General features: G+C 37.1%; 1 protein-coding gene across 1 annotated transcript; it reads right to left on the bottom strand.

The window, feature by feature from the left end:
* Positions 1 to 7,567: 7,567 nt before the first annotated feature.
* Positions 7,568 to 100,171, bottom strand: LOC147581036 (uncharacterized). The gene is given in 5 exon segments (XM_086708397.1): positions 7,568 to 7,700; positions 18,544 to 20,683; positions 20,686 to 21,997; positions 22,655 to 22,850; positions 99,969 to 100,171. Coding segments are annotated over 5 exon segments (3,984 nt in total).
* Between the last annotated feature and the right edge of the window lie 44,008 nt (positions 100,172 to 144,179).

The raw sequence follows: 144,179 nt of genomic DNA on the forward strand, positions 1-144,179 counted from the left end.
ATGTCAACCCACAGTAAAACAAATGGGTAATGTTTATATCATGCTGATGGGAGGTGAGTAACAGGAAGATGCAAAAACATAGATGCCTTTGGTTATAATCATTTTGGAAGCTACGAGGTAAAATTCCACAAACACTTAGGGGCTGAAATCTCATTAAAGTGTCTTGGATCCAGTGGTTTGTGTCAGGTAGTGGTCTCTGTCTAAAGTGATTAACAGGGGGTGCCAGGGTGGCTCAGTTGGTGAAGCATCCGACTTCAGCTCAGGTCATGATCTCATAGTTTGTGGGTTCGAGCCCCACATTGGGCTCTGTGCTGACAGCTCAGAGCCTGCAGCTCAGAGCCTGGAGTCTATTTCAGATTCTGTGACTCCCTCTCTCTCTCTGCCCTTCACCCTCTGTCTCTGTCTCTCAAAAAATAAATAAACATTAAAAAAATTTCAAAGTGGTAAACAAGATGCTACATTTTAAGGCACTATTACTAATAAGAAAGGAAGTTTTGTTGGCATCTTTGGATTTTGGAAGCCATAGAGATACACAGCGTTTATTAGTGTATGTTACCTTCTTACCTAGTAATCCCTAAGGCTTTGCGTGACTGCAGAGCAAGACAGGTTTCTTCAGCTGGTTCTAGCTTATATAAAAGAAGCTCTGCCACTTGGCTCCTATGCCATAGTATATTCAATGTTGCTTTAAGTGTCCACGATAGAACAGGGTACAGAAGGGAGCCAGTGAAAATCCCTGATAAGGGAACCAAAGTCCCTTGGACTTTCCTACAAAACCGTGCAGTTTTCTACAAACCATTCATTCTTCTTTTGACAGAAAAATTTGTTTGCAGATGTACCTGATTGAGATTAAATGTCAACCCTAAGACCAAACATGACCAGATGACCTGAGATGCCCATCACTGATTGGATATTATCTGACCCACCAAGCTATAAAATAGGGTGTCTAAGTGGCCCACCATCATCACATGGAGATAGTTCACCCAAGATTGGGCTGGAGTACATGGACATTATATAAGAAGGTGGCCCACCCTCCAGTGCACCTTCCTTTGCTGCACTTTAACCCATACATACTTCAACACACTCTCTAGCCATCTAGGGAGTCTCCTATCATCAGTTGAGCAAGTAAAAGAAATTAAAGTCTGTTTATGGGTGGTTGTACATGATATGCTGGCCCCTGCCATAAGTCCATTGTTGAGAATTATAACCCATTAAATGGTTGGTACAAAAGGCATATAAATCATCGAAGAGATAGAATTGGTTAGCTATTTTGCCTGGGACTTGAGATAATCTGAGTTTTGGATTTATGCTGCCTGGCTAATGGTATGGTCAAATGGGCAGGGGCATGGAAGGAATAGAATTGGAGGATTGATGATGACAAGATATGGGCAAAAAGGAAGAGCTATGTGGATAGATGTCTCAGAGTCAGAGGATATTTGTTTCCTCTAAAAATGCTTTATCAATGCCATCCTCTGCAGCGAGGGCTCCAAATAATCAGATAGACAAATAACTCATTTTGTGAGTGTCAGTCTTTTTCTTTACAATCTCATGCTTTCTCAATGGGCTTGTGAACAAAGTGGCTTAAGATGGCAGGGATGCCAGCCACATATGTATTTTATAACGTGGACTTCCAGGCAAAACTTACCTGGCTACTGTCACTGCTGATGACCCACTTGCAAATAGCAGAGGACAATGCTGAGCTACTGATATAGAATAGGGGGTGGGTGGGTAGTAGGCTACCTGGTAGCCGGATGATTATATCTGGATCCCTTCTTTCATGGAGGGGGAAATAATTTGCCTTCCTATAATGAATACTTACATTGAATATAGATTTGCTTTCTCTACCTGTCATGCTTCTACCAGAAACATCATCCTGTGACTTACATTTATGACTTACTCAATGTCATGTATCCAATTCATTATTGCTTCTCATCAAGGAATTTATTTTGCAGTAACATAAGTGAGATAGCAAGTTGACCATTAAGAGAATTACTAATTTCACATGTATACGAAAGAAGCTGACCATATAACATGGAGAAATGGATTATTGAACAGTTATGGCATTAGCATGGGGGTAATACATTACCAGATTAGAGTGCTGCATACAGTATTTAATATATTCTTTGAACTTGTAGCAAATATATGGTACCCATGGAATATATGAAAAAGTTAGTGCTTTTTTTTTTTTCTATTTTATACCTGATAACCCATTTGAAAAATTTTTTCTTCCCATTCTCTTGACCTTGAGTTTTGCTGGTTTAAGGCTGAATAACAATTGCCTAACTGCACTAAAAGTTGGGACATCACAGTGTCAGTTTAGACTCCTGACACTACAGGACCCAAAAACCAAAAAGCCTACAATAGCTAGAGTGATTGATTTCTTACTACCAATCACTGTAATTGCTGCTCTGCAGTGAGGCAGAAAAATATGTCTAGATGTGAAGGAATTCTTTCTGTGTCTCCTAATACCACCATATCCAGGGGTAAAGTTAGCAGACGTCTATGGAAACTTAATATAGGCAGGGAAACCAAGGTTCAGATCCTTCAGCCATGTGGGCCACTCTCTTTGTACTCTTCCTTCCTGTTTGGCAGCTCTTTTCAGGTTCTTTACTGCATTCTTTTATTGTTCCTGAGGTGCACATATTTAAACAACACAGGGTTCTGTCCTTAGACCTCATGTCTATCAGTAATAAATTGATCTCCAAATTTGTTCTGTGGTTTTAGATACAATCTATACACTGATGACTCAAAAATTTGTATCTGCAGCCAGGACCATCTCCTGGATTACAGACACATGTATCCATTTGCCTAGGATTCATAAAATTAATCAGCCCAAAACAAAACACTTGATTATCTCTAGTTCAATTTTTATAGCTTATTTTATTTGCAGTAAAACATCAGATAATAGCAGTATCTTTTTTTCCCCTTCATTTAATTAGGAAATCTAGTGCTTCTCCATTAAGGATAAAGAATTTGGGCTAACATAGATATATATTTTCATGTTAAAAACAAATAATCTGTACTTTCCTTACTGAGTTCTAAAACAACAATTATGATATTGAATGAAATTATACTTGTTTAAAATATCAGTCTCAGGAAGTTGAAAGTTTTTTTCATTATGAAATGGGGTATACCTTCTTATCGGCTAAGTATTTTATGTCCTTCCTTAAAATTCTGTGGTTTCCTTCATATAGAAGTTTCACTAAGAGTCCAATTATCTGTCTTGCTGTCCAATGTTTATATTTAAGTCCAAGTTTACTTGAACTCTCACCAGATTTTGACAGTGTTCAAAATTCCCTCTTTAAAACATTTTTTTCTCTTTGATCTAATAATACCTCACTATTGGCTCTCCTCCAATATCTCTGACTTCTCATTTACATAAGGTTTATTCCTAGCTTCTTTGTATTGTTTTCACTATTATAATTAGGATCTTTTCCCTATTATACTTTTCCAACTGGTTCTTGTAGATAGGAACTAAAAAAACTGAGATCCTACTGAAAGATTTTTTTCTATTAGCTTTGGATTTTTTTTTCAGTTTTTCATTTGCAGTCTCTACAATGCACAGAACAATGTCAAATAATGGTTGAGTAAATGAGCACATTTTTCTTGTTCCTTACTTTAAAGGAACAAATAGTTCTTTACAAGTAAGTATAATGATGGCTATTGGTCTCATGGTTATTCTTCTATTTGTGTTTTGCTTAAAAGTATAATTTAGTTAATAATGCATCTATTTCTAGATTTTCTAATATTGAAGATAATCATATCTTTTCCAGTGGTGACATCAGCACATATTTTTTTCTTATCAGTCATGTTAATTAGATACGGTCTCTTAATAAATGCATTCCAGGATATTTGGCTAAATTATGGTGAATTATTTTTTTAATGTATGGCTGAATTTTATTTACAAATATATGATTTAGGATTTTAGAATCCATAATACTTTTTGAGTTTTTACTTAAATTCCAATTAGTTAACATACACTATAATATTAGTTTCAGTTGTACAAGATAGTGATTCAACATTTCCATACAACAGCTGGTGCTCATCACAAGTGCCCTCCTTAATCCCCATCACCTATTTCACCTATCTCCCCTCCCTACCTCCTCTCTGGTAACCATCAGTTTGATCTCTAGAGTTAAGAATCTGTTTCTTGGTTTGCCTCTCTCTTTTTTATTTTTCCCTTTGCTAATTTGTTTCTTAAGTTCTACATATGAGTGAAATCATGTGGTATTTATCTTTCTCCTGCTGACTTTAAAATCTATAATATTTTAAGTTTGTTTATGGTTTGCATTTTTGTGCTAAATAATTAATTAGTTGTATTTGATTGTTATTCCATAAATACTTATTAAGCACTCACCTTGCTGTGGTCATTGTGCTGGGTGCATGCCAATGCAATATCTGAACTTTTGGATCTCACAATATAAGTTACAATTGGAATCGTGATATATTTTACAAAGAGTTGACAATGCTGTGAGGGACAAAGTAGGAAAATCTGAAATAGTTTGGACTTTCTGAATGCTCAGGAAGACTTTTCTGAGGAAGTGACAATTGCATGAGATCTAAAAATGGAGTAGTAGTTAATGTGTGAAAAGGAGTGGAGACTCAGGAAGAACCCTGTCAGACTCCGGAGGCAGGAGACACTAGAACACACAGAATAGGGGGAGGTAATGCATATGTGCTGCCAGGGGCAAGTCTTTGCCACTCCTTCATTATTTTGGTATTTATCTCTGTATCTGTAAACTATGTGCTTCATGATATATTGTTATCTGTTGATTTTGCGCTCTTGAAAATAAGTAGTATCATTCTCTCTACTATTCTATCACTTACATGTATAAATACTGTCTCCCAGTGCTCCCAAAGTGCTCAGGTCAAAACAATGGCCAGATTGTTTTCTTTCTTTTTTTTTTTTTTCTCATTTTTTACATATTTGACTATGTAAAATGAATTCACAAAAGAACCACTACATTCCTATACAACAACTTTCCCCTCGCTAAGTTAATAATCATCCTCATTTGTTTGTATGCAGTATGTTCCTCAAATCTCTTCCATTGCATAAATCACCTCTCAATGTTTTTAATATATGTATTTTATTTTATTTTTATTTTTTTTTATTTTTTTTTTTATTTTTTTTTTTTTCCCAACGTTTTTATTTATTTTTGGGACAGAGAGAGACAGAGCATGAACGGGGGAGGGGCCGAGAGAGAGGGAGACACAGAATCGGAAACAGGCTCCAGGCTCCGAGCCATCAGCCCAGAGCCCGACGCGGGGCTCGAACTCACGGACCGCGAGATCGTGACCTGGCTGAAGTCGGACGCTTAACCGACTGCGCCACCCAGGCGCCCCTAATATATGTATTTTAAAGTTCATGTATTTATTTTTGAGAGAGAGAGAGAGAGAGAGCAAGCAGGGAGGGACAGGAGAGAGAGGGAGAGAGAGAATCCCAAGCAGGCTCCACACTTTCAGCACAGAGCCTGATGAGGGGCTCAAACTCATGAATCGTGAGATCATGACCTGAGCCAAAATCAAGAGTTGACGCTTACCTGCTGAGCCACCCAGGGTGCCCCACCTCTTAATGCTTTTACATGTAGCAGTATTTTATTAATTCCATCTTCTTCCAGATGTTTTCCCTACATCCTGACATACTTCAGCTAGGATTGGCTGCTGCAAGGCTATGGTCTTGGAATCTTCCTTTACCATTATCCTTTCCCTTTGCCTCTTTCTTGTGTCTTTGTTCTTCTATTTTCTAAATCCCATGACTTCCTCTTTCTTGATTTCTTCTCAGTTTCTTCCTGAGAAAGGTGGCATGGAAGATAAGATTTGGGAGGTATTTTATATCTGAAAGTATTTTCTATTCTGCTCTGTCATGTTCATGTTAGTATGGCTGGGGATAGAATTCTAGGTTGAAAATAATTATCATTCTGGAATCTTAATGGCAATACCACCTTGTGCTTAAACTTCTAGTGTTGTTGTTGACATTCTGATTTGTTAGCCTTTGTAATGGTTCTTGTTGGATTATTCTTCTATGTTCCCTAAATTTTCAGGCTGCATGAAACTGCACCTTTACTATGAGTTCATTTTTTTCCATTGTATTGACTATTCAGTGGGTCATCTCAAAATGGAGACTATGATCCTACTTCTGGAAAAACCTTTCATCATTCTTTTTCCTGATTTTCTCTTTTTAGAACTCTATTTGCCTTATGGAACTTCTGGGCTGAACTTACTTAAAAAAAATCTTTATTTAATGCCTTTCTTCATTTTTCTATTTTTGTTCCATTTCTCAGGATATCGTATTAATTTTATATTCCAATTATTATGTTAAGTTTTTTCATTTCTGCTAACACATTTATGATTTCCAAAGTCCTTTTTTTTCCTCAAATATTCATTTATCAAAGCACTTTGTTCTCATTTCATAGATGCAATATTTTGGAAATTTCGTATAGTCTGCTTTTATATGTTTTATTTTCTCCTCTTTGTTTGCATATTTGACTGTTTGTTTCGGCCTCTACTTCTTGTGTTACAATATTTCCTCAGATATTCTCCTCACCTATATTCATACAGTAGAGTAGAACCCAAAGAAGCTAATTAACATTTTCTATGCATGGGTGGGTTTTGGAAACTGGGGATTTCATTGTAGGCCTGGACTTTCTCAATAGGGCTCTGAGAGAGAAACTGGTTCTGCAGAACATTATATAATGTTGGCAAATTTTCATTTGCCCTAAGGGAGTTATTTAGCTAGAATCATTCTAGATTCAGAGAAGACAATTTAATTCTTTGTGTATGATGGAAGCCCTAGAGCATTAGGGTTTAATCTGACTACAGGACTTAATTTGAGAAGAGTTGCTTTGCCCCAGGGTATCTTTAGAACTTTTTCTCTTGGGTTAGTCACATCCCCTGGAAAGGGATCTTTCAATCAACTGTCTGTAGGGTATAAAATGCCAACTTTCCTGGACCTCAGTGGAGAAATCATATGAGATGTGTCAGTATTTCACTGGGTAAAGGCCCCTGTTTACCCACAACCCTAATCACTAAGGCCCCTGTTTACCACAACCCTAATGTTTGACCCATGGTCTGAAGAATGGGTGGAATTTCATCCATTAGGGATGAAAGTGGGGCAAACAGGATTGGTTAAAAGTACAATTAAAGGGGGCCCCTGGGTGGCTCAGTCGGTTAAGCGTCCGACTTCGACTCAGGTCACGATCTCGCGGTTGTGAGTTTGAGCCCGCCCCTCCTCCGGGGAGCCTGGAGCTTGCTTCGATTCTGTGTCTCCCTCTCTCTCTGCCCCTCCCCTGTTCATGCTCTGTCTCTCTCTGTCTCAAAAATAAATAAACGTTAAAAAAAAAAGTACAGTTAAAAAGAAATGAGGCTTCTATATCCCCTCCCTGATTCCAGGCAGAGAAGCCCTTCTTATTTACCTTTTTTACAAGACTGAGGGTTTTTTTTTTCTAGTGAAGATAACAGAATTCTGGCCTGAGAGCCACTGGCACACTTGGGGGTGAGAGAACAGCACTTACTGTAAACAGGAGCTTTAGTGAGCCTTCATTCAGGACGTTCTGCGGTACAACTGGACTCACTACACTGCCTGCTTAGGATTCACTTGTTTGTATTCTGCTAAGTCATTTACCACGCATCTTCTGCTTTTAAGCTTCTTGAATTTTGTTTCTGTCATCTCTTCCTCCAGTATCTTTATTCCTGCAATTTTGTGACTAAAGAAAACAAACAAACAAAAAACACATCATTTTACAGTTATTTCCGGGCATTGAGAAAAGAGCAAAAGAAAATGCATATGTTTAATCCACTACCTACAACTAAAAGCCTAATTATTTTGCCTTTGAATTACATTTTAATATGCTATTGAGATAAGATTGTCTCATTCTTCACTGTTTCAGGGGAAAACAAATATGTTTACTCCTGTTTAATCCATCCAGATGAACTTCAAAGTAATTAAAAAAAAATCTAGGGAGATTTTAGTTGCATGTACATTAAGTACTTATAAGTATTTATGGGAAGAAGTTTTACAATATCATGGATATTCAGGAATATAAACCTCTGTTCTCCCCTTTATATGTCTTCTTTTAAGAACTCTTAGGAAGTATTTTAGAGCTATTTATGTTTCTTGTATTTCTTGTTAAGATGGTTAGAGGTTATTTTATTTTTATTTTTATTTATTTTTAAAAAATTTTAATGTCTATTTTTGAGAGAGAGAGAGAGAGAGAGAGAGAGAGAGAGAGACAGAGCATGAGTGGGGGAGGGGCAGTGAGAGAAAGACACAGAATCTGAAGCAGACTCCAGGCTCTGGACTGTCAGCACAGAGCCTGATGTGGGGCTTGAACTCACAAACTTTGAGATCATGACCCAGGCTGAAGTCGGGCGCTCAACCAACTGAGCCACCCAGGCGCCCCAAGTTACAGGTTATTTTAAATAACTTGGTTGACTTTTTAAAAAACAATATTATATTCCCATTAGATTTTCTGAGATTTTTGTTGCATGTAAATAAATTTTAATTTGTGAATATTTATTCTGTATGTAGATAGCTTATCATATTTTTTAAAACTTTGATTGACATTTTTTCTGAAGCCAAGAGTATACTGTGTGTGTTAACTAACTTGAATTAAAAAACAACTTTACATCGATTTTTGCAGATGTGTCTTGTGTGCCCTACGCAGACAAGTATTACCTGTAAATAATAATAATTTTCTCACTTTACAATGACCATTCTTATTGTGAAGCTCTAAATCAATCTCATCAATTTGTTTCCTTTCTCTCCTTCTTTCTGCTTTTTTCTAGATGAATTTAGCTGTTATTTTTCTGCTGTCTTACAATATTAATTTATTTTAATAGTTTTTTGTTTAATAATGTATCCAATAATTTTATGTGGAATCTGGACTTTTGACTGATAGCAAACATTTCTATAAATAATGCTATCATTTTCATAATTTTATAAATTATTTTAAATTAATTAATTATTTAATTTTATTTTATATTTTAAATTTATATCCAAGTTAGTTAACATATAGTGCAACAATGATTTCAGGAGTAGATTCCTTAATGCCCCTTATCCATTTAGCCCATCTCCCTCCCACAATCCCTCCAGTAACCCTCTGTCCTCCATATTTAAGAGTCTCTTATGTTTTGTCCCCCTCTGTTTTTATGTTATTTTTGCTTCCCTTCCCTTATGTTCACCTGTTATGTGTCTTAAAGTTCTCATATGAGTGAAGTCATGTGATATTTGTCTTTCTCTGACTAATTTCGCTTAGCATAATACCCTCTAGTTACCTTCACGTGGTTGCAAATGACAAGATTTCATTCTTTTTGATTGCTGAGTAATACTCCATTGTATGTATATGTATATATATATATATATATATATATATATATATATATATATATACCACATCCTCTATATCCATTCATCTGTTGATGGGCATTTGGGCTCTTTCTATGCTTTGGCTATTGTTGATAGTGCTGCTATAAACATTGGGGTGCATGTGCCCCTTCGAAAGATGTAATTATTTTTTATTACCTTTCACCTAGTATTTCATAGGAACATAGGGTTTTTTTTAATGTAACTTAGCTTACTTCTGTGAACTTTCCTCATTATAGCTTAAAACATTTTTTTCATTTGAATAAAGTAGACACACAGTTAACAACAGTGGCTCACCTCTCTATATGTGTGCTATGCTCACTATAGTGTAGCTAACATCATTATTATATTTTTAAATTATTCTGTATAATGGCTGCCTCAAACTGATGGTATCATGGTTTCCTTCCACCAACAGATATTTAGGAATTTTGTTGTATTTAGGAATTTTGTTATATCTGGAAGTCTTTTAAAATGCAGTGTAACTAGTTTGGTGTGGAATTAAAACTGTAGAAATTTAACACATACTGTTTAAACCTCACCAATTTCACCCACTTTATGCAAATAATTGGCCTTTTTAGCTCCTAGTTTAATACAAATAGAAATACAATTCTTTTTTTGATGATCTCATATTTGGACTCATAATTATCTCATATTTAAGGGAAAGAATAAACTTCAAAATTTTCATCGTCAGAATAATCTTCAAATTTGTTCATAAACATCATGAGAAAAGGCAAAATACTATGTACTAATCACAAAATTAGTGACCTCTATGATGTTTTAATATGTCTCAAGTTTGTCCAGTTAAGTGAGGCAAAATAATTGAGCTAAAAAATCTAGCCCCTATTTCTAATTTGCAAGCTATAGAAGTAAATATGTCAATTGACATATAACTCTATTTCAGATGTAACAAAGAGAGGGAGCAGAGGAGTCATCACATTTTTTTTTGTAAGGGGCCATATGGTGAATATTTTTGAATTTGCCAGTCATATTGTTTCTGCTGCTTCTCAACTGTGCCATCATAATGTGAGAGAAGCCGTAGGCAAAATGGAAGTGAATAGCATGGCTGTGTTCCCACAAAACTATTTCTTTGCAAAAAAAACATGTGGTAGACTGGATTTGGCCTGCGAACCATAGTTTGCCAATCTCTCTGATGGAGCAATTTATCAGGCCTCGCTTTATACAGAAAGAAGTTGAGAAAAACTCAAAAAAATGGCCAGGAACCTGGTTATGGAGTTGTATGATAGCTTGGTCCCTCAGCCGTCTGTTTCTATCCAAGTGATGGAGGATAGAGAAATCAGTCAAGGCATGGTCTCTAGTATTGTATATGGATTCAGCCTTTTTCCTTTTACTATATCTAGATCCTTCTGTCTCCTTCAAAGGCACTCTACCTACTAATTTTCTCTTCAATCATACCTATTAGCAGTATTCTCTTCACTGTCATGTCTGTCCTGAGCTTGTCCATCTATAACTACCAGTTCAAGTTCATTTGTTGACTCTCATCCCTTGTGCTATTTCCTTTTAAAGCCATCAATCATTGCCAGACACTGTATGAGGGGAGGGCTTCTATGAAGCCATCTTACTGGGGTCACTTTAGAACAAGAATGAGCACCCACTCTCTTCTAAGAAACTGTCATAACAAACCCCACCATGGTCTATGCACATTTAACTTAGGCATTGTGAGATTTCTGAGATTTCACAGTGGCCCATTATTAATGGAACTCCTACCTTTGTGCTGCTGTGATCTGTGAACTCCTTCTGTGCTACCCAAAATCTTTCAACTGTGTTCACCCAAACTGTGGCAAGGTGATCAGCATGTATCCTCAGCTTCCTTTTTGAGCACCTCTTCTACCTTCTAGTTTTTACTGAACTTAGCTGACCCATGAAGACTGCTTTCTCTAAATGAACAGAAAAATCCACTGCTACTTTAAGGCTAACACCATTATAATTCACCATTTGTAGTTCTCTTATGCCATAGTCATCTGATTTTCTCTTCATCATTCTCTTTATCCCATTCTATTTATCATTCAAGATGTCTATTATGCATGTTTCTGACTTAAGCAACTTTTAGGTCTAGCACAAACACTTATACATGGTACTTATTAGACATAACTGGTACCAAAATCTTCCTTTTAAAAAAAATGCAAAGAATAATGTTCCACCTCCCTAATTTTCTCAGATTATCTCAGTAAACTTCTCCAGTTCAGTTCATTCTTCCTAGTCCACCATATGATTGCAAAATGTTTTATACATTGTGGTTACAAAGTACTCATATTCTAAGATTACATATTCTGAATAGAGTATATATATGTGTGTGTGTGTGTGTGTGTGTATCATATATATGCATACATACATGAATGGATATAAAGTGTGTTGTGTATATGTAAATCATATATTTGTATGTAAAGTATTTGTGTTCTCTAAATCTTCCTTTGGATACTGAAACTTGTTGAGAACAGGGGCTATGGTATCTATGAAAACTTGTTCCCAGATTTCTTCTTTTCTTAGAGCTCTGACAGCTAAGAAGCAGGAATTTTGTTGAAGAGCTTCCACCCTTTGGTTATAAAGTCACAGAATTGTTTTGGAACATTTTCATGATTTCTTTCCAAGTGTTCAAGTAATAAGAAAGACAGCAGCATCTTTTATTTCAGAACAAATACAGATATGTACAATAATTTTTTTGTATAGTCAGAGGATTATTATGAAGACTAAAGAGTACTTTCAAACTGGAATAATGACTTTGAATTAAGAAAAAAACATACTTAAGCACTTGTTCTAGATAAGAGCTAGTAAGAGTTGCCTAAGCACTGACTATGTGTTTTTTCAGAGTGCTATTTTGCAAAGTCATCCCATAGCCATATTTCTAAACATAGATCTTATAAATCAGAGGGAAAAATCCAGAAGATATTTTTGTACACTGAGGTCAGATGAAAATTTCCACTCTGTACTATTTTGTCCCTCTAAACAATGTTAGCTGCCCTTTGTCTTAAACTCTGAGGAGCCGGGGTGGAGATTTAATTAAGAAATTCTAATGGAATATTTGTAGGAGTATTGAGTAATCAAAGTATCATTATTTAGCTTCACATTTCGTCTTTCCCATCTTACGTCTTTGATTATACTCTCCTCAACCGTTTTTTTTTTTTTTTTTTTTAATTTTTTTTTTTCAACTTTTATTTATTTTTGGGACAGAGAGAGACAGAGCATGAACGGGGGAGGGGCAGAGAGAGAGGGAGACACAGAATCGGAAACAGGCTCCAGGCTCTGAGCCATCAGCCCAGAGCCCGACGCGGGGCTCGAACTCACGGACCGCGAGATCGTGACCTGGCTGAAGTCGGACGCTTAACCGACTGCGCCACCCAGGCGCCCCTCTCCTCAACCCTTTTTTATATGATCAGAAATGCCTCATAATGCCCAGACCAGAAAAAGCCTAAGTTCTTCCCTGGGAAAATGACTACAGAATAGCTGAGGTCAGAGACTAGTTAACTGCGATAGTCCGCTATGGAATTTTAGGGATACGAGCAAAAGAATGGAGTGTGGCATTAAAAAATACATAAAGATACAGCTTTAAACTTATACCATGGTGTTACCCTCCTATAGTATAAGTTGCCATCATGTTAACCACTGAACGACAGTACAAGTGCTTGCTACAGCCATGCTCTCAGCTGGGCACACTACTAGAAAGATGTTAATAAATATAATTTTCATGTAACTATGGAGATTCAGGGCAATACACATGTAGTGAAAACTTTACTTAAGCATTTACTTAAGTAACTGAAGCAAAGAAAAATTGAACTAGCATTTACTGAATACAGAATTATAGGTTTGGGAGATTAGTGGAACAGTAATCACCAAGCTTTCATTCTATCAACAGGGTCTTGCAGAATGACACATAATCCCAAAGGAATGACCTCCTACATTTTATTGTACAGACATAATTAGCAAATATTCTTATTTGTACAGGACATTTACCAAGTAATTATGTTTTATAGCTGGGATCAGAATAAAGTGTTTGTATAATTTCATAGCATGATTCCTCTGTGATTCCTCTGTGATATGTAAATCTAAGGACTACTACTTAAATGAAAGTTTGCATTTGGATGAGAAACTATGAAAGAAATAATTATTTGAATTTTTAAATAAACTAAATTTCTATTCAGAAAAGGAAATACATTCATGTCCTTATGTACTAAGTATACAGAGATTTAGGTCTATTTTTGTTTATACCAGTTTAGATAATCTACGTTTTGAAGTATTATTTGTATAATTAATTCAGTGTGAGAAACATACCATACTGAACTTTCCCCTGGGAAACAGTTTAGAACCAGTATTTATGACATTTGAAAAGAGAAGTTTTCATTCCTAAAATAAAAAACAAACAAAACAAAAACAGAAGCAAAAAGCTAAACAATGAACAACAAACTTACAGATTTCCAGAAAGTTTGAGATGAAAAAGTTATCTTTGAAAACACAACCAGCATTGATTTGGAAACAAAACAACTTTGTTTTCATCCCCTATCTGCAACTTCCTTGCTATGTGACTTTGGTTAAATTAATAATTTTTTTGGTGGGGAGGGCTTAGTTTTCTATGAAATTAGAGGAGTAATACTTAAATTTGCATGGTGAATGATCTAGTGATTATTTTGTCGGTTATTTTTATTCCATGAATATCAGGTTGGAACAGGAAATGGTCAATGAGCAATGCATTAAGTGTCAGGTATTTTTATGGATGGGCTTGATTTTAGGTTTAAGTTGGTTTTATACACTTAAATAATCAGAAGCATTTACATATCACATTTGGTCAGGTCTGTTAGAACAATCTTTCTACATTCTATTGAAAAACTGATACTTCTCCGTATTAGCTAAATATACCGTTTTATAAATGAATCATAATAATTTGACAGAAAACTGATCAGCTCTCCTTTGAAAACTATGTAGAATAGCATAAATAAGTGCAACAAGTATGAAAGATGGATATGCATTCATTCATATGTCAGACCTCATTTATATTATGTTACTTTCAACATGTCAAGAATATGCATAATTTGTATATGAGAGATTAGTAATCAGTCAAATGTGGATTACTGGATTTTAAATTGCAGTATTATTATTTTTAATTGTTTTTAATGTTTATTTATTATTGAGAGACAGAGAGACAGAGCATGAGCAGGGTAGGGACAGAGGGAGAGAGGGAGACACGGAATCCGAGCAGGCTCCAGGCTCCAAGCTGTCAGCACAGAGCCTGAGGTGAGGCTTGAACTCACAAATCAGGAGATCATGACCTGAGCTGAAGTCAGAGGCTTAACTGACTGAGCCACCCAGGCACCCCTAAATTGCAGTATTATTTAACTGAGAAATAATGAAGTAGAAAAATTGCTGGAACAGCTCAAAGGAAAGGATGCAACTTTTCCTTTAGGATGTTTGCAAAAGGTCTATCAATATGACATCTTAGAAAATTCTGTTTAGTAATGTGCTAAAGTAATAATACACTCTCCTCAAAATTAGAGTCTGAAAATTAGTAATCTTAAACTGATCTTCAAGAGACTGGATGATTCACATGCTCCCCAATGGCAGTAGCAATAGGAAACTTATCTCTTACATTGTATTTACTCATCATAAACATGCACAGAAGAAAATACCATTGCTTATTCCCATCCATAAGACTGAGACAACTGAGAAACATATTTGGATTTATTTCTTTTTATATATTTGTTTCTTCGGTAAACATGTTAGAACTTCCTGAGGATATAATAAGATAAACTGTAACAATATTCCCTTCTTTACCCAAACTTCATTCTAATATTCTCATTTTGTTTTAGTAATACATATAAAAACATGTTAGTAAATTGGTTTCCCCTGGGGCGCCTGGGTGGCTCAGTCAGTTAAGCACCCGACTCTTGATTTCTGCTCGGGTCATGATCTTGTGGTTGGTGAATTGGAGCCCTGTGTGGGGCTCCGTGCTGACAGTGTGGAGCCTGCTTGGGATTCTCTCTTTTTCTGTTCCTCCCCTGCTCGCTCACTCTCTCTGTCAAAACAAAAAATTAATTTCCCCACATACTTTGAAACAAATATGTAATTTTTACCATTTTAACACACATTTTATACTTTTAGCATACATGCCAAAAAATGCAAAGAAACATATATGGCCATGTTAACGCATTATAAAATGAAAACCTGTGGTGACCGCTATCCTGGTTAGAAAATTGAGTATTGCCTGTAGTCCAGACCAGCTCTTCACATGCCTCTTTCTCAGTCATATCTCTTGCTTTCCCCTAGTGTTAACCATTATCCTGACTTTTATGAAAATCACTTCCTTGCTTTTCCTATTTATCACCTCCTCTTTGGAAGAATTTCTACACTAATCTTTAATTTTACCACTTTTGTGTAGTGTTTATAAGTGAAACAATATGTTATTAGTGTCTATTGTCATTTAGTATTACCTTTATATGATCACACCATACACATAGCTGCAGTTCACCCAATCTCCATTGTATGGATATGTAAAAATTAATTGCATAATATATTTGTGATGATTATTTGGATTGTTTCTATTTTGTGAATGTTATAAATGCTTTTGTTATGAACATAAATATATATAGTTCCTAGTACTCTGCTGCATAACTAACCTAGAAGTGGACTTACTTGGTTTTAGGGTATGCATTCCAATAATGCCAAATTGTTTTCCGAACAGATTGTTCCATTACTGATGTATGTGAGTTCCTGTAGCTTCACTACTTGGCAGTAGTTGTTAGTCTTGGTCTTTCTCATTTTAACCATTTGGTGGCCAGTGGTTGCTTCTTACGGTAGTTTTAATATACATTTTTCTACTTCTTTTGAGATGTTATCATGTTTCCTGGACTTTTAGTATCTCTTATTTGGAGTGCCTATTCAAGTCTCTCTGTCTTTTAGTACTGGGAATTCTTCTTTTAAATTTTTTTCTTATTGATTTATAATTTATAAAATCTGGATATAAGTTCTTTGTCAGTTACAGGGTTACAAATTTCTACTAATATGTGACTTGCCTTTTTACTCTCCCAGTGTTGTTTGTGTGTTTATTTTTGTTTGTTTGTTTGCTTATTTTATGTTATCAGCTTTATTGAGGTATAAGTACAAATACAAATTGTATATATTTAAGGTGCTTAATGTGATGATTTGATATACGTATTCATTGGGAAATGTTTTCAAAAGTTCTTACTTTTAATGTAGTTAAATTTATAAACCTTTTCCTCATATTGATACTGTGTTTTGTGCACTGTTTAAGAAATCTTTCTTCCAGATGCTTCCATAAAGATGCTTGCTTACATTGCCTTGTAAAAGCATTCTCATCTTACATCTCACATATAGTTCTGTGATATGCCTGGAATGTATTTTTGTGTCAGTGATGTGGGGTCCAAATTATTTATTTTCCTAGGTAGACGCACAGATGCCCAAGCATGATATTTTGAAAAGGCTGTCCTTGTTCTTTCTCCACTGTTTTTATTCTGCCTTTGCTTTAACTCTCCTTATATGTGTAGGTGTTCTTACTGGATTTTTTCTTGCACCCATCCTTGAGTACATAAGCATACTGAATTAGTCTTATAAGTCTTCGTATGTGATAGAAGGAGTATTCCATTTTATGTTCTTAAAGAGAGTCAATTTTTACATTAATGCATGTTTTCATGTAAACTTCAGAATCAGTATGCTAAGATCTAGGAAAAAAGTCAAAGATAATAAAAAGAAAAAAATGTAACATTTGTCCTCATTTCAGATGAGGTTGTTCTCACATCTTTATAACGATGAGACTTCTGGTGCATAAATATGGAATATGTTACCCTTTATTTGTGTTCTTTAATTTTTGTCAAAAAATTAATTTTCTTCTTATAAAGTTGTGATCTACTTTCTGGTATTTTATTCTTAGATACATCATTTGTATATTATTATGAAAATAGTTTTTAAACTTTTAATTTCTATCTTTATTGCTGGAATGTAGAAAAAAGTCACTTTCTTTTTTATTATAACCTTATATCTATCAAATGTGTTAATTCTTACAATTATTCTGTTCTGATAGGCCCCGACTCGAGAGACCCCCCCGAAAACAAACCACCAGAGTCCAGAGCCAAAGCCAAGCGGCAAGGGTCGTTTATTGCAAGTTCGAACCCGGTCCTCCGCGCACTCGTCGCAGGTGACGCAAGAGGCCCCGAGCAAGAATCTTACAGCTTCTTTTATAGACAGGCACAAACAAGTTAGGGATTTTTTTGAGGTTACAGAGTTGTTATAGGCTGACATTTAAATCTGAACGCTCAGCAGAACTTGATTGGTTCCCGCCTTTATGTCAGACCACGAGCGGGCACGCCCTGGCTGGTTTCGGGAACAGCGGGGGAAGGGAAAGATTTTTCTTTGCAGTTGTGAGTACACCTGGTAACTTTTAGCCTCTCATTCCCCCCTCTCTTTGGTGCCTTAAGAGCCAATCTTGGATCTTATGTGTCTGACTCAAATGTTTCGGTAATGACGGGTTGGTATTGGGTCCTAAGGGCCATCAGTTGGATCGTGTTAACTCGGTCTTTAATAAAGGCAACTAGTTTATTAATAATATAAAGCCCGAGGGTGAGGAGGAGAAGGAGGAGTATAAGGGGTCCCGCTAGAGCAGAAAGCAGGGTGGTCTACCATGTATTATTTCATAGGGTGTGAGTCCCAGTGTGTATGGGGAATTACGCACCCTGAACAGAGCATAGGGGAGAAGGACCACCCAATTAGTGCCAGTCTCCATGGTTAATTTAGTTAGGGTTTCCTTTAAGGTTCTGTTCATTCTCTCTACCTGTCCTGAGCTTTGGGGTTGGTATGCACAATGTAATTTCCACTCAGCCCCAAGTATGGAAGCCAGTCCCTTACCTTAGAGACGAATGCAGGTCCATTGTCTGACCCTATCATTACTGGAAAACCATACCTGGGCAGGATTTCTTCTAGGATCTTTTTGGCTACAATCTGTGCCGTTTCATTCTTGGTTGGAAAGGCTTCAGTCCATCCTGAAAAGGTATCTACAAAAACTAGCAAATACTTATATCCATATATTCCTGGTTTTACCTCAGTGAAATCTACTTCCCAATAGGTCCCCGGTCTGCTCCCTCTTTGTCTTACCCCTGTTGTCTGAGGATTGCTACTCGCATTGTTGAGTTGGCACACTGTACATTTAGTGACTACTTGATCGACCTTACCAGAGACATTTCTGATTTTTAGTCCAGTCTATCTCAGTTAAGTCCAACATTCGCCGGGAACCTAAGTGGGTGCTGGGATAGATAGGCTCTAGAACTTGCCATACTAGTTTATCTGGGAGTATAATGTTGCTTTTAGAGTCTCTCCACCAGCCATCTTTGATTCGGGTCATAGGAAGTTTACTCATCCATTGAATGTCACTTTCTGAATACTCAGGGCTGGGGAGCAATTCCCGGGGTCCGGGGTCTGGCAGCTGTAGGGTCAGCAATTGCGCTGGGGGCCGAGCTATGTTTTTTGCAATCTGATCGGCCAAAGTGTTGCCCCGGGAAATTGGGTCGGTTGTCTTCTGGTGTCCTGGGCAATGTACAATTGCTAGCTTTTTGGGTTCCCATAAGGCTGCTAGCAGGGCTAGAATCTCTTCTTTATTTCTGATGTCTTTCCCTTCAGCTGTGAGGAGCCCCCTTTCTCTGTATATCGCCCCATGTACATGAGCGGTGGCGAAGGCATATCGGCTATCAGTGTACACGGTTAGCTTGCGGTCTCTTCCTAACTTTAGGGCCTGGGTTAAGGCTATTAGCTCAGCCTTCTGGGCCAAGGTTCCGGGGGGTAAAGCTTCTGCCCACACCACCTCGCTCTCTGAAGTCATGGCCGCCCCCGCATACCTTTGTCCCTGGTGAACGAAGCTGCTTCCATCGGTGAACCAGATGGCATCTGCGTCCGATAATGGCTGATCCTGCAAGTCTTCCCGGACCCCATAAACTTGAGCCAGTATGTCGGTGCAGTCATGAAGTGGGGTTCCCATGTCTGGGTCTGGCAGCAGTGACGCTGGGTTCAGGGCCGTTGGGGGGGTGAAGACGACCTTGAGGGGGTTCAACAGCAGTCCCTGGTAATGAGTGAGTCAGGCATTGCTCAGCCATCAGTCAGGCGGCTGCTTGAGGATGCCCTCGATGGCATGCGGGGTGGTGACTCGTAGCTCTTGGCCCATGGTCAGCTTATCAGCGTCCTTTACCATTAGGGCAGTGGCTGCAATCATCCGGAGACAGGGTGGCCATCCGGCGGCCACTGGATCTAGCTTTTTTTTTTTTTTTTTTTTTTTTTTTTTTTTTTTTTTTTTTGGATCTAGCTTTTTAGACAGATAGGCTACTGGCCTGCACCAAGGGCCCGAGTTCTGGGTTAGCACCACCTTGGCTATGCCCCGGTTTTCATCTACATATAGGTGGAAGGGTTTGGAGACATCGGGGAGTCCTAGGGCAGGTGCTGATAGCAGAGCAGTTTTGATTTGTTGGAAGGCCTGTTCGGCTTCTTCCGTCCAACTAAAGGGCTGTTGATCTTTTGTTGCCTGGTATAAAGGTTTTGCTAATTCAGCAAACCCTGGTATCCATAGTCTGCAGAACCCAGCCGACCCTAGGAATTCCCTCACCTGCCGTGGTGTCTGCGGTCTGGGAATACGAAGGACAGTCTCCTTCCGGGCATCTGTTAGCCAGCGTTGCCCCCCTCTCAGTAAGTAACCCAGGTAAGTTACCTCTGACTTGCAGATTTGAGCCTTCTTTGCTGAGGCGCAGTAGCCTAAAGTTCCCAGAGTTCGCAGGAGACCTTCGGTTCCCTGGATGCAGGTTTCGGGTGTCTCGGCAGCTATTAAGAGATCATCAACATACTGTAGGAGAGCTATATTAGGGTGTTGTTGTCTGTACTCACTTAAATCTTCGTGTAGAGCCTCGTCGAACAGGGTCGGAGAGTTCTTGAATCCTTGTGGCAGTCTGGTCCAAGTGAGCTGGCCATTTATGCCCCTGTCTGGATCTGTCCACTCGAATGCAAATAGCTCTTGACTTTTAGGCACTAGTGGTAGGCTGAAAAAAGCATCTTTTAGATCTAGAACAGTATACCATTGTTTTTCTGGGCTGAGGGTGCTCAGGAGAGTATAGGGGTTAGGAACGGTTGGATGTATGTCCATTACCCGCTTATTGACTTCTCTCAGGTCCTGCACTGGTCTGTATTCCCCGCTATTGGGTTTGCGCACGGGCAGCAGGGGGGTATTCCATGCTGAGTGGCAGGTGCGTAGGACCCCGAAGTCAAGGAGGCGGCAGATGTGCGGTGTGATGCCATTTTTGGCTTCCGTGGGCATAGGGTATTGGCGCACACGGACGGGGTTGTCCCAGGCTTAACCTCTATAAATAGGGCTGGGCGATGTTTTGCTAACCCCATACCACCTGTTTCTGCCCACATGTCTGGGAAGCGTTGAAGCCAAGGCTCGATGCCCTGATCCCGAGGAGTGGGTTCCTGATGGAGCCCATATTCATCCTCTAGTCTCACAGTAAGTACAGATATGGGTTGGTTGTGGAAGTCAGTCACTGTGGGCCCCCCCAGTTGGAAATGAATTTGGGCCCCCATTTCGGTAAGCAAATCCCTCCCCAACAGGGGGCAGGGGCTATCGGGAATGACCAGGAAGGAGTGGGTTACCTTCCCAGTTCCTAAGTCCACAGTCCTCTGAGTTGTCCAGGGGTACTTCTTTATTCCAGTGGCCCCTTGTACCCAGGATGATTTTTCAGATACTTTTCCATGGGGCTTGACCAGAACTGAGTGCTGTGCCCCGGTATCAACTAGGAACTGGACCGGGGTCCCCTCCACTTGCAACGTTACCGTAGGTTCGGGGAGGGGATCCGAACCCCGTCCTCCCTACTCTGTATCTTGGGTAAACAGTATGGGGGCTATTTTAGGCTGCCATTGCCCTTGGCTGGGGCGGGGTTGTTTCTTCTTGGGGCATTCTAGTATCCAATGGCCTTTCTCTTTACAATAGGCTCATTGATCTTTATCTAAGTGCCGCCTGGGAGGGCGCATTGTTTGAATGCCTTCTGGGGGTGGCTGTTCTTTCTGGACTATAGCGGCCAGGACTTTAGTCATTTTCTCTGTGGCCTTGATCTGTCTCTCTTCTGGGGCGTCCCTGTTGTTGTAGACCCGTTGTGCTATACGGAGCAGATCCTGGATCTGTTTACCTTCTAAATCCCCTAGCCTTTGGAGTTTCCTTTTAATGTCAGGAGCTGCTTGATTTACAAAGGACATAATGACGGCAGCCTGGTTTTCAGGGACTTCTGGATCCATGGGGATAAACTGCCTAAAGACTTCCATTAATCTCTCTAAGTAAGCAGCTGGACTCTCTGCCTTTCCCTGTACGGCCGAATATACCTTAGCCAAATTGGTGGGCTTGCGAGCTGCAGCCCGGAGACCCGCCATTAGAGTCTGGCGATAAATGAGTAGCCTTCCCCTACCTTCTGCCGTGTTGTAGTCCCACTCGTCCTGTGGAGGCCTGGTTAGGGGGAAAGCCACATTAATGAGGTCAGGGTTAGATGTCGGCCGACCGTCGTCTCCGGGAACCAGCTTTCTTGCTTCTGATTGGATCCTCTCTCGCTCCTCTGTAGTGAACAGGATGCGGAGAAGCTGCTGACAGTCGTCCCAGGTGGGCTGGTGGGTGAACATGACACTGTCTAAAAGAGCTATTAGATCTTTAGGGTTATCAGAGAATTGAGCGTTCTGCGTTTTCCAGTTGTAAAGGTCACTGGTGGAAAAAGGCCAATACTGGAGTCGGGGGTTGCCTGTTTCACCGGAGGGTCCTATTTCCCACAGGGGTAGGGCCACAGTGGAGTCAGGGAGGCGAGAGTTCGGCTCACGCTGGGTGTGACCGCGGGTACGACCGGCTGGCCCCTCGTGGTTGGTTACATTTTCAATGGGGCTCGGCGCGGCTGCTGCCTCCCGTCCTCCTGGTTCCGGCGCAGCTACTGCTTCCCGTCCTCCCAGTTCCCCTAGGGGGGCAACTAGCGGGGTGACTGGTGGAGCGGCTGCCGTGGGCAGGGCTTGGGGTGTGAGGGGAGGGGGATGATAGGGTGGAGGGTCTAGGGATAGTTGGTCCTGACTATCGGGCAATATGGGATACAAGGGTGCGGCTGGCATCCTTGATTTTGGGGGACCTGCAGGCCGCATGGCAAGGACCTTACACGTTCCCGAGGATAGGAAGGGGGCCAACCAAGGGGGTGGATTTTCCACTAAACTCTGCCATACAAGAATGTAGGGAATCTGATCCAGGTGTCCCTTGCAACCCGGTAGAAAAATCTTTGATTTCACCTTAGCAATTATAGGGAGGCAGAAAGTTCCTTCGGTTGGCCATCCAACGCCGAAGGTTGGCCATTCGGAGCGGCAGAGGGTTATTAATTTTCCCCGCCGGATGTCTAAACTCAAATTCTGTCCTCTGGTTCTAACATCCATGAAGTTAGCAACGAGGAGAGAAAGAGGAGTGCTTTGAGATTGGCCCATCTGTATCCTGGAGGTGGAGGAAAGGATTAAAAGGAGAAACAGTAAAGTTATGAGGATTCCTGGCTGGGCCAGGCCAGGTCACCTGTGAAAGAGAAGGAGTTTAACACTTAAAGGTTACAGAATAGAGAACACAACACTTAACACAACACTTAACACTCAGATCGCTAGCGCATTTCGGGTGTCTGCCACCCGACCAGGAAAATTCCGATGGGCCCAAAAAGGTGCCCCAGACGGGTGCCAGTGGACGTCTCCTACTGGATCCGACCGACTGCCCTATAGCGCGTCCGCCAGGGCCGTGTCAGTCCCCGATACAGATCCCACGTGGGAGAGCCAGAAACGAACAAACAGAAACGGACAGAGCCGGCTCACTTACCGATCAGTCTCAGGAACGACCCATTGACTTGGGGTCTGGTGGGTTTGGGGGTATCCTGGACGAGCCCCCAAATGATATGCCCCGATTCGAGAGACCCCCCGAAAACAAACCACCAGAGTCCAGAGCCAAAGCCAAGCGGCAAGGGTCGTTTATTGCAGGTTCGAACCCGGTCCTCCGCGCACTCGTCGCCGGTGACGCAAGAGGCCCCGAGCAAGGATCTTACAGCTTCTTTTATAGACAGGCACAAACAAGTTAGGGATTTTTTTGAGGTTACAGAGTTGTTATAGGCTGACATTTAAATTTGAACGCTCAGCAGAACTTGATTGGTTCCCGCCTTTATTTCAAACCATTCAGCAGAACCTGATTGGTTCCCGCCTTTATGTCAGACTACGAGCAGGCACGCCCTGGCTGGTTTCCGGAACGGCGGGGGAAGGGAAAGATTTTTCTTTGCAGTTGTGAGTACACCTGGTAACTTTTCTCTTAGCCTCTCAGTTCAAGTCTTTAAACAAGGAATACATTGACTGCAGTGGCTCTAATGTCTTCATAGCCTTCATACACAAACCAAAATGTAAGCTACAGTCAATGCACTGGAATCTAAGAAAATCAAACTTAAGAACAACCCATCACAAACAGCCAACTAGGCTCTCCAAAATATGGCAACTTTTTAAGCTATAATCAATCAAGGGGCACCTGGATGGCTGAGTCGGTTAAATGTCTGACTCTTGATTTCAGCTCAAGTCGTGATCTCACAGTTTGTGAGATCCATCCCATCAGACTCTGCACTGATGGTGCAGGGCCTCCTTGGAATTCCCTCTCTCCCACCCTCTCTGCCCCTCCCTGGCTCGCTCTCTCTCTCTCTCTCTCAAAATACATAAATAAAAAAACTTAATAAACTATAACCAATCAAGTAACTTCTATGCTTTGCTTCAATGTCTTCTCTAAAAAAAACTTGCCCTTGGCTCCTGCAGGTGGCTTACTCCTACCCACTTTTGATTTGAATCTGTCAAGTTCAAATCCATGTGTGCTCAAATAAAATCTTCAAAATTTTAATGTGTCTCAGTTTCTCTTTCAACAGGTCAAATTATTAATATTGGTTTTCATAATTCATCTGTGGATTCTCTTTGATTTTCTAACACAGAAACATGTAATAGAAGTTTCATATTTTCTTTTTCAAATTTCATGCTATTTTATTACAGCACTGACTAGGGAAAACAGTAAAAAATTGATTAGAGATGGTGATTCAGTTCTTGTTCACAATTTTGTATTAAGAACTTTTAAGATTTATTCTCAGCAACTTTCAGATATGCAATACAGTTTTATTAACTATAGTCCCCATGATGTACTTTATATCTCTATGACTTACTTATTTTATAACTGGAAGTTTGTTTACTCATTTCATCCACCCCCTGCCTCTGGTAACCACCAGTCTGTTCTCTATATCTATGAAGTTGGGTTTTTTGTTGTTTGTTTTTGTTTTAAGATTCATATGTAAGTGAGATCATATGGTATTTGTCTTTCTCTGTCTAACTTATTCACTTAGGATGATGTGCCCAAGGTTTATTCATGCTGTCATAAATGGAAATGGAAATATTTCCTTTTATTTTTTTTACAGAAGGAAAGAGAGAGCAAGCATGTGCAAACAAGGGGAAAGAGGCAGAGGGAGGCAGAGAGAGAGGGGGAGAGAGAGAGAGAGAGAGAGAGAGAGAGAGAGAGAGAATCTTAAGTAGGCTCCATGCTCAGCACAGAGCCCAATGCAGGGCTCAATACACAACCCTGGGATCATGACCTGAGCCGAAGTCAAGAGTCAGATTCTCAACTCACTGAGCTACCTAGGCACCTCAAGGTTTCCTTCTTCTTATGTCTGAATGTATTCCATTAAAAATGTATACATACATGTATGTATGTATGTGTATGTATGTATGTATGTATGTATACACACACACATATATATCCATTCATTCATCAGTGGACACTTAGGTTGTTTCCATATCTTGGCATTATCAATAATGCTGCAGTGAACATGAGGGTTCATGCATCTTTTCAAGTTGGTGTTTTCATTTTATTTGGATAAATACCCAGAAGTAGAATTGCTGGATCATATGGTAGTTCTATTTTTAAGTTCTTCAGGAGCCTCCATCCTGTTTTCCATAGGGCACAAGTGTTCTCTTTCTCCACATCCTCGTCAACACGTGTTATTTCTTGTCTTTTGGTAATAGCCATTCTAACAGGTGTGAGGTGATACCTCACTGTGGATTTTGATTTGTATATCCCTGATGATTAGTGATGTTGAGCAGCTTTTCTTGTACCCATTAGCCTTCTGTATGTCTTTTTTACCTGCATATTGTTGTAATGCAGATCTCTAGAACTTTTTCATCTTGAAGGACTGATACTTATATACTTATTGAGTAGCAACTCCCCATTGCTTAACCTCCAGCCTCTGGCAACCATCATTCTCCTTTTTTGCTTCTATGAGTTTGACTACTTTAAATGCCTCAAATAAGATGACGCAGTCTTTCGTTTAAAAAAAAAAGGAGGGGGGCGCCTGGGTGGCTCAGTCGGTTAAACGTAGACTTCAGCTCAGGGCATGATCTCATGGTTCGTGAGTTTGAGCCCCGCGTCGGGCTCTGTGCTGACAGTTCAGAGCCTGGAGCCTGCTTCCAATTCTGTGTCTCCTTCTCTCTCTGTCCCTCTCCCCCTCACACTCTGTCTCTCAAAAATAAATAAACGTTAAAGAAAAAAAAAGACTATTCAGTCTTTGGACTTCTGTGACTGGCTCATTTCACTTCGCATAATGTCCTTAAGTTTCACTTTTGTTGTAGCATATGATACATGTAGCATATGATATGTTCAAAAATATTTCAGTGTATGTATATACTCCTTTTTAAAATCTGTTCATCTGGGGCGCCTGGGTGGCGCAGTCGGTTAAGCGTCCGACTTCAGCCAGGTCACGATCTCGCGGTCCGTGAGTTCGAGCCCCGCGTCGGGCTCTGGGCTGATGGCTCAGAGCCTGGAGCCTGTTTCCGATTCTGTGTCTCCCTCTCTCTCTGCCCCTCCCCCGTTCATGCTCTGTCTCTCTCTGTCCCAAAAATAAATAAACTTTAAAAAAAAAAAATAAAAATAAAATCTGTTCATCTGTCTATGGACACTTAGATTGTTTCCATAACTTGGCTATTATGAATAGTGCTACAATGAACATGGGAGTGAAGATAAAGGTTTGAGATCCTGATTTCAATTCTTTTGGCTATTGACCCAGAAGTGGGATTGCTGGATCATATAGTAATTATATTTTTTAATTTTTTGAAGAAGCTCCAAGTTGTTTTCCATAGCAGCCATACAATTTTACATTCCCACCAAAAGTGCAGAAGGATTCCATTTTTCCACATCCTCACGAATAGTTGCTATCTTTTATTTATTTTGATGCAGGGGAGGATATAGCCACCCTAACTTGTGTGAAGTGATATCTCATTGTGATTTTGCTTCACATTTTCCTCATCATTAGTGATGTTGAACATCTTTTCATATACCTGCTGGCCATTTGTATGTCTCTGGAGAAATGTCTATTCAAGCCTATGTCCATTTTTTTTTAATTGATGTAATCCCAAATGTCTTTTGGCATTTGCTTTTGTTGCCTGTGCTTTTGGTGTCATATCTAAGAAATCATTGTCAAGACATTAATGATATGAATGTTTTCCCCTGTATTTTCTTTTAAGACTATAGTACTTTCAAGTATTACACTGAAGTCTTTATCCATTCTGAGTTTATTTTTGTGTGATGTAAAATAAGGGTCCGTTTCATTCATTTGCATGTGACTAATCCAGTGTTCTAACACTATTTGTTGACAAGGCTATCATTTCTTCATTGTGTAGTCGTGTCATCCTTATGACAACCTGGTCATATATGCATGGATTTATTTCTAGTCTCTATATTCTATTCCATTGGTTTTAGATCTATCTTTATGTCAACACCATAGTTTTGATTACTATAGCTTTTTAATATGTCTTGAATTGAGGAAATGTGATGTTGCCTGCTTTGTTTCTTTTTCTATGATTGTTTTAGTTATTTGAGCTCTTATGGTTACATAAAAATTTTAGGACTTTTTCTTGTATTTCTGCAATAAATGCCATTGGGATTTTGACAAGGATTGCATGGAATCTATAGATCACTTTGGGTAATATGGACATTTTAACAGTATGAAGTCATCTAATTCATGAACACTGGAAGCTTTATCATTTTTTGTGTCTTATTTAATTTCTTTCAGCAATGTTTTTTAGTTTTCAGTGTTGTCTTTCACCATGATAGTTAAGTTTATTCCTAAGTATTTAATTTTTCTTATGTTATTATAAATGTAATTATTTTCTACTTTTATTTCAGATTGTTCATTGTTAGTGTATAGAAATGCAATTGATTTCTGTGCATTGGTTTTGTATCCTGATACTTTTCTGAATTCATTTATTAGTCCATATAGTTTGTGTGTTTGTATATGTGCATGTGTGCACATGTGTGTTTAATTATTTCTACATATAAAATCACATAATCTGTGATAATTTTATGCTTTCTAATTGAGTGATTTTTATCTATTCTTCTTGCCTTATTCCTCCGGTTAAAACTTCAGTACTATGTTGAATAGAAGTAGTGAGAGTGGGTGTCTTTACCTTGCTCTAGAAATGTTTTCAGTTTTTCACTAGTGAGTATAATATTACTTGTGGACTTTTCATATAACACTTTATTATGTTGAGTTCATTTCCATATATTCTTAGTTTTTATCATAAAGTATGTTCAACCTGTCAAATGCTCTTTTGGCATCTATTGCGATGATCATATTGTTTTAATCCTTTGTTCTGTTAATTTTGTGTATCACATTTATTGATTTGAAATTGAACCATCCTTGCATCCATGGAATAAATCCCACTTGTTCACGGTGAATGAGCCTTTTAATGTGCTGTTGAATTTGGTTTGCTACAATGGTGTTGAGAATTTTTACTTCTATATTCATCAGGAATACTGTCCTGTGGTTGTCTTTTCTTATAATGTCCTTATCTGGCTTTGGTATCTGGGTAAGCCTGACATTGTAAAATGAGTTTTGGACTATTCCCTCCTCTGCATTTTTTTGGGAGAATTTGAGAAGAATTAACATTAATTCTCCTTTAAATGGTTGGTAGAATACATCAGTGAAGTCAAGTGGTCCTGGGCTTTTTTGTGTGTTGGAAGGCTTTTGATTACTGATTCAATCTCCTTACTCATTATTAATCTGTTCAGATTTTCTTTTTTCTTCATGATTCAGTCTTGGTAATTTCTAGGAATTTATACTTCTCTTTTAGGTTATCCAAATTGTTGACATGTAATTGTTCATAGTAGTCTCTTATAAACCATTTGACCCCTGTGGCATCAACTGTAATCTCCTTTCTGTTATTTCTGATATTATTGATTTGAGTTCTCTCTTTTTTTCTTAGTCTAGCTCAGTTTTTATTTTGGTTAATCTTAAAAAAAATTGACTCCTAGTTTGACTGATTTGTTCTATTGTTTTTTTTACTCTCCATTATATTTATTTTTGCTCTCATCTTAACTACTTTTTCCTTCCTTCCTTTAACTTTAGGTTTCATTTGTTGCTCTTCTACTTCCTCCTCTCCCTCCCCTCCCCTCCCCCTCCTTCATCCTCTCCCCCTGTCCCTCTCCTCCACCTCCACTTGAATTCACTGATGTATTCTACCAACCATTTAAAGGAGAATTAATGGTAATTCTCCCAAAAAATTGCAGAGGAGGGAATAGTCCAAAACTCATTTTACAATGTCAGGCTTACCCAGATACCAAAGCCAGATAAGGACATTACAAGAAAAGACAACCACAGGACAGTATTCCTGATGAATATAGAAGTACAAATTCTCAAATTCCTCTTCTTCTTCTTCTTCTTCTTCTTCTTCTTCTTCTCCTTCTCCTTCTCCTTTCTTCTTCGCCTTCGCTTCCGCCTCCTCCTCCTTTTTCTTTAGTTCCTGAACTGAAAACTCAGATTGTTTGAGACTATTTGTTTGTTTGCTTTTTAATGTAGGCATTTACCACTATGAACTTTCCCCTTAGCACTGCCTTTGTCACATTCTATAAATTTTGATATGTTTTGTTTTCATTTTTATTTGTCTCACTATACTTTCTAATTTCTCTTTTGATTTCTTCTTTGACCCATTGGTTGTTTTGGAGAATGTTGTTCATTTTCCCCACATTGTTAAATTTTTCAGTTCATCCATTCATTTCTAATTTTATTCCCTTCAGGTCAGAAAAGATACTTGATGTGATTTCAGTACTCTTTTTTTTTTTCTTTAATGTTCATTTATTTATTTATTTGAGAGAGAGAGAGAGAGAGAGAGAGAGTGCAGGCAGGGGAGGGGCAGAGAGAGAGGGAGACACAGAATCTGAAGCAGGCTCCAGCCTTTGAGCTGTCAGCACAGAGCCAGTCGCGGGGCTTGAACCCACGGACTGTGAGATCATGACCTGAGCTGAAGTCGGATGCTTAACTGGCTGAGACACTCAGGTGCCCCTGATTTCAGTATTCTTATTAAATGTGTTAAGTCTTATTTTATGACCTAATTTGTGATCTATCCTGGACAATGCCCCATGGGTTGAGAAGAATGTATCTTTTACTGCTGTTGGATAGACTAGATTCATTGTTCAAATTTTCTGTATTCTGTTGATCTTTTTTCTTATTGTTCTTTCCATTAATCAGAATGGAGTATTAAAATCTCCTACTAGTATTGTGTTACTGTCTGTTTCTCCCTTCAGCTCTGTCGGTGTTTGCTGCATATATTTGGGGGCTCTGAAAATACATATTCCTGAAAATAACTTTCCTTAAAGTCTACTTTTTCATAAATATTAATATACCTACTCCAGCTTTCCTTTGATTAATATTTGTATCATATATATTTTTATTTTTTAGTGTTTATATATTTTACATATGTCTCATATAAACACAATGTAACTTTATTTCCAAAATATACTACTTGTAAATTCATCTCTTGTGCAATTACTTTGTGTGATCACTAATATTTACCCTGTTAATGAGTGCTTTCTGCTTGTCTTGACTGTTTTATGATCAATTTTTAATATGTTCCTGCTATCTTTTAGAATTATTCTGTATTTATTTTTAATAACTTGATTTTTTTGTTATTTGTAAGTCATACATTCTTTTATTATTTTAGTATTAACTCGGATTACATATCCTTGGTTAATTAAAATCTAGTGTTAATTATCGATTCTTGTCTCTTTTCAGCCAACACTAAAATCTTAAAATGTTTTCGTTCCTCCACCCACTACTTTTATGATATTTTATGACTTAAATAAATTTATGACTTAAAAATAAACTTAAATAAATTTATGACTTAAAAAAATTTTTTTAACATTTATGTATTATTGAGAGACAGAGAGAGACAGACCATTAGCAGGGGAGGGGCAGAGAGTGAGGGAGACACAGAATCTGAAACAGGCCCCAGGCTCCAAGCTGTCAGCACAGAGCCCGATGCAGGGCTTGAACTCACAGACTGTGAGATCATGACCTGAGCCAAAGTTGGCTGCTTAACCAACTGAGCCACTCAGGCGCCCCAGATATTTTATGACTTTTGCTACTATTTATGAGTACATTGCTATTTATGAGTATTATGCTATTGTAAATATTATTGTTAATATTTTATCTGGTAAATATTTGTTTATATTGATTACAGATTTACTAGTTTGATTTTTCTTCATTTCTTCCTGCATCTTCAACTTACCAAGTAACTTGATGGTTTATTCTGAATTAAGAATACCCTTTATTTCTTTTAGTGCATATCTGCTAGATAATATATTTTTCTGGACTTTGGATAGAAAATGTCTCTATTTCACTAGTATGATATTTCATTTTGGTGATTATTTTATTTCAGCACTAGGAATATGTCATTCCATTGTCTTTGGCTTCCATTGTTTACATAGGAGTCACTTGTAATTTCCTTCTTATCGTTAGTAATTTTTTTCTAGTAACTTTTACTTTTTGTCTTTTTCTTTAGATTTTTGTACTTTTACTATGATATATTAAAGTATGGACTTCTTGAATCTATACGCTGAATGAATGTGCAGAATAGATTGAAAATCTGCAAGTTAGTGTCTTTTATTAGGTTAGAAATATTCTTAGTCACAGCTCTTCAGTCTTGTCCTATTTTTTTTCTCCTCTCTTTCTGGGATGCTAATTACATGAGTGCTGTATATTTTTACCATGTACCTCATTTCTTTTGTTCCATCTTTTTACTTCTCTGTGCCTTTTTTCTACTTGCTTTCTCCTGACTTTATATTCTAGTTTTGTAATTTTTTAACCTCCTGTTACACCCACTCCCTGAGTCCCTAATTTCTGGTACTATATTTTTCATTTCTATAATTTCTTTCTTGGTATTTTTAAAGTATGCTATGTTACCAGCTCTCTGCATTTATATTCTGTCTTGATCATTATCTCTTCATGTGGTGATCACCTTTTCTTTGAGATCTGTATCCGATAATTTTAATTTCTGGAGCCACTGTAACCATAGTTCTTTTGCTAATTTTAGTCCATGTGACTTTTTCTATTTTTTTCTCTTGAACTTTTTTATTGTGTGTTTTATAGTTTGGGAGAAATCAGAAATATTTTGAGGGCAAGAATGGCCTTTTCTTCCCTCAGGGAAGTTTTTGTTGTTGTTGTTTTGTGTGTGTGCGTTTTCTTTTTAACCTCATTCTGAGGCCACTAGCAGTGTGGTGTCATTAGAATCCAATTTCAAGAATTAGCTGTCATTTGTGCAAACACTGTTGTGTATTCACCTCACCCTTATACCTCAGACATAGTCCTTTGCTGTTCTAACTCCAAAGAGAAGTGGCTTGCTAAGTAACACCATTCTTCGTGGACCCTGTGCTCCAACTTCTGTAACCTCAATCCATTATACTATCAAAAATGCTTCCGAGTCTTTCACTTACCTTTTCTACATCAATAACTCAAAATGTCAGCCTCATTTATTGGCCTGTTATTTCTTTACAAGTTCTTTCATAACTTCAGGCAGATTCCATATGTAGTCCACATTTTTGTTTTCTAATTTTTTTTTTGCAGGTAGTTTTGTCTGATTTATCTAAGTTTTTTATTATCCGAGGCCAATGTCCTATATATTTAATAATTCTTCCTGGCTGTCTCTATGTTGAAATTCTCTACTGGAGAAGCTTCATAGTGTTATAGTTAAGATTATGACCTTTGAATCTTGACTCCCTAGGTTCAAATTCTGCCCTGCCTCTTATTAACTCTTTGAACTGTGGCAAGTAACTTCAACTCTCTATGCCTAAGTTTCTTCATCTGTAAAGAAGACACAAAGCTGTATTTCATTTGTTAAATGTCAATATTTAGAAATCATTAAAAACAATTCCTGGTGTGTGTGTGTGTGTGTGTATGTGTGTGTATATATATACATATACATATATATACATATGCATGTCATATACAATTGTAAAGTCACTACCTGACCTGTGCTGAATGCAACATGTTCTCATGTGCATCTTTCTTTTGTAATATTATTTCTCCTTTGGTCAACCTTCTTTCAGAGTTTCATAAGTAAATCTTTTATTTCATAAATAGAAAAAAAGGATTGATTAAAGTGCTTTTTTAAAAAAATCAACAATAAAATAGCTATATTTCTTTATCTGACTACTAAGTTACCTGTTACATCTGCATGTATAGTTCAGTAGTTCCTCCTTTTCATTATACATAATCTCATGTAATGCTAGACTTAGATGGGACATTTAAGTTCAATGGTCCCAAAAAACTTCTTAAGCTATATCAGAATCATGTAAAAGGTTTTGTGAAAATCAGTCTTGGGAGCAGCTCACCCAGGACATTCAGATGTTTTTAAATCTGGAATAGCTTCCAAAACTTGAACTGTAATAAGTCTTGTCTTTATTCTACTACATCACTCCCACATCTTAGTCACTTGCTATTTATACTATCTTAAAGTTTAAATACTAGTTATTTTAAAAAGCAAAATGAATACACTTTTTTTTTCATTTGTAAAGGATACTGTATGGTCATTTTCATGCTAACATAGTTTAGTTTTTGAAACTTCTGTGCTTAAAATACTTCTCACTTCAAAAGTAAAGTGTGGAAGATTTATTCTGTTCATGGGTTACATTTAACATTGTAGTGCTAAAACGGTCTTGAGTGAATTATTTTCCATGTTTAAAAATTAACCACCCCCCCCCCCCAGGGAAGAATTTGAACAGTTTTGAATTTTGTAGACTGCATTATCACCCAATGTGTTTCAAACATAAACACATCAAAGCTATAGCGTATATGTTAAGAACATATTTATATATATTTACTTATTTATTTTTTGTCTTCGTTTATTCTTACCTTTTTAAATGTTGACTGCAGTTCTTTAAATCAGGTTTAGGGAAGTGGTAAAAGGACCAAAATAAATTTATGACTTTGATTCACATTGTATGTCAATCCCATTAAACCCTGATTGAAGTCTCATAAGGCAATTTGAAGGAGTGTAACGGTTTTCTGCCAACACTTCAGACTGCACTTAGTGACAAGGAGTCAGTCTCCCCTGTCTTAGACAGTGCTTATCCCGCACATCCCTATCCAATACTTTCATATCAGTAGTGCTTATCTTTCACACCACTCATCAGTATTGCAATGAACTATTTGCATACTTGTGGTTTTCTCTAAAGTGCATTAAACTTGAAGAGAACAGGGATTTAGTCTTATGCAATCACCACTGCTCCCCCGGCTCAGTCAAGTGTCAGGCATATAGTATGTTTCAATAAATAGTAATACAATTTTATTTTTAAAGCAAATGTTTGAATGGTTCAATAAATACACCTGCTCTTCAATATCAGAGAAGACATATTTGGATGAAAAAGAGCTGTTAGCTGGAGTTTAGGAAAATGATTACACATTATGGATATTTTTACTTCCCTGGAGATATTTCTAAGGATAAAAGTCAGTGTTCAAACTTACCTTTAAATTATAAAGACTTTTAGCTTTATATTTTTTACTTTTTTTTTTAATCAAAACTAGTGTGTTTCTGAGCCTTCTGACCTTGTTGGTGGTGATAATTATAAAATATCATTGGAGTAAAGACAAGGGTCAAAGTGATTTTGGCTAAAAAAGCACATCACACTGTGCTTTGAGTAAACATATCAATTAAACTCATAAGTATATTAGCAGTTCAGTAACATTTATATGCATTGTACCTAACCCAAACTTGTCCTCTATGCTGATTGCCTTTTTTGTGATTTTCAAAATAAAAGATGTGAATTCTGAAGCTTATAATTAGCAATTAAAGTTGAATAATTAAATCTTCTATTATAACAGGATTTTTCTATGGAGAAAGGGTAATGATGTTGCTCAGCGTGATTAAAGATTAAACTTTAATCTAGTTTAAGACATTTTGTTATTTCATTTTGAGGCTACCGAATAGAGCATATTTCTTTCATTTGATTATACTAATGTCTGCAACAAGAAATATTTCATAGAATACATAAACATACATATGCAGAGAATACATCTATACATATACATATTTATACAAACACATACATATACATACACAGAGAATACACACACATTAAACATATGAGGAGAATAGAAACTGACAAGGTGGGTGACAATCCTGAAGTTCTATTTCCAAAGACCTGATCTTACTTTTTGCTGAAATTCTACCTCTCCATGGTGGAAACAAGGGTGATGGTATATATCAGTTAGCACTGCCTTTGTGCCCAGCCCTTTCTATGTGTTTTATATCTGTTACTTCATCCAATTCTCACAACAACCCTGCGAAGTAGGTGTGTTCATTATCCCGGCAGATAAATGAAGTCCTCCATTTCCACCTCCCTAGGATTATTTTCTGACTTCCTTTCCTTCTCTCTCTCTCCCTGGCTCTCTCAGAGAGAGATCTAATCTAATGTCACTTTGTTTACCTTTGAAAACTTTACATTTATGTTGGTGTATTCTATCAGTCATTCTATCTTATGCTTTATCACTAACATTGTTAAAGTTTTTTGTTGAATTTAAACATACACAACGTGCACAGATTTTAAGTGTGAAGTTGAATGGATCTTTCCCAAATAAATGGATTCTTGGAACCCCCCATGCAGATCTCAGTGTGGACCATTACCGGTGCAGGGAGGGAGGCTGCTCTGGAGTCCTCAGTCATAACTCCCCCCAAAAATCACGATTCTGACTTCTGTTAGCAGGTGTTAAATTTGCTATTGTTTTAACTCTAAGTAAGTGGAATCGTAAATTATAAACTCTTACGTCAGGCTTCTCTTAGCATTGTCTGCGAGATTTATCTCTTTTGTGTGAAACAGTATTTCACTCTCATTGCTTGATAGCATTTTATTTTATGAATGTACTACGATTTATTGATACATTCTACTGCTGGTGATATTTGGGTTATTTCTAGTTTTTCCTCTGCTAGTGAGTATGTAAATTGGTATAACCACTTTGAAAACCATTGAAACTGATATAATCTAATCTACTAAAGTGAAACATACAACACCCTCTAAACCAGCATTTCACTCTGAGGTGAATATCCGACAGGAATGCATATACATGAGCACCTAAAGTACATGCTACAGAATGTTCAATATAATATTATTTATAATAACCAACAGTGTATTTTTCAGTTCTAGCCTCTTGATATATAGATATAGTTCAGTGACTTTAGCAGCCTTAGATCTTTTCGTTGTGTGAGTATTAAGATTTTGTCTTTGTTGTTATAAATAGTATTGCAATGTCTCATGATATACTTGCACAGAATTTCTCTAAGATACACATAGACCCAGAAGTTGAGTTGCTTCTTGTTTTTAGAATCAACGTATTTAAAAAAGTTTTTTTTCATGTTTATTTTATTCTTTTTGAGAGAGAGAGAGAGAGAGAGCGAGCATGAGCGGGGGAGGGGCAAAGAGCAAGAGGGAGACGCAGAATCTGAAAGAGGCTCCAGGCTCTGAGTTGTCATCGCAGAGCCCCACAAAGGGTTTGAACTCAGGAACGGTGAGATCATGACCTGAGCCAAAGTCAGGCCCTTAACCAACTGAGCCACCCAGGCACTCCTAGAATCAACATATTTTAACTTTTACTGGATATTTACAAATCACTCTGCAAAGCAGTTTTCCTAATTTGTTCTTACTACAAACTGTACAAATACTTGTATTCTGCATGCTTAACAAAACTGGACATTGTCAGGATTATTTTTTATGAATATAACATTTTGTGAGTATAGTTTTTGTGAATGAAGTTGACTGGTTTTGCTTTGACTTGTGTTATTTTAAGAGCAGAAGTAGAGAGCTGTTTATATTTGGGAGAGGGGCATATGTGATGCCTGTAGTAGGAATAACTTAGCATGTATCCCTATTGGGTTATTGTTTGCTTTTCGATAGGAGGAAGTTCTTCGTATATTCTGTATATAAATCTTGTCTGTTATATATATGATAAAAATATTTTTAAAGACTATTTCACTTTTACTCTTAGCTCATGTAGTATTTCATAAGATAGAATTTTTTTTTGTTTTTATGTAGTCATATATTTCAATTATTTTTTATCTTATGATATTTGCTTTTATATCATTCCTAAATATCCCTTTCTATCTCAATATCTTGAGAGGTTCTTCTATATTATTTCTTATAGTTTTAAATTCTTGGTTTCCAAATTTATGTCTTTTATCAATCTGATTCTATTTTTTAAAGATGTGGTTTTCAAAATCCATTTTTAAATTATTTAGAATGCCATTTGTTCCAACATTTAATGAACGGTTCAATTTGTGCCACTGGACTTATACAGCAACCTCGGTCATATGCCAAGATAATACACCCACTAGATTTTTCACTCTTTAGCTGGAAAATGAACAACTCTTGTAAGGAGTCTTGCAATGAAATGGAGCAAAGGAATGAGTTAATAGCTGAATTGAGGTATAAATTAAAGTCATGTCTATTCTACCTCCAAAAAAAATCTTGACTATACAACTTCTTAACTACAACTCCAAGACACCACAGACACAACTCGAAGACATTTCCCCATAGTCTGACACTATTCTCTCCTATATGACTTAACTCACTTGTCTTCCATTTTGATTGCTTTTCCATCCCCACCCTCCATTCCATTATACTTTCTATTTTAATATATTTTATAATAGAAAACATGTAATATTATACATTGATAATAGAAAACATGTAATGCCAGATATCAGGTTGGTTGTTTCAACAGCTCATCAATGCACCAAGCATCCAGATTCTGTTTTCTTTAAAATAAAACTGATATTTACTTAGCGTTTTGAAAGTATAACAACACACTAAATGACAAAGAATGAAACAAAATCAAACAAACAAACAAACAAAAAACCCTGACATGTTATGACTGACCATTTACAGGAACAACAGCATTTATTAATGAATATAAAAATGAATTTTATTATTTTTATCTGCTTTTCTTACAGCTTTAACTGCATGGATGTTTTTGAAAGCTTCAATTCCTAAGAAAATTCCACAGCTATACAGGCCCCTATAATGTGACTGAGGTTAAGATCCCACTCCCATTGGTGAATAAATTTCTTTCATTGGGGATTCTGAACAACTAGATCTTCAGGAACCTGAATAACAGGTGTTTTTGTGAGGATCCTTCTAACATGGGAAAACACAGCCACTAGCCATTCAAACACAATGCATTACGGGTGCGAGTTTTCTAAGTTCTCCACATGACTACCAGACTAGGCAATGAGATTTTCTGGCATCCCAGTCTGCAGCCTCTCAAGCTGCACCAAAAGTAGGATTCATAAAACCAAAGATAAAGCATTTCTTTTTTTTTTAAGATAAAGCATTTCTGACCTTTCCTCCTAGAAGTTAGAGGGTTCTTTAGGTAGGGAGGGTAATGAGGTGTTGCATCAAAGCTTGCCTTCACACTCACTACTGGGGGAAAGGTGACTAAGTATATCCCGTGCACACTTGTGATGAATCTGAAGCATCCAGATTCTTTCCTGCTGCTCTGAGATCCACTGGCTGGTGTCATTTTTAGGGCTGATTTCCATCTTCTGGTGGCAAGAGGGCTCCCTGCTGTGACCAGGAGATATGCTCCCACAAGAGAAGGAAAAAATCTATTCTTTACCTATCAGCCAGAACAATTTTTAACTGTTTGAACTAGTTGTTTCCAACAGAACAATTTTACTTTTAATTTACAGGGGGTGTTTGGTAATGCCTTATGACATTTTTGGTTGTCATATCTTGGGGAGAGGTTACTGGCCTCTGTTGGATAGAAGCCAGAAGTGCTATTAACCATCCTAAAATGCAAAGGACTGCTCTCCAAAATAAACACCTCATCTGAAGTGTCAACAGTGCTGAGATTGGATAACCCAGATTTTTTTTTAACGTTTATTTTTGAGAGAGAGAGAGAGAGAGCAAATGGGGGAGGGGAAGAGAGAAGGAGACACAGAATCTGAAGCAGGCTCTAGCCTCTGAGATGTCACAACAGAGCCTGATGCAGGGCTTGAACTTGCAAATGGTGGGTGAGATTATGACCTGAGCCAAAGTTAGGTGCCCCTTAACCGACTGAGCCACCCAGGTGCCCCTGAATAACCTAGATTTAACCAAATCCCCTCAGTGACTTCTGTCATGTTTTCCCTTTTTTCACCAAATTGGTATCTTTACACTGAACTACAGGATTCTGCATGACCTGGTCTCTATCTACTCTCCATTGATGTTTTGTCTCATTCTCTATTCAGCCTACCGTTCTAGTCACACTGCCTTTTAAAATTTTCTTCTCAGAGGTGACAAATCTGTATACTGATAACTATAGAAAGCTTATATAAGAAATTGAAGAAGACACAAAAAACTGGAAAAAGATTCCATGCTTATGGATAGGAAGAACAAATATTGTTAAAATGTCAATACTACCCAAAGAAATCTACATATTCAATGCAATACTTATCAAAATAACACCAGCATTCTTCACAGCCAGAACAGTTCTAAAATTTGTATGGAACCAGAAAAGTCCCTGAATAACCAAAGCAATCTTGAAAAAGAAAACCAATGCAGGAGGCATCACAATCCTAGACTTCAAGCTGTATGACAAAGCTGTAATCACCAAGACAGTATGGTACTTGCACACTCAGATCAATGGAACAGAATAGAGAACCCAGAAATGGACCCACAAACGTATGGCCAACTAATCTTTGACAAAGCAGGAAAGAATATCCAATGAAATAAAGACAGTCTCTTCAGCAAGTGGTGCTGGGAAAACTGAACAACGACATGCAGAAGAATGAACCTGGACCACTTTCTTACACCATACACAAAAATAAACTCAAAATGGATAAAGACTTCAATGTAAGACAGGAAGTCATCAAAATCCTCGAGGAGAAAGCAGGCAAAACCTCTTTGATCTTGCCCGCAGCAACTTCTTATTCAACACGTCTCTGGAGGCAAGGGAAACAAAAGCAAAAATGAACTATTGGGACCTCATCAAAATAAAAAAGCTTCTGAACAGTGAAGAAAACAATCAGCAAAACTAAAAGGCAACTGACAGAATGGGAGAAGATATTTGCAAATGACATACCAGATAAAGGGTTAGTATCCAAAATCTATAAAGAACTTATCAAACTCAACACCCAAAAAACAAATGATCCAGTGAAGACCTGGGCAAAAGACATGAATAGACACTTCTCCAAGGAAGACATCCAGATGGCCAACCGACACATGAAAAAATGCTCAACATCACTCATCATCAGGGAAATACAAATCAAAACCACAGTGAGATACCACCTCACACCTCTCAGAATGGCTAACATTAACAACTCAGGCAACAACAGATGTTGGAGAGGATGTGGAGAAAGAGGATATCTTTTGTGCTGCTGGTGGGAATGCAAACTGATGCAGCCACTCTGGAAAACAGTATGGAGGTTCCTCAAAAACTTAAAAATAGAACTACCCAGGGGCCCCTGGGTGCCGCAGTCGGTTGAGCGTCTGACTTCAGCCAGGTCACGATCTCGCGGTCCGCGAGTTCGAGCCCTGAGTCAGGCTCTGGGCTGATGGCTCGGAGCCTGGAGCCTGTTTCCGATTCTGTGTCTCCCTCTCTCTCTGCCCCTCCCCCGTTCATGCTCTGTCTCTCTCTGTCCCAAAAATAAATAAACGTTGAAAAAAAAATTAAAAAAAAAAAATAGAACTACCCTACGACCCAGCAATTGCACTGCTAGGTATTTATCCAAGGGATACAGATAATGCTGTTTCAAAGGGGCACACACACCCCAATGTTTATAGCAGCACTATCAACAATAGCCAAAGTATGGAAATGTCCATTGATGGATGAATGGATAAAGAGGATGTGTTATATATATTCAATGGAGTATTACTTGGCAACCAAAAAGAATGAAATCTTGTCATTCCCAACTATGTGGATGGAACTAGAGGGTATTATGCTAAGCAAAATCAGTCAGAGAAAGACAAATATCATATGACTTCACTCATAGGAGGACCTTAAGATACAAAACAGATGAACATAAGGGAAGGGAAGCAAAGATTATATAAAAACAGGGAGGGGACAAAACATAAGAGACTCTTAAATATGGAGAATAAACAGAGGGTTGCTGGAGGGGGGGATGGGCTAACTGGGTAAGGCGCATTAAGGAATCTACTCCAGAAATCATTGTTGCACTATATGCTAACTAACTTGGATGTGAATTAAAAAAATAAATTAAATAAAAATTTAAAAATAATAAAAAAATAAAATTTTCTCCTCAGAGTCTCCTCCCCTCATGAGTCTATTCCCTGCCACTGTTTATCTATATTTCAACCCCCTGTTTATTTCCTCCACAGAAAACTACACTTTGCACTTCTCTGTTTATGACATTTATTTTTTTCTCCTGTAGATCACATCTTATTACATTCAGAGATTCCATACTGTAATTGCTTCCTTTGCAGTGGAATATAACTATTTTACTATAACTAAAATAGAACAGGTCCATAATACACAACCATACACATACATACCTGCACATACATTATTTACATATGCATATGTAGGCAAAAAATTATCCTAAGTATGTAAATAATATAATTTCTGGATACTTAGATTACTGGCAACTTTTATTTTCTTCCTTTTTTATAGGTATTTTCTAGTTTTTCTACAACAGACATGTTTTATTTTTGTAACAGGAAAAAATAAATGTTGTAAAAAGACAATAAAAGAAAAAACTTCTCAAAATATGTTGACATAAATTTTTAAAGATTATAGTACATAATGACATTTAGTGCCATTAAGCTTTAAAATGCCCTCTGATATCTTGTTGGAATTATTCCCAAATGCCTATCTTGAGTACTACATCGTGGAAGCATCTGTAGTTGTTTGGTCCTCAGTGGGGATTGTCTTTCCTTTGGCAACGAGAAGCTTGATTCTTTGTTGGTGGTGGTGTTTTCATGAAATTACACGCAAGTACTTGTCAGGATACATTTCATAACAATAACACAATTTATTTTTTCAAACCACAAAGAAGAAAGCATGTTTATTATTTACATAATTTTGTCATTAAAAGTGTTCAGCACTTCAGTGTAAGTTTAAAACCGATTTTTAAAAATTCCATGTTTACTGTTATCAAGTAAATAGTGCTAGCAGGATATATTCACTGGGGGCAATTTTACATGTTCACTGAAGTGCTGCTAAAATTTTTTGAGATTACAATTCATAACATGTCACAAAGAAAATTGTATGTTGTACAGAACTAAGAACTATGGGGGAATAAAAAGGAGAAAATTTCAAATGTTCGGAATAATTGAGGGAAGTTCCACAGAGTTATACAAACTGGATCTGGGTAGGACAAGGCTAGGGTAAGGGAAGCGTGGCCTGGGAAGCAAACATAGGCTATTTGGAGGCTTGTATTGAAATAATTATAATCCAAGCCCGGTATCTTATGCAAAATCTTGGTCCCAATGTGTTTCAGAATTCAAATATTTTTAGATTTGAAAAACACAGTATAGAGTTATAATGTGATCTATAATACTCAGTGAGGTCTGGTGCAGCACCCTATAATCAAACTAATTTCTCGAGTAAAATAAACATATATATTTGTACTAAGTACAATAAATATAGACTAGATACAGTCTCACATCAGTTCAAGTTGGGCTTTACTGTCAAATGAGTTCAGGTGAGGTCAGGATTTATTACAAAAAAAACTGCATAAAAACTTATAACACAAACCTGTAGTTTTGGGATGGCAGATAAGGTGCTGTCAACCTTAGGTAAAATTTGTTGATCTGATTATTATGTGCTAGGAAAGTGCCTTAGGTATTATAACTCAGTTATCTCTCCTTATTATTCTCCTTTTTTTTTTCAAATGGGGGAATAACAGAACAGCAACATCAACACAGCTAGAAAAGTCACACAGTTAGAAGTCACATGCTAGAAAGTGATAGAGCAAGGATTTGAATGGAGGCAATTTTTTATATACTGCCTCTCATAATACACTCCAGCTATTATCTATAGCTTGCATGTAGTATGTGACTGAAGGAGAGGTTGTGTGTGAGGCCTAAGAGATAGGCAGGATGCAGAGAAACTGTAAGTAAGAAGGGAGGGATACAGTGCAAATGAAATATCTAATGGTTACCCCCAAGGAGATTTTTCTAATCTTATGGATTGTCAGTTCTTTTTTAACTAGTCTTATCTATTATGTGCAGTGAAAATACTTCTTGGAAGATACATCTGCAGAACAAGCAGTGTTTGGTGGTTAATTCTTATTACTCTTGAATGAATTTTGCGTATGGTTCTTACATCTTAATCCTTCTACATCCAGAGGAAACAGCTTAAATCACCTTCATGGAACTAAAGCTTCCCAGTGTCCAAGAACAGCTTCTGAATACCTGTAATGCCCTTAGAAAATCAGTGTCCTTTTGCCAAGAATGGTACTCCTCCTGGGTTATTTTTCTACACTTGAAAAGACACCTCAGGCAGCCAGGAGTGGGGAGGCTGTTTCATATCCCACATTACTTGTAAAGAGATGCAAAAACAATCAAAGCTTGCTTCTGGAAAACTGTCCACTAGATTCTTCCATAGTTCAGAGAGGCGGGAGGTCTGACTTCTAGCATCAGTGCAGTCCTCACAGTGTGAAAAGACTAAGCTAAGTCACTACTCTGGCCACCATATCCCTGGCTTTAGAATGAGGAGACTAGGGAAGGGGTACCTTTGGGGCTTTTGCTTTGGAGTTTTTATTACAATCATTTAATCAAAACACCTTCTATATTGTGCATCTAGAAGATGTGGAAAATTAAGATTTGCTCATTGTCAGAGATATGGTAAGATTTATTGTCACATAAGAAATATTTGTTGAGGACTACTTCCAGGCAGCACTAGGTGTTATGAAAGATAGTGAAAAAAATATACAGGGTTTCTTTGCTCATGGAAATCTCAGCCTGGTAGGAGATACAGACAATTGAATAGATCATGACAATTCAGTGTAATCTGTGCCTTGATGAATTCTGTGGGAGTGAGGAGGAGGTACTTAACTTTCTTGCAATAAAGTGAAAAATTATTTAAAACCCAATGTGTCACCATTGTCTTCCATTTGAAAGCAGCTTGGTTCACATTAGTGAAAACCTAAATCTCGTTAGAATACTATTCTCATCTATCCTGTAACAGAGATTGACCAATAAATGTTAAAGAAAAAACAAAAACTTTTTTGGCATGTCTTTTGTGCTAGTAGTCTGACATCTGGAATGAATAGTCCTTCATGTTAGCAGGCAAACATGAGTGAGCTGGGTAGAGATAATTACATGTTCTGGATAGTAATTTGCAGGCATTTCTTGGGGGAAATCAAAGGAAAGGAGGAGGCACAGAAATTTGGCGTAGGCATGGAAGAAATGTCGATAAACAGTAGTGGGAATTGAAAAATGGGCAAAATCAAGAGTTCGGTGAAAGGTGGCAAATCATAGCCAGAAAGGCTCAGGTTAGTTTAAGTGCCTCTGTGGCACAGAAATCTTACTGTCCATTGTGGGTAAGATACAAGGCTCCCAAGGGAGACTGGATTCTGCCCAATGTCTGCCTTGCTCTTCCTTGTCTACAGCTGATTCACAGAGTACAGGAAGATGACTGCTTACATTAAAAAAAAAAATAATAATTCAAAGGGAAAACTACATTAAAGTAAATGGTTTTTTTTCTATAAAGTTGTAGATATCAGATTCCAAAATTTACCTAGGATTCCTATAAAGAACTTACTATGCACTGAGCTGAAAAATGAGAGAAGCCCTAATATGAAGCTCCAGTCTCTAAGGCCCCTCAAGAATATTTCTCTCCTTCTGGGCCACTGTGATCAAGACGAGCGGCAACCAGGGGTGCCTGGGTGGCTCAGTTGGTTAAGTCCGACTTTGACTCAGGACATGATCTCCCGGTCCATGACTATGAGCCCTGCATTGGGCTCTGTGCTGACAGCTCAGAGCTTGGAGCCTGTTTGGGATTGTGTGTCTCCCTCTCTCTGTGCCTCTTCTGCTCTCTCTCTCTCTCTCTCTCTCTGAAAAATAAATAAACATTAAAAAAATAAAAAGATGAGAAGCAACCAGAGATTGGGCTTGGAGAGAGGAATATGGCACTTATCTCCATATACCATAACTGACTTAATGTTTATTATATGTTGTTTGTATTAAATTCCTTTTCTTTTAATATGTATTGTAGGATTCTTTTTTTCCTCCTAAGGCAAGAGATTATATATTAAGTCATTCACAAGCTGAGTTAGGTATTGAGGTCACCGTATGCTAACGTCCTAGGTTGAAGGTAAGGTCCCTAAACTTTCCTTTCCATCATGTTTCCCTCCTGGAATGTATGGTCCAGGAGGGCAGGAAATATGTTTATACTGCTTGCCACTCATTTTTTAGGGCATTGTCTGTCACATAATAAACACTTGTTTAATATCTGCATAAAATTAAAGTGAGCATTTATGTAATAATGGTTATGCACATTCACACATGCAATTGTAGTTATGGATTCGCTATGAGGATGGGTCTTTTCTTGAGATTATCCTTCTCCTGTAATGATGAAGTTGCACTGATATATGCAACATGCATTTCTCTATTACACATTTCCTAATAAATTAAGAGTGAGGTTTGGGGGTTAGAGACCCTGAAGGTCAAAAACCGGAACAAAGCCAACTAGCCCAGCTGGGACAGAAAACAAGTCACCTTAGCAGCCATATGTTGAAGAAGATGAGTGGCAAATAATAAGATGCAGTGAGTCCAGCTTGCAGAATAACAGTGCAGAAGCTCTTTTCAATTTCTTGGATACTCATTCTCCTGTTTCATACTGCAAATTTAGGTTGCATATGAGAGTACACATTAAGACTGAAACTGTCAGTACCTTCACCAGTAATAGTGGAGAGAACTTTTATTAATTAATGTACACCTTACGATTAAGAGTGTTAACAGGGAGGGGCTGATCTTGCTAGTTTTATCTTAAATGACTTAAAAAATCATAGTGATTAATTTTATTTTAGTTTTTGAAAATGTTTTTCCCTCAAGGTCTGAATGTGCGTTTACATAATTCACAAACATAAATTATTAAAGCATTGCTGGTTTGTGAAATTCCTGCTACACATCAGTGTATCACTATTTGTCCTTCTGCCCCAGAGAGTACCTATGTGAGTCTTTTCACCTTTCTTCCCCTCTGTGGAATGGGATTATAAAACACCACCGCATCAAATGAGGCCATAACGGATAGGCATTTTGACATTTTTAAATGTGTTTTGACAGATCAGGTAGTGCTTTTGAAGTGAACTTGAGAAACATGAATTTTTTATGGGTAGCTAAATGTAGCATGGTCTGACTGCTGAAGATAAACCTACTTGTAGGTAAACCAGGAGGCAGATAGAAGAAATGCAAAAAATGTGCAGATTTTTATAATCAGACAAACACACTAGGTTACTCTCATGTCACTAAAGCAGGGTTGACACATGATAAAAATATATGGGAAATGAAAAATTGCCTGAATAATCCCGTAAGTAATTGAAAATGGCCCCAAATTATTATCAGCTATATTATACAGCCCATATTGATCAAGTGGACAAAATGTTGCCAAATAACTCACCTGCAGTATAATACTCGATACTACATAGCCATAAGATGTGTATGCATAAAACAAAGTGAAAAATAAAAGTTGATAACAACTTAGAAATTATAATTGATGTGAATAGGCCACCTGATGTTTCTAGAGGCAACTAGACAATTGTCTCCTTATTTCTCTCATTCTTCTGCATCTGCTGATATTTCTTAAAGGGTGGAGCTATAGAATAATGCACGAACCCTCTTTTTCAATCACTCTGTCTTTTCTGTTCCCAGACTCAGCCCCCACAGTAATCCATCTTCCTCAGTAGATGCCTGACTATTTTCTGTTATCAGTCAAGAGTTGTTTTTTTCCACTACATTATGAGAACAGAGAAGTCTGTTTGAGATCTTGGTCTAACGGAACTATCTGAGACTTTAGGGAAAAGAGATGTCTTCAAAAATACCAAAAAGGAAAACAAACAAAAATGTCATCTTCTATTTTTGACTCTCACGGCCTATCTAGATTTTTTGCTTTTTGTTTTTTTCTTAAGTTTTCTTATTTTGAGAGAGAGAGACAGACAGACAGACAGACAGAGAGAATACCAAGAAGGCTCTGTGCTGTCAGCCAGAGCCCGATGTGGAGCTTGATCTCATGAACAGTGGGATCATGACCTGAGACAAAATCAAGAGTTGGAGGCTACCAACTGAGCCACCCAGGTATCCCTCAACAGTTTTTTTTTTAATAATGTTTTCCCAATCAGATAGACACAAACACTCTTAATTTATGTGGTCTCATAACACAAATGAGACTGTAACTCAAATACAGAATGGAAATCATTTCGCCATCCAGAGCAAGGTTAGAATATGTATATCACACTGTCAAAAAAATTACTAGTTTATGGTTTTTCACAGACTTTTCTCTTTCCTGTCTTTTTATGACTCACCAGTTAAGCATTTTCCCTTTTTTTCTCCTTTGATCTTGTACAGATTATAAGGCTTACTTAATTGTTTTAAAATGATCTTTGGTTAGAATGGGGATGGGGCAAGAGATACTAAAAGAGGAGATATTCAGTTATCTGAGAGAAAAATAAATGATGAGAAAAAAGAAAAGAGAGAAGGAAGAGGGAAAGAAAGGAAAGAACCATTGTATGGGCAAGGGCTTGGATGAGGGTGAAAGGAGAGAGAGGCTGAAGGGTGGAAGCAATATTGAAAGCTAAAGGGATGGAATAGAGAATTTCCATGGAGCATTATTTTGGGTTATAAGATTGATTTTGATGTCTTTTAGTCATGCCCATAAAAAATGAAATATATTTTAGGTTCTTCTGGTTGTTCTCTGTATTATGGTGAATGTAATAACCAATGGAAAGTAGATTATGAAATGCTCCAGCTTGTTTTCAAGTTGTGTTTATATTTCTTTTTTAGGTTATTATTGAAACAAAAATTCAATGTTAAAAAGAATCTGGTATATAGACTAAAAATATGTTTGCCAACTCCAGTTCGAGAAATACAAGAACTTAAAGAGGCATCAGGGTGGCTCAGTCGGTTGAACTCTGACTCTTGATTTCTGCTCAGGTCATGATCCCAGGGCGTGGGATTGAGCCCCTTGTAGGGCTCCATGCTCAGCATGGAGCCTGCTTAAGATTCTCTCCCATCTCTCTCTCTCTCTCTTTCTCTCCCTCTCTCTCTCTCCCCCTCCCTCTGCCCCTCTACCCTGCTCATGTGTGCTCTCTCTCTCTAAAACAAAAAAAACAAAAAAAACAAACAAACACACACACACACACACACACACACACACACACACACACACAAAACGGACTTTCACAAAGTTAGCAGCCAAGATACAAAGCTCAATTAAGGTTTCTTTGTGAAACAAAAATTATTGAAGATAAGAAATCAGTTTTCCCATAAAAATGTTAATATGTTTTATTTCATTTTGTTTCTGCTATGCAACAAGCTTCTATATCTTTATAAGCTCTACATGAGGAATAGATAAGATAAAGAAGGAGCTTTCCATAACAAAGCAGGGATCTCAGGGACATAATGGCTCTGGACTCAAATCTGTTGTCTTTCTCATAATATATATATATATTTTTTCTTTATCGTGTTTCTTATTTCCTATTATTATAAATATAAGAAACTACAAAGATATTTTAAAATCACAAATGGTTTCTTTTTATGATTTTTGTCTTTTTTCCTGTAGTCACCTCAATTTTGTGTTTTTTTAATGTGTGTGTGTGTGTGTGTGTGTGTGTTTGTATTTCAGTTAAAATAAGCAAACAAATAAGCAAAGAAACAAAATGAACAACGTATGAAAAGTCCCTGCCCTAAATTGGCAAGCATCTATCTCTCAATATGAAATTCTCAGTGACTTCCTTGCTCTTGAAATTCTGTTACAGGAATATCCATTCATGTTTTGTTTTGTTTTTTTTCCTAATGAGGAAAAAGAATAAAGAAAGATAGTGCCTGCCAGTTAAAGTGTATGTTGAATCCACCTTATCTCAAATAGCCACTTAAGACAGCCCTATTTTTTTTCCCTTTCTCATTCAACCTCTTCTTATAAAAGAAATGTTATTTTCAATTTGTGGAGGTGTGTTTGTAGCCAAGACTTCTGGACATTTAACTGGTTTTAATCCATCAAACACATAATTTCCAGTAGAAAACCATATTATTAATAGTATTTAATCAAATATCCTTACAAGGTCAAGAGTTCTATGTACCCAGCATCAAGAGGCAAGCCCCTCTCCTCTTGTTATCAAAGTTCACATCTCTTATCACCCAAATGAAACAGCTCCATAGAGCCAGAAGGTGTTAATTCAGCTTGAGAGTGCCCAGAAGGTCATCCCCTTCATTCTCTGTCTTTGTTCATTCTTTTCAGCATACGTTTAGTAAACATTCTGTGCTCCACTTGGCAATGAAAGGAATATATAGAATTTTAATTCATTGACACTGTCTTCTAAAGAAAAGTTTGTGAGTGTGGAAAGTTTAACACTAATATAAAAGTTAAATAACAAAAATGAGATTGTTGTATGGCAATTTTTTTGCAACAAAAAATAAATGGGTCTGAATAGTCTAGAAGATTGTGAACAAGGATGGTCAAGGAAGCTAAGGTTGAAGGTAGGACTTAAATTGGAAACTTATAAGAGGTGCAAGGAATCAATCCTGATGAGAGAAAAGAAAACATTTAAAGAGAGGTGAGAGCAAAAGTGCCATGGCTGGAAAAACAGCCTTTCCAGAGATGTAATTGCCTAACTGCACTAATTGAGGAGGGTGGGGTACAGGGTACTTGCAGGAAGCAGGGCTTTGCCATAGGGGTTTTGATTTACAGAGTGGTTAAAGAATCTGATTTTAAAACAGTCTAAGTATTCTCCCATTCCTTAATTAACTGAACTAACAAAGAGGAACAATTCTAGATTATTTAAAATAATGAAATATTTAATTCCCTTTGGAAGTGCTTTTGTACTGAAATTCCAATGAAATTGTGTTTGATGTGACACTGTACAATGTAGATTATAGACGAACTATGGAGCTTTCTCTTGGTTCATGTCCAACCAAAAGATGCTAGAGATATGTATTGTAAAACCCTAGGAGAGTTGGTCTTTTCCTTAAAATTTCTGGGGTAAGAATTTTTGTGAAGCTCAAATAAATTAAGTATACTCTAAGATGACCTTGTATAAAAATTTAGTAACAAAAATTGTTCTTTCAGTTGCATTGGATAAAAATGCATTTGGGCAATGCCATTGGGCAATTGGTTAAAAAACCCTTTTTTTCATTTTTTCATTTTATTTTTTTAAATGTACAATGAATTTTTATTTTTTTTCACTTTTTTAAATATGAAATTTATTGTCAAATTGGTTTCTATACAACACCCAGTGCTCAACCCAACAGGTACCCTCCTCAATGCCCATCACCCACTTTCCCCTCCCTCCCACCCCCCCATCAACCCTCAGTTTATTCTCAGTTTTTAAGAATCTCTTATGGTTTGCCTCCTTCCCTCTCTGTAACTTTATTTTTCCCCCCTTCCCCTCCCTTCTGGTCTTCTGTTAAGTTTCTCAGGATCCACATAAGAGTGAAAACATATGGTATTTGTCTTTCTCTGCCTGACTTATTTCACTTAGCATCACACTCTCCAGTTCTATCCACGTTGCTACAAAAGGCCATATTTCATTCTTTCTCATTGCCAAGAATATATATATATATATAGTGTATATATAGTGTATATATATATATATATATATATAGTGTATATATATATATGTGTATTTATATATATGTATATATATATATATATATATATATATATACATATATATATAGTATATATAAACCACAACTTTATCCATTCATTCATCAGTTGATGGACATTTAAGCTCTTTCCACAATTTGGCTATTGTTGGAAGTGCTGTTATAAACATTGGGGTACAAGTGCCCCTATGCATCAGAACTCCTGTATCCCTTGGGTAAATTCCTAGCAGTGTTATTGCTGGGTCATAGGATAGATCTATTTTTAATTTTTTGAGGAAGCTCCATACTGTTTTCCAGAGTGGCTGCACCAGTTTGCATTCCCACCAACAGTGCAAGAGGGTTCCCTTTTCTCCACATCCTCTCCAGCATCTATGGTCTCCTGATTTGTTCATTTTAGCTATTCTGACTGGCGTGAGGTGATGTCTCAGTGTGGTTTTGATTTGTATTTCCCTGATGAGGAGCGACATTGAGCATCTTTTCATGGGCCTATTGGCCATCTGGATGTCTTCTTTAGAGAAGTGTCTATTCATATTTTCTGCCCATGGATTATTTGTTTTTCAGGTGTGGAATTTGGTGAGTTCTTTATAGATTTTGGATACTAGCCCTTTGTCTGATATGTCATTTGCAAATATCTTTTCCCATTCCATCGGTTGCCAAAAAACCCTTTGTTTAAAAAGTAAAAATTCACTCTGCAATTTTGGCAAAAAATTTGTACCTAAATTCATTGTAGTATTATTTATCGATATTAACTTTGGATAATAATTTTGTGACATGTCTTCATTTGTTTTATAAGTGAGTTCTTTTGACACTTTTCTGCTTACAACTGCAACCTTAAAATAAACTGAGAATACTAGCAGCTTGCTAATCACTTCAGAGTCACATAATTATTGGTACCAGCCCACAGAAAGTGCAATAGCCTGGGCCCAGATATAACTTTAAATTTTTAAATGAATAAAGACTAAATTAAACATATTTCCTTGACGAAACTATTGGATCATTAATCGAATACAAACGGGAGCCTAATCTTCAAGGTATTTTTAAATTACTGTCCATTCAGTGACATTTGGATTATATCCTGTACAAATTTTTTCCTGCAAAATTAGTATGGTTCAGATAATTCAGATATAAACTTTAAATACATTTCATATCTTGTTTTTCTTTTCAAATGCATTAGGGTTAATTGTGTGGTATACTGAAAGTGATGTTTCCCTTTTAAAATATAACCAGAATAAGATATTAAAATCGACTCAGTAAAATTTACCATCATCAACACATTGAGAATCTAATTTCATAATATGCATTATTAGTTGCTATGCACAGCAAGTTAACAGACATAATCTGCCTCCTGGGAATTCACAATCCAAGGTTGACAATGCTGACAGATACTTCTGGGGCAAGTCAGGTAAGGAAATCAGCATTAATCAAATAGAGAACTTGAATAGTGAATTTAGAAAATAATTGCTAATCACAAATAACTTTTGATAAACAATAATTTGTATTCTGACACTTCCAATATTCTTGTCTTTCAAATGACCCATTAGCCTCTCAAGTCCCGTGCCTCAGGTTCATACATAAGGCACTGGGACATAATACAGACTGATAAATTCTTGGGTAGATGAGCCACAGAAAGAGAAACTTGGGCAGAGAGGTTGGAAATTCCATGGAAGCAAAGAAACTGGCTTGATGTGCCTTAGTGATGAAAATTGAATTAGGAATATAAATTTGCTGTGCCAAATAGGAGAAAATTTTAATTCAATATTGTTTCTTGGCCCAGTACTGAATATCCTGTTTGAAATAAACCACTAAAATAAAAGTAAAATAAAAACAAAACTCTCCATAATTGAAGGTATAAAGTAATGAGTTACCCTAGTAACCTGAACAATAACTACTGGCCTCTATGCCTGGGCTCAGGAAAACTTCTGAAATAAAAGACAATCTATTATATTTTCTTTGTTCCCTATGGAAAATAGGCCTTAGAATAAAACAGCAGAAACAAATATTTATGTATTTTGTATTTTTTTATTGCACTACATATATTTCCAAAACAGTATAATCCCACGTGTTGGAATAGAACACATGTTCTTACAAAGCTAAATAAATACATAAATTGAAGGGCACTTTGGTGTGTATGCAGTGGTTAAGGTGAATGAATTACGATATCATAGGGAGCTACTGAATCTGCTCTACTGTGCCCTATATTTTTCGTGAAACCCAAATTTGGTTCTAAAGGAAAGAAGATGAAGCTAAGTTGGAATTGCTGCTGAAATGTCATAGCTGATTTTTATTCCCTCAGGTTTGGAGAAAAAAATCAAAAGTCTTTACATGACTTTTTTTTTCAGAACAACAAAAAATTCTCTTTAAAATGTATAAAAGATAAGACTTAAAATTTGCTCCGTGTTCTTGTTAAATAAAATTATTTTGGGAATACGAAATTGAAATAGTAACATATTTTATACTTTAAAATGTTTAGCAAAAGGCTCATGCCTTCAGAAGCAAAACCAGGTTAATACTCATTTGCATTTGTATATATTAACTACCCTGATGTGGGCTCCTGAATTGGTCATAAGCAATATATATAAAGGAAAAGACACGCAAGAAATAGGCAGAAAAGTAATCAAGTTCTTGAGATATATATTCTAAAATTATTACAGAGAAACTCAATCTTGGAAAGAAAAAAACATTGTAGTCAACCAAAAATAACAAGAGGGAAGTATTTATTTATTTATCTATTTATTTATTTTTATTATTATTGGGTTTTTTTTTTTTGTAGTTTCAGTTTTTATTTAAATTCCAGTTAGTTAAAATATAGTGTAATAGTTCCAGGAGTAGTATTTGGTGCTTCATCACTTGCATATAACACCCAGTCCTCTTCACAAGTGCCCTCCTTAAGATCCATGCTCCTACCCTCCAGTCACCCTCAGGTTGTTCTCTATAGTTAAGAGACTTTTATGATTTGCCTCTCTCTTTTTTTTCTGCCTATGTTCGTCTGTTTTGTTCTTAAATATCACATGTGAATTAAATCATATGGTATTTGCTTTTTTCTGACTTATTTTGCTTAACATAATATGCTCCAGCTCCATCCACATCATTGCAAATGGCAAGATTTCATCTGGTTTTTTTTATGGCTGATCAGTATTCCATTATATATATATATATATATGTATATATATATATATATACATATATATATATATATATGTATATATATATATATATACATATATATATATAATATGTATATATATCACCTCTTTATCCATTCATCAGTTGATGGACAGTTGGGTTCTTTCCATAAAGAACCTGTTTATGATATATCATTGTAGTTTTGACTGTATTTCCCTGATGATGAATGATGTTGAGCATCTTTTCATGTGTCTGTTAGCTATCTGTACATCTTCTTTAGAAAAATGTCTATTCATATCTTCTGTCCATTTGTAAACTGGATTATTTAGATTTTGGGTATTGGATTTTAAAAGTTCTTTATAGATTTTGGATACTAACCCCTTATCCAAAATGTCGTTTGCAAATATCTTCTCCCATTCTGAAGGTTGACTTTTAGTTTTGTTGATTGTTTCCTTGGCTGTGCAGAAGCTTTTTATCTTGATGAAGTCCCAATATTTCATTTTTTGCTTTTACTTCCCTTGCCTCAGGAGATATATCTTGTAAGAAGTTACTAGGGCCAATGTCCAAGAGGTTGCTGCCTGTGTTCTCCTGTAGGATTTTGATGGTTTTCTGTCTCAAATTTGCATCTTTCATCCATATTTTTAAAATAAGCTCCATGCTCAACACAGGGCTTGAACTCATGATACTGAGATCAAGACCTGAGATCAAAAGTCAGATACTCCACTGACTGAACCACCCTGTCTCCCTGGTTTTTCACCCATTTTGAATTTATTTTTGTGTATGGTGTAAGAAAGTGGTCCAGTTTCATTCTTTTACATGTTGCTGTCCAGTTTTCCAACACTTTCTGTTGATGAGACTTTTTTCCATTGGACATTCTTTCTTGCTTTGTCAAAGATTAGTTGACCATATAGCTGTGCGGTGTGTCCATTTTTGGGTTTATCATTTTGTTCTATTGACCTAGGTGTCAATATTTGTGCTAGTACTGTACTGTGATGACTACAGCTTTGCAAAATATCTTGAAGTCTGGAATTGGGATGCCTCCAGCTTTTCTTTTTTTCAAGATTGCTTTGGCTATTCAGGGTCTTTTGTGGTTCCATATAAATTTTAGGATTGTTTGCTCTAGCTCTGTGAAAAATGCTGGTGGTATTTTGATAAGGATTGCTTTAAGTGTATGGAATGCTTTGGGTAGTATAGACATTTTAACAAAGTTTGTTCTTCCAATCCATGAGCATGGAATGTTTTTCCATTTCCCCGCATCATCTTCAATTTTTTTCATAAGTGCTTTATAGTTTTCAGAATTACTGATCTTTTACCTCTTTGGTTAGGTTTATTCCTAGGTACCTTATGGTTTTTGGTGCAGTTGTAAATGGGATCAATTCTTTGATTCCTCTTTCTGATGATGCATTATTGGTGTATAGCAGTGCAACAGATTTTTGTACATTGATTTTATATCCTGTGACTTAAGTGAATTTGTTTATCAGTTCTAGTGATGTTTTTTGGTGGAGTCTTTTGGGTTTTCTATATAGAGTATTATATTGTCTGAAAATAGTGAAAGTTTGACTTCTTCCCTGCCAATTTGGATGTCTTTTATATCTTTTTGTTGTCTGATTGATATGGTTAGGATTTCCAGCACTATGTTAAATAACAATGGTGACAGTGGACATTCCTGCCTTGTTCCTGACCATAGAGGAAAAGCTCTGTTTTTCCCCATTGGGGATATTAGCTGTGGACCTTTCATATATGGCCTTTATGATGTTGAAGTGTGTTCTTTCTATCCTTACTTTGCTGAAGTTTTTTGTAGAAAATGGATGCTTTACTTTGTCAAATGCTTTTTCTGCATCTATTGCAAGGATCACATTTCTTATCCTTCTTTTTATTAATGTGGTATATCATGTTGATTGAATTGCAAACATTGAACCACCCTTGCCACCCAGGAATAAATCCCACTTAATTGTGGTGAATGATTCTTTTAATGTACTGTTGGATTCGATTTGCTAGTATCTTGTTGAGGAGTTTTGCATCCATGCTCATGGGGATATTGTCCTGTCATTCTCTTTTTTAGTGGGGTCTTTGTCTGCTTTTGGAACCAAGGCAATGCTGGCTCTGTAGAATGAGTATGGAAGTTTTCCTTCCAGTTCTATTTTTTAGGAGAGTTTGAGAAGAATAGGTATTAACTCTTCCTTAAGTTTTTGCAGGAATCCCCCTGGAAATCCATCTGGCCCAAGACTCAAGTTTGTTGGGAGTTGTTTTTTTAATGTTTATTTATTTTTGAGGGGGAGAGAGAGAGAGAGAGAGAGAGAGAGAGAGAGAGAGAGAATGAGCGGGGGAGGAGCAAAGAGAGAGAGGGAGACACAGAAGCTTAAGCAGACTCCAGGCTCTGAGCTGTCAGCACAAAGCCTGAAATGGGGCTCAAACTCACAGACTGTGAGATCATGACCTGGGCCAAAGTCAGACGCTTAGCTGACTGAGACACCCAGGCGCCCCAGTTGGGAGTTTTTTGATAACTTATTCAATTTCATTGCTGGTTATGGGTATTAAAGTTTTCATTTCTACCTGTTTCACTCTTGGTAGTTTATATGTTTCTAGGAATTCATCCGTTTCTTCCAGATTGCCTGATTTGTTGGCATATAATTATCCATAATATTCTCTTATACTTGTTTGTATTTCTGTGGTGTTGGTTGGTTGTGATCTGTCCTCTCTTATTAGTAATTTTATTTGTTTGGGTCCTTTCTCCATTCTTTTTGATAAATATGTCTATATTTTATCAATTTTATTAAGTTTTTCAAAGAACCACCTCCTGGATTCATTGATCTGTTCTACCGTGTTTTGTTTGTTTCCATATCATTTATTTCTGCTCTAATCTCTATTATTTCCCTTCTTCTGCTGGCCTTAGACCTCATTTCTGTTCTTTTTCTAGCTCTTTTAGGAGCAAGGTTAGGTTATGTATTTGAGATTTTTCTTGCTTCTTGAAGTAGGCCTGTATTGCTATATACTTCCTTCTTAGGACCACTTTGATGCATCCCAAAGGTTTTGGACCATCATGTTTTCATTTCCATTTGTTTCCATGTATTTTAAAAAATTTCTTCTTTAATTTCCTGGTTTACCCATTCATTATTTAATAGAATGTTGTTTAACCCCCATTTTTGTGGTTTTTCCAGATTTTTTCTTGTGGTTGTCTTCAAGATTAATAAGTTGTGGTCAGAAAATATGCATGGTATTATCTCAATTTTTTTGTACCTATTGAAGTCTGATGTGTGACTGAGATGTGATCTGTTGTGGAGAATGTTCCATGTGCACTTGAAAAGAATGTGTATTCTGCTACTTTAGTATGAAATGTTCTGAATATGTCTATTAAGTCCATCTGGTCCAGTGTGTCATTCAAAGAATTATTTCCTTGTTGATTTTCTGCTTAGATGATCTGTCCATTGATGTAAGTGAGGTGTTAAAGTCCCCTACTATTATTGTATTATGATTAATGAGTTATTTTATGTTTGTTATTAATTGTTTTATATATATAAAACAGTTGGTGCCTCAAGTTGGGGCATAAATATTTACAATTGTTGGTATTCTTGTTGGATAGACCCCTTTATTATGATATAGTGACCTTCTTTTTAGACTTAAAAGCTAGTTTGTCTGATATAAGTATTGTTATTCTGGCTTTCTTCTGACACCCATTTTCATGGTAAATATGTTTCCATCTCCTCACTTTCAATCTGCAGGTGTCTTTAGGTCTAAAATGAGTCTCTTGTAAGCAGCCTATGCATAGGTCTTGTGTTTTCATCCATTCTGATACCCTATGTCTTTTGAATGGATCATTTAGTCCATTTACATTCAGAGTGATTTTGATTGATATTAATTTAGTACCATTTTATTACTTGTTTTATTATTGTTTCTGGAGATTTTCTTTGTCCTTTTCTAGTCTTTGTCACTTTTGGTCTTTCCTTTCCACTCAAAGCGTCCCCTTTAAAAATTTTTTTTTTTTTCAACGTTTATTTATTTTTGGGACAGAGAGAGACAGAGCATGAACGGGGGAGGGGCAGAGAGAGAGGGAGACACAGAATCGGAAACAGGCTCCAGGCTCTGAGCCATCAGCCCAGAGCCTGTCAAAGCGTCCCCTTTAATATTGCTTGCAAGACTAGTTTAGTGGTTATGAACTCCTTTAGTGTTTGTTTGTCTGGGAAACACTTATTTCTCCTTCTATTCTGAATGATAGCCTTGTTGTATAGAGTATTCTTGGCTTCCTATTTTTCCATTCAGTACATTGACTGTATCATGCCACTCCTTTCTTGTTGGCCAAGGTTCTGTGGAGAGTTCTTCTACTAATGTTATTTGTCTTCCCTTATAAGTCAGGGACTTCTTTTGTCTTGCTGTGTTTAGTATTTTTTTCCTTCATCTCTATATTTGGCAAATTTAAGTATAATATGCCTTGGTGTGGGTCTGCTTTTGTTGATTTTGATGGGAATTCTCTGTGCCTCCTGCAGTTGGATGTCTGCTTCCTTCCCCAGATTAGGGAAGTATTCAGCTATAATTTTCTCAAATAAACCTTCTGCCTGACAAAAGGGAAATTCTTTTTTTTTTTTTAATTTTTTTTTTCAACGTTTATTTATTTTTGCGACAGAGAGAGACAGAGCATGAACGGGGGAGGGGCAGAGAGAGAGGGAGACACAGAATCGGAAACAGGCTCCAGGCTCTGAGCCATCAGCCCAGAGCCTGACGCGGGGCTCGAACTCGCGGACAGCAAGATCGTGACCTGGCTGAAGTCGGACGCTTAACCGACTGCGCCACCCAGGCGCCCCTAAAAGGGAAATTCTTAAAAACAAAATTTTTATATGTGCTGAAGTATGTTTCAAGCCCCAGTTTTCTCCACCAAGTGAGTAACCTTCTTAAGGAACAGAACAATTAGGACAGATACTTCAGATCACCGTTTTCTAGCTGGATCTTCCTACTTAAAACAAAATTAAAAAAAAAAAACACACACTTTTCCATAAAAATATCTTTCTTTCCAAATAATATTGTGAATCCCACTGTTCTTTTTTTTTTTTTTTTAATTTTTTTTTTTTTCAACATTTATTTATTTTTGGACAGAGAGAGACAGAGCATGAACGGGGGAGGGGCAGAGAGAGAGGGAGACACAGAATCGGAAACAGGCTCCAGGCTCCGAGCCATCAGCCCAGAGCCTGATGCGGGGCTCGAACTCCCGGACCGCGAGATCGTGACCTGGCTGAAGTCGGACACTTAACCGACTGCGCCACCCAGGTGCCCCTGAATCCCACTGTTCTAATTGACCAGTGGACATAATAGAAATAAATTTTTGATTGAAGGAAGTTTTTGAATGAGAGCAACAAAATGAAGAAAATCTTCATAGATAAATAGATTAGTTGGAATGGAAATGATTATAATCATGATTAGCATAAGGGATGGGGAGGAAGTTAAATATAGGAACACCCAGATGTTAAAAAGAATTTGTTTCTGAAAAAAAGTCAGTGGTTCGGAAAAAGTTAGTGAGGCCAGGCTCCACATTGAAAGATACCACACAGACATAACAACCAAATGTGACCAGTGTATAGCTTTTTAGGGATCCTGATTCAGTTAAACTGAATATTAAAGAGATTTTTTTTTTAACCTTCAGGAATTTGATTGTGTGCTTGATAACAGGTGATATAAAGGAATTATTGCTAATTTTGCTATATGTGATTAACTTTATGCAGGAAATTGTTCATATTTTCAGAAGATATGTGCTGAAGTATGTAGAGGTGAAATGATGTGATGGTTGGGACTTGCTTTAAAATAACTTTAACGGGGCGCCTGGGTGGCGCAGTTGGTTAAGTGTCCGACTTCAGCCAGGTCACGATCTCGCGGTCCGGGAGTTCGAGCCCCACGTCAGGCTCTGGGCTGATGGCTCAGAGCCTGGTGCCTGTTTCCAATTCTGTGTGTCCCTCTCCCTCTGCCCCTCCCCCGTTCATGCTCTGTCTCTCTCTGTCCCAAAAATAAATAAACGTTGAAAAAAAAATTTTTTTTAAAAAAATAACTTTAACAACATAAGAAGGAGGAGGAGAAAGGAAAGTGGGATGGGGAAGAGATGAGAAAAACTAAAGGATACATGAAACAATTTTTGCAAAATCTTGAACATTGTAAATTCAAGGAATTCAGTATATGGAAGTTGATTGGACCTTCTCTATTTTAAGTATGTTTGAAGCTTTTCATAATAGGAATGTTCATGTTTTACAATGACAAAAATAATATACATATGTTTTAAAAATTTCAGAAAATATAGTGAATTATGAAAAAATATTCAGCCATGAGCCTACCATCAGAAATAATTTCTATTAGAAGTTTGAAAGATTTACCTTCTGGATGTTACTGATATAATTTTATATGATCAATTACTATTTCTATTTCTTCTTGATGAGTCATGTAAAGATGTCTTGATCTTTCCATTTCCTTTTGTGTTTTAGTTGTTTCCTAAGAAAAACACATAGGCTTATGAAAGCTCATTTAATATTAAGACTAATAACATTGTATTTGAAAAAAATATTTTTATTTTATTATTTATGTTTAACATTTCAACTTGTGCATATGGAATTTTAAAAATTGGTCTATTCTTTTTTTAAGTTTATAAATATTCTCTTTTTAACAAAAAGAATCAAGGACTGTTGTTGAATCTTCTTATTGATACTGTGGATACATATTTCACATCAGATGAAATTATGGCTTCAACAAGGAGCTTTTCCTGAATCATTCCTGGTATCAAATTCGTGCAAGATGGGATTGCATATTTACTGTTGAGAATTCTTTGAACACAAGCTGCTCAAATTTTATTAGTTTTAAGAATTGAAGACATTGAGTCCAGAACTCTTAGGGGTCAGATGAATAGAAAACTTGCTTTCACTGTAGAGATGAAAGCATTTATAGTCACCCAGATTTGGGACAAGGCTAATTCATGGGTGGTAAAACAAATGCTTTCTGACACATGCAAAACTATCTTGGTTATAAGTTGCCTGCTTCCCCACAAAATTGACAATTTGAATGATTGGAATAGTATGAATCACTCATCATATTCATTACTAGACTGTGAGTTCCTTGAGGGTAAGCATAGTATCTTTATTTCTGATAGGCATATAGTAGTAAGCACTCAAAAATATGACTAAAATGTAGAATAGAGAACTTTTTCTCTTAAAATTCCATGATACAGTAAGTTAAAAGGCCCAAATCCCTTGATACAGATTTAAGATTTCATAAGAATTGAGGAAAAAGAATTCAAAGGAGCAAAAATTATTATCAACTATTTTTCAGAGAAGAAAGATCCTCTAATGATACTTACATAATATGTTATATCTTTTCTATTTTTATGATTCCAATTCCTATCTTCTTTCAAGACCTGGGTCAAATAAATCTGTTCCATCATGTGTGTGTGTAATCTCTCATGTTTAGCTATCACTGTGTTTTATATAAACATACTAAGGCCTTTTTTCCTCAAAACTTAAGTGTCTTGATTTCATGATTCTAATTTTATTTATTTATACTCGTTTTTGTTTCACTTAAATTGCCTGGAGCACAGTACAATTAAGTATACATGTATTTAATAAGCATTGGAGAATGTAAGTATATGCATATTTAAAAAGGCAATAAAATACCTATTATCATGGCAGTATTACTAAACTCTTTCAAGAGAATGATATAGAATGGCCAGTGGGATTTTTCATGGGCCCTAGAATTGTTACCAATTTGACCCGAAGATGGAGACCAACAGAACTAAATATCTCAATTTGTATGTTCTGAGATTGGCCTGTGATTAGGGTCAGCCACCTCCTCATAGGACTTGTTGAGAGAACAAGCTCTAAAAATAAATTCCATCACAAATGATAGTCAAAGTATTTATCTACCAGTTTGGCACAGCACTAATTCAGATGAATGTCATGTATAAACAACAAGTGTGGCTATCAAAGTTAATACTACCTCCATTTTGACCCTCCAACAATGCCAGTAGAAGACTAGTAAAGCAATTGTTATCCCTGCAGAATGTAATTTCTTTCTGCCAAAACCAAGAGGAGCACAAGGGAATTACTTATAAAGATGGGCTGGCTTGCTTTCAAAAGTAGAAGACTAGCATTGGTCTGCCCAGTAACCAAGAAACATTGTGATCTTCCCTGGTGCTACTGGAGCAAGATCAAATGGAAGGCTGACTGCCTACAGAATGGGGGAACAGGACAGCTCCCCCTCAAGTTCTAGACTGCAGAGAGTAGTAAGGGTGAATCCTTCATTGTCCCATAAGTCTGATATCTGACTGCCAAGGGTGGCTGAGATTGGAGGATACCGTCTTGCGGGACTCACCATGTGATTGCCAAATAGGCTTAGGCGCCAGAGAAAGGTGGTGTGATACAACCAGTTTGAAGCCAACGGAACACGTGGATATGAAAGGAACTACGTAGGAATGAACCTCTTTCTCCAGCAGGACAATTTGGCCATCAGCTACATCAAAAACAAGAAGAAGAATGCTACTTAATCAGAAACATCTACTTCTTTATACTTCAACTCTCTTTTAGGCCTTCAGCCTCAACATCTTCATTCCATCTCCCATTGTCTTTGACTCCTCAGTTGAACTTCTCTTTCCCTTCAGTACATCCCCCACTTCAGCAGCCCAAGATATGCTGTATTTTGCTGCTCATTTCTATAGATTGCTCCCAGCAAAGGATCCCCTCTCCTGCCCCTCCATCTTAATCCTGCATCACCTACCACTGCTAATCCATATGGCACAACTTTGTGTAATTTTTTAAATTGTCATTCCTTTCATTTGGAAGTGGCCCCACCGATTCATGACCTGGCAATCAGAGTCTGATTTCAAGCATTGCCCTTTCCCCTCCAGAGAGCCCTGGCACAGTAAAAACCTGCAAAACCATATGTGACATGTAAGCTTAAAGTGCTGTGAAAAAAGAAAAAAATTAAAGCCACTCAATCTTCATTAAAAACTTCAAACCTGCGAAAACTATTCAATATGAATTGATCTAAAATTTACAGATAGTTAAAAGAAACAATAGTTTATTTATCCAATAAATTATTTGACAAACTGAACATTGGGAAAATTAGTTTTTGGCGAACATATTTCAGCAAATTAATTTCCATGGAATTGACTGAGCACTGCTCAATTTCAGAGGATAAACTGGGGAAGAAGGAAGAAAAGACACTACTGAGATGTCTACACATATTTTTGAGACCAGTGGAGTGTGTTCCGCTTGAACAATTTTCTCTCGTGATTGCTTATCTCTGCCTACCCACTACCCCTCTTGCCTTTGACTTTCTAACTTCCTCTCAACTCACTAAATCCCTTGCTTCTCCAGCTCAATACCTTTCCAGTTAGAAGCTAACGTTATCCTCACCTCTACTCATGGCCACAAATTTTACAACTGGCAGCCCCTCACTTTGGTTGTCAGCAAGAGTTATTCTCTCCTCCACCACCTGTACTCCTGAGGGAAGATCTCTTGACAAACTGCCAGGAAAGGAAGCAGAGAGAAAAGACAGTGGTGGGGGTAATCCTGCACCATGTACTGCATCTTGTTCTTTTCCTTTTTTTCCTCCGTCTTTGGTTACCTGAACATCTAGGTAGATTATGTACATCTTACACAGGACTGACCAATATTTTGACAATAGTAGCCCCCACATTCAGGACTTTACAAGTAAGACTCAGCATCTCCCTTCCAGGAATTGATCTTATGTTCAAAGAGTACTGATGCCCTTCCTGACCTTGGGTTCTCTTTCAGAATCTTTTTCATTAGCTTGATATTAAAACATACTATGCCCGGATCCTAAGTCCCTTTTCTGCCCTCTGCCCAACTATGGTGAAAGAGGGCTATGTATTATCTTCTCTCCTAAATAATCAGCTGGAAGTGCTACATTTAAAGTTACGCAATTTTTTTTTCAAGTTTCTTACACAACTTGCAGCCTGCATAAGAGATGCAGAAAAAATGACAGAGAGGGTTTTGGTTCTTTCTCCTTTCTGCTTCCCGAGAGCAAGAGCTACAGTAATGGCACATGGAAATACATTGGGCAATCCAGAGGAAGGACTCTTCTTGCATATTTCTTCTTATTATTAATCTCAATTACTTTCTCTACATAAAATTTCTCACACCTGAAGAATGGAGATTCATTTTTTTTCTTGGCTCTGGTATGCTTTCCTGTGCTTATATTTTAAAATATCATCCCTCCTAAAAATAGATAATATATTGGGATTATTTTGTGAGCACAATTGCCTAATTTTCTTCCTCCAAGATTCCCATGGAAATTTCCAGCAAAAAACGAATAAACAGAAAACACGTAATAATTACAAAAAATACTTTTGTATTTATTTTATTTCCTTTCTATTTTGTAAGTTTTCTACTTTCATAATCAGAAAAAAAATTTATCATAAAACCAAACATTTTCAAGTTATTGTAAAGTGGAGAAAATGGTTGCAGCCAGTTTGATATAAAATGTACTCATATTCTTAATAAATGGAATAAATTAGGGGCTCCTGGGTGGCTCAGCCAGTTAGGCATCTGATTCTTGGTTTTGACTCAGGTCATGATCTCACAGTTTCGTGAGTTTGAGCTCCACATCTGGCTCTATGCTAACAGCGTAGAGCCTGCCTGGGATTCCCTCTCTCTCTCTCTCTCTCTCTGCCCCTCCCCTGCTCATGCTGTCTCTGTCTCTCTCAAAAATCAATAAACTTCAAAATTAAAAAAAAATAAATGGAACAAATTAGTTAAAAATGAGTATTTTTTTCAAAAAAATGTTAAAAAAATGACTTTATTTAAGAAAGAACAACTATGGAGAACCTGCGTGGCTCAGCGGGTTAAGCTTCCAGTTCTTGAATTTGGCTTAAGTCATGATCTCACAGTTCATGGGATCAAGCCCTGCATAGGTCTCTGTGCTGATGGTGTGAAGCCTGCTTGGAATTCTCTCTCTCCCGCTCCCTCTGCCAAAAAAAAGAAAGAACAACTATGAATGGACGTTTTCGGCCTGTTACAATAAAAATGCTAATTAAAAAGTAATAGATTTTTTATTTTTGAAAAATGATACACTTTTTAAAATTTTTTTAAAAAAATATTTATTTATTTTTGGGAGAGCACAAATGGGTGAGGGGCCAGAAAGAGGGGGGACATAGGATCGGAAGCAGGCTCTGTGCTGACAGACTGACAGCAGCGAGCTCGATGTGGGGCTCAATCACACAGTGAGATCATGACCTGAGTTGAAGCTGGATGCTCAACCGACTGAGCCACTCATGAAAAATGATAATAAACATTTTAATATTTAGCACTCAGTTCTGTGAAGTTTCATTGAATTGTTATACTCAAAAAAAGTATAAATGAATCACAGTTTTGAGGAGGAAAACTTGGCAAACTATCAAGAGCCTTAAAAATCATCATAAACATTAGTCCAATAGATCAAATCCTAAGTACTTATTCTGAAGAGGTAATTAGAAATACATACAAGAATAAGCTTTATTTGTGCTTATTATAAAAATGTAACAACTTTCTTGGCCATTAAGATATGAATGATTCAATAGAAGATAATAACCATTTGATGGAATAATTTATAGTCAATGAAAATCCTGTTTTTAAAGAATGTATAACGATACGAAAATATTCACAATATGATAAAAAGTAAAAAAAGAAAATGCAAAAAATAAACATTCCCATATGTGGTATGATTCCTTTTTAGTAGTGTTTATACACAGAGACAGGGAAAAAAAGACAAGTGTTAAATGTGGCTTTGCATGGGTGACACTATGGAATTATGAATAATTTTTTATACACTGTCAAGAAAACACAAAGAATTGGATTGTCAAATCACATGCACATAAAATTAGAGATTTTACCCAATATCAACCTTTACTATTAATTTCAAGGATTCAGGTAATTGTGAGACACAGACACAGCAAGGAGAAATCCAGGATTGTCCAGACAGCATTCAGGTCCTTTCTTGTGCTCTGATGTAGATTTAACGTATGAGGTCTCTAGGAGACATACGTGGCCATCGCTTACACAAAAAAGGAACTGTTTTGATCATTAAAGTATCTCTATTTTATGCTGTAATACTTACAAAACTTATGTGACATTTCCCAAGGAGCCAACTTCATAAATCTGTACATTCCAGTTTTCTTTTCCATAAACATTCTGGACAGAAATGGCACATTCTGCTGAAATCATTCCACACATAGGGATTGTCCTGCTAGTAAATGTCATTAGTACTTTCTTGGGAGGTCTTCTGTTAGCTTGTTTGTGAGGAGATTTGGCTTGGGTTACTTTGTTTTCTTTAATGAGACATTCCTCAATAAAGGGGAGGAATAGATTGCAGTCCAGCTGCTAGAATAAGAATAAGACTAAGGTACTCTGAAAGATAAAGAAAAGAAGGAACACTGGCCTGGAATCTCTAGACCCAAAGAACATTATGAAGGTAAGTTCCCTGGGTTTTATTTTTGCCTCCTATATCCCACGTGATGTGCTAGAAAAGCCAGAACCTGAAAAGTCAAAAGGGTACAGACAAAAACAAACAAAAAAGCTCAAAAAACCTCTCTTTAGCTGCGGACCAAAGCCTCTAAAATAACTGCTTTATGGCAACCAAATCCCACTGAAAAGATTGTAGCCTTGCTACCAGATACACTAGTAAAAGCCGAGATGTTATAATTAACTCATAAAAATTTTAAAGAATTCATTATAAAAATGCTTCATTAAGCAACTACGAACACATTTGAAACAACTGAAAAAATACAAATGAAATAGAGCCTGCAAACATCAAAATGTTATGAAGAAAATACTAAAAAAAAAAGAAAAATTCTACAGACACAAATTTGACATCTTAGATGAAACTGACCAATTCCTTGATAAATTTGAATCATCAGAATTCATCCAACATGAAATATAAATTTGAATAGTTCCACAACTTATCACTGAACCTATGCTGAGATCTGAAAGTGCCTCAAAGCATAAAATCAAAGTCACTCTAAGGAATATATTGTTGTTTCCCTTTCGTGCATGAAACTTGGGTGTTGCATGCTATCCAAGGCCTGGAAAAGGTTTTCATATACTTTGTCCAGTTTTCTAGTTGTTTATGGTGGGAGGACAAATCTAATATTAAATATATCATGGCTATATGCAAATTTTCAAAGGTCACAATTTTTTTTTTTTTTTTAATTTTTTTTTTTCAACGTTTATTTATTTTTGGGACAGAGAGAGAGAGAGCATGAATGGGCGAGGGGCAGAGAGAGAGGGAGACACAGAATCGGAAACAGGCTCCAGGCTCTGAGCCTTCAGCCCAGAGCCCGACGCGGGGCTCGAACTCACGGACCGCGAGATCGTGACCTGGCTGAAGTCGGACGCTCAACCGACTGCGCCACCCAGGCGCCCCTCACAATTTTAATTAAAATAACATTTCATAGTGATTATTAAAACATTGGCAACTTACTTGCTAATTATCTCTTTAGTATAAAGCTCTAGACCAGATTGCTTTCTTCATGACAAGAGACATACACCCACTTTTCAGTATTAGGATCTTGAAAAGTGAGAAGAGACTCCATGAAGCCAGATTGGAAAGCCCTGAATTTGACATATAATTTTATTTTTATTCCTAACGTGGGTATACAAATTACAGCTATATTGAGATATACCAGTCTAGGCTTATTCAAGAGACAGAACCCCCACAGTAGGTAAGGGTTGAACAGGGTAAGTTTAAGATAAAGAATTGTTTAAGTATAAAAAAAGAGTAATCTTCAGATAGAAGAAGACTCAATATGGTATCCTGGGAATGAGGGGGAGTACCCAAGGAAGGACAAATTTGTAAGGTTCAGAGCTTGCAGGGAGAACGTGTGGTTCCACTCACTGGAGAGCAAGAGTTTTGCTGGTTTAACAGAACAGGGCTGCAGTTGGTCTGCAGGGTTTGGGTAAACAGAAAGTGATCTGGAGCATAGGCCAGGAGCAGGGTGGTTGGAACATTCCCAGGCCACAGACAAGATGTACAAGGTTTACAGAGGGAGTGGCAGTGTCATGGGAAACCTGTGGAGTTAAGCAAGTCGGGCTTGCATTGGGAATATGAGTGCCAGGATGGCTGAGATGACCTCAGTATTAACATGTAGGGTGGAGTAGGTTTGGGCGACAGTTTGGATAGAAACCCTTTGAGGTGCTGATTTCTGGAATGAGAGGGATGCTGAAAGGTTATTGCCAAACCAAGCTGCAAGGTCACTGAGGGACCACGCATCCTGGGACCACACTCTAGACCTAGCTCCCCTAGATGTTCTCATATATATGTGACTGACCCACCAGGCAGCAGAGATTTCAAGAGAGCCCCTTCTTCTCTTGGATGGTGCCAGCGCTCCCTACTGAGAAGGTTTAGCACCATACTAACCATAATGGAGAGCGAAGTTAGGATATGTATTGAAGGGTAATTTTGGATCCGAGAGGCAATATATTCATAACTGGAATACTTGGTGACTTGATGAATTTTCAGATCCAAAATGCACTCTTTCAGACGAAAATAATTGTGAGACTTATGGCCTTGACTGGTAGTGTTTAGGTTACACTTTTAGGTTGAAAATATTAGGTTGAAATTGAGACCTACGTTTATTTACCAACTGGAAGGCCATTATTTTACATTTATCAAGTTTCTATTGTAACAAATTGTTATAATATCAGGCCTTTTTAATTGTCTGTTTAAACAGCAACTATAGGTTTACAGCATAGGTTTTTTTTTTTCCTTAATTCATTAGAGAGATTTTAAGACCTTCACTTTTTTTTTTTTGGTATCTTTTCCAGGTTTTTTATTTATAGGTTTAAATTTTCTCACATCATAATAAGCAAATCCCCATTTCCAAAATCTTTAGATAATTCCGTAATTTTATCTGTAGACACTAAAATTAATATGACTGTCCCAAACCAAATACATGAGACTGAGGAGAAACATGTTTTGTTTCTTTTTTTTTTTTTAAGCAAATGGAGTTTATTAGAAATAGTTTCTATACAAGGGACTTGACAAGAAAGAGGAATGTCATTCTGGAAAGAGCACACAGGGCTTATAAGAGCACTTTTCCAAAGGGTGAGGGGCTGGGAGTGTGGAAGCATTTTTCAGTCCCACAGCCATTACCTTGCAGTCGTTACTTTTCAGTGGACACAAGACAATCACAGGATGCCTTTTTCCATGGTTGACATTCTTTTAGGGATCCTGGAAATTAGAAATACTTGTGCAAGCAGACTTTAAATTGTTACTTCTAATTTTGCCCAGAAAACCATTATTCCCTAATGGCTATTTCTCTTGTTTGTTTGCTTTCCCAGAAGGAGGTATTTATCTCTAAGCCTATAACTTTTAGCCCTTGCTTCAGATGGTGGCTTTACAGAAGTTATGTCCCTTTGCTTTTCCTATACTGTCTCATTTCCACCCTGAAATTCTTTTTTTTTTTTTTTTTTAAATTTTTTTTTTCCACGTTTTTATTTATTTTTGGGACAGAGAGAGACAGAGCATGAATGGGGGAGGGGCAGAGAGAGAGGGAGACACAGAATCGGAAACAGGCTCCAGGCTCTGAGCCGTCAGCCCAGAGCCTGACGCGGGGCTCGAACTCACGGACCGCGAGATCGTGACCTGGCTGAAGTCGGACGCTTAACCGACTGCGCCACCCAGGCGCCCCAAGAAATTCTTAAAGGATGATGAAGGGCAGTGGTCTCTTCTGTAACTACTTCCTGCTGAGCAAGGGCCATTGTCCCTATTTTACCCTGAAGGTGTAAAAACCTCTCAGTGACTATTCTAATGATTTATAGGGACTTGGATCCCCCCACAATGGTATAGGTTGGAATCCTTAGGCTATTATTAGCTTCACTTGGAGTTGTTGGAGCCTGGAAGACACATACTTTACAAGGAGGTTAAAAAGGCAAGGCCCCAAAGTAACAGCAATAAAATGACCAGTAAAAGCCTAAGGGAAAGCAAGGACCAAGTAGCATTTGGAAGGTACCCTTTATTTTTTTATTTATTTTTAAGTAGACTTCACACCCAGAGTGAAGCCCAATGAGGGGCTTGAACTCAGAACTGAGATCAAGACGAGCTGAGATCAAGAGCTGGATACTTATCCAACTGAGCCACCCAGGCACCCCTGGTAGGTACCCTTTAATGGAGTCTTGATGTTTTGAGTGGTGGGGTAATTAAAATTATGTAGCCATATATCCTGTTGAGGGATGATGTCAACCAGTAAAGGAATGTTGATATTCCAAGTTCAGTTTTGAGCCTTCACCTGAAAAACATTAAAGCTGGATTCTGCAAGGGCACAGAATGACGTGGCCAAGTTTCGAAACATGTTATATAAAGAATCATAAAGAACTGCTCTGAATAGGAAACAACTTTTTTGCATCAATCAAATAAAATACCTTTATTTATTTTTAACAAAGCATTGCTCAATTCTTTTAAGTTCTTATATCTTTTGTATTAAAGCAAACTTAATTTGATCTTTTATGTAAAATTACATGAGACACTTACTTCTTTCATTTCTCATTGCTTAAAGATATGTCCTTTGTGTATTATTTCTACCAAGGATTTTATTCAACATGCTGCAGCTCACCTTTGATATCTACTATAACCACTAGTCAGATGGTATAGGTTTAGCCAATCTAAAAAAAAAAAAAAGTGGTGTAGTTTCATTCTTCTGCATGTTGCTGTCCAGTTTTCCCAGCACCATTTGTTAAAGAGACTGTCTTTTTTCCATTGGATACTCTTTCCTGCTTTGTCAAAGATTAGTGGGCCATACACTTGTGGGTCCAATTCTGGAGTCTCTATTCTATTCCATTGGTCTATGTGTCTGTTTTTGTACCAATGCCATGCTGTCTTGATGATTACAGCTTTGTAGTAGAGGCTAGCGTCTGGGATTGTGATGCTTCCCTCTTTGGTCTTCTTCTTCAAAATTACTTTGGCTATTCAGGGTCTTTTGTGGTTCCATACAAATTTTAGGATTGCTTTTTCTAGCTTCATGAAGAATGCTGGTGCAATTTTATTTGGATTGCATTGAATGTGTAGATTGCTTTGGGTAGCATTGACATTTTAACAATATTTATTCTTCTAATCCATGAGCACGAAATGTTTCTCCATTTCTTGATATCTTCTTCAATTTCCTTCATAAGCTTTCTATAGTTTTCAGCATATAGATCTTTTACATCTTTGGTTAGGTTTATTTCTAGGTATTTTATGCCTCTTGGTGCAATTGTGAATGGGATCAGTTTCTTTATTTGTCTTTCTGTTGCTTCATTATTAGTGTATAAGAATGCAACTGATTTCTGTACATTGATTTTGTATCCTGAGACTTTGCTGAATTCATGTATCAGTTCTAGCAGACTTTTCATCGAGTTTATCAGTTTTCTATGTATAATATCATGTCATCTGCAAAAAGCGAAAGCTTGACTTCATCTTTGCCAATTTTGATGCCTTTGATTTCCTTTTGTTGTCTGATTGCTGAGGCTAGGACTTCCAACACTACGTTAAACAACAGCAGTGAGAGTGGACATCTCTGTTGTGTTCCTGATCTCAGGGGGAAAGCTCTCAGTTTTTCCCCATTGAAGATGATATTAGGTGTGAGCTTTTAATAAATGGCTTTTATGATGTTTAACTATGTTCCTTCTATCCCAACTTTCTCGAGGTTTTTATTAAGAAAGGATGCTGAATTTTGTCAAATGTTTTTTCTGCATCAATTGACAGGATCATATGGTTCTTTTCTTTTCTTTTATTAATGTGATGTGTCAAAATGGATAAAGGACCTGAATGTGAGACAGGAAACCATAAAAACCCTAGAGGAGAAAGCAGGAAAAAACCTCTCTGACCTCAGCCACAGCAATTTCTTACTGGACACATCTCCAAAGGTAAAGGAATTAAAAGCAAAAATGAACTATTGGAACCTCATCAAGATAAAAAGCTTCTGCACTGCAAAGGAAACAGTGATTTGCAAATGGGAACAGAGATTTGCAAATGACATATTGGACAAAGGGTTAGTATCCAAAATCTATAAAGAATTCACCAAATTCCACCCTGAAAAACAAATAATCCAGTGAAGAAATGGGCAGAAGACATGAATAGACACTTCTCTGAAGAAGACATCCAGATGGCCAACAGGCACATGAAAAGATGCTGAATGTCACTCCTCATCAGGGAAATACAAATCAAAACCACACTGAGATACCATCTCATGCCAGTCAGACTAGCTAAAATGAACAAAATAGGAGACTATAGATGCTGAAGAGGATGTGGAGAAATGGGAACCCTCTTGCACTGTTGGTGGGAATGCAAATTGGTGCAGCCGCTCTGGAAAACAGTGTGGAGGTTCCTCAAAAAATTAAAAATATAACTACCCTATGACCCAGCAACAGCACTACTAGGAATTTACCCAAGGGATACAGGAGTGCTGATGCACGGGGCACTTGTACCCCAATGTTTATAACAGCACTTTCAACAATAGCCAAATTATGGAAAGAGCCCAAATGTCCATCAACTGCTGAATGGATAAAGAAGTTGTGGTTTATATACACAATGGAATACTATGTGGCAATGAGAGAGAATGAAATATGGCCCTTTGTAGCAACATGGATGGAACTAGAGAGTGTTATGCTAAGTGAAATAAGTCATACATAGAAAGACAGATACCATATGTTTTCACTCTTATGTGGATCTTGAGAAACTTAACAGAAGACCATGGGGGAGGGGAAGGAAAAAAAATTTTAGAGAGGGAGAAGGGCAAACCATAAGAGACTCTTAAAAACTGAGAATAAACTGAGGTTTGAGGGGGGGTGTGAGGGAGGGGAGGGTGGGTGATGGGTATTGAGGAGGGCACCTGCTGGGATGAGCACTGGGTGTTGTATGGAAACCAATTTGACAATAAATTTCATATTAAAAAAAAAAAGGTCACTCTTACTCCAGCCCCAACACTGTCATTTCAGACAGTTTCTCTTGCCCTCTGATTTGGTAGTCACATTTCTCACTTTGTCAAATAAAACTCTAATTCCTTTAGACAGATCATTAGCTTAAACACAGACAGAATCATTAGGATAATTTATCAACCATCCAAGCCAAAGAGAAGTGAAAATTAATAAGAAATGGAGCAGAGTTAGGAATGAAATGCAGGTCTGATGAAAATTTATTTGGAGGGTGGAAATCTACTAGATTTTAATTTCTCAAGTTACAATTATATTTGAAGGCCTTCCTTAAATCAAGAGAAAAGGAGAGTAAAACAGAATCCCTGCCATTACTGGACATAACTGAAACACTCATTATAGTCATGGAACAGAAGTTTCTGAATATTAACTGACAATCTAAGGCAATTATTCTAAATGAAAACATTCAGAAGAATGGAATTTTTCAATGGAATATTTCTAGTTTAAATCCAGTAATCTTTTAGGAAAGTGAGAGCTAATAAGCAATTGCTCTTCTGTGGGAACAAAGTTTTTGTTCATGTGTCTGTGTAAGACAGAGAGACAGAGACAGAGACACAGAGGGGAATATTGGGTGTTCTTTGTGACATAGTATTGCTGCATGTGCTGGATAATGTATTTGGACTTGGGCTATAAAATCTTGACAGGACCATCATTACATTACCCATTGCCTATGCACACACCACTTAGAAATTCAGTGTCTGTTGGGCACTGTAATCTCACTGAACCACAATAAAAATTCAGCCATGTATGGGCGATGAAAATGCTTCTTGAGGCTTTTGCTTATGTCTCACTTGCTTCCATCACTTAGGATTTGGCCATTCAGAGGCACGTTATTTATATAGTATGAAATCTATTTGCTTTTACCCAAGGAAACAAAAATACTAAGGATGCATGGGGACAACTCTTTGGAAACACCATACCAAGAATATATGTTTAAAGTGTTTAAACTGAATGTTTAAAATGAAGACATAGTGGGCCTTATTTGGTCATTTTGTCTCACTGTTGCCAAAGGAAACATGAACTTTGCATCCCATCAGCTTTTCTGGGAAAGAGCTGGCCTTATAAATCCTTAGTACCCAGGTGGAGATCAATAAATATGTGTGTACTAAGTGAAGAAAAATGAATGAGTGAATGTATATCCAATATCATTATTTGAGTTCTATCTATAGTAGTAGCAATGATTTTGTACTGATTCATTTACACTATCATATAGTTCTTATACCCAACTGTTTATATCTAAATGTCAGCAGGGTTTCACTTTATTCTGTTAACTGCTTAGTTTGGGGTCATTTGGCCTCACTAGCATGCTAATACTAAAACAAGATTTTCTTTCTTTCTTTTTTTTTAAACGTGTTTATTTTTGAGAAGCAGAGAAAGACAGGGTGGTAGTAGAGAAAGGGCAAAGAGAGAAGAGACTCAGAATCCGAAGCAGGTTCCAGGCTCCAAGCTGTCAGCACAGAACCCGATGTGGGGCTCAAACCTAGGAACCCTGAGATCATGACCTGAGCTGAAGTTGGGTACTTAACTGACTGAGCCATCCATGTGGCCCTAAAGCAAATTTTTCAAAGGCACTTTGTAAACACTTAAGATATTTGGCATTTCATAGTGATTACTTTCATTAATCCTTGCCAAAAAACTCATGATGTAGGTACTATTATTACTATATATGTGGTGACAAATGTAGAAAATTAAAGAAGCTTCCCACAAGAACACAGCTGCTGTTATGGTGAATTTCGTATGTAAATCCAGGTGGTCTGATTCTAGTGTCTGTGCACAAGCACTCTATTGGCTGTTGCTTCAGGGAAAAGGCCATGGAAGCTCTGGTGGAAAGAGTTGCCCTCATAGCATGCCCCCATGTCAGTATTTGTGGACCTTGACTGTCATTGGGTAGGTCATCTCTTGGTCTTAACTCTGTAATCACTAGTCTTTTAAAACTGTGGCTTCCAGGAATTGCAGAAACATAACATTCTTCTGGACCTTTCGAAACTCAGGGTCCTGTGTGAAGCAAAAATTAAAATCTGTCCATTTGTCCATCTAGGTGGTCTTTTGGTAGCCTCTTTGTCACTGGCTTAGCAGAAGAAACGGTTTTAGGCAGTGTCCTGTCTGCAATTCAGTGAAATGGGAAGTGAATGCAGAGAACCTTTCTGCACCTACACACAGGAAAGAAAGGTAATATTAAAGTACAGAATGATAAACTAAGTGGACATAGATCGTAGGTAGGTAGGTAGATAGAGAGATAGATATTGAGAAAGAGGGAAGAAGAAGGACCTAAGTTTGCTAGAAACATAAACAAAAAAAAATATAAGGAGAGAGAGGATTTATAGCAAGGCAAAAAAAAAAAAAAAAAAAAGAAAAAAAAAGAAAATAGAAAGAAAGAAAAAAAAAGAAAAAGAAAAAGAAAGGAAAAAGATGTAAATTCTAAAGTAATTTTTGCTCCAGATTGAAGAACATATTTATTTTTGGTCTTTATTTATAAATTTTAATTCAAGGTGCCCAGATTCCTGGAGCCTTTAAAGAGCATAATGTCTTTCCCTCAATAAGACAAGGCATGTGGGTTCTATTTATGGTCATGAACCTGAGGAAGTTTTATTGCTTGGCAGTGTTTCTGTGTGAAATACTGTAGTGATTTAGAAACGCTCTGCAAACCTCAGCAAGAGTCATCAGAACCACGCTAATTACCAGATTGACCCTTCTTATTGTCCTCCCCCTTAAGATCCAATTTATTAAAGTAGAATTCCCTCCTACTCTCAGTGCCAGGGGGGAACCTGCTTCCCCCAAACCCTTAGTGTGGTGTTTCTGTGCACAGCACCTTCTCTGCATAGGGAGTAATAGATTTAGAGAAGTTCTAGACTCAGGGTTAAAGAGAACTTAAAGGCGTACTGGATCAACTACGTTTTCAGGGCTAGACTGTCCTCTGCCCATGCTTGGCTGTCTGCCTTGTTTCTCTACCCAGGAAGGCCTTTCTGTCTTTGGAAGAGTTCTAACTTGTTGGAAATATTTTCTCCCACTGCATAGAAAATCTGTGTACCTGTGAGCGTCACTCACAGGTCCTGATAATAGTCTCCACTCACCTTGGGTATTCCTGATGTTTCTTCCATCACCAAGTGTTCAAATATTGAAAAAGAGGTAGCCGTATCACTTGAAAAACAGTATTTGAGCACCCTTCATGTGCCAGGCATTGCACTAAAGACTAAGAGCTCAACAATAAAGAAGACACATTCCCCTCCCTGCAAGGTGTCATGGAGTAACGGAGGAGGAGGAGGAAGGGCGAGCCACAGCGAAAATACAGACTAAGATTATTGGAGCATGGGCCAGTGGAACATAGTTCCACAGGGGTCAGAGGGCTTCTGAGAAGAAAGGATGCTTGGGTTGAGTTGCAGAAAAAAAGATAATTTGCTTAGGCAAACAAGATGAGCAAAAAGAGGACCTAGGCTGTGCAAGAACATGGAGTCATGAGAACACTGGGTTCAAAGTGGTGATTGCAGTTTTTTTCACAGAAAGGAAATGAATTAAAGGAGAGGTCAGATTGTAGAGGACAGAGCTTATTTTCACTTGTCAAACATTTGCTCTTTGTTCTGTAAACATGAGCAGCTTTATACATGGTTAAAAGCAGAGTAGGGGTGCCTGGGTGGCTCAGTCGGTTAAGATACAGACTTTGGCTCAGATCATGATCTCATGGTCTGTGGATTCGGGCCCCACGTGGAGCTCTGTGCTGACAGCTCAGAGCCTAGAGGCTGCTTCAGATTCTGTGTCTCCCTCTCTCTCTGCCCCTCCCCTGGTTGCATTCTCTCTGTATCTCAAAAATAAATAAACATTAGGAAAAAAATGAAAAAAAAAAAAAAAGCAGAGTAGTGATATGATGAAATCTGCTTTCAAATTTCATTTAATTTGGTCACATGGCCAAGCCTTATCTTTCTAAGCTTAGACTTGCCCAGCTCTTTAATCACTTCTCAGATATCACAGTTTATTTCTTTACCATCTGGCTACTCCTTTTGAAAAATGCTTTAGTTTAGTTACACCAGTAGTCTGGAAAATCAAATCCCTACGAGGGGCAGGGAAAGAAAATAAATGTGCACTACTCCTGGGGATAAGACAGTAGAGAGTGACGCATCTCATGGAAAACTGGACAACGTCTGTACTGCCTACAAGCATGCCGATTTCAAGGTTTTCATCACTTTTTCTGGCTGTACAAATGACATCTGTAAGCCAGATTCGATGGGGCCTGCTATTTGATAATGACTTGATCATTTTCCAAAGCACAAGTCCCAGAACTTGACATAATATTCCTATTATGGTTTGTCAATACAGACTAAAGCTAGCTGATTACCTCCTTCACACTGGTCTACATTTCTGTAAATTTAGCCTACTATTTAATTAACATTATGCTTTGATATTGTGTCATACTTTTTACATACTTATTGCAAAACCATATCTTTTCATGCTAAGCTGGAACAGTTCATTTTCTCAGTCAAAATTAAGTAGCCCAGAGATGGGAAAAACATCTATTTGTAATAGGAAGGAAGACTTGACTCCAGTTTTGATTCTACTGTGGATTGGCTTTTTGACCTTGAGGGAAAAAAATGGGGTTTATTCTCTGAAATGCCTTCTTTTTTCAAAAGTGGACTCATGCCTTTCCTGAGTCACCATATGTGATTTTTGTATGAATCAGATGATAACATGTTGTATAAGTAGCTTATAAACCATGAGATGGGTCATAGATATTGTTACTATCTTGGTTACATCTCTTCTGTTAGACTCAGTTACCACTCTAGATGGTTCTTTCTTTCTTCCTCCCTCCCTCCCTCCCTCCCTCCTTCCCTTCCCTTCCCTTCCCTTCCCTTCCCTTCCCTTCCCTTCCCTTCCCTTCCCTTCCCCTTTCTTTCCTTTTTTTCTCTTCTCTTCTCTTCTCTTCTCTTCTCTTCTCTTCTCTTCTCTTCTCTTCTCTTCTCTTCTCTTCTCTTCTCTTCTCTTCTCCTCTTCTCTTCTCTTCTCTTCTCTTCTCTTCTCTTCTCTTCTCTTCTCTTCTCTTCTCCTCTTCCCTTCCCTCTAGTTCTCTCCTCTCCACCTTCTCTCCTTTCCTCTCCTCTCCTCTCTTCTTCCTCTCCTCTCTCCAATCTGTCCTTTAGTGAGTAAAAAGAACAAGTAATTTGCTGACCTTGTGAAGTCAATTTTTGCTTGCGGTTATTTGAATCCGTACATCTATTATCACACACAATTTAGGGTATTCTGTATCCTCTGGTTATAGAAAGTGACCAATTTCTCTTTCACAGTAAGTGGTCTGATTTATTTTCCATTTTGTTTATGAAGAAAATTTTAGTTATTCCTTAGCACGAAAATGCCACAAAAGAAGGTTATAGACTCATTTTTGGATTAAAATTATCTTTAAAATTTTCTTTTTTAGTGTAAACTTATATACGCTCAGTTTACAGAGTTTCCTTTGTCTTTGCTTTCATTTTTTGTTTTTCACAAGAAAAAAGAGGAAACAAAAAGTCCTTTTGTCATGCAGATATATGGAGATAAATATAACTATGGAATGTTCTAATTGAAATGATTATGCATTTTATTATGGAATATTCAGTTAGTGCTTTAGGGTTTTAGCATAAATTTATTTCCAATATCTTTAAGATGAGTTTTTATTTTTGTCATATCATAAAGAGAATGTCATTAAAGGAATCCAGAATAAATATGATATTTCTTGACAGCATTTATTTTATTGAGTTCTCATTCTTTAAAATTTTGTCTGATGCTTAAATGAAATGGGAATCTATCAAATGAGACTGTCATACGTTTATTTGACATGCAAAGTGATACAAGTCAGAGAAGGGGAAAATCTGTATTCAATTTCTGGTGCTTGTGTTTTGGTGTGTTCCCTTGTTTATACACAGCAGTTATCTTTTATATTATTTTTATTTTATAATGTGCCGTAAGGAATATTTTAAGGTTGAATTATAAATAATTAGATACATTAAGCATGCAGTGTCTTAATTCAAATAAATTTGAGGTGATAAAACTTTAAATCATTTAAATGGTTTAAATGAGTGCTATTCTCCACTTTAAAACCTGAGACTGTAAGTGATGCAACTTCCTGGTCCTGAATAGATGAACAACTTGCCAACTGCCTTCCTGACAGCAGTCTGTCTGCCTGTCTCATTAGAAGGGAGAATTGGTTACACACCATTGATCATCTACATGATCATTAATTCCCACATTTCTTATACACTTAAAGTAAAAGGCAAGAAGAAAGGTAACTGCAATTTCTCCCTTTTTAGTATGTCTGTAGAATGCCTTTTGACTATTCATTTAAGAATCCATTCAACAGAGAATTAACAAAAGGCTAGTGTATTCCAGAACTGTGCTGGGAACTGGAGGTCTTTCTTGAACACGACTGTTCCTTTTTGTAGGAGCTTACTTCCTAGCTGTGAGGGAGACCGACATCAAACAACTAATCCTCAGATTAATCATCTCATGAGGATTGTGATATCACCATAAAAGAGAGGCACAGAATATTACATAAATATGTTAGGCAGATGACCTTGTCTGCACATTAGAAATTCTTCGATCTCTGAGCTGGAAAGCTTGAAGGTGGGAGGGGAAGAAGGAATAGGTCTTGCAAATGTCTTGATGTGGGAATAAGCATAACAGATAGGAGCCACCAAAAGAAGCCAGTGTAGCTGGGGTCAGAGTCCACATGGGATGATTATCATGAAATGTGTTTGTGTTGCTCATCTAGATTTTGTTTAGGCCCACTTTGGGCCACCCTGTGCAGGGTCCTGGAAAGAGACTGATTACTTACATTTTCCAATGGGGGAAATACATCAGAATGTGAAGCTTTTTAAGGCAGTAATAACTTTTGTTTTTGGCAGTTTGGTGTCATATGTATCCTGAATTGCCCTCTTGTTTGAAATAATTAAAATGCTGAGCCAAGCTGGCACAAAAAAATAAGGAAAATTAAAAATTGGGAAAAAAATGATGTGAGAGTCAGAATCCTGGGAAAAGAAGTAGCCTTCTTTTTTGATAGCTGCACGGGGTAGAGAACAGAGAAGGTAAGGCTATGCTGGTGTGATGGGGAATCTGAAAACAGACTCTTGCACAGGTGCTAGTGGCTATACCATTAGTATGAGATGAACTAAAGCCTGCCAAGTGGAGAGACAAACATGTTGTAGCTCTGAGCTGTGTTGAAAAGTTGTATATTGATAATTCATAACACAGGGTGTCTTTCAAGAGTTGTGGTCCAAATCCACACAATCAGAGTGAAGTGAACAACATCAGGCTAATGATTTAATTGCAAGCTGTGGATCAGAAGCACCCCATAGACTGGCTGACAAAAACACAGTCTCTCTGAGGAACTCAACTTCGCCTCACATCTTCACAAATTTCCATAAATGAAGTTGAAAGAAAAGCGTCTCACTTAGAGTCCAAAATCTCACAAAGTCAGGCCCAGAAGTGAGAATCAACAGAAACAACACAGAGCTGACAAGATTCACAAAGACTAGATATTAGAATTATCAGACACAAAGTATACAACAATTATGCTCAATGTTTAATGTGTTTGGAGAAAGAAAATGTGACCAGAGAAATAGTGACTACTAAAACAAAAACAACAACAATCATTTTGAGAAAAGAACATCATAGCACTTCTAGAAACAATATGTATAGTAGTTGAAATAAAACAAAACAAAAACCCATAGGCTGAAGAAGGGAGGGGAGGAGACATGAGTTTACTACAGAGTTATATGCAAGAATATCTTTATCCATGTTTACACGTCTTTCTCTCTTATTCTTGTTCTATCCCTGGACGTTTCCATTCCTGTTTTGACACTGCTTTTCGGGCTCGGGGAATTGCCTTTACATTCAAGCATGAGACCGAGTTACCAAATACAGGTTGGTTCAGCATCTCTGCCCTATTCTGAAGTTCATGGGTGAGTGGCAGCAGCTTTTTCTGATTACCATCTAGAATCTGAGCTGCGGATGTCCCTGAGTGAGCAGTGGGTAATAGGACTAAAACACTCCTGTGGAAAGCTGCCCTTCTTCTGCTTAAGTGAGAGAAGAATTTTCACCCTAGATAACCTGACAGGACTTTTCCCTCTAAGGATTTTGAATAGACTGATGTATGACCCGTGGGACAGAGAACAGTGACTGACTGCTGACTCGCTGTAATGCTCCCACGTAGTGGCCCAAATACATTTCATGCTCCATCCTATGTTGAGCTATTTTGAAAGCCCAAATAAGGAGGGCCTCTGTGGGAGGTTTTAGGATCCTGGAAAATAGCATTTTGTATTATTACCTACTTTTATAATGTACAGGAGTTAATATTTCCCAAAGGATCTAATTTTTCTCACTTCATATTTTCTGCTAAATTGAATCTGTTCTTGTATTGCTGTAATTTACTTGGCCAAAAAGATTCTGAGGACAATTTGAAACCAGTGCTTACATCCAGAGTCCAAATTAAAATTACTGAGTATTTAAAAAGCCCAACTTTAGCCAGCAGATGCCCATTTAATCTCTTGCAGATAGTATGGGGAATTTTCTTTAATTAATTTCTAATTAGGCTAATTTACTGATAAATGCTATTACAAAGCTCTCATCCACAGAGGATAGAATAATTTGAAAATTTATTCATTCACGTTCTGTGTATATTTCAATCTACCAGGGTAATTATGTTTGTTTTTCAATGTGGGTATTTTTCAGTAAGTCAATTTTATGATATACCTGTTTGAAGAAAATCTATGATTCTAATCTTGAGGGTCTATGTGTGCATGAATATGGATATGTATGTTTAATATAACATAACATGTATGAAGCATAAAAAATATCACCAAGCATTATTATAGGCAAAGTCTGAATTGGGTACTACAAATGACTGAAAGAAACACTTCAGCCTAAAATTACTCAAGTAGCTGATAATTTAATAGTGAAAATATTTAAAATACATGGAATCAGTTGTGGATGACAAGAATCATTTTTAAAATTTTTCTCCAAGTACTGTCCTCAACTCTGCTATGTCTAATTCCCCTTTCCATTCTTCTTTCACTATGAGTCCATCAAAAATCTTTTGGATGCTTTTGTATATAAAAAGGTCTTCTAGGCAGAAGGTGAGTCAAAATTCCATGTTCCAGACCAGGATGGATGCACACATGTTTACTCTTCCTCACATAGGGTGTGTCCCACCTGACCTCCATACCCCTGTGACAGGGCCCCTGAGAGAACCACTTGTGGAAAATGAGTGTTTGCAAGAGGGGCTGCAGCCTCCTTGTTCAGAATGGAGGTCTGCTCAAGCAGTGTTCTTGACCCTTTGACCTCCCTGCTGTCCCATACCTTTCACCATCTGCCTATGCCAAGATATTAAAGAGACATGGAAAAGAAAAGACTTGGAGTACAAAGCAATCCTTAAGTATTGGGAAGTCTGCTTTTTAGAAGAAAAAATAAGCCTGTTCAACCCATTTGCTACTTACAGAGAACAAGGAGAGCCAAAGAGAAGTCACAAATAGGGAGAGCTGAATTTAAAAAGTAAAATAGAAAACACTTCTTACGATTAAAGCTTACCATTCAGCCTGTCTAGAAATTAAGTGAGCTACACTTGCCTAGCAGCATTGGGCTAGCAGCTGAGTTATCCTATGATAGGAATATTGCAGAAGTCATTCTGATACTAGGGAGAAGATGGGACTGGATAAACTTTTAATTTCTCTCTGAATTTGGGGCACCTAAGTGGCTCAGTTGGTTAAGTGTCTGACTTCAGCTCAGGTCATGATCTCGCCGTCCATGGGTTCAAGCCCCGCATTGGGCTCTGCTGACAACCCGGAGCCTGGAGCCTGCTTGGGATGCTGTGTCTCCCTCTCTCTCTGCCCCTCCCCCACTCATGCTCTGTCTCTCTCCATCTCTCAAAAATGAATAAATGTTAAAAAAATTTTAATTTCATTCTGAATTTAAGTTCTACCATATCAGTGTTTTTGTTTTAAAATAACATTTATACATCTGTTTATCAAAGTCAAACACAAATCAGAAAGAAAAAATAAAAACCTGCTGAACGATTTCAGAACTCAAAGTTAGTATTGTTATAATTGTATATCTTATACTTTTTCTCTGTGTATCTCAAGAATGCAGAAACTGTATGCACACAAACTGTCTTTTTTATAAAAAATGGGATTTAACTGACATAACACCTGATTTTTTTTTTACTTAAAATATACTGCACATCAATCCTAACCAATAAATAAGCTATGTATTTAACATTTTAAATACTACATTTATTACACAGAGTGAAATGATTGCATTTTATTTAGCCAGTTGTTGTTTTTTGAACTTTGTTTTTAATCTGTATTGTCTTGCCATTTACAAATAAAAATAGGATCAACTGTTTGTTGTTTTCTTTTTTTAATGGAAAGTCATTATGCACATCCTTTATAAATTGAAAGGGGTTCAGTTCATTTTCCCCAAATCATGAAATAACTTTTTTCTAATCAGCACTTATATAAAATAAAGTTTTTTTAATGACTGAAGCACACAGATGAAGTCAATTAGTACTAGCCTGCAAAACATTTCAGGCAGGCTGATGCTGTGAAAGGAAGCTCTGTTTTCTTTACTTTCAGATTAATTAGCAACGTGTTACAGGTTGTTTACGATCCTGCTCTACTTTTTACTTAATACCATCTTTACTCCTTTTAGTTAAATGTATTGAAAGGAGAAGAAAGCGTGGTGCCTAGCAATATAGTATTGTTCTCAAATGGCATTGTGTCTCGAATTCTAATGGAAAGCTTTTTTGAATAGATACATTACATTGTTTGTCCCCTTCACTGAATTCCTGGCCATTCTGGAGAGCTCTTAACAGGAAAGTTTATATGTCGAACAAAGAAAAATCAATAATAAACTGGGGGCTTGGAATTGATTTTACCTTGCTACATTTCTAGGGAAAAGCAAAATGGTTGGCAATATTCCTGGAAGAGGGATTTTGCATTGCAATATATATCCTATTAGGGATTGTATCATATTTGCAACATTCTTGATTTCTATAAAAGTCAAACTCATTAAGTCTAGTGGCTGGAAACAATTTACAAAATCTTCAAGCATTCAATGTTTGCTTTTGTAAGGACAAACCGGAGAGATGTTTGTTAAGGTTGCTTTCTTAGGCTGCTAATTTTTTTCCCTAAAATTCTTTCTAGAATGCAGTATACTATTTTTATTAAAAAAAATTATATCTTGTATCTATATCTTTACTAAACTCCGCCATCTTTTTTTTTTTTTTTTTTTTAAACAACCTTCTATCTTTCTATGACCAATGGATGCAATTTTACTTCACAAGTTGATATATTTCCTGTGGCCATTTTTAACAACGAGTTGAAATAATAACTTTTCATAATTAGGATATAAATAATTTATTTCTTTAAGAATTCTGACAAAAATAGACCTACAGGTACCCAGTGGACTAAGCAAAAAGTTGCTAATAAAGACCCACGAGTGCTCATTTTTGACCTTAGGCAGTTTTTATAGTCTTCAAATGCCAAAGGTGTTAATTAATTTTACTCTTTCCAAGGTAGAAAATAATGCTTACTGCTTGAAGGTTCATTGCTTAGTGCAATCAATGCTGCATACAAATTAATACCAAGAAGAAATGAATGCATGTAAAGGAAAGGAAAACTTGATTAGTCACAGAGCTAAATATACAGAGCATGGAGATGAAACAAGGATTTAGGAATTACCACTTTTATGGGATTTGCCCCTTCCCCTTGGATGTTTAAATCTTCACCACTGGCAAAGCCTTCTCTGAAGTTCCTTTACTTCAACAAATTGCCACTTTCACTATGTATGCACAACCCACTCATTATTTTCTGTGCCTCCTGCAGATCCCTGAATCTCAGTCTGGTTCTCTTCCATAGGGTTAGTAGCCAGATTATCCTGTGTCAGTCAAACCATGGCCCCCGTGTAGGCATGTTGCCATCATATGAAACAGCCTCCTTGTCAAGGTATGAAAATTCTTAATACAGATCTTGTGTTTCACTCATGTAAGCTGTAACATCAAAGAATACCTTCAGCTGCAAATGAGAAGATACCCGTCTGACAGTGGCTTAAATAAATACAGTAAAACCTTGGATTGCGAGTAACTTGTTCCGTGAATGTTTGCAATACGAGTAAACATTTCTTTTTTTTTTTTTTTTTTTTTTATTTAGGTCTTTTTTTTTTTTTTTTTATATATGAAATTTATTGTCAAATTGGTTTCCATACAACACCCAGTGCTCATCCCAAAAGGTGCCCTCCTCAATACCCATCACCCACCCTCTCCTCCCTCCCACCCCCCATCAACCCTTAGTTTGTTCTCAGTTCTCAACAGTCTCTTATGCTTTGGCTCTCTCCCACTCTAACCTCTTTTTTTTTTTTTTCCTTCCCCTCCCCCATGGGTTCCTGTTAAGTTTCTCAGGATCCACATAAGAGTGAAACCATATGGTATCTGTCTTTCTCTGTATGGCTTATTTCACTTAGCATCACACTCTCCAGTTCCATCCACGTTGCTACAAAAGGCCATATTTCATTTTTACTCATTGCCACGTAGTATTCCATTGTGTATATAAACCACAATTTCTTTATCCATTCATCAGTTGATGGACATTTAGGCTCTTTCCATAATTTGGCTATTGTTGAGAGTGCTGCTATGAACATTGGGGTACAAGTGCCCCTATGCATCAGTACTCCTGTGTCCCTTGGATAATTCCTAGCAGTGCTACTGCTGGGTCATAGAGTAGGTCTATTTTTAATTTTCTGAGGAACCTCCACACTGCTTTCCAGAGCGGCTGCACCAATTTGCATTCCCACCAACAGTGCCAGAGGGTTCCCGTTTCTCCACATCCTCTCCAGCATCTATAGTCTCCTGATTTGTTCATTTTGGCCACTCTGACTGGCGTGAGGTGATACCTGAGTGTGGTTTTGATTTGTATTTCCCTGATAAGGAGCGACGCTGAACATCTTTTCATGTGCCTGTTGGCCATCCGGATGTCTTCTTTAGAGAAGTGTCTATTCATGTTTTCTGCCCATTTCTTCACTGGGTTATTTGCTTTTCGGGTGTGGAGTTTGGTGAGCTCTTTATAGATTTTGGATACTAACCCTTTGTCCGATATGTCATTTGCAAATATCTTTTCCCATTCCGTTGGTTGCCTTTTAGTTTTGTTGGTTGTTTCCTTTGCTGTGCAGAAGCTTTTATCTTCATAAGGTCCCAGTAATTCACTTTTGCTTTTAATTCCCTTGCCTTTGGGGATGTGTCGAGTAAGAGATTGCTACGGCTGAGGTCAGAGAGGTCTTTTCCTGCTTTCTCCTCTAAGGTTTTGATGGTTTCCTGTCTCACATTCAGGTCCTTTATCCATTTTGAGTTTATTTTTGTGAATGGTGTGAGAAAGTGGTCTAGTTTCAACCTTCTGCATGTTGCTGTCCAGTTCTCCCAGCACCATTTGTTAAAGAGACTGTCTTTTTTCCATTGGATGTTCTTTCCTGCTTTGTCAAAGATGAGTTGGCCATACGTTTGTGGGTCTAGTTCTGGGGTTTCTATTCTATTCCATTGGTCTGTGTGTCTGTTTTTGTGCCAATACAATGCTGTCTTGATGATGACAGCTTTGTAGTAGAGGCTAAAGTCTGGGATTGTGATGCCTCCTGCTTTGGTCTTCTTCTTCAAAATTACTTTGGCTATTCGGGGCCTTTTGTGGTTCCATATGAATTTTAGGATTGCTTGTTCTAGTTTCGAGAAGAATGCTGGTGCAATTTTGATTGGGATTGCATTGAATGTGTAGATAGCTTTGGGTAGTATTGACATTTGGACAATATTTATTCTTCCAATCCATGAGCAGGGAACGTCTTTCCATTTCTTTAAATCTTCTTCAATTACCTTCATAAGCTTTCTATAGTTTTCAGCATACAGATCCTTTACATCTTTGGTTAGATTTATTCCTAGGTATTTTATGCTTCTTGGTGCAATTGTGAATGGGATCAGTTTCTTTATTTGTCTTTCTGTTGCTTCATTGTTAGTGTATAAGAATGCAACTGATTTCTGTACATTGATTTTGTATCCTGCAACTTTGCTGAATTCATGGATCAGTTCTAGCAGACTTTTGGTGGAGTCTATCGGATTTTCCATGTATAATATCATGTCATCTGCAAAAAGCGAAAGCTTGACTTCATATTTGCCAATTTTGATGCCTTTGATTTCCTTTTGTTGTCTGATTGCTGATGCTAGAACTTCCAGCACTATGTTAAACAACAGCGGTGAGAGTGGGCATCCCTGTCGTGTTCCTGATCTCAGGGAAAAAGCTCTCAGTTTTTCCCCGTTGAGGATGATGTTAGCTGTGGGCTTTTCATAAATGGCTTTTATGATGTGTAAGTATGTTCCTTCTATCCCGACTTTCTCAAGGGTTTTTATTAAGAAGGGGTGCTGGATTTTGTCAAAGGCCTTTTCTGCATCGATTGACAGGATCATATGGTTCTTCTCTTTTTTTTTGTTAATGTGATGTATCACGTTGATTGATTTGCGAATGTTGAACCAGCCCTGCATCCCAGGAATGAATCCCACTTGATCATGGTGAATAATTCTTTTTATATGCCATTGAATTCGATTTGCTAGTATCTTCTTGAGAATTTTTGCATCCATATTCATCAGGGATATTGGCCTGTAGTTCTCTTTTTTTACTGGGTCTCTGTCTGGTTTAGGAATCAAAGTAATACTGGCTTCATAGAATGAGTCTGGAAGTTTTCCTTCCCTTTCTATTTCTTGGAATAGCTTGAGAAGGATAGGTATTATCTCTGCTTTAAACGTCTGGTAGAACTCCCCTGGGAAGCCATCTGGTCCTGGACTCTTATTTGTTGGGAGATTTTTGATAACCGATTCAATTTCTTCGCTGGTGATGGGTCTGTTCAAGCTTTCTATTTCCTCCTGATTGAGTTTTGGAAGAGTGTGGGTGTTCAGGAATTTGTCCATTTCTTCCAGGTTGTCCAATTTGTTGGCATATAATTTTTCATAGTATTCCCTGATAATTGTTTGTATCTCTGAGGGATTGGTTGTAATCATTCCATTTTCATTCATGATTTTATCTATTTGGGTCATCTCCCTTTTCTTTTTGAGAAGCCTGGCTAGAGGTTTGTCAATTTTGTTTATTTTTTCAAAAAAACCAACTCTTGGTTTCGTTGATCTGCTCTACAGTTTTTTTAGATTCTATATTGTTTATTTCTGCTCTGATCTTTATTATTTCTCTTCTTCTGCTGGGTTTAGGCTGCCTTTGCTGTTCTGCTTCTAGTTCCTTTAGGTGTGCTGTTAGATTTTGTATTTGGGATTTTTCTTGTTTCTTGAGATAGGTCTGGATTGCAATGTATTTTCCTCTCAGGACTGCCTTCGCTGCGTCCCAAAGCGTTTGGATTGTTGTATTTTCATTTTCGTTTGTTTCCATATATTTTTTAATTTCTTCTCTAATTGCCTGGTTGACCCACTCATTCGTTAGTAGGGTGTTCTTTAACCTCCATGCTTTTGGAGGTTTTCCAGACTTTTTTCTGTGGTTGATTTCAAGCTTCATAGCATTGTGGTCTGAAAGTATGCATGGTATGATTTCAATTCTTGTAAACTTATGAAGGGCTGTTTTGTGACCCAGTATATGATCTATCTTGGAGAATGTTCCATGTGCACTCGAGAAGAAAGTATATTCTCTTGCTTTGGGATGCAGAGTTCTAAATATATCTGTCAAGTCCATCTGATCCAATGTCTCATTCAGGGCCCTTGTTTCTTTATTGACCGTGTGTCTAGATGATCTATCCATTTCTGTAAGTGGGGTGTTAAAGTCCCCTGCAATGACCACATTCTTCTCAATAAGGTTGCTTATGTTTATGAGTAATTGTTTTATATATTTGGGTGCTCCGGTATTCGGCGCATAGACATTTATAATTGTTAGCTCTTCCTGATGGATAGACCCTGTCACTATTATATAATGTCCTTCTTCATCTCTTGTTACAGCCTTTAATTTAAAGTCTAGTTTGTCTGATATAAGTATGGCTACTCCAGCTTTCTTTTGGCTTCCAGTAGCATGATAAATAGTTCTCCATCCCCTCACTCTCAATCTAAAGGTGTCCTCAGGTCTAAAATGAGTCTCTTGTAGACAGCAAATAGATCGGTCTTGTTTTTTTATCCATTCTGATACCCTATGTCTTTTGGTTGGCGCATTTAGTCCATTTACATTCAGTGTTATTATAGAAAGATATGGGTTTAGAGTCATTGTGATGTCTGTATGTTTTATGCTTGTAGTGATGTCTCTGGTACTTTGTCTCACAGGGTCCCCCTTAGGATCTCTTGGAGGGCTGGTTAGTGGTGACAAATTCCTTCAGTTTTTTTTTTGTTTGGGAAGACCTTTATCTCTCCTTCTATTCTAAATGACAGACTTGCTGGATAAAGGATTCTCGGCTGCATATTTTTCTGTCTAGCACACTGAAAATCTCGTGCCAATTCTTTCTGGCCTGCCAAGTTTCAAAAGAGAGATCGGTCACGAGTCTTATAGGCCTCCCTTTATATGTGAGGGCACATTTACCCCTTGCTGCTTTCAGAATTTTCTCTTTATCCTTGAATTTTGCCAGTTTCACTATGATATGTCGTGCAGAAGATCGATTCAAGTTACGTCTGAAGGGAGTTCTCTGTGCCTCTTGGATTTCAATGCCCTTTTCCTTCCCCAGATCCGGGAAGTTCTCAGCTATTATTTCTTCAAGTACCCCTTCAGCACCTTTCCCTCTTTCTTCCTCCTCTGGGATACCAATTATGCGTAGATTATTTCTTTTTAGTGTATCACTTAGTTCTCTAATTTTCCCCTCATACTCCTGGATTTTTTTATCTCTCTTTTTCTCAGCTTCCTCTTTTTCCATAACTTTATCTTCTAGTTCACCTATTCTCTCCTCTGCCTCTTCAATCCGAGCCGTGGTGGTTTCCATTTTGTTATGCATTTCGTTTAAAGCGTTTTTCAGCTCCTCGTGACTGTTCCTTAGTCCCTTGATCTCTGTAGCAAGAGATTCTCTGCTGTCAGTTATACTGTTTTCAAGCCCAGCGATTAATTTTATGACTATTATTCTAAATTCACTTTCTGTTATATTATTTAAATCCTTTTTGATCAGCTCATTAGCTGTTGTTATTTCCTGGAGATTCTTCTGAGGGGAATTCTTCCGCTTGGTCATTTTGGATAGTCCCTGGCGTGGTGAGGACCTGCAGGGCACTTCCCCTGTGCTGTGGTGTATAACTGGAGTTGGTGGGCGGAGCCACAGTCAGACCTGATGTCTGCCCCCAGCCCACTGCTGTGTCCACAGTCAGACTGGTGTGTGCCTTCTCTTCCCCTCTCCTGGGGCGGGATTCACTGTGGGGTGGGGTGGCCTGTCTGGGCTACTTGCACACTGCCAGGCTTGTGATGCTGGGGATCTGGCGTCTTAGCTGGGGTGGGTAGGCAAGGTGCACAGGGGCAGGAGGGGCAGGCTCCACTTCAGGAGGGGCCCTGTGGCAGCAGGAGGGAGTCAGATCCGCTGCCGGAGGTTTGGCTCCGCAGAAGCTCAGAGTTGGGTGTTTGCGTGGAGCGAGCAAGTTCCCTGGCAGGAACTGGTTCTCTTTGGGATTTTGGCTGGGGGATGGGCGGGGGAGATGACGCTGGCGAGCGCCTTTGTTCCCCACCAAACTGAGCTCTGTCGTCAGGGGGCTCAGCAGCTCTCCTTCCCTTTGTCCTCCAGCCTTCCCGCTTTCTGAGCAGAGCTGTTAACTTATGACCTCCCAGCCGCTAAGTCGCGCTTGCTGTCGGAACACAGTCCGTCAGGCCCCTCCGCTTTTTGCAAGCCAGACTCGGGGGCTCTGCTTGGCCGGCGAGCCGCCCCTCCACCCCGGCTCCCTCCCGCCAGTCCGGTGGAGGGCGCACCGCCTCGCCGCCCTTCCTACCCTCTTCCGTGGGCCTCTCGTCTGCGCTTGGCTCCGGTGACTCTGTTCTGCTAATCCTCTGGCGGTTTTCTGGGTTATTTAGGCAGGTGTAGGTGGAATCTAAGTGATCAGCAGGACGCGCGGTGAGCCCAGCGTCCTCCTACGCCGCCATCTTCCCTCTCCAGTCACGAGTAAACATTTCTAATAAATTTTAACTTGATAAACAAGTGATGTCTTGCAATACAGGTGGTAAGTGATGCCAAACGTCATATGATCACAACTGAGCCAATGGTTCCTCTCTCTCTCTCTCTCTCTCTCTCTCTCTGCGGGATTGTGAATGATTGTTTCCCATGCTTGGATGTTCAGTCTCAGGCCCTAGTGTTTGGCAGAAATCAGTGATTTTTCAGAAGGTTAGAAGGTGCCCACACTGGCACTAATGTATTTTTTTTGTCACTCAAAGCACCTATGGACAGTCGTAAGCTTAAAAATGCTTTGCTTCATTCTAGGTCAGGCTGCCTGCAGATAGAGACCCTTTTCTCTGCTACCTTATTGCCAGTTACATTACATACAGTATATGACAAGAAAAAGGTTGAAGAGAAAGGCGGTAAGAATGAGATGATTACAGTGTAAGTTAAGAAGGAAATCATCGAGAAGTACGAACGAGGTATGCGAGTGGCCGAAACTGCAAGATTTTATAAGAAGTCTACGTCTGCATCTCATCTGCAGAGGAGAAGGAAAAAAAGGCAGAGAAATCCCTCACTTCAAATGAGATCAGGGAGATGTGTAAAATGTGGGAAACAGTGCAAAATTCTGTAGAAAAGCACCACCAGTATAAGGTTATAGCAGTGTGAGCAAGGAGTCTGTTTAATGACAATGCAATGTAACATTTCTGCAAAATCCTCAAAAGGAGGCAAAGCAAGTGTCTGTCATTGGATAGATTCCTCTTTAAAGTTGCAGGAAAAGAAGATTCCATTGAGCCAATAGATAACAGTGATTCCATTAGTGATAGTGAAAATCATCTTACACAATAACCCTCCTCTCTCTGGTCTCCCTTACACCAGCCACGGAGGTTTTCAGAGGTAAGTCCAGGTTAATTTGTTTATTTTTCTTTATTTTTTATATTTTCTTTATTATTTTGTATTATATTACTGTATTGTTATCATTTTTATATGAATATTTTTGGGTTGTGGAACGAATCATCTGAGTTTCCATTATTTCTTATGGGGAAATTCGCTTTGATAATCAAGTGCTTTGGATTACAAGCATGTTTTCAGAACAGATTATGCTCCCAAATCAAGGTTTTACTGTATGAGTTTATTTATTTCTACCATTCTCACCATGTTTTCTCTTCTTTATCAAGATTATTCCGTTGTTCACAAATAGCTGCTACAAGTTCCAGGCATCACATCTCCGTTTAAATCACTAGCCCTTATATATTGCCCTCTATATTTATAATAACCATTTTACTGCTTTACTTTCAGTTGTGAACAGACATTAACTGAAGTTATTGTCCTTATGCCAGAACTTGCCTTTTTTTTCTTTTTTTAATTAGGTAGGCTCCATGCCCAATGTGGGGCTTGAACTCACAAGATCAAGAGTTGCATGTTCTACTAACTGAGCCAGCCAGGTGCCCTATAATTTACCCTTTTTAATCAGATTAAAATTGTGGCCTCACATGGAGGCCTAAATAATGTCTTCAAGTGTTATGATTATAACATTCCATTGTGTATATTTAACCTATGTAGATATTATAAATCTAAAGACACAAAGATGGTGTTATTAGTTGATATTTTTCTTTATATTAAAAGACCCACAGCTTATTCAAAGCACCAAAATAGTAAAACAGAAAGGACTCTAAGGTAATTCTGCATGGAGATCCCCTTAGGAATCTTATTTGATTCATTTATGTATATTTAATTTATTAATTTATTAATTTATTTATTGAAAGAATAAATAAATACATCATTTTCCATTAATGCTTTAAATAATCTTTTTTCCCCAAATTCATTTATTTGGTTTATTTACAAGTTTATGTATTACAAATGGCATAAAGGGCCATTTACTTTTGCTTCTGCAGTCCTGATATTCTTTTATAGACTTATTTCTCAGAGGGTATCTAACTGCTGTGAACAAAAATCATAAAAGTTCGAGGATTTCCTGACTTTGAAACATTTTGTCTACACATTTGCAAATCTCTGGCCACAGCTCATGGAGACTGAACTCATCATCATATATTGAAAATTATTTGAGTTGAAATATGGAAGGCAAGTATTCATCCTAATTTTATTGCAAATAAAAGCAGTATGAATATACCACATGTGAAGAAAGAAAATGATTTTTCATCTACTGCATGGCATGCTAATTTTCAGATTGAAAAGAACATGCATTTAAATATTCTCTTTGAAATCTTCCTAAAGACTTCAGGAAATTGTGGACTTAAAGTAGATATAATTTTAAAAATATACTGACTGAGCTTGTTCAGACTTTATTTTTCATACCATTTTCTAGCATTTCCTCCTTATATTCAGCTTGTCCCAGTTTGACTTAATAAAATTCCAGTGGAAAATGTTTTCTTTCAAATCAGTGCATTGGAGCTACAAGAGATTTGCTGAGATTCCCCCCCCACCCACCCCCCGAAAGAATGCAATACTGAATAGGCTGAGAAAGAGCTGTGAATAATTGGCTATTCACACTTAAAGATTTGTATAAAAACATATCAACTTTTGCCTTTCTTAATGGCTATAAAAATGATACCCTGCAAACCATCAGTGTGTGGCCTCATTTACTGACAATAGTACCTTCTTTTGGAACTATCAAAAACAAGGGGGAAAACACACAATGGAAACAACTTTAAGTATAAATGCTGGTGAAATAAATATTCAGTTTGAGATTTCTTCTACATCAAATTAACATGATAGTCTCAGAGTTTGCTTTTCATGCATGTGTTTATTTTGGATTTTAAATTATATGTAGTATATGGTTTAGAATTTTGGATATGGAGTATTTCAGAAGAGATATCACTAGCATAACACAGTCATCATGACTGGGAACTAACCAACTATTTTTGTTTTTTTTTTCCTTTCTATTTCTCACAGCTATATATATATGTATATATATATATATGTATATATATATATATATATATATATGTATATATATATATATGTATATATATATGTATATATATATATTCTTTGAATAGAAATTGCTTAATAAATATTTAAAAAACAACTGCTAAAATTTTGTGAGGGTTTACTAAGATCCTTTGCATATATTGATTCTTGCAAAACTCCTAGCCCAGGAATTTCTTTGTCTCCATGGTAAGAATAAGAAAACTGAAGTACAAGGTGAAAATGTGACTTACCTAATGTCACACAGCCAGTAATCAGAAGAAGAGAAATTTGAACCCAGCTCTGGGCTCTTGATTTCTGCTTTACAGGAATGAATACATGCCAAGTACCTCTTCTAGATACTTACGGGATATTTGAACTTAAATATCGAAAGAAATTTCCCCGTAATTATGTTACTGCTTCTCAAGAGATAAAGCAAAAAAGTGTAAACAAAAAACAGTGGCCTCTTTATAATATAGATGAAATCTTCATATCTTCATGTATTCTTTTCTCTTTAATAGAGATTATAATAGTACTAATACTCAGGGATACTGGAGGGCACAGACACATAAAATGACAGAAATAACTCAGTGGCAGCACCAAGGAGGTTGGGATGGCAGCCCTGGGCAAAGTCAAATTGGGGTTGTAAGAGAGAACAGATGATGATGTAGAAATCACGTTAAGTGCAATTTTTGCAGGTTTTTCAAGCTTTCCAAGGCTAAAAAATGCATACATATTTAGGGCTTTGCCCTAATTATTATTATCCTTTATGGTACAAGGCTGAATATTTTTCAGTTCCATTTCATATCATTTTAGAGAAAGAGTTCTCCTATCTACAAATTGAGGGAACTTGCTGTGGCTAATGCCAGTCCATGTTTATTGCAATCTGCTTATTTTAACATTTACTGATATCTTACAAGTATGTAGGGTGAAGCTATTTTTCTCAGAATCTTGCCATGTATTACAATACTAATGCAGAATCCATATTACTTTAGATATCACCTTAAAAAAGACTGATCACCAGAGCAACTGGGAGGTGACTGAAGTTATTTCAGTTGATTTAAAGGCAGAACATATAGAATATCTTTAAATGTTCAGGTTTTCCTTCCTCAACTATATCAATCAAAGAAAACACAGTAATAACCCCTTCCTTTTTAAATATTTATACTTCACTTCTAAAGTATCCCAAAGAGTAGAGCAAGTTACATGCAAAGTTCAGCATCAGCAGTCTGAAAATACCCCAAAGCACCTCATTGTCTGCAAAGCATGGAGACTTCCCCTATCCTGAGGGAATGAACAGAAACTGAAATAGCTAAACTTTCAGTGCCAGCTATGTACTTGATTTTGCTAGGAAATTTGATAATTAAAAAATATGGCTTAAGCTAGAGTCTTTACCTCTTACCTTCAAAGAGCCTGCAATCTACACATGATCAAGTTTACTGAAGTGTGCAGGCACACATAACACCACTTGTTTTGTTTTGTTACATGACACTGAGTTCTTTGGGTTCTTCTGTCAAAAAGGATATCTCTAGCTTCTCTTCCTGCTGCCTCTTCATGCTTGCTGCTCCTCAAGGACGAGTGCTTGGTCCTCTTTCTGCTTTTCCACTCTCCTGTGGTAACACTGAGCATTCCCATGATGAGTCTGTGTGCATGAGTAGTAAATGTTAATCTTGAATCCACACCTCTCTGTGAACTTCATTCCCAAATGTCTTTGAGCCTCAAAGACATCACCTCATGAATATCTTACTAGCTTTTACTAGCTTTTCAATACCAGTTTACCCAAAATGACTTTGATTCCCCTCAACACTCCCATGTCTGACAACAATATTTCCAATCTACTCAAACCCCTCAGATCCCTGTATCATCTTGTCTTTGATTTCTCCCTTGGCTGGTTCTTCAGATAAAATCTGGAATATCCTTTGTACCTGCTTTCTTCTCTGCCTTCTACTATACTATTTTAAGACAATGAGGTTGTTTTTCATTCAAAGTATCATTCTAGTTTCCCATATGGTCCCTCTGTCAGTCCTTCTCAAATATTTTAATAGCTCCATATTGTCTATTGCATTTTTAAGAATCAAATTCAGTTACTAGTACTATCACCTGAAGAACAGGGTCTTAAACCAGATAAAGAGGTATTTCTCTCTCACTTGAATCTGGGGGCAGGCAGTCCGGAAAAAGTGCAGTGGCTCTAGAATGTCATCAACACCTCAACGTCCTTCCACCTTCCTACTTAGAGCATGATTTTCATCCTTGTGGTAGCAAAATGGTGGCTATAGCTTCAGCCATTATATTTGGTTCCCGGGAATAAAGAAGGGTGAAAGGGATGGTAAATGGCAATATGGGGTAGCAAAGTCAGCCCTTAGAGTGCTTTCTTGGAGATCTCACTCAAAAACATTCCTTTATATAACATTGATCACCCTGTTTTTATGTGGGTAAATTGCCACTCTCAAAACATAGCTTTCTGTCAGTATGGAGAAGGGGGAATAGATATTGAATAGGTGAGGGGCCTAACTTAATTTTAGCAAAGAGAATTCAAGGTGGTTCCAACAAAATGTAAGTTCCACGAGTATGGGACTTTCCTGTCTTATTCTCTTTTATATCCCCATCACATTGAATACTGAATGCCATATAAGTAACTATTGAATGAAGAAATTAATCTAGGAATGAATTCGGAAGTAGTTTTTTCACTCATTTACTTGAAAGACGTATATATTTTTTTATGTTTAAGGTACCTAGAAAACAAAGACTTTTTAAAAAGATACAATCTTTGTCCTCAAGGATATCATAGAGTACTATTGGTACTAAGCAAAATAAACAGGTAATTATGATGCAACAGATACAATGCAGAACACAGGAAAGAATTTTTAAACATGAGATGTTACTGGGGACACAAAAGGGAGGTCATTAATTTTTAGTTGGAGGGACAAGAACATACTAGTAAAAGACAATGTACATGAATTCCATGAGGAAAGGAATTACAAGTATTTTGCTTGCAGTTGTACCTCTACATCCAGTGCTATATCTGACACTTAGCTCATGTTCAGTAAATATTTATTTTAAACAAGAATAAGAGGAAGGCAAAGAAATGAGAGGAAATGGGGGACATGCCAGTTTTTGGAAGCAGTATGCACTAAGATATGGAAGGATGAATTTAGGATGTTCAGGTAAATATGAGAGCTTGGTATCATTGACACTTACGGCCCACATCGGAAATATGAAAGATTTGAGGCTAGAAAATAAGCGGTGGGGAAATCATGAGAAAGTTTCTATAACAAGTAATGTGTGTATAATTTTTAAATTGAAGTGATGGGGTGCCTGGGTAGCTCAGTTGGTGTGTCTGAGTCTTGATCTCAGCTCAGGTCATGATCTCACAGTTGGTGAGTTTCAGCCCCACATCCAGCTTCATGCTGACTGTGCAGAACCTGCTGGGGATTCTCTCTCCTCACTCTCTCTCTCTCTGCCCCTCCCCTGTTCACTTATGTTCTCTCTCTCTCTCTTTCTCAAAATAAATAAATAAACTTAAAAAAATGAAGTGAAAATTGACTTTGAAGGATCTTAGGCAAAATAGTAATAGATTTTTGTATTTGAAAGATAATTCGTGTGGTGGAATGGAAAATGAATTGAAAGCTGTCAGGTATGGAGATGTAGGCAAAAATGGAGGCACAGCAACGAGTCAACCAGAATAGACTTAAGGCATTGATGGCTACAGGAATGGAGTAGGAGGGAAAAGATGAAAGTATTCATTCCCTCTTCTTCTTTACCCACCTTATACCACAGCGTGTCTTGCCTCTGTGGTATCTCCTTTGCGACTTCCTTTTTCCTTCCCCTCTTTCCATACCTTCCCATGCATTTTTTAAGATCCATGCAAATATAGTCTCTCAAACTTTTCTATTGCCTACACTAAATTTGAGCTAACCTCTCTTCTAAACCTCTCAAACATTTTATTTTTTTTCTTTCATGATATTACCTGCAACATTATAAATATGTGATATGTTTTATCGATCCACTAGTTTTAAGACATTTGAGCACAGGAATTGTGTCTTACTCATCTCTTTATTTTCCCAGATCCGTGAACAATTTCAAGCACATCATGGGCGGTCAATAAGTGTTTGAAAATGAGTAAAGACAGCATGATTACATAATACACTGTATCAGGGAGCTCTGTTCTAGGATTTAGCTAGCGCTGACTCATTTGTTAGCTTGGTGACTTTGCGAAACAGTTCACGTTTCTGGTCAGTAGTCTGAGTATATAAGGAGAACTTGATGTTCTTCTTCCCTTCATATATTTACTTAACAAATTTTTACTGAACATCTGCCTATAGGTCAGTGTGTTCAGTTTTTTTTTTTTTTTTTGGTGGGGGGGAAGATAGAATAAAACATAGCCTCCATCTTAAGGGAATTTCAGTCTAAAATGAGGAGAAAGACAGAAACTTACCAGCGCAAGTAACAGTTCTAGAGTCCAGGATACAATTAAGGGGAAGGTGTGTTTGTGTCTATGTGTGCATGCACATACATGCGTATGTGTATGTGTGTTTTTATACTAGAGTTCAAAAAATGACAGAAGGAGCAGAAACATTTTAACAAGTACTTGAGTGTAGAAAAATGGGTAGGATTATGCTGTACAACAAAAGAAAAAGAACATTTTCTTCAGAGAAAGCAGCATGACAAAGTAACAAAAACATGAATGAGCGTAGCAACCTGCAAAAATTCTTGTGCTTTGCCCCGGCTCCCCATGTGGCACAGATAGAGGGGAGAGAATGGGGGAACTTGGCAGAAACAGTGATTAGATGCTAGATTGTGAAAGATTCATGGACAATGACAAGGAATTTGGATTCCATGCCGTCGGTCCCAGGAGATTTTGAATGATCTGTTTCTATGCGTTCTAGCTAAATTTGAGTGCAAAGTGTTGGGGTAATCATGCTTGTTGGTCCAAGGTGACTCTTTTATGTTTCCCCTTCACCCTCAGTTATCCCATCTAAAGATAAGAATGTTAAGGCAGTATTAGTAACCAGTAGATTGCCACATTTTAATTTCCCCAATTAAACTTTTATAGCTGTGTAGATGTGTGTGTCTGTTCTGATCCAGAATCTCTTCAAGGCTCATATACTACAGCTGAAAGTTCATGCCCTCTTTCTCTAGTTGCATATAATCTAGAACTATCCTAGCCTTTGGATAGGCTAATAGGATAGGATAATCTAGAACAGCAACTAGCCTTTGTTGCTGTTGCTGTTGTTGTTTTCATAATATTGAATCTCTGAAGAGCACAGGCAAGCTATCTTCGAGAAAAGCCACATATTCGATTTTTCTGCTTGTTTTCTTATGGCTAGATTCAAGTTAAACATTTTTCAAGAATGCTACATAGATAATATAATATATGGCATGTTTCTGTTTGTCTCATTCTGTTTCTTACTCTTCTCCAACATGGTTTTAAAAATATGTCTATACTGCTGCATATACCTCAGTTTCCCTGCTTCTAAGCACAGAAGCTGCTAAGCTTGTCAGTGGGCCGTATCTCTCAACGTACCTCTTATCTGTGTCTGCAGTGATGAAGGGTCAGTCTGTGTCCCTCCAAGCTCATGGTGATCACAGCACATGGGTGTTAGGCAGAGGAGTAACATGATCAGCTATGTGTTTTTGGAAGATCACACTTGTGCCAGTATAAAAAAATCAGAAGGGGAGAGAGCGGAGGCAGGAAAGCAGTTAGGAGACAAATAACATAATAAAGGAGAGAAATGGGGAAACACTGGCTTAGGCTAGCACCAGTAGCTGTCATGGCGAGAATGAGGGGGAAAGGGACCTTAAGGAGACAGAACCAACAGAACTGTACTTAAGGACTCTCAGCATTTGGGAACGGCTATCCCGTTTCCCTTATCTCTCAGACTGCTATGTGATGTTGGGAGGAAATGAATATTATAAATGAAATTTTTAGGGAGAATGAGGAAATAAAGTTAACTTCCTTAGTCATTTACATAGTAAGTCCTATTTTAACTCTAGGGGGAAGGAATGACTACGGCAACACAGCATCACAGTAGCAGCAGGGGCTGGGAAATTACAGTGCTTCCCAGACTAACAGAAAAGATTGAGCTTTCTGTGAAGCCTAAATTTGATTTCTTTGGAAAGTCCAGACAATTATGTCTTTACCTCACATATCCCATGTATAAAGAAGCCAATTCATAAATCTTGCCCAGAAGAGGGAAAGAGAAAGCCACAGGAATGTGGTAGTTAAGAACATATTCTCTAGGAGTTAAAATGGCACAGTAGGAAGCTCCAGGAATCCGACTCTCTACCTAAATAGCAATTACAGTAGTGGCATCTGTCTGCTCTGACTACTTTGGAACTCTGAAGTCTATTGACAGCTTGCAATATCTGAGGGAAGTCTTGGATGGTAGACTGCATTTAATTTTAGTCCATTCCGGTCTTAGGACAGCAGCATTACCTATCCCCCATACCACAGCACACGGCAGGCAGCCATGCACGTGTTCCTAAAGGAGCTTGTGTGTAGCTTGTGGAGTCAGGGTGGGCAGCAGGAATCTGTCCTCCAAATACTGGGACTCTGTTTTCGCCTTGCTGATGGATGCTTCTGGTTGTGGAGGTGCCAGCACAGACATGGGAAGATATCTTTGCAAGCTTCACCACCATAGTTGCAAACCTCTCCCCTCTTTGACGGGGGTGACTTGCAGGGGATTTGAGGATTGGGTGCCAGGTTTGTATTTGTTTGTTTTTTCTCTTCACTTTTCTCTTTTTCTTCTTGGGAAGCCACACAATTAAAGATTTAGCAAATCCAGGGGTGCCTGGGTGGCTCAGTTGGTTAAGTGTCCAACTTTGGCTCAGGTCATGATCTCACATTTGTGAGTTTGAGCCCCGCGTCAGGCTCTGTGCTGACAGCTCAGAGCCTGGAACCCACTTCAGATTCTGTGTCTCCTCCCTCTCTGTCTGCTCCTTTCCTGCTCACACTCTGTCTCTCCCTCTCTTTCAAAAATAATAAACATTAAAAAGAAAAGATGAGCAAATCCAAAGGAATCACATGTAAAGGGGAAATAGAAAGTCATTGCGCATGTCCAGGGAAAGTTTCAGGCTCAGAAAAGGGCTGTAAATGTACCTAATGCCATTGAATCATACACATAAATGTGGTGAAAATAGGAAACATTATGCCATTTTATATATTATCACAATTAGAAAAACAAAACATGTTCTTTAGAGTCTGAGAGCCTGGTTGACTCTGGCTCTGCTACTCACTGAGGGATCATAAACACATTACTTAACTTCTGCCCTCTGTTCTCATATTTGTCAGATGGAGGTAACAATATTCACTGTCTTATAAGTTATTGTGTGGGTTAATTAAGCTAAATATGTAAAGCACTTAAAGCCTCATCCATAGTAAGTGCTCAAAAAAAAGCTGGAAATCATTATCATTCAAAGTTTTATGTCAATAAAATTGAAGAAAAATAGAAGATTGCTAACAATTTGAATATTTTTAAGGTATTTTTAAATTCTACATTCCTATGGTGATTGTTTAAACACAGCTACTTCACGTATAAATCAACTTTAATTTAGACACATTTCCCCCCGCTCCCGAAATATGGTCTATTACCTTTGTGAAGAATTGGATGCCAAGTTAGTTCCATCACTCCTGGTCTCTCATGGCTTTGTAATATTAGTTTGTTAATGTAGTATTATTTTCTTTGAATAAGTCATTATGGAAAATATTTCTACACATTCTGAACCTCTTTGAACATCTGTGGAATAGTTTTTTCCAAACTTAAGATTTGAATCTTTTCCAGTAGTAGGATAATAATTAAATAATAAAATAATATCATTATAAAGTTTGTATTTTAATTGTCATAATTGTTAGATTTTAGGACATCTTTGTAATAGAAAATTGGGATATGATACAAAATATACAAGTTACAAGAATGGGTTTATTTATCTCAGGTCTGCTCTGAATCTGGACTTTATTATTTAAATGTTCTATGATCCTCAAAAAATTAAAAATAGAACTACCTTACAACCCAGTGTTTACACTACTAGGTGTATTTATCCAAAGGATACGAAAATGCTGATGTGAAGGGGCACACATTTACCCCAATGTTTATAGCAGCACTATTAATAGCCAAATAATAGAAGGAGCTGAAATGTCCATTGACTGATGAATGGATATATATGAACAAAGGGATATTACTTGGTGATCAAAAAGAATAAAATCTTGCCATTTGCAACAACGTGGACAGAACTAGAGTATATTATGCTAAATGAAATAAGTCAGTCAGAGAAAGATGAATACCATACGATTTCACTCATATGTAGAATTTAAGAAACACAACAGATGAACATTGGAAAAGGAAAGGAAAATAAGATAAAAACAGAAAGGGAGGCAAACCATAAGAGACTCTTAAATACAGAGAACAAACTGAAGGTTGCTGGAGGGGAGGTGGGTGGGGGGATGGGCTAAATGGGTGAAGGGCATTAAGGAGGGCACTTGTTGAGGATGAGCACTGGATGCTATATGGAAGTGATGAATCACTAAATTCTACTCATGAAACTATTATGACACTAACTTGGATTTAAATAAAATTTTAAAAAGTAAAAAAACAGGCATGCTTGCAAAAAGTAATAAAGGAAGTCATGTATGTATGTAAAGCTCTGAGGTAGGCTGCATGTTTTTTTACAAATATCTGTGGATTTTCTCTGAGGGAGGATTATGATTCCTTAATCTAATGACGTCACTTAGCCATGTGGCTTGCTTTGGCCAATGGATGTGAGTGGAATAGGTCTTCTGGGCAGAAGCCTTAAGAACCAGTACCTGGTTTCTCCATGTGGCACAAGAAAGGATGGTATTCCAGAGAAAAGCTACTCCTGGTGTGAAGACGATGTATAGAAGTGCCACAGCTGGCTCAGAATGTACACTTGACATGAGCAAAAATGAAAGTGCTGGTGATTTCATAGGACAAGAAGGTACAATAGAAAGGTAGATAATAGAAAACATCAGGCTTCACAGCGCTAAAGGTGAGTATTGTCCCGGGAAGCTTTCTTTGTTTGAATTGCAGTTTTATATCGGTGTATGTGTTTGGATCAAGATGTGATTGGAAATGTATTTTTTACTGTGTGTTAGTTAAAAAGAAAGTTGGAAAAACAAAATAGGGTTTTAGAAGTCAGGAGGAATTGTTTCTGTTCATGTCACTTTAGACAGCAAAGTGTGATTAATTCACATAATGCAAGGTATGAAATAGTCTTCACATTTCAGACAAAGCTGTATTTTTTAATTCAATGAGTTAGATCATTGACTCAATAATTAAAATTTATCTCTGTGTATTACAAATGGATTTTTTTTTTTTTTTTTTTTTTTTGGACAGAGAGAGACAGAGCATGAACGGGGGAGGGGCAGAGAGAGAGGGAGACACAGAATCGGAAACAGGCTCCAGGCTCCGAGCCATCAGCCCAGAGCCCGACGCGGGGCTCGAACTCACGGACCGCGAGATCGTGACCTGGCTGAAGTCGGACGCTTAACCGACTGCGCCACCCAGGCGCCCCTACAAATGGATTTTTTATCCCTCAAAATTAAATTAACATTTATTTATTCCTTGATCTTAATTATCACATGTGGCTCTGGGGAGTCATATTCTAGGAAGGAGACAGAGACATTACTTGCTCCAGAATGGCCTTCATGGTCTTCTGCTTGGGCCATGCAGAAGGGGTGTCTGAATGGGAACTGGAAGATTCTAGTTGACTTTTGAAATCCTCTCTCTCAGGTCCTAGGATTGTATAGGTTTATAGGCTTCTAGCCTTCAGCAGGGAGTACATGAGGGCTCATTCCTTCATTGACCTTCTACTCCCTGCTACTTCACATTGTTGACACTGACTCTCAGTTTGGTTTCACATCTTGATGGCACACTATTTTCAGCTGCCTGCCAGAAAATACCAATCCCCTTGTGCATCCATTTTCCACTTCTTAGTTATTTAGGACATGACTAAATTGTATGAAGCTCAAGGGAGAGAATTTAAGGAAAGCATTCAGTATGAGGCTGACATTGTGGTAAAACTAGGTGACTGAGCATCAGCGGAGACCGGCCACTGATCTGGACTGGATCCCCACTTCCAGTGCACAACATGCTGTGCAAGGCACTGGAGGGCATCTCACCAAGGGACAGCAAGTCACGGAACTGAGATGCAGGTCTCCACGTAGATAACCTCAGTCGTCCCTGTGACCTAGTTTCCTCTCTACCATGCAGGTCTGGCCACCCGCATCTGGCATATAAGCAAAGCACTCTGCTGTTCTTGGAGAAAAACACAGAGACAGACCTAGGTGGGAAGTATTCTACTATTTATATAAGCATTTTCATGGCAAATCTAATATCCTTGCAGCTCCTATCACACGAGGAAAGATGAAGTTCAAGGCAGCAAACATATCGAAGGGCCTATGATGTGCCAGACCCTGTATGAGCACAGCACATATAATGATGAAGGGATACTGAATCTGTCTTCCTGGATGAGCTTATATTTCATTTGGAAATTCAGGCCCAGAAATAGATAATTCCAGCATCATATGGCAAGAACTAAAATATAGGTATACCTAAAGTGTTTTTGAAGGATATATAAGTAGAATTTGAACAGTCTCCAGTAGAGCAAGGCTCACCATTCTCCAATTCTTTTTAATATGGATATTCATATCCCTCTTTTCTTTTAGGAGGCAAGAAAAAAAGTGTTACTAAATAAAATACCCAAGGAGTGTAAGTAAGTAGAGTTATCTACGTGTTTGGTCAATTTAGGTAAGCTAGCATGAACATACATGATTCTACTAGACCTTAATCATTACCTGTAAAATACAAAGTTTTGTTTACTGATTGATATGTTCTATTACATACACAGCTGGCACTATTGTTCTTCTGAAACACAGCACTTGATGAGTGAAATAAATGACTTATATATGTTTTCTACAACTAAAAGATGCTTCACAAATATAAGTAAATTTTGTTAAAATTCTGCACCTATCTCAGACTCAGAAGAACAGAATGTCCAAAGATTATGGAAAGAAAGGCTTCAAAGCACAAACACTCCTAACTGGTGAAAATGTAAGCTCTACAAGGGTGAGGATTGGTGGCTGTCTTTTTCCCTGCTAAACCTCGGCATCCAGAACCATGCTAGGCACACATTGCTGCATGGTATGTTGCCTAATAAATAAACAGCCTATAATTACAAGTCAAACATTAGAATCATTTTAAATTAACACACCCAGTTTTACTTCATCACCGGGCATGTAAAGATTTATGGCCTAGAATGAGGATATTGAGTGGTACAAATTTCAGGTCTCAATTTAGGCGTTCATCAAGTGTGGTAGCTAGCATTTTAACTATAGTTTATGTCGTATTATTATAGGTCCCCTTGTTCACATTCTTATTCCATTACTCTTCCTTCTCCCCCATGCCACTGAGACCACCTAATGTGTATTATATTTAATGTCTTTCAAGGAAAAAAGCCAATTGGGGATAGGGAGGAAGAACTCAGGAAACTATATTTATATTCAAATATGATCTTCTGGGAAAATTTGAAAGCAACATTTAGCCAAACATATTTTCAGGAAACTACAGCAAAAGGACAACTACAGAACTCTGAATAATTTAAGCTGAAATCTAAGGAAAAGTAAAGGTGGAATGAGTGATAAATGAAATGTACATGCCATCTGTTCTGACAAAGAGGAAGTGATACAACTATCAAAAAATGGGAAACAAAGAAAGGTTAAATGAAAGGATATAATTACTTTCCAAATCTTTAATTACTGAGAATCAAACAATATCAATTAAAGTTGATAAATCCAGTAGTAGGAGTTTAAAGAATACAGAGGTAAAGAATGATACTACTGTTGAGTACAATTGGGTGATAAAGGGAGAGGAGATAACAGTTTTATTTTTGCTTATAGTAGGGAATAAATAAGAATTACCTAATTCATTTAAAAAAAAATTTTTTTTCAACGTATTTATTTATTTTTGGGACAGAGAGAGACAGAGCATGAATGGGGGAGGGGCAGAGAGAGAGGGAGACACAGAATCGGAAACAGGCTCTGAGCCATCAGCCCAGAGCCTGACGCGGGGCTCAAACTCACGGACCGCGAGATCGTGACCTGGCTGAAGTCGGACGCTTAACCGACTGCGCCACCCAGGCGCCCCTAGAATTACCTAATTTAAAGAGTACTAAAGATATTCTATAAAGATATAATGGCCACCAATCAAAAAAGTCTATTCATACATACATATGCACAAAATAAACAGACAACACAGTGAAAGTCTTAAAATTATAGAAAGAGTGCAAATGACATAATATGGCAAAGATAAAATCAAGGAAATGTGGTTTCAATAAATATAATTAGGCTCAATTCACCTATTTATAAAGTTTTATATTATATTGTATCACAAAGCAAAAACAACTGTTACATACAAGTGTCACACTAAACAAAGTAATTTCAAAATGTTAAAAGAAACGTTTTGTCAGTTGAATACCACGCAAATACAATGCATCTTTCTCCATAAGACAAAATAGAATTTGGGTTAAAAACCCTTAAATTAGACAAAGGAACACACAGTATTTGCCAAAAGATAAAATCATAATAAAGATGTAACATTTGTAGGTATCTTTGTATCAAGTAGTATATCAAAAATTTTATAAAGCAGAAATTAAAAGAGCTATGAAAAGAAATATACAGAAACGATTATATGAGGACGTTTGTATTTTTCATGTTCTGAGACATATCAATCACAAGAAATGTAAGGAATACAGAACTAAATCAATATGATAAATCCTAGGCATATATATTTAACATTCTACCTTAAGATAGAGAATAAACCTTCTTTTCACCTGCCCATGGAAAATACACAAAAATTGATTAAATATAAGGGCCACCAAGCAAACTTTAATGAATCCCAAATAAGTAAAATAAATAATAAACATAATATTCTTGGATGACAATTCAATAAAAATAGAAATCAAATTTTTACAAGTGAGAGAAAAAAATCTTCCTGGTTAGAGATCTTAAACCTTTATCTTAAGAAACTGTACCCAAAACAGACAGAGACCCCATAAAAAAGGAAAATTACAGGCCAATATCCCTGATGAACATGGATGCAAAGATTCTCAACAAGATACTAGCAAATGGAATTCAATAGCAAATAAAAAAAAAATTATTCACCATGATTAAGTAGGATTCATTCCTGGGCTGCAGGGCTGGTTCAATATTTGCAAATCAATCAACATGATACATCACATTAATAAAAGAAAGGATAAGAACCATATGATCCTGTCAATAGATGCAGAAAAAGCATTTGACAAAATAAACCATCCTTTCTTAGTAAAAACCTTCAAGAAAGTCAGGATACAAGGAACATACTTAAGCATCATAAAAGACATATATGTAAAGCCCACAGCTAATATCATCCTCAATGGGGAAAAACTGAGAGATTTCCCCCTGAGATCAGGAACATGACAGGGATGTCCACTCTCACCTCTGTTGTTTAACATAGTGTTGAAGTCCTAGCATCAGCAATCAGACAACAAAAGGAAATAAAATGCATCAAAATTGTCAAAGAAGTAAAACTTTCACTTTTCACAAACGACATGGTACTCTATATGGAAAACTCCACCAAAAGACTTCTAGAATTAATACATGAATTCTGCAAAGTCACAGGGTGCAAAATCAATGTACAGAAATCGGTTGCATTTTTATACACCAATAATAAAGCAACAGAAAGAGAAATAAAGAAACTGATCCCATTTACAACTGCACCAAGAGCCATAAAATACCTAGGAATAAACCTAACCAAAGATGTAAAAGATCTGTATGCTGAAAACTATGGAAAACTTATGAAGGAGATTGAAGAAGACAGAAAGAAATGGAAAACATTCTGTACTCATGGGTTGGAAGAATAAATATTGTTAAAATGTCAGTGCTACCCGAAGCAAGCTACACATTCAATGCAATCCCAAACAAAATTGCACCGGCATTCTTCTCAAAGCTAGAACGAACAATCCTAAAATTTGTATGGAACCACAAAAGACCCCGAATATCCAAAGTAATATTGAAGAAGAAAACCAAAGCAGAAGGCAATCACAATCCCAGACTTTCAGCCTCTACAACTTGATGAAGTTGTAATCATCAAGACAGCATGGTATTGGCACAAAAACAGACACACAGACCAATTGAATAGAATAGAGGCTCCAGAATTGGACCCACAAATGTATGGCCCACTAATCTTTGACAAAGCAGGAAAGAGTATCCAATGGAAAAAAAGACAGTCTCTTTAGCAAATGGTGCTGGGAGGACTGGGCAGCAACATGCAGAAGAATGGTCTAGTTTAGACCACTTTCTTACACCATACACAAAAATAAACTCAAAATGGATAAAAGACCTAAGTGAGACAGGAAACCATCAAAATACTAGAGGAGAAACCAGCAACAACCTTTTTGACTTCAGTCACAGCAATTTCTTATTTAACACACCTCCAAAGGCAAGGGAATTAAAAGCAAAAATGAGCTATTGGGACCTCATCAAGATAAAAAGCATCTGCACTGCAAAGGAAACAATCAACAAAACTAAAAGGCAACTGACAGAATGGGAAAAGATATTTGCAAATGACATATCGGATAATGCATTAGTATCCAAAATCTATAAAGAACTTACCAAACTCAACCCCAAAAACCAAATAATTCAGTGAAGAAATGGGCAAAAGACATGAATAGTCACTTTTCCAAAGACATCCAGATGGCCGACAGATAAATGAAAAGACTCTCAACATCACTCATCATCAGGGAAATACAAATCAAAACCACACTGAGATACCACCTCACACCAGTCAGAGTGGCTAAAATTAACAACTCAGGAAATGACAGATGCTGGCGAGGATGTGGAGAAACAGAAACCATGTTGTCCTGGTGGTGGGAATGCAAACTGGTGCAGCCTCTCTGGAAAAAAGTGTGGAGGTTCCTCAAAAAATTAAAAATAGATCTACCTTACAACCCAGCAATAGGACTACTAGGAATTTATCCAAGGGATACAGGAGTGCTGATGCATAGGGGCACATGTACCCCAATGTTTATAGCAGCGCTTTCAACAATAGCCAAATTATGGAAAGAGCCTAAATGCCCATTAACTGATGAATGCATAAAGAAGATGTAGTTTATACATACAACGGAATACTACTTGGCAATGAGAAAGAATGAAACCATGCCATATGCAGCAACATGGATGGAACTGGAAAGTATTATGCTAAGTGAAATAAGTCAGCCAGAGAAAGACATATCATATGTTTTCACTCATATGTGGATCTTGAGAAACTTAGCAGAGGTCAACGGGGGAAGGAAGGGGAAAAATAGTTACAAACAGAGAGGGCCGGAGGCAAACCATAAGCGACTCTTAAATACAGAGAACAAACTGAGGGTGGATGGGGGGTGTTGGGAGAGAGGGGGAAATGGGTGATGGGTATTGAGGAGGGCACTTGTTGGGATGAGCACTGGGTGTTGTATGTAAGTGATGAACCACAGGAATCTACCCCAAAAACCAAGAGCACACTTTACACACTGTATGTTAGCCAATTCGACAATAAATTATATTTAAAAAATAATAAATAAATAAAATAAATAGACAAATAAATAAAGCATAATTAAAAAAAAAAAACAGACTGTCAAGAACAGAAAAAGAAACTGTTGATGCAGGGGGTAGTTCAAATAAATACCTTGAATGAAATGGATGATAGTCAAGGAAAATGTAATTCATTAAAGCAGTCTGCAACGTATTGAAACAGATTACAAGGCATAATTTCCACAAAGGGACAGAGAAATTTGCAAATGAGCTAAACTCCTCCCTTCCAAAGCCTTGGGTTCCTGTGCTTCCACAAGACACTTCTACCAAATGTTTAAAGAACAGAATCAATGTTATTTAATCTCTTCCAGAGCATAGAAAAGTAAAAAAAATACTTTGAATTGTTTTCATAAAGTAATACAAAATCGATACCAAAATGTCTAAAATAAGCTATAGATCAATTGATAAAAAATTTCACAATAAATATTAGCAAATAGGGTACCACATCATATTAAATAATTATACACTTTGATAATATGGAATTTTTAGAAATGCAAAGAGCTTCACTCTTGGAATATTATTAGTGTGACTTTTATCATATTTAATGCAGCAAAATCAAAATCTAATCCTATAACTTGCTCCACAGTGAGTAAAAACACATTTAACAAAGCTTCAATATCTATCTAAAAAGCATTTTACAGTAAGTACTAATAAATATTTTGTTAAAATGAGTATGGAAATTTATATGTATACATTAGCATAATTATATATATGTAAATATATGTATATATATTCTCACAAACATACATACCTATACACACAAACCTACATAAAAGTATTGATACTACATTTTATCCAGATTCATAACTATTATATTGTGTGCTTATTGTATTATATAGGTATACATATCTAATGTATTGCTATTCCATGTAAATAATAATAGTTTCACCTCCACTTTCAAATTTTTAGAACTTTATTTTTTTTCTTTAAGGCGTTGGCTAATGTTAGAAGTACAATTTCCACCTAGTCGCAAAACCTCCTGTGTTTTTAATTTGCTACTCGTACTGTATATGTAACTGTATATGTATACGTATATGTATACGTATTTGTATATGTATATGTATATGTATGTATATATGTGTATATATATTACATATTTACATTTTAATTTTAAAGGCATATCTGTTAGTATTTATTTCAGTGTTTTAGATAAATATTGAAGCTTCATATATATCTATACATGTATATACACTCGTTTGCATATATATTTTAAATATTAAAAATTGTAATTAAAAATAGAATTACCATATGACTAGCAAATCCACCCATGGGTATTTACTCAAAATAATTAAAAGCAGGAACTCGAAGAGATACTTGTACATCTATGTTCATAGCAGCATTATTCAGAAAACAAAAATGTGAACATGATCCAAGAGTCCATCAATAGATGCACGGATAAAGACAATGTGGTTTAGGGGCGCCTGGGTGGCGCAGTCGGTTAAGCGTCCGGCTTCAGCCAGGTCATGATCTCGCGGTCCGTGAGTTCGAGCCCCGCGTCAGGCTCTGGGCTGATGGCTCGGAGCCTGGAGCCTGTTTCCGATTCTGTGTCTCCCTCTCTCTCTGCCCCTCCCCCGTTCATGCTCTGTCTCTCTCTGTCCCAAAAACAAATAAAAACGTTGAAAAAGAAAAAAAAAATTAAAAAAAAAAAGACAATGTGGTTTATACATATGATAGAATATTATTTAGCCTTAAAAAGGAAGGAAATTGTGACACATGCTACAACATGAGTGAACCTGAGGACATTATACTAAGTAAAATGTCAGAAAGTAGGATGGTGGTTACCAGAGATTGAGAGAGGAAAGAAGGGAGAATTATTATTATTTAATGGGTATATTTAACTCACAAGATGAAGAGTTCTGGAGATGGATGGTAGTGGTGACACAACAATCTAAATGTACTTAATGCCACTGAACTGTATGCCTAAAAATGGTTAAGAACATCAATTTTTGATTATGTGTTTTTAACATGGTTAAAAATAATAATTAAAATAAATAGTTCTGGGACAACTTGATAAATATCTGAAAAACAGATAAATTTGGATCTGTATTTCTTACCATGCACCCAAATAAAATCCAAATGGATCAAAATTTAAATGTAGAAATAACACTATAAGAGTGCTAGAATTAAATATGAGAACAGTCTTCCTTGCTTTGGAGTGAGGAAATTCTTTCTAGATAAGACCAAAATGAAGATGTTATAAAAGAAAAGAAAGGGCTTTAAAAACAAACACACCAACCTCCAAAACTTTTACATGGCTTTAAGGATAGCTAACGGAGTAAGAATAGTTAAAAACTGGGGCGCCTAGGTGTCTCACTCAGTTAAGCATCCAGCGTCAGCTCAGGTCATGATCTCCTAGCTTGTGGGTTCAAGTCCTGCATCAGGCTCTGTGCTGACAGCTTAGAGCCTGGAGCCTGCCTCAGATTCTGTGTCTCCTTTTCTCTCTATCCCTCCCACCCCGACCTCTCTTTCTCAAAAATAAATTTAAAAAATTATAGTTAAAAATAAATAACAATATAGGTGGGAAATAGTGCATCTCGCTCTACAGACTGATCTCCTTAAATATAGTGTAAGCTTCTCCTAACCTTTCCTCTGGCTGCTGTCTGTGGCCTACATTTGCCCCAGGCTGCAATGCCTCACACCTCATCACCGAACATAAAGTAGTTCAAGAAAGCCATCAGTATCCCCCAATTTTTCTGTGTTATCTAGTTGTTTCGGGTAGTTACTGAATTGCACCCTGCACTCCAATTGCCAAGTTTGTCAGAGTTGATTTGGGGTAAGACAGCCCAAGCCGGTTCACCTACCTGATAGGAATTTGCAGTTAACATTTTATGTAAAGTGATGGCTATTCAATTTCAGTCCACATTGAGGTTCCTGCTACCCTAGAGTTGTGTAAAAGTCAGCAAGGTATGAAGGAAACACCTCAAGTGAGGTTCAACTGCCCAGAATGGTCAGTGCAATGCTTTCTCTGGGCAGTACTAGATGTACCCCAATCTTTGGTGACCTTGGACACTCAAAGCAATGTGTAGGTTCCCTGACGTACTGTACTGCCTGTCCTCCAGGTCAAATCACCTCGTAAGTGCTGATCCCAGTAAAGGCCAGACAGACTTACTAATAAGTCTGGATGAATCTCACCCTTGGTCTTCCTTGTTGGCCCCTTAGCATAGAAGTTAAAGTTAGTGAAAACTTGAAAATAAAAATTTGTGCAAAATAGAAGTCTGAAGCAACTTTTGCTTTGCTAACAGAAAATCTCTCTAAGGCAAGGAATTATAAAACATCTTAGAATATGAGGATGAAGAAATACATAACACAAAAAATAATATTTTAATATACTACCCTGCTACAGATGTTTGTCTGAATCCTGGAGAAATGACTCAAAATCATGCTGAAGTGATTTTTTGAGCATCTATTTCCTTCCAGACTCTGAGTTTTGCACTTCCAAAGTTATCTTGATTTATAATTTCTTATTGACTCTTTTCCTGTCTTCCTTGTAATTTTTTAAGCTTCTTCCTGATAACACTTGAGTTTCAAGCAAGAAATTCAAGATAATGCCTTATAATGGGGTTGTGCAAAAATCATGCCTGAGGACATATTGGCCAAATTTAAAGTTAGCATTTCATTGTATTTTTAGACATAGATAATTGAATGTAAAAATTAATTATGCCATATGTCTTGCTGCTGCAAAAGTTAGAGATAGGTTGTTGTACTGATTTTAGTAGAAATTTAGCTATTTGTTAAGATAATGTTGCCATATTCAAGAAGAGGTCACTGTAGAAGTTTGTAAATGTAAATTAAAATGATACAGCATTTTCTAGTTCTTTTAGAAATCATTTTTCTTCATTTATCTTTATTTTCCCAAACATTGTATTAGTGAGGGGTTTTTTTTATTATAGTTTGACAGAATTTAGAGAAAAAGATTTTGCGAGAGAGTTCCTGAAAGTTTTCTGATTTGTAAAAAATTATTTCATTTGGTTATGTTTATAGGATGCATTTCTGAAATATAAAAAAAAGATTTACTGTTACACAGAAATCTGCATTTTTATAGTTTCTCACTTGACCCAGACTCTATTTTGGAGAATTTGGGAAACTGTGAACTCAGACAATAACTGGAAAAAGTAACTTAGAGGCTTGGAGAAGCAAAATTAAGTTAATAAGAATGCAAATCTAATCTACAAAAGCTGAAGCAAAAATGTCTATATCCGGGCTCAAATTATCCAATTTAGCTGCCAACAGTAGTCAATCAATGTGAAGGCTAAATCCATACTTTTTTGTATTCATATGCTAACCAGTCTTCAGTGAACTAATAAACAGAGCAATGTCATATCATATTTACGTGTAATGTCATATTGTAGCTATTCATAAAAGCGATCCTTTTAAAACTAAGGTCAAATCATGTCATTCCCCTGCACACATTAGTTGGATGGCTTTGCATCACAGAACAAAAGTCCAAGTTTTACAATAATCTTCATCATGATCATCACCTTCCTCACCCTGTATCCTCCCTTGCTATGGAATACCAGCTGGGCCTCAAACATGCCAGATTTGTTTATTTTTTTTAAATACACCATATTTTACAACTATTTATTTTTTTTTATGAGTCTGTGGGTTGATTGGACAGTCCTTCTGCTGGTGTCCACTGGACTCACTCCTGTGGGCTGCATTTGGCGGGCAACAGGTGGAGGATGTGCCCAGCTGAGAGCAGCTGGAATGGTTGGGGCTCTTTTTCCATAGTCTTTCATCTTGGGCTTTTTTAATGCTATGGCAGTCCCAGGGCAGTGTCCCAAGAGCAGGGAAAGGCAGGAGCCATAAGGCCTTTTGAGGCCCAGACTCCAGAACTTGCCCAGCATGACTTCATCTGTATTCTATTGATGACAGCAAGTCCAAAGGCCAGCTCAAATGCAGAGTGGAAAGAGTAGCTGCAAAGAACTTGTGGTCAGATTTAATCTACCATATCATGGCCTCACCTCTGAAATCTGGTCACTTCATTCCAGTGTCCTACTTTTTAAACCAAATAGCCCATCTTTTTGCACTGGCATCCACTTCTTTAAGACTTTCAGTCCCTGACCTCTCCATCTTCCCAGCCTCTTTCTAACATTTCTTCTCTCTCAATGCAAGTGGTTGATGTCCCAAGCATCCTTTCATCTGCCTTCTTCATTCCTACCCAAGGAGTTGAAGGGGGGGTGGGGCGGCACTGGTAGTGCTGAAATCCCACAATCAGAAAGAAATCACATTATCCAAATGGACTGGCAGATTGGCTGCACCTGATGTCAGACCTCAGCTCTCAACTCGACCTATTCGTGCTTCCACCTGTTCCTGGCCAGTTCCTCTCCCATCCCCCTCTAAAAGTAGTCCAAGCCTCCACAACTCTATAAGCTCCTTATCCAAACCCTGCGCCTTGCTCTTAGCAGTCAGGGCTCTTACTCAGTTAAGGACACAAAAATCATTAAATATGATCGCTCTCAACTTCTTGTCCCCAACCTAACAGAAGTATCTATCTCACCTTTTTCCCTTTGGTCTTAAAGCATGAGGTTTCTCCTCATGCAGTTCAAATTTCAAGCCTCTTGTGCCCTTGATCCTAAACCTGCATTTTGATTCAGAATTGAATCAATCTGAATTGAGGACATACAGAGTGACTGGCTGGTGGCAAGGGGCAGAAGCCAAAATACACACAGGGGAAAAGGCCATTAAGCAGATGATATGAGGAAGAGTAATTAGCAGCAACTGAGAGGAAGCAGAGACAGTGAGTAAATTGAAGCAATGAAGCAAAGCAAAGGGGAATCAAGAGAAGGTGTTTGTCAGAGACGAGAGCAATAGAAGAAGCAAGATTTACCAAAGTCAACGTAATAGTCAAACACAAAAAGAGAGAGCTGCGGACCCAATGATGAGCTGTAAACTCAATACCCAGGTCGCTTCCCAAACTCCATTCCTGTTTTTATGAGCCAACTGTGTAGCATTCCTAGGACCTTGTGAGGCCCACGTGCTCAGACGAGATTCTCGTTTTTATTATTACTGTATATATCCTTTAACAAATATATTTTCAATAACCCTTTATTGGTAGGAATTTGAGCATAAATTACTTCCTTAGGCAGCATACTCATAATGTTATGTTAAAGATAGAGGATGTTTTATTATCTTTCTGCTGTGGCTCATCAATTTTGACTGGAAGCTGCCATCTTTCTTTGGATACATCTTGGAATTGGATCTTCTCCTCCTTGAGCAATATTTTTAATTCTCTGTCTCTCTTAAAAAACAACTATTTTTGTGACGAAATTGGAAGGAAGAAATACAGGCATAGTAAATGCAAAAGCAAATCCTCAGTACCCCTCTTGGGAGCATACATTCATTTCTAAAATCTTCAAATGGCAGAAAAATGAGAACTTAGGGCATTCGTGTCCCATTGTAAAGGTTGGGTATCAAAATAAATACGAGTGTGGGACTTCTTTTCATAAAATGATTTTCAGAAAATGCCAATCATTAGGATAAATATAGAAAAGCTGCACTGTAACCATATAACAGATTGTTAGTGAAAGGGAAACTTTGAGAAGAGAGATTATCTGACAAAAAAAGGAGCTATATTGCTTTAGTTCAACTCTAGTTACAAGTATATTGCAACAAATCCCAAGCTTATATTATTAGTAATCTCTAAACATTATGTACTTTATTTTATTTATGTTTTATCACTAATCCAATCAAGATATTATTTGTTTATACTTTGCAAGAAAAATTTGAGTAAACTTTAGACTATATCCTTTCCATTATTCAAAGTAAATCATTTAACAGTACTTGAAAAATAAAGAATAGAAAGTTTTCCCAAGAGGGATTTTATTCTAGTAATAGAGGGACTATGGGTTTTTTTAGCAGAATCTAAATCCTTTTTGATGATAACTGGTCATGGACTGACATTTGATGTTTCTTGATTCTCATTCTTCTGGTCATATATCAAAAATTCCACCAACATAGTTGCCTTTGCTTCTTTTATGCATATGTGCAATCAACAAATAAAATGACTATAGTATTGCAGGCCACATAATATGAATGTTCTTTGTTAGGAATCCAAAATACTGATTATAGTCAATATGATTTAGGTACACAGATGCAAGAAGAAGGTTTTTAGTACCCTAGATATTGTAGCCCAAACATAAATATTTGACATTAGAAAATAATTTGGTTAAAAATTACTTAATTGTCTTTGTCTATGTCCAATCATCTCTGGAAATATTTAAAATGTTAAAATATGTGGAAATTACCAGTAAGTGTAACTTCAACTTAAACATTATAAAATAGTGTCTTGTTCAGATTAGAAATTGAATACATTCCAATTATACACATTCCAATTATACACATTCCAATTATATACATGGGAAAAATAAAAATTAGAAATAATTCTTTCTCTAGAAGAGATGAAAGTATTCATTTATGCATATTTTATTCACTTATTAATATATACATTCAATCAGTCAGGAAGCATTTATTAAATGCCCGACATGTTTCCAAGGCTACATGTAATATTATCCTATGTTCTAAGATTTTATCTAATGAAAAAAACAGAAGTGTAAAGAAAAGTTGCTATAAAGTAAGATATAAAAGCATAATAGAAATTACTATATTTGCTAGAGAAAACAACTACTTTAGGAGTTTATAAAAGAGTATTTATGGTTAGGTTACTAAGCAAAATCTTCATAAGAGTTGGTGGTATTTTTGCTTGGCCATGCAGAGTTGGAAGATACAAAGGGCACCCCAAATATATGTACCTTTATCTTGCAAAGAAATTGATTTAAAAGCAAATTGAAGTAAGTGAATTATCAGTGGATTGCCTGAGAGGATGAGATATATAAAAAATATATTTAGGGGCGCCTGGGTGGCGCAGTCGGTTAAGCGTCCGACTTCAGCCAGGTCACGATCTCGCGGTCCGTGAGTTCGAGCCCCGCGTCAGGCTCTGGGCTGATGGCTCAGAACCTGGAGCCTGTTTCCGATTCTGTGTCTCCCTCTCTCTCTGCCCCTCCCCCATTCATGCTCTGTCTCTCTCTGTCCCCCCCAAAAAACAAATAAACGTTGAAAAAAATATATATTTAAAATTAAGTTTTGAAGATTGGTTAGGTCAGAATTTTGAGAAGTTTGAACACTGAACTAGATAGAGCATTTTATTTTATTCTATGCGCAAACAACAACAGTCCATTGACTTAATCAAGGTGGATTTCATTAAGACAATTTTGACAGCATGTTTGAAGCTATTATTAAAAGTAATCGGGATATAGAACATATCTAAAATAGCAGAATAAGAAACTCTGAAAGTTTACTCCTCCTTGAAAGCAATAGTAACACTGTCAAAAATTGTCACAATCAACTTTTTAGAACTCAGTTCCAAAATTAAGAATTATGGAAATTAACCCAAGGCTTACAATAATCTAAGGAACATTTTTTTTTTCAAGAAAAACTGGTTCTAATAGTGATTTGACAAGTTTATACATTATGCCGTGCTCACCATAAGTTCAGCTACTATCTGTCCCCATACAGCACTATTACAAGAGCATTGACTGTATTCCTTATGCTGTACCTTTTATTGCCATGACTTATTCATTCCGTAACTGGAAGCCTGTATCTCCTACTCTCCTTCAACCAAAAAATATTGAGTTTTTAACTATTAAAAAAGAAAGAAAAAGAAGAAAAACTGGTTGTATCTTGGTAAGAATAGCAAATTTTATGGTATTTTACCTTGCCCTATTCCCATTCCCCTTTTCCCAACTCCATGACAGCCTTGAAGGCCAGTAATCTTGAGAATACAGTAGTTGTAAAAATCAGCAGCCTAGCAACCACTGTAAAGAGCAGAATGAGTTTGGTGATCCTCTGAAGTCTCATACTGAGAAAACTGTCACTATTTGATCTGTTTGGAAGCTCCATAAAAGGCTCTGGCTCCACTCTCAAAGTTTTTCTCTATTTGAGCTGATTCAGAGACTGCTTTGTACACATTGCAAAACCCTACGGCATTTATAAAAAATGATCAGTGATAATCATTTAATTTTACAGCTGCCTTCAATGAAGATTCCAGCTGGAGTAACAAGAAACTGACAAAAAAACCTTAAAAATAAATACTTGGTTAAGATATTTCCATTAAGAGATTTGAAAAGCTCTGAAATATTCTTGAGAACCTAGAACATTCTACATATGATCAGGGCTATGAACATGCCAAGGAAAGACCTGAGAAGGCCCTAATCTCTCATGTCTGACTGACCTTGAGGCTTGGTGCAAGCGAAAAGCAAAACTGGAGTGTTGAAAGGCTACCTCAGTACACAAGGGCTAGGAGACACATTGATTCAAGATATTTAGGGAAATCTATCTATCCAAGCATTAGCTGACAACTAAAGTAATCAAGCAAAACTTCAATGCCCACATATCTAAAAGAATACAGACTTTACAAAATTAATTGAGAAAGTTGCTACACGAATAAACAGCAACAAGAACAATACTCAGCAGCAACAACAAATCCTGGTTTGGAGAAGAAGGATTCTGAGGTCCAGTGTAGCCATATTATTATTTGAATATCTAGTTTCCAACACAAAATTATGAAGCATGCAAAGAAATAAAAAATTACTACAGCTTATACACACACAAAAAAAGTCAATAGAATTTGTGCCTGAAGTAGGCCAGATGTTGGGACTTACTCAAAGTGGACTTTAAATAAACCATTATAAATATGTTGAAACTGTGAAGGGAAACATGTCTATACAATTAAATAAAAGTATGAGAGCAATGTACCACCACATACCAGTGAGAAAAAAGTTATTTTAAAAAGAGCCAAATGGAAATTCAGGAGTTGAAATGTAAAGATCACCAGAGGGGCTAAGCAATGGATGTGAACTAAAAAAAATAAGCATACAGTGCACTAGAAGAGAAGTCAATTGAGACTATCTACCCTGAGAAACAGAAAGAAAAAGAGTGAAAAAAAATAGAAAGACTCAGATTATATACATGACCTGGTTGGATTTATCACAGGAATGTAAAGTTGGTTCAATATATGAAACTAAATCAATTCAATACAGCATATTAACAGAATAAAGGACAAAAACAGGCAATCATTGAGTAGGTTTAGAAAAAACTCATTTGATGGAATCCATTACCCTTCCATGACAAAAACAGTCAATAAACTGGAAGTAGAAGAAAATGTTCTCATCCTATTGTATATACCTATGGAAAAGCCACAGCTAACATCATACTTAATAGTAAAGACTGAATGCTTTCTCCCTTAGATAAGGAACAAAACAAATATGTATACTTTCACTACTTCTATTCAACATTGCACTGGGAGTTCTTGCTAAGCAATTAGTCAAGGGGAAAAAAAAGGTATCCAGATTGGAAGGGAAGAAATATATATATTTTTTAATCTACACATGACATGTGGAAAATCCTAAAGAATCCATAAAAGAACTATTAGAACTAATTAATTCAGAAAGTTTGCAAGTCCAAGATCAATATAAAAAAGTCAGTTTTAGTTTTACATACTAGCAATGAACAATTAGAAAATGAAACTAAGAGGGGCACCTGGGTGGCTCAGTCATTTGAGTGTCCAACTCTTGATTTCAGCCCAGGTCACAACCCCAGGGTTGTGGGACCAAAGCCCTGTGTTGGGCTCCATGCTGAGCATGGAGACTGCTTATGATTCTCTTTCTCTCCCTCTGCCCCTCTCCCTACTTGTGCTCTCTCTTGAGAAAAAAAAAAAAGAAAGAAAGAAAGAAAGAAAGAAAGAAAGAAAGAAAGAAAGAAAGAAAAAGAAACTAAGAAAACAACTCCATTTACAAACCATCAAAAGAATAATACAGTTAGGAATAAATGTGATAAAAGGAGTACAAGACTTGCACGTTTAAAACCACGGAATAACACTGAAAGCAATTAAAGAGTATCTAAATAAATTGTAAAACATCCTAAGCCTATGAATTGGAAGACTTAATGTGGTTCAAGTTGAAAAACTCTTCAAATTGATCTATACTTTCGTTGCCAATCCTATCATATCCTATCAGAATTCCAGGTGTTTTGGGGTTTTTTTGTTATTGTTGTTTTTGTTTTTGTTTTTAGAAATTGATAGGCTTTCCTAGAATCTGTATGGAAATGCAAGGAGCTCAGAGTAGTCAATACAATCTTGATAAAGAGAGAAATTAGAGGTTTCACATTTCTTGATTTCAAAGCTTACTGCAAATCTACAGTAATCAAGAGTATGTACTGGCATAAAGCTCTATGGAATAGTATTGAGAAACCGAAAATAAAACCTTACAGTTACAGTCAATTGATTTTCAACAAAGATATCAAGACAACACAATTGGAGAAAGAAGAGTCCTTTCAAAAAATCATGATGGAATGTCAAATGGATATCCATATTAAAAGGAAAAAAGTTTGATCCCTATCTCATACCACATACAAAAAATGAACTCAAAATGGATTAAAGACCCAAATGTAAACACTAAAACCATAAAACTCTTAGAAGAAACATTGGGGTAAACCTTTGCAACTGTAGATTAAGGTGATGGTTTTTAAGATATGACACCAAAAGTTCAAGCAACAAAAGAAAAAAAATGGATAATTTGCCTTTCCTAAGATTGAAAACAAGGCAACAATATACACTCTCACTTAACATTTTTCTTTGAAATACCAGCCAGTGTCATCAGATTTTTTTTAAAAGGAAGAAATAAAACCATACAAAGATTGAATAGAAAAAAAAAGTCTTTACTTTTATACTTAATCCTAGCCAAAGGCTAAAAAGCAATTAACTGTTTCTATTTTCAGATGACATGTTTGCCTATGTAGGCATAGATTTTGTAGATTGGAAGAATTCTATGAAAGACACCTAGAACTAATAAGTGCATTCACTAAAATCATGACATTATAGTGTAAGTTCCTGATATTAACTTTTTTACTATAATGTAAGTGCTTGATATTAAGCTTTTGATTACAAAGCCACCCATTTCAAAGACATCCTTCTCAAATAAACATATTGCTAGCTGTAAGACACAGCTACTAGCAAAACAATTAAGTAAAAAAAATAGGCTGCCCCCACCCTGAAGTTCCCCTTTTAAGAAAGCCCTGGGTAACTTAGATAACTGACAACTTGAGTGACCCTACTTTTCCCTTCCTGTGCTCTAACTTCCACTCTTATGCTTTAAATTTGCCAATAAAGAGTAAACTCATTAAACCCTAGGCACTTCACCCTTCACCCTATTAAAAGCAGAGCCTCAGATACATGCTCTCTCCTCCTCTATCCATGACCTCACAGTGAGGTCCATATATCCACAGAGATTCCATATATCCTCCAGGATTATGAGTAATAAATCTTGTTCACTGAAGTGTCCTTTAAAAGTCCTTAAAAGTTTTTTGCTAAGGTGCATATTGCAATAATAAAAGAACCACAAAGGCTGGTTCAGCCTCAACGTTGGCTTCTGTTAGAGAAATGTCTATAGGAGTTTACCACAAATGATATGGGTCCAGTGAATGCCTCAGGCATTTCTAGCCCATAGCATTGTTACCAGTGGTCTGAGACCTGACACAACAGACATACAGAACACAAGATAGACAGAAAAAAAAAAATCAACTGAATTTGTATATACTAGATAAGAACACATCAGCACTGAAATTAAAGATACCATTAAAGTCATTCAAAACTAAATGAAATACTCAAGAATAATCCCAGCAAAATATGTGTACAGTTCTTGCATACTGAGAATTATAACATACTGAAAGAAATCAAATAATATGTAAATAAATGGGAAGACATATCATGTTCATGGGTTGGAAGACTTAACATAGTAAAGATGTCAATCCTCCTTTAATTGATAAGTTTAATATAATTTCTGTAAAAATCCAAGCAAGTTTTCTGTATAGGAAAACAAGGGAATTCAAATAGCTAAAACAATTTAAGAAAATAAAGTGGAATAAAAAGCCTAACTAATTTCAAGTCTTCTTATATATTTGCAGTAAACAAGACTCGTGGTATTGGCAGAGGGATATATACATAGATGAATTAAACAGACTAGGGAGCCCTGAAATCACTCCATAAAAGTATGGCCTGCTAATTTTTGACAAAGGCACAGATGCAATCATTGGAAGATGGATGGACTTTTGAACAACGGTACTGGAGCAATTTGTTTGTGCTGGGGGGAAAGGATCTCAATTTATACCTCACATTTTATAGAAAAATGCACTCAATTGGATAACATATTTGAATGTAGAATATGAAATTATAAAGCTTTTAACAAGAAACAGCATAAAAATCTTCAGAATTTATGTCTAAGAAAAGAGGCCTTGACACCATGGGCAAAGTCCATATAAAGAAAATTTGGTAAATGGGTCTTCATCAAATTACTTTTGCTCTGTGAAAGACCCCATTAAGAGGATATAAAGACAAGCTACAGAATCGAAGAAAATATTTACAAAACATATATCTAACAAAGGTCTAGTTTCTAGAATATATACAGAACTGCTAAAACTCAACAATAAAAACAAACATTTAAAAGACAACCTAATTAGAAAATAGACAAAAATCTGAAAAGACATTTCACTGAAGAAGATGTATAGATGGCAAAATAAGCACATGTAAACAAGCACATGTCCTATCCTTAACCATTAGGGAAATACAAATTAAAATAATAGTGGGGTCTCAGTACACACCTATCAGAATGACTATAGTAAAAAGTAGTGACAACACTAAAGGCTGATGAGGATGTGGTGAAATTGGTGGAATGTGTAAAAATGGTACAGCTGATCTGGAAAAAAAAATTGACAGCTTCTTAAAAAACTAAACATACAATGGAGAAACAAAAATTTTATATTAACCCAAAAAACCTATAAATGAATGTTGAGGGCAATTTTATTTATATTAGTCCCAAAATGGAAACAATCCACATGTCCTTAGTTGGAGAACAATCAGACAAACTGAAACATCCAAATCATGGAGTACTAATCAACAATAAAGAAGAGCAAAGTATTGGGGTGACTGGGTGGCTCAGTCAGTTAAACGTCTGACTTCAGTTCAGGTCATGATATTGCGGTCTGTGAGTTCGAGCCTAGCGTTGCGTTCTGTGCTGACAGCTCACAGCCTGGAGCTTGCTTCGGATTCTGTGTCTCCGTCTCTCTGCCCCTGCTCACACTCTGTCTCTCTGTCTCTCTCTCTCAAAAGTAAATAAATGTTAAAAAAAAAACAGCAAAGTATTGATGCACACAACAATTTGGATGAATCTCTAAATAATTATGCTGAGTTTTAAAAATGTCAATATCTAAATATTACATATTACATGATTCCATTCATGCAACATTTTTGAAATGAAAAATTACAGAATGCAGAGTTAATTATTAGTTTTTAGGATGTAAGTAAGTATGATGGGAGAGAAAACGGAGCAAAACCTGTGTGGGTACAAAGTAATCCATAAGGTGATGGCATATTGATTGTATCAAAGTCAATATTCTGGTTGTGATACTGTGTTTTGCAAGTTGTTACCAGTGTGTAAACTGGGTTAAGTGTACATGGGATTTTGGGGGTGGGTAATTTTTCTTACAGCAGTATGAGAATCTACATGTATCTCAAAATAAAAAAAAAGTTTAAATGTTAAAAAAATAAGAAAGGAAATAAGAGACACTTTGCAACACATAATAGATGAAATTTGGTTGCAGGAAAGAAATGGAGAGAGGATACCTGTATCATGTATTATTTTTGGTAAGATAGTCTATGCTCTAACATTCAAAATACAATAATTATTTCTACTTTTTTCAAGTATTGAGTCAAACTCGAAGACTATTGTGTTTTATGGATATATTTAAACCAAATGGCAAAAAAATCTTACATACCTTAAAAAGTTAACATTGATTTAACCCAACTTCAACACTTTCTAAGGTCTGATAATGTTGAATTAATGAATGCCTTGTTTTGTATTGAAATTACTTTGAAATTTTTAGGTTAAATCATCATTCTTTGACTCACAGTGCCCATTTAAACCATCTCGAATAAATGGATTATAACTGCTTTAATAAAAGCAACAAGACTTTGGGTGGTTTAATTGGCTTGGATAGCACATGAGAAATGTATTTCAGTAAATATAATTGTCAACTCTTTTATCCAAACTAGGAAATCACTTCTAAATGAAACAATCATTACACATGCTGACCATGGCAAATGATTGGGTTATTACTATGGAAAAAGCAATTGCAACAATTAACCAAGGCTACCAGTCACAGTAATTAATTGTCAGAACTGAGGCTCTCTTACTGGGAAAAGGTCAGAATGTGAAAAGCAAAGCATAGGAGCACAAGCAACATCACAGAGTTATGTGAGAACTGATGTCAAGTTGGAACAAGGCTTGCAATTAAACATTTAAAGGATGCCCTAGTAGAATATAAGTCTGAAGATTGATTCCAGACCAGGAGATATATTTTCAAGTAGGGAAAGGCTCATAAAAACTTCAAGTGAGTTCCAAAAACCAGGGTATTTGAGCAGGCCCTTCATTGAAGCAGGATACCACCAAGAAAATTTTGGCAGAAGGTGGGACTAACAGTCTTAGGGGAACATTTAGCAAGAATACCACTAACCCCACCTCCTGGCCTTGAGAGACCTGGTAAAACAGCCCATCTTTGAGAAACCTTCAAGGAAAGTGGTGTCCTTAACAGAAAATAATTGAAAGCAAGGGCATTTTAATTTTGCTGAATACATAACTTGAATTTCATGGAGCAGAAGTATGGAATTAGAAGGCGTATGAAGGCAGCATTAAAAAAAACTGGGTGAGAATCATGACCAGGAAGAAATGAATTTTTGGTGATGGTTGAGGTCAACAGTACTATGGAGACGTGGAGAGTTCAGTACTTGAGTCCTCGTCAATTTGGAAAGGAAACTTCTCAATGCAGCCGATTAAAACTTGGGTTATACAGAATGGATCAGATAAGGGCTATAAGTCTTCATGTTGTTAAGTTCTTTAAATTTAGTATGCTGATACTCAGTAATAGCTCAGGGAGAAAAGGTAAAAGTTTTAGTCATGTCATGGACACCTTAGAGGTGCAAGATACCTATAATTAAAGCTAGAGAGAAAGGCATGTATCTAAAAGAATTATAGCACATGGAATTTAATATTATCAAATAGTGGGGCGCCTGGGTGGCGCAGTCGGTTAAGCGTCCGACTTCAACCAGGTCACGATCTCACGGTCCGTGAGTTCCAGCCCCGCGTCGGGCTCTGGGCTGATGGCTCGGAGCCTGGAGCCTGTTTCCGATTCTGTGTCTCCCTCTCTCTCTGCCCCTCCCCCGTTCATGCTCTGTCTCTCTCTGTCCCAAAAATAAATAAAAAACGTTGAAAAAAAAATTAAAAAAAAATATTATCAAATAGATAAGAATACACCTAAGTTTTTAAAAGAGTTGAAGCTAAACTTTGTATACTGACTAAAATGTCAAGAGTTTAAACTAAAAAAAAGTATGACTATTAAATACTTAATTAAAATGGACCTTGGGACCTCAATCTTCTAGAGATGGAAAGCCAACTAAGAAATCCGCCCAGCCCCAAAGATGTAGCCATAGAGTCAAGGATTAAAGTGTCCAGCCACATGAAGAAGCTATCCCTAGGGAGTAGTCTAGGAGTCTAATGACGGACCACTTCTACCCAACCCTTTGTTGAAGGTAGGGGCTCCTTGCAATGCCTGCTTTGTGAGATTTCAGGATTGCTATTTGTCTGTAACACTAGAATGGGGCTGTTTTGTCACCATTATGTTTTCCCTCATTCATTACTTATATAGCGTTTATTAAAGACAGATAACTTTTCTTTTTTTCTGACTTTTTCAAACCAAGAAAAAACACATTGGACTTAATACAAATGATTTCAAAGCACTGGATTTGAGGCTGAGTAAAAATTAGGTGGAGCTTTTGGGTTTTCTTCCTTCTAGGGGAGGTAAGTATATACTGGAAAGGATAGTGACCTGAATATTAAAATTCAAAGGGTAGGTTCTGTTAGTCAGTAGGACTATTTACAGATGCAGGGTACGCTCATTCCAGACATGTGGTAAGATTGGACTTGCCTGTCACTTGAAGTCAGATATTGCTTGTGGCTTGCTTTGGCCAATAAAACATGAATGGAAGTGCTATGTGTCACCTCCAGGCAGAGGTATTAAGTCCCAGAACGTACATGCCATATTCTCTTGTACCTACTTCTGTGATCATGGAAGCTTGTGTCAAGATGATGCCTCTGTTAACCTTGCCAACCCACAGAGGACATGGAGCTTGGTCAAGGAGTAATTTTCACTATTTAGAACCACTGTAAATGTTTTATCTGTTGGTTTTCACAGCATAGCCCAATATATTCTGATTGATGCCTCTATGAATTCTTTTTTTTTTTTTTAATTTTTTTTTTCAACGTTTACTTATTTTTGGGACAGAGAGAGACAGAGCATGAACGGGGGAGGGGCAGAGAGAGAGGGAGACACAGAATCGGAAACAGGCTCCAGGCTCTGAGCCATCAGCCCAGAGCCCGACGCCGGGCTCGAACTCCCGGACCACGAGATCGTGACCTGGCTGAAGTCGGACGCTCAACCGACTGCGCCACCCAGGCGCCCCAAAATTCTTTTTAAGATCTATGAAGTCATTGAATGTTTCCCCAAATTCTATAAAAAAACTACTTTTGAGGTTATAAATATTAATTAGGATATAAATAAAAACTACATTTTCTTTCATATTTTTCAGTTGCTTCCATTCTAATTTCTTTTCAGGATTAATTCTAATGGTTACTGAATTACAAACATTTTTGTCAACATTTTTGAAGAATGCAGAAACTTGTAGCACTATAGAATCTGGCTTTCTCCCAAGTCCCACAAAATGTACCATAATTCATTAATAATCATTATTGTAAATAATTTTAGAACATTAAGACTTTTTTTACTGGTTCTTCTCACCTCATTAGGCATATTGAATCTTTCTTCTACTGTGTAATTGGAGGATCAATCCAATCCTATTCCCCATTTCCAAACACATAACCACTCAGTAGAAGCCTGTCAGTTACCTCATTTCTCCTTTTCTACCAGAAGTACAGAAATGATTATACCAGAACCATATGGACAAAGTGCATTGCCCACGAGTCTTAGCTCCCAGGGTATTATAGCACAAAGTTAATTAAGGCTTTAAAAACATGAAATTCCTTGTGGCTTTATTATTCCATTGTCTTCAGTAAAATGGCAGGATATGCTACGTTATTAAATATGGTTCACAATATAATTGACATTTAATTCCTTTTAAAAAAAAAGTTGAGAATTCAAGAATGTGCCCCACGGTAATTATATCTGCAAAAACTATTTCAGCAAAAGTGGGTGGAGAGGGTAGTGAATTCAATCAGAAAGCTGATTAGAAACAGAAATAATCGGTTTATCAAAGGGAATTAATTCAGGTATGCTTCTCTCTCCTATTATTTTAGAGCTTTTGGTACTGCAATAAAATGTACAAAATTTTCTATTTCAAAACAGTATTCATTTTCTCTAATGTGTCTGACCACAAAGAATTCTTTCCTCTCAGTAGGTCTATGAAATGTCATTTTCTTTAAGTCATCTGATTAAAAAGAACATGAGGTAACTGAATCCTGGAAGTAAGTATAGAAAAAAAATACCCTGTGATTCCATTCCAAAAATGCAACACATAAATTCATTATTAAATTAAAGGGCATAATGCCCTTAAATTTATAAAAAAAGGTTAAGACTTAAGCAAATGCTTGCTTTAGAGCTATGGAGTGTTATTTCAGAAAACGTCTTGTGAGCAAATCTTAAGTGATTTCAATGGAACAATGAGTGAGAAGTGAGTCAAAGTAGTAACATATAGAGAGGCTTTAGGAGACAACATTTTGTTGATTTTCACACCACCCATATTTAAAGTTTAGACAGTCACATTTTATGTCTATTATTTTATTTTATTTTATTTATTTATTTTTTAATGTATATTTATTTTTGAGACAGAGACAGAGAGACAGAGAGAGACAGAGGCAAGCAGGGGAGGGGCAGAGAGAGAGGGAGACACAGGATCTGAAGCAGGCTCTAGGCTCTCAGCTGTCAGCACAAAGCCTGACGCGGGCTTGAACCCACAAACTGTGAGATCATGACCTGAGCCAAAGTTGGACACAACCAACTGAGCCCTCCAGGCGCCCCTATGTCTATAATTTTAAGTGACACTTGAACCTAACTTCATGAATACATGCATGATTTATACATTTTACACTAAGCAATTTCTTTTAAAAACTTATGATGCCCATTTTTTTTTCTTCACACTACACTTTCCTCCACAATTCTGAGGGCTGGATTCTGAGCCTCCAGTTTGTCTAAGTTCAACCAATCTTGGACACACTATGGATGTCAAGTGATTGGTTCTGCTTATAATGCCTTTCTTTTTTAGTCTGGTGAATGCCTAGTTATTTTTCACGACTCTATTTACATCCCAACTCAATAAAACCTTTCATAACCCCCTCAGGCAGTTACTTGATATTTCTTCTGTGATCCCATGATATTTTGTTCACAGTACTTTTATAACTTCACATGTTATTACATTCCATCTATTTAAGACATCTCTTATACTGTGAGAACTTTGAGGGTAATTATTGGGTTTTCTCTATGATGCAAATACCTAAAATAGTGTCAGCCATATGATAATATTCATATTTGTTAGATGAATGATGATTCTTTTTCTTCTTTAGAGATTATTTATTTATTTTGAGAGAGAGAGAGCATGCACGTGAGAAGGGGAGGGGCAGAGAGAGGGAGAGAGAATCCTAAGCAGGTCCTGCACTGTTAGCACAGAGCCTGATGCATGGGGCTCGAACTCATGAACTGTGAGATCGTGACCTGAGCCAAAAGTAAGAGTCAGACATTTAACTGACTAAGCTACCCGGGTGCCCCAGACACATGGATGCTTCTATTAATACTCATTTTTGGTGTAGCAAAGGCTGGTTATCATTCCCCAGCATCATTCTTGCCCTCTGCTTTTAGTAATAGACACTAATCCCTGAGTTATAGCTGAGCACATGGTTGCTCAGTTAGAAAAAGATTCCCTTTATCTGTGGGTTATTCATGTAATAAGCTTTTACCAATGGTATTTGAGCACAAGTGATATGTGCAACTTCTGTGTTCTTTCCATAAAAAGAAATTACGTATCTTCCACTTATTTTCATTACCTTATCTGCAGACTGGGCATCAGATGTGGTGCCAATTGGGCCACCTTGGCATGCGGACAAGGACCACACCTGAGGAAGGGGGAGCAACACATTAGGAATAAACTGGATACCTAGAAGTCCTCATAAAACAAAGCCACCTTCCCACAATGTACTGTCTACTTCCTCTTGAACTGTGATGAGAGAAATAAACATCTATACTATTTGACACATAACTATTAGAATTTCTTTGTTATAGAAGTTTAACTTTATCCCATCTACTAACCTATATTTCATGTGCTATATCTGCCCTATATGCAGGCAGTTAGTCCCATGGAAGGTACCTTTGGCAACTTTCAGACCTGATGCATATTGTCATGCCTTATCTGGCTGCAGCGACCCCCACTGGCACACCATGAGCTATGGTACCAGTAACCCAAGCCAGCACCTGATGATGGCACAACTCCAAACAGCAGTAGCAGCTGTAGACACCTCACCAGTCAGGACCAGCAGCTCCAGCAGTTCCCGGTAGTTGCTTCTGTCGGCAGCTCTCCCAGAATTTTTCAAGTCTGTCCCATTGTCATCAGATGTCTGCTATCCTCTCAGCATCTAAATGACTGTATCTAGTGGTGTGTTAAAAATACTTAACTAGCTCTCTCTCTCTAAAAAAGAAAAAGCTCCGGTTTGCTTGCTGATTTCCACATGTAAATATATAATACACACAGCATGGCCAATTTCACGCCAACAATGTGACATTACTGATGTGGAGTGTGTGGAACAGAGAAGAGCTCCATTCACTTGGCTATGCAATCCAGTGAGAGCAGTCTCCCACACACCATTGACCCGACAGTATGAGTTACCTACTGTGGCAAAACCATCCAAACTTATCAGCTTGAAACAAAAACTAATTCTTTGCTTACAATTCTGGACAGTAATTTGTCTGGGATCACAATGTGGTTCCTCTGCTCTGTTCTCCTGGGGCCGCTCATGGGGTTGGAGTCAATTGGTATCTCAATAGGTAGTAGATAGACTAAGATAGCCTCACTCATATGTTTGGTAGTTGGTGTTCACTTTAAGCTAGAATACCTTGAATCTCATCCCATGGTTTCCTCATAATATAATGAGCTAGTGTATGTCTTTACCTGGTGATTCTGGGACAGCTTTCCAAAATGGTGATAGAAGCAACATCAGTACTCATTAAGACTTTGCTCTGGGGTGCCTGGGTGGCTCAGTCATTAAGCATCCAACTCTTGATTTGGGCTCAGGTCATGATCTCACCATCATGAAATTTAGCCCATGTGGGGCTCGCTTATGAGCATGGAGCCTGCTTAAGATTCTCTATCTCCCTCTCTTTCTGCCTCTCCCTGGTGCAGGCATACTTGTACTCATGCTCTCTCTCAAATGTATATACACATACATTAAAAAAAAAGAAGTGACCTTCTATGTACCTAAAATATTAAAAAGGACTTTGCTCTTACGGTCCATATTGTTCCTCTACTTGCATTGTATTAGTCAAAGTAAGTCATAGGCTATCTCAAATTCAACACAAGAAACCATTTTGATTAGACAAGAAAACAGTATAACTGGTAACCTTTTTCCTTTGCATTTATAAGCCAAATTTGTATTTGAAACCATAGCCACACAGTCAGAATGATTAGTATAAATTAAAACAAACAAAAAAATTAGAGAATAACAAGTGTTGATAAGGATGTAAAGAAATTGGACCTCTTGTGCACTGTTGGTGGGAATATAAAATGGCACAGCCACTGTGGAAAGCAGTATGACGATTCTTCAACAAATTAAAAAGAATTACAATATGATCCAACAAATCTACTTTTGAGTATATACCCCCCAAAATTGAAAATAGGAACTTGAAGAGATATTTGTTCATCCATGTTCATAGCAGCATTATTCCCAATAGCTTAAAAGGTGGAAGTTACCCAATTATTTATTGGAAGGAAATTTTGACACACATCACAACATGGATGAAACTTGAGGACATTATGCTAAGTAAAAGAAGCCTGTCAGAAAAGGACAAATATTGGGGTGCTTGGGTGGTTCAGTTGGTTAAGCGTCCAACTTTGCTTCAGGTCATGATCTTGCAGTTCATGAGTTTGAGCCCCCACATCAGGCTGTCTGCTGTCAGCACAGAGCCCACCTCAGAACCCCTGCTCCCCTCTCTTTCTGCCCCTTCCTCACTTGCACACGTGCTCTCTCTCTTTCTCTCTCAAAAATAAATAAGCATGAAAGAGAAAAGAACTCTTATGACCTATGGCCACCATGCGTGGTAAGAAAGCTAGGATACATGGAGAAGTGATAAAACAGTCAGCATCTACTAACCGACATGTAAGTGAAGATTTTTCTAGATGATTCTAGCCCCAGACATAGAGTTACACTCAGCCCATTGAGTCCTTCTAGCTGAATCCCCAGACATAAAAAAGCAAAGGCAAACCATTTTTTCACAAAGTCTGGCACAAAGTCCTGACCCATAGATTCAGTGAGCTTGATACAAGTTTTTAAGCCTTTAAGTTTTTTTTTTTTAAATAACAGCTTCATTGAGATATAATTCACACACTATAAGATGCATTCATTAAATTACATAATTCAGGGATTTTTAATATAATCACAGAGTTGTGCAACCATCTCCTGTCCCTAATTTTAGAACATTCTATCACCCCAAAAGAAACTCTATACCAATTAGCAGTCATTCCCCATTTCCTACTCCAGTTCTACTCTATGGATTTGCTTATTTTGAAAATGTTATGTAAATGGAATCATACTATATATGGCCTTTTGTGTGTGGCTTCTTTCACTTAACATGAGGTTCTCAAAGTTCATTCATGTTGTAGCATGTATCAGTATTTAATTCCTTTATGTTGTTGAGTAATGTTCCATTGCATGAATATACCACATCTTATTTATCCAATTATCAGTTCATGGACACTGTGGTTGTTTTCTCTTTTTGGCTATTATGAGTAATGATGCTGTAAACATTCATGTACAAGGTTTTGCATGGATGAACGTTTTCACAGTTCTCTTGGACTTATACCCATCAGGGAAACTGCATGGTCATATGGTAACTCTACACTTAGCATTTTGAGGAACTGCCAAAATGTTTTCCAAAGTGCCTTCCCAATTTTACAATTCTACCAGTAATGTTTATGAGTTTCAATTTGTCAATGCCCTTGCTAACACTTGTTATTCTCTGTCTCATTTTAGCTGAGTGGATGTAAAATGGCATGTCATTGTGGCTTTGATTTGCATTTCCCTAATGATTCATGAAATAAGCATCTTTTCATGTGCTCATTGGCAATTTGTAAACATCTATTTAACTTTGCCTGTTTTTTGTTTTTTTTTTTTAATTGGGCTACTTATTCTTTAATTATTGGGTTGTAAGCATTCTTGGGATATTATTGGGATATGAATATACATCATGATATATAATTTGCAAATATTTTCTCCTATTGTATGAATTATCTTTTCACTTTCTTAATGGTGGCCTTTGAAGCATGCAGTACAAGGCCAAACATTTAGAAGGTGTTAATTTCCTTTACCTTTTGCCCCAAATGGTAAAATTATCTCCTTGTTAACACTACGTCTAAACTGTTGGCTTTGATAAATTACAGAGAAATATAAATTACTAAAACGTTTTCCTTTCTATCTTCCTAAAAAGTGTAATGATAAGGATTGGGGGTAAATATATTTCCCCTAGTGAATGACAAATTTGTATGTGATTTAATAATAATTCAATGTGAAATATTACTTTATAAAAGAAGACTTTAGAAACTATTTTAGGTTAAAAGGTCCCAGACTGAGCAGAAAAAGGGAGATGGTCTTGTTACTCTCCTGTCTTCTTTTTACCATGGGCGATATGTGCTAAGCAGGTGTGTCCATTTAAAGGAGTTTCCCATATCAGGCACATGACATTCAAATAAAGAAATTAGACAATCCATAAAGGACAAATCTGTAATATATACTGTTTCATAAAAACAGTAGATAAATGAAGATGATTTTTATTACTAAAAAGTACCCTAGGTTTAAGAATTCACAAAATTTGGAACATTGCATCTTTACCATGGATTCAATTTTCTACCAGTAAGAATCCAGCTACTGTCTCTTACCTAATTATCTAATTTATCTGAAGGTCCACATAGTTTGGCTTTATTTTGGCATTATAATTTAACAACTCTCACTTATACTGGAGCTCAGTCTTTCTCAAACAAAATGAGATAAACATAATATGTTATCCTGGTGAAATTTCAGATCTATCCATTAACATTTCATAATCTAATAATACTAATTCAAGTAAAGAAGAAAAATTTAAAGTGTTCCACCTCCTGCAGGAATCTAGGACATTAAAAGAATCTAATGAGGTTAATTGCTTAGATAACGAAAGAAGCACTTTTAATTCTATCTTGATAAAATATATAGCAACTGTTGACAAAGTGAATTAATAACTTACCTAATGCCTAATCAAAGTCAAGTACAACTTCAGGTATTTACTTGTAACTTACTGATGGATTAAACACTGGTGTTTAGTAACACTTTATGTCCAACCATTCTTCAATACTTCCTGTTATGCAGAATGAAATAGCAGTAGTTGTGATCAGTAATTCCATAAACCTAATAGAAAATTCTATTTCTCAATTCTATGGGGAATGTAATTGTCTTTATACAGATAATAAATCTGACATTAAATTGAAGTTTTATTTCACTTTATTTAAATAAACAAGATCAGCTCTTCAAATGTATCTTCAAAATCAAATTTTAAGATGACATTTTTACTAATTAATTAAAACAGCTGTATCATTAAATCAGACAACTTTAAAGCTGTGTAATATAAGAACATTTTACTTTAGTACCAACAATAGATTACTTACTAGTCTCATAAATTATAATAACAACAAGTAAAATAAAAAATAAAGCCAGGAACACACAGGTTTTGTAAGTGCTGGAATAGGTGCTGTCAGGGAGCTAAAATAGTTTTTTACTGACTAAGATTTTCGTTTTTTGCTCGAGTGTGTGACATTGTGTACATGAATTTGGGACTATGCACTGCTGAGAATTTGGATGAAGATGGTATATGCCACAATCAATTTAATACAAGTATGTTTTCAGAAATTTTTTAGCAAAAGACTATGATCTCCGAATTAAATATGTAAGGTAATTTGAAGTGAAATGAAAAGAATACACTTTTCAGCAGAAGACAATGTCTACATGCCAAACAGTTCATTAAAGATGCTTCCCTCTCTGACCCCACTGAGATGGTCAAGGAAAGAGTTTTATTACTTAGAAGTATTTTCATTTTTAAAATTTGAAACCTCCCTTGGTCTTCATCCCTCTTTTTCCCACTCCTCCTCTCTCCTAGGAACCAGTCAAGCGTCCTTGTTTCTCTCATAACTATTTCCGTGAGGTTCGCTTTCCTGAGGTTGCTTGGGTTGTCTTATTCTCACCCTTTCCTCAGATGCTGCCCATACTCTTCTAATTGCACAATGCAAAAATACATGGATGAAAAGTTCAGTAAAAATAAAATAAGTAAAAATGTTATTAAATTTTTTTACATAATTTACATAATTTGCATAATTAAAAAGCTGTAAAAATAATAGCCCGCCATGCATAAGATTAAATAGCAAATGGTAGTAGATTCAGAAAACATTTTGAACTGATGTGGCTGATGTTTTCAACTAATTGAAAATTAACCTTTGAGAAATTGAATTTGTAACATAGCTGAATGATTAGAGAGAGTTTTATGGTGAAATGGACCTATATAAGATTTAGCTAGAAAGGGAGAACCCTGGTGGGTCATATGAAATAAAATAAATCAATAAAGCAGAGGTAGGGATTCTTAGTGTATATGAGGGGTGGTTTGTTAGCCAGCCTAGGTGGGATAGAGCACAGAAATCTCAGCCATATCTGCACAGTGCAATCATCTGGAGAGCTTTACAAATGGGGTGTCTAGATCCCTCTCATAGAGATTCTAATTCTGTGGGGCCAGAGTGAATTTCAGGCACCCAGTCTATAACATGCATTTCCTTTTGAGACTATGCAAACCTGTCAGGTGAATACATACATAGTTTGTAAAGCATAGGCAAAACTTTTCAAGACGTTTCAGTAGAGCTAACTGGCTAGTGAGCATAAATGCTTGCTAGACATACCCAGAATTCACAGTATGCAGTAAGAGTAAGATAAGCAGAAATATAAGATGCATTAAATATAAGTAGTAAGCACAAAGAGTGACCTTATACCCATGAGACACACAGGTACTAAATATATGAGACCAGACACAGAAGAGGCATTTGGATAGTCATGTCTCAATTAGACCACACATTGCCGACACTCATTCTGCCTCATATGTCTTCACCTAAAATACACGAAGCAAATCCATGGCAGTTTGCAGGCTAATTGGAAAGAGACAGCCATGGCCAGGAGTAATTGGCCTTGTGATCTAGACAAAAGAGTAACACCAAAGCCCCTTCCATCTGTGGACTCAAGTGTTTAAAATCTATTTCTGACCACACTCAGATATCACCTCACACCAGTCAGAGTGGCCAAAATGAACAAATCAGGAGACTATAGATGCTGGAGAGGATGTGGAGAAACGGGAACCCTCTTGCACTGTTGGTGGGCAAACTGCTACAGCCGCTCTGGAAAACAGTGTGGACTTTCCTCAAAAAATTAAAAATAGACCTACCCTATGACCCAGCAATAGCACTGCTAGGAATTTACCCAAGGGATACAGGAGTACTGATGCATGGGGCACTTGTACCCCAATGTTTATAGCAGCACTCTCAACAATAGCCAAATTATGGAAAGAGCCTAAATGTCCATCAACTGATGAATGGATAAAGAAATTGTGGTTTATATACACAATGGAGTACTACGTGGCAATGAGAAAGAATGAAATATGGCTCTTTGTAGCAACGTGGATGGAACTGGAGAGTGTGATGCTAAGTAAAATAAGCCATACAGAGAAAGACAGATACCATATGTTTTCACTCTTATGTGGATCCTGAGAAACTTAACAGAAACCCATGGGGGAGGGGAAGGAAAGAAAAAAAAGAGGTTAGAGTGGGAGAGAGCCAAAGCATAAGAGACTCCTAAAAGCTGAGAACAGGGGCGCCTGGGTGGCTCAGTTGGTTAAGCGTCGGCTTAGGCTTGGGTCTGATCTTGCGGTTTGTGAGTTGGAGCCCCACGTCGGGCTCTGTGCTGACAGCTCAGAGCCTGGAGCCTGCTTCGGATTCTGTGTCTCCCTCTCTCTCTGCCCCTTCCCTGCTCATGCTCTGTCTCTCTATCTCTCAAAAATAAATAAACATTAAAAAAAATTTAAAAAAAGCTGAGAACAAACTGAGGGTTGATGGGGGGTGGGAGGGAGGGAAGGGTGGGTGATGGGTATTGATTGAGGAGGGCACCTTTTGGGATGAGCACTGGGTGTTGTATGGAAACCAATTTGACAAGAAATGTCATGTATTGAAAAAAAAATCTATTTCTGGTCTTCATAACTATACCATCAGCAGGGAAGCACAAACAAACACTGAATACTCCAGGATTCAGGATTCCTTCCTGCTTGGATGTTATCCTAAATATGTTAACTCACCCATATTTTTCCCCTTGCCTCTCACTATATGCTTTAAAATTGATTTAATAACAATGCCATTTGAGTATTTTCATTTTGCCTGTCTGTGACCTCTGAAACACCATGCTTTGTAGCCTAGTTGGAGGCCACCATTACAATAACATAATTTCCTTTTCAACACAACCAGTATGTTTGAAATGTTCCTCAAGTGGTTTTCATTCACAATGGGTTTAAGAATTGCTGGGATAGAAAATGTGAGGATCTGAAGGAAAGTTACAGATGATGCAGGATGCTTTTATATGTGAGGTTGAGTGATTTATATTCTATTATATGGACATCTGGAGTGCATAAAATACAAAAATAACATTATAAAATTGTACATCTTAAAGACTGACTTGATAGTGGTATGCACCAGAACTGGATAATGCAAGAAAACTACAAATTTAGTAATGAATTAGAATAGTTGCAAAAGAACATTATGGTGAAATGAAGCTGGAATAGGATGAGGGGGTGAGAATAGAAAGGAAGAGGGTGTCCGAGAGCCTGGATGGCTGAGAGCCATTCACTTCCCAGCTCATACTAACAGGCCAGTATTAACCAGATACTAAGAGCAAATAAAAACTACAGACCAGTATCCCTTACTGACATGAATTCAAATATATTTAACAAAATACTAGCAAAACAACCCTTAAATATATAAAAAAAGCCTATGTCATGCACAAGTATGGTTCATGCCAAGAGTGCTATTAATTTAACTTTAGAGATTATCCCAGTATTCCACTCCATTCTCAGTTTTCAGCCATTCTGCACATGTGGCAGAGTCATCACTGTGCCAATTCGCCCAAGACTGTCTCAGTTTTAGCAGTCTTAATTCCCAGCAACCCTTCCCCAGGATGTAGAAAGTCCTGGGGTATTGATGATGGGGGTACAAAGTTGAGGGAACTATACAAAACTCATAGTGCACGTTAAAATAGTGCCTGAAACGAATCCTGTTTTAGCATCAAATGGATACCAGGTAATCCATTTTCTGTAGCTACTGTCCTTATATTTTGACTCTTTCACTGATCCATTAATGCATCTCTCTGACTGATGTGATCTATGCAAGCAATTTAATAATCATGCACGTTAATAGTTTGTCTTTTGAGTTTGCCTGTGGATTATTGTATAGAGATAGTGCTACTTTAGTTTTTGACATTGTAGATATCATGACCATGTTTTCTAAAGAGTGAGGATTATGAAACAATTACAAGGCCAAAATCAACATACGGCAGACATTACCCAAAATAAATGAATAAATAAATAAATAAATAAATAATCCTTATTTGAATAACAGACAGAAGGAACATACAACTGGGTTAGAGAAGTAAATAAGCAAAAGCAGAGCATACTGCAAAAGAGAATTTGGGCGTGAACATGATGGAGAAGGGGAGGAGAAAGCACATATAATGACTGAATCTTACTCCATGCTCATTTGAAGATAGCAGTCTCTGAATTTGCTTGGGCATAGCACATGAACAAACACATATTACTGCACTGTTCCTTTGTTCTATGAAACTCAATAAAGACACGTTTTCTGATTCAGAGGGTGCAGCTAAAATGTGCTGTGGAAGGAACAAAAAAAAGAAATTTTGATAACAGCTGTGCTGATTCCTTACAATGCAGAGTTGATTCTGTCAAGTCTTAATAAGGATCGTGTTTCTAGAGTGTATCAAGTGATTTGTTGAATCACGGCAACAACAAAAATGTCCCTCTCCAGCTCTTAGGAACTTTGGTTTGAAAATAGAGCTGCCAATCACCTTCTTGATGTCCATGAAGATTTGAATAAAAGATAACAAAACATAAAACTAAAGATTGTTGATATTTTGTCCAAATGCAATATAGACTTGCTTATCTCTCTACATATTTGGCAGACAGTGAAAATTACACGTTGACAAATTTAATCCACTCTGTAAACTTCTTATGAAGGCAAATTAAAGAATTTTATGTACTAGATGTTCTCCACACCTTGTATACATAACTGCTAAAAAGGGGAATTATATGTTTGCTTTGGGTATTGAGGTTTTTCTTGAATGTTTTTATTTAGTTTTTGGTTTTCTCAAAATTTACACAAGCACTTAATGTGATTTATTTTACTTTATTGAAATAAAAGGAGATTGTCTCCCTAGACATGTGTCTATAAAATGAAAACATGTTAAAATATTGGTCTGCATAAAATCACATTTTCTTTTTTTTTTTTTAAGTTTATTTATTTTGAGAGACAGAGAGAGCAGAGGAGGGGCAGAGAAATAGAGGGAGAGAGAGAGAATCCAAGGCAGGCTCCATGCTGTGAGAGCAGAGCCCGATGTGGGGCTTGAACTCACAAACCGTGAGATCATGACCTGAGCCGAAACCAAGAGTCAGGTGCTTAACCGACTGAGCCACCCAGGTGCCCCTGCATAAAATCACTTTTTCAAAGTATGGGAGAAGGAAATTGGAAAGGTACTGGAAACAAAAAAATTGATAAAAAGATTACGGTAAAACGGTTTTTATCCAAAACTGTTTGATGACCTTAAAGAGGCCATTGTGTGCCCAGAAAGGGATTACTTACTGTATCTGAGTTATCTGATGTTATGTGTAGGTTGCTATAACTCACACAGGAAAAAAAACAGCTTCTTCACAAATAAGTCCCTTCAGAACTCAAAAATATGTCACCAGATAAGGGCAACTAATTTAAGCACAACTTTCTCATCATTTTTTTTTTTTTTTTACCCTAACTGTGACTTTTTTGGAATTCAACTGTCACATGTTCAAATGACTTCTGTGTTTGAAAACCATTTTCCCTGAGAAAGAGAAGTTTACCTTATGATAGTCACTGTGCTTCAGAGTATTTAAAAAATGCTAGCCAGTTTAGACACAGACAGCTTATCTAATGAACTTACAGATCCAAAGGACCTTATGAACAAGCAGTTTGTCTACCCAAACAAGCCTGCAGGTGCTAAGTAGGTGTGCCATTTTTGGAGAACAGGAAACTGATTCTCAAATGTCTATAAAATTTGTTGCTAGTAAATAAAATGTTAAGTGTCCCATACTACAGTGTTTTTCAAGAGAATATTTTGTTTGATGTCGTCACATTGGACTCATACCAGAAAGCTGAATAATGCAGATCTGATAAAAGCAAAACTGTGAATTAGAATAAAGTTCATAATTGACTATATTCAATGTTACCATTACAATAAAAAAGAAGTATTTTTTAAAGGCTTTGGGCAGTTCAAGGAAGTATTATTGGAAAAGGAAAAAAAAAACAGCAAAAATATCCCACTGCACATGGCATAAAAGAAACATACTATTGTTATTTTTTTATTAAAATCATATAACATTTGTTTAAATAATTTATAATCTCCTTTAAAAACTCTTGTATTTGTGTATAATTAGAATTTTTGTTTTATTGAAATGGAAGGAGGTAGGATCCTTAGACATGTGTCTATAAAATGGCTATTACCTTCTGTAATAGTATAGTCTACAAAATTTGAATGTGCAATAATAAAAAAATAAGTTAAAATCAATTGCTGTATCAGGATACAAACATTAAAATATATTGTTATATTTTTCTCACACATATTATTTGTTTAGTCTTATTATTAATTGCTAAATGCTTCTTTTAACTAGTCTTATCATTGTGTTGATTAATCAATAGTATTTATGTAACAAAAAATAAACAAAAGTGCATAAAAGTATATCACTTCAAGTAAACATCTATTTGTCATATTTTCATGTTAAAATATATAATGACTTATTGTGTGCTATAATATCATATTAATTTTTGTTGTTGTTCTGGTATGGCTGTGTCTGGGGTTGGCTCTCTAAAGGGCGGTTATCCTATACCTGTATCAGAAGGGGAGTTACTGATCATGGTATTGCCCTCCCACAGCCATAAGCTGATGTTGCTTTGTTTCTTGGTTGCTAGGAGTTTCGTGGGGGCAGGAAGGTTCTCTGTGGTCCAGGTTCAGCATCAGTCTTAACAGGGCTAGTGAACCTGGGCATTGGTGTTGGGTTATTTTTTTTCCTTAGCACTCCCACCACTCTATGACAGCAAATTTTACCCTTATTCTGCGGTGCATCTTGGACAGGAGATTTTTTCTTCTTCTCACCCAGCAATCACAGATCTCTGCTTGGTATTAGAACAGAATCCCAGGCCCACAACTGTTTCTCAGGAGATGACGAGATTGCAAAGTGTAATAAATGTTATAATGATAAGCTATTGAGATTTGGATGCTGCTTATGACAGCTGATAGCCTATCTTGTCTAATTCACCTTTATTATCTTTGTTTTTTACCAATTCCTCAGTCAATACTTTGTGTTTTGTTGCACCAACATTAAATCTTTGGGGGTAGATTTTGTTGGGTTTGTTTTCACTTCTGTTATATTTGAATCAAGCTGAATCTCCCTGTTAGCTTGACCTGTACATAAATCCTACTAGTTTATTAGATCCTCTATTGTTAAGTTTTCAGCTCTGTGTATCTAAAATAAAGACTCATGGTCTATACTCCCAATAAATTCTTATTCAAGAGGTTTTGGGTAAGGCCAAAGATTCCAACTTTGATCTTGCAGTTCGTGAGTTCGAGCCCCGCGTCGGGCTCTGTGCTGACAGCTCAGTGCCTGGAACCTGCTTCAGATTCTGAGTCTCCCCCTCTGCCCTTCCCCCACTTGCACTCTGTCACTCTCTCTCTCTCAAAAATAAATAAAACATTAAAAAAAGATAAACCTCTATTGCATTAATATACTTCTTATCCTTACATTATCTTGCATGCAGTATCTTTCACATTAATATATAAAATGATGTAATCATGATTAGATCCATTATACAATTTTTCAATAATGAAAAGAAATGACAAACTTAAAGGCTCTTTAAAGTTATTTATAAATTTCAAATTTGAGGATTACATTTAAGAAACAGTTCTCTGTCTCCATTGCATTCCAGATTTTTCTTTGGAAGTTACTTTTAATAATAAAATAAGACTAATATAATTAGAGATCTTGAGAAGGGGAAATATGAGAATATTATAAGACCAGTTAACAAAGGTTATTATACACTAATTGGAAGGTTCATGAAGCCTAGTTTCATCCCTATTGATTACCCTGATAAATACATGTTCATCCATACACAGATTCTTGCCCATCCCTAATATTCTGTACCCTTATGGGTCATCTTTCCTTTCTACCCAGCTCTGACATTCCTACAGGTTGCAAGTAGCCTTTTGGACGTGCAGGTGGATGCCCAGCCATATATCCAAACTGTTTCTATTCACCTTCCTCCAAATAACTGACAGTTCGTACCAGCCTCAGGAAGTCTGATGTGGGAGAAAGGATCATGCAGAACTTACACGTAGATTAGGAAGCTTGTTTGGATGGGAATTCTGGAGAACATGCTGGAGTGTGAGCTCCAGACGAACATGTCCTTCCCCTGTGGATCGGATGTATTGATGTGGATCCAAGTGGAACCCTTTAATGTAAAGGGCCTAGAGTAGGGCCTCATAGATGTTTATATCTAATATATTGTCATATGTGGAACATCACAAGATGGCTATTTCTGGTAAAAGAGCAAAACTCTTGCTACATGATTGCAGTTCATTACTATTGATCGAATGCCTCTGTCATCTCTATAGATTTTTAACCAGAGTCTTCAAAAACCTGCTAGCTTTTCCCTTGTCTTGTTTGGCAGTCTAAAAAACCCGATGCTGAAATTAATATTTTCCAGACTTAGTGCATCAGAAATTAAAGCCCTAGAATAGAAGATTATTCCCTTAAATGCCCTCAGCTGATAAGGGATGACTATCTAGCACTCTTTTACTGTCCTGGCAGTGTACGTAAAAACTGTGTACATTGTGATAAAGAGTTCTACCAAGATTCTTTGGATGAGGCTCTTGTTTGGAGACTTACACACACAAAAATAGATGTACACACATGCTTTTTTATTTCATAGCATATCAGCCATTTCTCTGAAATTCTAATTTATTTTTTTGTAGTTGTTTAGTAGCATAAATCTATTATTTAGCTATTTAATATTAACACAGACACATGGGGTCAAATGGACTTACTTTTGGGGCATCTAGGTGGACCAGCCGGTTAAGCTTCCAACTTCGGCTCAGGTCATGATCTTGTGTTCCATGGGTTTGAGCCCCGCGTTGGACCCTGTGCTGATAGCTCAGAGCCTGGAGCCTGCTTCAGATTCTTTGTCTCCCTCTCTCTCTATGACCTTCTCTGCTTTCTCTCTGTCTCTCTCTCAAAAATAAATAAACATTAATTTTTTTTTTAATGGACTTACATTAAAATCTTAGCTCAACTTAGCGGTTTTGAGACTTAGGACTGAGAGTCAATTCTTTAAAATTAAAAAAAATTTACATATTTTTTGAGAGAGAGACAGAGTGCAAGTGGAGGAGGGGCAGAGAGACAGGGAGACACAGAACCCGAAGTAGGCTCCAGGCTCTGAGCAGTCAGCACAGAACCCACGAACCAGGAGATCATGACCTGAGCTGAAGTCGGATGCTTAACTGACTGAGCCACCCAGGCGCCCTGCAAATCAGTTCTTTTATCTGAAAATAGAAACTAAAATATCTAGTTCTTATGATAGTTAGTAGGATTAAGTGAGATAATATGTGCGTATTTCCTACTATTTCATAAACATTCAATTAATGGTATTATTGTCACCAGACTGTGGTTATTAGGACTGCTATTATTTTCAGAATTAGAAAATTACTGTTAGACCATTAACTGATACCTATTATCACCATTGCTTACATAATTTCTCTGGGTGAAAATGATTTAGTCAAGTCATGGTTAAAAAAATTACCGAAGACAGACCACATTATGCCAATCCCTGAATGCTCAAAGGCACGTTCTCAGTACATTGCCCCTTTAAGAAATGGCATCACACCAAAATTAAATGTTGACATGCCATTCTAAGCCTATTTGCCATGTCAGACCAGAGTTCCTTTCCCTCCTTAGTCTCACATATTTCTGATTAATTTCTCCACATACCTCTTTCAGTTAAGTAGGATCAGAGCCAAGGCAAGGGTGAGACTTCCTGAGAATGAGTGCCAGTGCTTATGAGGCACAGTATGTCTATAAGTTTCACTATGGGGAGCTGACGGGAAGATATTAAATGCTGTCTTATGGAAAAGCTGAGATTAGAGTCCATATAGACTCTATTAACTCACTGCCTAGAAGTAGGCACTGAGAAAGAATCCAGGTGTTAAGAGTCTAGGCCTTAAAACCAGGAACAGTAGGAAGTAGAACACAAAAATATCCCCTGAAAAAACAGGTGAACAGTTCTCATTGCTTTTACTTTCAACT

Source organism: Puma concolor, chromosome B2 (assembly GCF_028749965.1).
Source record: "Puma concolor isolate L17-30 chromosome B2, mPumCon1.1.hap2, whole genome shotgun sequence".
Taxonomy (NCBI): domain Eukaryota; kingdom Metazoa; phylum Chordata; class Mammalia; order Carnivora; family Felidae; genus Puma; species Puma concolor.